At 47.5% G+C, this 104,510-nt stretch overlaps 1 protein-coding gene across 1 annotated transcript; it reads left to right on the top strand.

Annotated features, from left to right (window-relative positions):
- The first annotated feature begins 31,446 nt into the window (after positions 1-31,446).
- Positions 31,447-97,923, top strand: LOC135239518 (ephrin-A5b-like). The gene is made up of 5 exons (XM_064308216.1): positions 31,447-32,760; positions 88,544-88,836; positions 95,422-95,487; positions 95,794-95,871; positions 96,761-97,923. The coding sequence occupies exons 1-5, from the start codon at positions 32,636-32,638 to the stop codon at positions 96,883-96,885; spliced, it is 687 nt and encodes a 228-aa protein (XP_064164286.1). The 5' UTR covers positions 31,447-32,635; the 3' UTR covers positions 96,886-97,923.
- Positions 97,924-104,510: the final 6,587 nt, after the last annotated feature.

Genomic DNA, 104,510 nt, shown 5'->3' with positions numbered 1-104,510 from the left:
GCTAATCTGCTAAAGATGAGCTATCGGATATGTAGAGCAGGGAGAGGACATAAACCTTCCCTTTGAAGGGTATAATGTACGGCCATAATGAAGGCTTGTATCCGAGATATGAATACTCGTGCACACACATTTCTCATATTAAAACAGAGCGGAGCTCTTCGCAAATGATTTTGGATGTAATTTGTCTACATATTTGGAGCGCTAGCTTGTCAAAAGGGTTATTGCATGCATTGTTCTCTGGATGTTTGTTTTATCACCTGAAGACATGTTTTGCCCTTTAAATCTAACGAGGTGTTACAATCAAAACATCATGTTTTATGTTTAGGGTAATATTCATAATATATTTTCTGGAAGGGGAGTTGTTTATCGCGAATCAGAATGTCTCTTACTACAAATCATAAACCTGTGTACATTAGAGCAACAGCTCTAATTCAGAGCAGGAGGAAGAGGAACACCTAACTAAAGCTAAGCTGAAAGCGTATGAAAGAGGAGAGAGACACTGCAACTGAAAGCAGTGGGAAGAGAGAGCTCTACGAAACAGGAAGAGGACACTCTAACTGAAAGCAGGAGGAAGAGGAGCGCTCCTAACTGAACACAGGAGGAAGAGGAGCACTGCTAACTGAAAGCAGTGGGAAGAGGAGCACTACTGACTGAAATCCGGAGGAAGAGGAGCACTCTAAACTGAAAGCAGGAGGAAGAGGAGCACTCCTAACTGAAGGCAGGAGGAAGAGGAGCGCTCCTAACTGAAAGCAGGAGGAAGAGGAGCACTCCTAACTGAAAGCAGGAGGAAGAGGAGCGCTCCTAACTGAAAGCAGGAGGAAGAGGAGCGCTCCTAACTGAAAGCAGGAGGAAGAGGCGCTCTAACTGAAAGCAGGAGGAAGAGGACTCCTAACTGAAGCAGGAGGAAGAGGAGCTCCTAACTGAAAGCAGGAGGAAGAGTGAGCGCCTCCTAACTGAAAGCAGAGAGAGGCGCTCCTAACTGAAGAGGAGGAAGAGGAGCGCTCCTAACTGAAAGCAGGAGGAAGAGGAGCTCTCCTAACTGAAGGCAGGAGGAAGAGGAGCGCTCCTAACTGAAAGCAGGAGGAAGAGGAGCTCTCCTAACTGAAGGCAGGAGGAAGAGGAGCACTCCTAACTGAAAGCAGGAGGAAGAGGAGCGCTCCTAACTGAAAGCAGGAGGAAGAGGAGCGCTCCTAACTGAAAGCAGGAGGAAGAGGCGCGCTCCTAACTGAAAGCAGGAGGAAGAGGAGCACTCCTAACTGAAAGCAGGAGGAAGAGGAGCGCTCCTAACTGAAAGCAGGAGGAAGAGGCGCACTCCTAACTGAAAGCAGGAGGAAGAGGAGCGCTCCTAACTGAAAGCAGGAGGAAGAGGCGCACTCCTAACTGAAAGCAGGAGGAAGAGGCGCAGTGACATCAGCAGCGAGGCCTGCCGGTGCTTCCACCTCTCCGGTTGCAGGAGCAGACTCCATTAAGGTAATGAGTTTTACATTTATAGAAGAGACGCGGCGGCGGCGTGTCAGAGGGCACAAGCCCGGCGCGGCTCGGGCCGGACCCCATTAATCACCCTCGCCTTTCCCTGTCAGCGCCGGAGGGCAGCACACCTTCTCAGAGTCACCACCCTGAATCAGACTATTTAAATATCTGCCGGCCTGCAGAGGCCCTCACCTGAGGGGTACCGAGAGAGGTGTGCAAGGATATTGAGAGATGTGTGTGAGGGTATTGGGAGATGTGTGTGAGGGTATTGGGAGATGTGTGTGAGGATATTGAGAGTGTGTGTGAGGATATTGAGAGATGTGTGTGAGGGTATTGGGAGATGTGTGTGAGGATATTGAGAGTGTGTGTGCGGGTATTGAGAGATGTGTGAGAGTATATTGAGATGTGTGTTGGGATATTGAGAGATGTGTGTGAGGGTATTGGGAGATGTGTGTGAGGATATTGAGAGTGTGTGTGAGGATATTGAGAGATGTGTGTGAGGGTATTGGGAGATGTGTGTGAGGATATTGAGAGTGTGTGTGCGGGTATTGAGAGATGTGTGAGAGTATATTGAGATGTGTGTGAGGGTATTGGGAGTGTGTGTGAGGGTATTGAGAGATGTGTGTGAGGGTATTGAGAGATGTGTGTGAGGATATTGAGAGATGTGTGTGAGGATATTGAGAGATGTGTGTGAGGATATTGAGAGTGTGTGTGGGGATATTGAGAGATGTGTGTGAGGATATTGAGAGGTGTGTGTGAGGGTATTGAGAGATGTGTGTGGGGATATTGAGAGATGTGCGCAAGGATATAGAGAGTGTGTGTGAGGGTATTGAGAGGTGTGTGAGGGTATTGAGAGGTGTGTGTGAGGGTATTGAGAGTGTGTGTGGGGATATTGAGAGATGTGTGTGAGGATATTGAGAGTGTGTGTGGGGATATTGAGAGATGTGTGTGAGGATATTGAGAGATGTGTGTGAGGATATTGAGTGGTGTGTGTGAGGGTATTGAGTGTGTGTGTGGGGATATTGAGATGTGTGTGGGGATATTGAGTGTGTGTGGGTATTGAGAGGTGTGTGTGAGGGTATTGAGAGTGTGTGTGGGGATATTGAGATGTGTGTGGGGATATTGAGAGATGTGTGTGGGGATATTGAGAGTGTATGTGGGGATATTGAGAGATGTGTGTGAGGGTATTGGGAGATGTGTGAAAGTATATTGAGATGTGTGTTGGGATATTGAGAGATGTGTGTGAGGGTATTGAGAGATGTGTGAAAGTATATTGAGATGTGTGTTGGGATATTGAGAGATGTGTGTGAGGGTATTGGGAGATGTGTGTGAGGATATTGAGAGTGTGTGTGAGGATATTGAGAGATGTGTGTGAGGGTATTGGGAGATGTGTGTGAGGATATTGAGAGTGTGTGTGTGGGTATTGAGAGATGTGTGAGAGTATATTGAGATTGTGTGAGGGTATTGGGAGTGTGTGTGAGGGTATTGAGAGATGTGTGTGAGGGTATTGAGAGATGTGTGTGAGGATATTGAGAGTGTGTGTGAGGATATTGAGAGATGTGTGTGAGGTATTGGGAGATGTGTGTGAGGGTATTGAGAGATGTGTGTGAGGGTATTGGGAGATGTGTGTGAGGGTATTGGGAGATGTGTGTGAGGGTATTGGGAGATGTGTGTGAGGATATTGAGAAATGTGTGAGGATAACACAAGACATATGTGAGAATAACCGGAGGTGTGTGTGGGAAAGTGTAGAGATGGGTCTGTGGAAGCCTCTGTCTTCAGATTTGCAGGGTTTACCAGGAGCTTCACAGGAAGGCAAAATCAAAGGGGTGATGAGTCACCGTCCAGTCTGTGAGCACTCTGCGGCTCGCCTCGTTGTTCCGCCTCTGTCCGTCTTTATTAAGGGCTCTCAGGAGCAGCCAGAGAGGCACGCTTTTCCATCGACTTTAAATCAGCCATTTTGTGTCACAGAGGGATCAAAGCTGTCTCTCTGGCAACATCATTTCCCAAAAATGCAGGAAAGCCGTGTTTAAACGGTCAAACAGAAATTAAGTTACTGTCTGTGCTAAATCTCGATACAGACATATTATGCGTTTATGGCATGACATATCATCTGTTCCCAATTTCTCTGTGCAAAAACACGTTCTTCTCTTACATGGCTCTAGCAGCTGTGGGTGACTACGGGGGCCAGCACCAACAGCGTAGCCTCCAAATGGGTTTTTCCACTTCCTCCAGACAGGCCGAAGGGAGAGAAAGAGGGGTCTCGCTACAGGAAGTGCCCCAAATCTGGCACCAAATCACCTCAATCTCACGTCCGCTCACAAGTTTATCGTTCTGGTTCCGAATTTGGAACAACTCCCCCACCCACTCCCGCCCAACTGAATTCCTGGCTTTTGCACTGCATGGGACAGGCATACAAATTCAATTTATTACAGTAACAAAAAGAGGAAGGAGGGCTGCTGTGAATTAATGGTGGACAGACGGTCAGAGAGGACAGACAGACAAGCAGACATGCGAACACACACACACACACACGCACACACAGACAGAAACTCATTCTGCCTTCTCCAAAACCTGAGAGAACAACTTGAGCTGATTAATACTCACATTGCAGCTGGACTGAAATGCTTTCACGTCCATTGTGCTTGTTTAATTTCATTTATTTAATCACCAAACAGACGGTTTTGGCTGTTTATTTTCTCCTTTTTTCCCGTTGTTAAGCATTTTTATCTTCTGTAAAATATAATTACGTTACATTTTAAATGTATAACTTTGTTCATTAAAATTAATTATGTGATGCTGTAAGTCTCATGGAAAATAAAAATATTGTACAAAGGAGAAAAACAAACTAAATATTCAGTGTGATTAGCTGTTTTACTAAACATCACATTTCTTTGAAATTAGAATTGGTAATTTTACAAGTTATGTTTTATTCTGATTAGGCTCTATATTTTATTCATGTTGCTTCTCCTTGCTTTACAGACGTCTAAACTGCTCAGTAAATATTTACACCCCTGACTGCAATTACCAGTAAGGTTTACACGTGCCATAGGCAGTGAGTGGTTCTCTCTCTTTCTCTCTCTCTCTCTCTCTCTCCCTTTCACTCACTCACTCTGTCTCTCTCTGTGTATAAACAGAACTCATGCTTATTAGAGAGAGAGAGAGCGAGCTGCGGTGAAAAATCTTGCTCCGTGGATTCCAGGAATGCCTTATCACCTCCAAACCCCGCACCTGCGTTTCCCTTTCACATTTGGCGAGACGGGCCATTGGCCGGAACTCTCGAAGCCGATTGTGCCGTTCCCCCCCTGGCGCCCGTTTGCATTCCGGATCATTCCTCGCGTTCTCTGCAGCAGAATCGCGTCGTTAACATTCCAGGAAAAACGCGCCGGCCGCGGCCATTAGCGCGTTAGGGGGAGAATTCATCACGCCGATCGGTTACCTGTCCGGAAGCCCGTCTCCGGGCGCCGGGCGGCCCCGTAAGGTCACGGCACAGCCGGCCGCTCATATCAACGTCTCACCCCCGTCGGCCGAAATGTCAAACCGAGAAATCAATGGTTTCAGAACTGCATAGGAATGACATTTGGATGCCCTATCGGAAACTGTTAGCTAAACGTTTAGCTTTTACGCCTACATGCGATATTTACAATGTCTTTTTTTTTTTTTTAGAAGCGGATTGTTCTCCTGCGGAATGCTCGGTTTTTTAGGCTTTACAAAGACGATTGTGAATAAATGTAAATACATGCTATTCTTTAAAACCGTGGTGGTGTCACATGCGTAACGTGTAAATTAATGGTATTGACAGGCAATTGCTTAAGTGTGGTTTTTATTGTGCTGTATGTCGGACGTGTAAATGAAGATTGCATCGTGGGTATACAGTGTAAATGACTTCCTCAAATCACGGGCCTCTAGGGTTGCAAACTGCTGGTCTTCCACCTTGGCTTTACCTGAGAGTCAGGTGTGAAGACAGTCTGGCCAATCACCCGGGCTAATTGTTCAGTTATTTACCAGGGAGAAGAGAAAACCAACCAGGGCTGGATTTGGATTTGAGGGCAATATTTTAATATCCATAGTGTAAATGAGTGTTTGCTCAGGACTGCGTGTTAAACACGTTCGCACAGTGGCTCACGTGTGTTTGTCCAGGACAACTTTAACAGAAAATGGCCGCCCTCAGCAGACTCCCTGGACAGGCCTGTGATGGACATTGGTATAAACAGAGATTTCCTAGTCTTATGGTCCTGCTAGCTGTTTGTATGCCAAATGTAAAACTGCATCCCATAACCCCTTTGCTTGCTAATAGTGCTACATTCTATAGTTCTCTCTTGCACCTAGTGCAGCATCTAACTTTGAATTTTAAGATTATGGACTGGCTACTAATATCAGTTATGACCCTGATGGCTTAGATTAAGCTTTCATTACCTAAATTTGTGTATGCTACTCTGGATTAGAGTGTCTGGTAAATGCCTCAGTGTACATATGGAAGTACCCATGATAGGGTTGCCAGATTCCTGGTTTTATGACCGCAATGTCTGGTTTTCAAATAACTTGCGCGGCTCCGGTGTTTGCGAGTAATTAATTATAAAAATTTACTGCTGGTTTGTCATGAATTTGAGCGCCAACCACCTCCCCTGCCCCCGATCTGTGCATGCAGCTGTGCACGATGTTGTCCGTTAAAATTTTTTTATTTTTTATTTTTTTAAATCTGGCAACCCAGACCCATGCGCAGGTGCGGGACAGAGCCTGACACAGCCCCGTCTCGCGCCCGCGCTGAAATGGGTTTAATGGGGAGCGGTCAGGCCGAAAGGGCGGATTTTCGCCGGAGGCCCTGACCGGTCCGCTGCCCCTGAAAGCTGTCAGGACCGCGCGGGTTAAGCGACTCTGAGTGTTAAGGTTAGACAAATGCGGCGGAACAGCTGTTACAAAGGCCCCCTGAGGCCCCGCGGCTTTGAGTTCGGATTAACCCCTGTGAGTTAAAACAGATACTCCTCGCCCCTAATGGAGCGCTGGACCCCCCCCCCCCCCTCCCGGGGGGTCCGGACCTTTCCCGTGTGAGACCGGCAGGACGGGGCTTTTATGTGGAATTAGGGGACGTTCGGCATGAGGGACCAGGATTTAACAAGGACTTTGGAGAGCAGGCTGGAAGTTCAGCTCTGTGGATTTCGATGCGGTGGAATTCTGGACATCGTTGTGGCTCTGTGTTCTCAGAGAAAGGTACGATTTATAAAGTGTGATAAAGAAACCTTATACGGCACCAGAAACAGCTACAAACATGTATGTGAAAGAATGTGTATGTGTGCGTGTGTGTGTGTGTGTGTGTGTGTGTTTGTACGTGTGTGTGCATGCGTGTATGTGTACACGTGTGTGTGCGTGTGTGTATCTGTGTGACTGTGTTTACGTGTGTGTGTGTGTGTGTGTGTGTGTGTGCATGTATGTACATGTTAGTGTGTATGTGCATGTGTGTGTGTTCTTATGCATTGTTCAGAAACAAGTAAGAGACAAACCAGTGAAAATCTAAACCTTATAGCGGGAGAGCCACCAGGGGGCACTGGCTGCATGAGAGTAATTAGTGATGATGTAATCGCCAATGTTTCTGCCTCTGTCTCATGACCTCATGGATCAAGCATGTATCAGCTTACACACACCCCCCCTACCCCCACACTCACCCCCACCTCCACCCCTACCATTGTGAAAGGGTTGACAGCCCCCCCCAACATGTTCTGCTGTTTCTCATATTCCACACACAGGGCAGGAGTCATGCAGGAATGATCAGGACTGCAGTGCACTGTGGGTAAAGCACATTCACCGCACTAATGCCCCCTGAACGATACTCGTGACTGTTTGTGTTCCGTGTTCTACTACTGTGCTCTTTTGTTATTGCGATCAGTCATAATCTATGCGTGTGATAGTACTACTGCATTCTGATTCTTTCCTGTGATCTGTTCAGCAAATTTGATTAATGGCATTGTTTTCCTCATCACACAAATGGACAAATTATAATGCTGAAAGTATTATAATGTTGTGTTGGGTCCTTTATTATTTACTATATACATCAATAATTTAGGACAATTTTTTTTTCATTTTATGCTGACGATACTGTAGTTTACTGTTGTGCTCCCAATTTGGCTAAAGCATTGGAAAACCTACAACCATCTTTTACTATTACTAAAATAATAGAATCCCAATTTCAATGGCAGAAATTAGCTTTAAATTCAGATAAAACTAAAATGATGGTTTTTACTAAGGCCCAATCAACTCTGCATGATCTATTTCCTTTTTTTTAAAAAAACCTTGAAGTACACGAATTGATGCTGTGTCTACCTTTAAATGCCTAGGATTTGTAGTTGATGACAGTTCATCATTTCAACCACACTATAAAAATGTAGTCAAGAAACTGAAAACAAGGTTGTGTTTCTATTTTAGGAATGAGTCAAGATTTTCACTTGATGGGAAAAAGACTCTTGCTGCTGCTACTTTTTTATTTTTTACCAGCGTTGGATTGTGGTTATGCGCCTCTTCTCTACATATATTGAACTCTATATCACGAAGGGGATTAGATTTATTACCCTTAGCGCATTGTGGTATGAGAGTAAACTGGCCCTTTTTGAATGCGCAAAGCAATAGTTGGTCAGCTGCCTTTCTCTCTTGCTACAGACCTTTCTATCGAACCTAGATTACAGATTATATTCTGAGGACTTTTTCCTTTTTAAAAAAATTTTTTTTTTAATTACATACCCAAGTACCTAAAACACAAACTGGAAAGAGGCCTTTTATGTTTGCTGCCCCATCTGTCTGGAACAGACTTCAAAAAACTTTAATATTACAAACTTTCATACCTCTCAATGGTATACCTCTTATGAAAAATCGCATAGACATTTTGAATAGCAATATGAGCCAATGCCAGTGTTTTAATGCATAATATGTGCATTGTTACAACCGGTGGTTAATTTGGCTTTTTTATTCCCCCACACTAAATTTTCTCTTATTTCTCATTTTTTATTGCATCATTCCTCCTACTCTCTGATTTGCTTTCTTCTCCCTGAGTCTGCTTCTGTTTCTTAAGCTCTGTTTCCACTTTTATGCTTGTACATGTTTGTGCGTTGCTATTTTGTTTTATGTGCTGCCACTTTGGCTAGGTCTCAAAGGACTAACTTGGTAAAATAAAGATTGGGGAAAAAAAAAAGATTTTTAAAAAATAGAAAATCTGGCGTTCAAGTGCATACACAATTTCAACAGCAGAGCAGCAACAGAAAACTTGGTATTGCCGGAAAAAATTCACTTCTGAAAATAATCGACCGCATATATTTTTGATTTCACATCAGTTGCAAGGTAATATTCACAGCAATGCATTTAAACAGGTGGGCGGGTTGCAGCGGCTCAGCTAATATTGTGTGGTTTGACGTGGCATCAAGTTCACGCAAATTTGTTTTACAGTATCCGTGCATTACGGGGCGGGTTTAATGACTGTTCCCTGGTGTGAACATTAGAAGAGCTAACGTATGTCATCCAGCACATCCCGCGTGTGCGTTCTCTCCGCTTCCTTCTATAAATTGTGCATTTGTAATGTAGTTTCCTGCCAAAATTTTGCACGCATATTTGCAAAACGAGCGCTGAGCTGATAATAATAATGATAAAGACGACCCGCTAAATTTTTGTTGCATAAATTCCCCTCCCGGTGCGAGAACATCGCGGCTGTCACTGAGTTTCTCATCAGAAACACAGCGAGCGTGTGCGTGCGCCGCGCATCTCCGATGATTAATACGAAGACGATGGCTAAACATACGGTTGCCATGGTGTTGCCAGTGTCTGCCTATTGATGTGAAATGTCTCCCATTAGCAAAGCATTAATCTGAAAATTCTAACTCATTTGTCTTGCATTCCACAAATCGCACACAGATGATGGTGTCAAATACAATTTAAAAGGAATGTTTTAATAAAATTATTACTGGATGCACATTGTCAGGTCTCTGCTTTACTCTGTTAAATCTAGAAACACACCAACAGTCTTAGGACCCTGCATTGATAATATTCACTGGCATAGGCCTGGGTGAAGCCTGGGTCATTCTATCTTGTTTGTAAATGCCCAGAGGTCAGGGGTCAAGGACATCTGGAATCTGCCATGTTACTACTTGTGTTCTCCAATACTGAGCAAAACTTTAGGAATGATCATTATGTAATATTTATATTATTACATTTCTATGATTGGTCTACAAGGTTCTGGTGTTGTCTGTGTTGCTGTGCTGGGGAAGCTGCCTTTGGCTCCGCCTCTTATGCATTTTTTTAAAATAATGAGAACAAATCAGAAGCAGTTTTATTTTCCACAATGATGCAGACATCATTCCCAGTGTAAGCCCCACCGAGCTGAACGTCTGTTCAGTAAATGGGTTATCTGTGATAAGCCTTGTGATAAGAAGAGTAATTACTTTCGCTTGATATCAGCTCGGGCTGAAACAACGTCGTCGTCGTTGTCGTCATTGTCGTTTTCGTTGTCGTTGTGTTTCCAGCTTGAAGGACAAGACAGGTTTTACTGATAAAGTGCCTGTTTTGCAGCTGACCCCTGCTATACTGCTATACTACACTGTAACACCATAATAAACTAGCTGTACTCTACAGGATTACAGAGCGGAGGGGTTCCCCGTAGGCCCAGACTGATGCTTCTGGGTACCAGGATCAGGCCATCCTCTCCTGCTGAGTCTGACTCAAAGCGGATTGGATACGACTCGCTGTGGCACACATCCTGTCTGCCTTTCGTCCAATCATATCTTTCCCCTTTCGACTTTGTGTCCGGCTTGGGTCAAATTGATCATTTTTATGCTTCTAGTGAAAGAGGAATGATATTTTTTAAGGACGCATTTTAAGTGCAGTTCTTGTTTTGTGTTTGCTGCTGCTTGCGATCTGTATTTGCTTTGTCTTTTCACCAATATGGTTTCTTTAAAATATAATATGATAAAGATGAGAAATAGTTGAGAATATCAGTTAAAGACAGTAAATATAATTTCCTACATGCCTTCATTATGGTGGATTTAAAAGGACAAACTCGTATCACATGACACATTCATTGTTAAATGTGATCTAGTGGAGTTAAAAAGCAACCATTAACCATGTTGTTAATATCTTCAGAACCGAGATAAAGATGATATATATTCAGTATTTTGCATAAGTTGTATTTCTATATTGCTTTAAAATCCCATTAATATCCTGGGTATATTTAAACCAGACTAGTGGTTCCACAGGTGGTGAACAAAGGGATAGATCCTCCAAACTTGCCACAAAAAATGGTGCTGTTTCATTGGAATATTTCATTAATAGTAAAAACGTGTAATGAGAGAAATAATTAGCAAAATTCATCCACCGTACTGCTTGAGTATGCACATTTTAATTGGAGACAGATTGTACTGTCAGGAATTGTGTCATTTTATTTAGCTTCCGGCATTTCTATAAGATATATATCATCCAGCATTCACCTTGATGGGGTGTGAATAATTTGAGCTGAGCTGGTGCTTGGAAGCTCATTCTCTGAGTGTTTGTTTGAAACTGTCAAATCTGGGAGTTGAATTTAACAGTTTTCAAAAGCCTTCTGACAATGTGCGGATATCAAACCCAATGCCTTTCGCTTTGGATTTTCTTCAAACATTGCCTCACTGCTGCTTTTTCGTACATGATGTGTTTTTATTTAAAAAGCAGTGGTTGTAAAGAGATGTCAAGCGGCTTGAAATGTATTGAAGATTCAGATTAAAATAGTCTTTATACTTGACTGATGCTCGAGACACAGACACAGGTGAAAATGCTCAAAGGGACAGTTTGCTGTCTGGAGTTTTTGATATTATTTCACTTTTATTACATGTTTTTTATTGGGCCAGACATTTTTTTTGTGCGTGATAAAAAACATTTTAGATTCTTACAGAAGTCTTGGGTGACCTGCAGACTTTGCAATGGTGGCTATCCAGGCGTTTGATGATTCATAATCTGAAGCAAGACAAAAATATATAATAATAATAATAATAATGAGTGTAATGAATAATATGAGTATATGAGTGAATGGTGTGCGGCCTGTCCAGGGTGTATTCCTGCCTCACGCCCAATGCATGCTGGGATAGGCTCCAGCTCCCTCTGAGACCCTGCCCAGTAATGAGTGGGTATAGATGATGGATGGATGGATAATAATAATAATTATAACATAGCACTCTTCAAAACAGTCACAAAGCTAAGTCAAAATACAGTTCAAATAACTGGAAAGCAGCTTGTGCAGTGATGTTATTCCTGCGGTGGTCATAAATATGCATATTACCAGATAATTACACAAAAACATTATGCCTTATCTTGTTTTCAGTGGGAACTATTTCCCATGCCCATGCCAGCTGCACTAAAGGAAAACAGCGGTGTTGCTTCCACGTTAGCAAATGGGTCCTTGAGCATAAAGAGCTAGCAGTACTTGAGATCTGAGAAGGAAAGAAGTAACAGCATGATATTAAAATGGATTTTCACATTTATATATATATATAGCCCCTGAAAGCATAATATGAATAAGATAACATGTGCAAGCTGCTTTGGAGTAACTTCAGATGCATTTTCTTGCTTCAGACCACAAATCCCAGATTACCTGTATACCCACCAATGTAAGGCTGGCTACCTGTCAGAAACTTATGTACCAAAAATATACTTCAGCGCACATAAAAAATGTGTGCTGATCAATAATATACAAATGTACACTAAATAATACACTTAATATAACTGAAATGATATCAAAACCCTTCAAAAAATGAGTGATCAATTAAGTGTGTGAAGTGTGATAGGCTGTTCTCTGCTATTGCCCCCCCCCCCGTCTCTCTCTCTCTCTCTCTCTGTCTGTCTCTGTCTGTCTGAGGAGGTGTGATCCTGGAGGGAGGATCTGTACATGAATCAATGACTTTGCCACCCTGCCCCCCCCTTGGAGGATTGATTGAAACCAAGAAATCCTATAGTTCATCCCAATACCATCGACTGATTCCCCCCCAAACCCCCCCGCCCCACCCCCTCAGACACACACACACACACACACACACCGCATGCATACACACTCACACACTCGCAGGACGGACACATATGCAGTACGCTCATCCGCAGTGAATACTTTTCATTTTCCTTCAGCGAACGAACAGCGACGGTAGCCGTTTGTCCAGGACGGCCCAGGGGGCGGCAGCGCTCTCTGCCCAGATGGCTCCAGATGACTCCCGATGACGGGAAAGACGCCGCATTAAATAAACGAGCGGCGGGTCCCGTCGGCCGAGGGGCGCGGAGGCCTTGTGAGGGGGGCTGTCTGACACCGATAGCGGTTGTAAATGAGGAGCGAAAGCGCACGTGACGCGCCGTCGATGGGACGCGGGGAGTGATGCATGGCCTTTCCAGCACCTGGCCCTCCGCACATCAATCAGAGACGCGTCACATCAGATCCCTCTGGAGAGAGAGAGAGAGAGAGAGAGAGAGAGAGAGTGAGCTCACGCTCAGCGTTAACACGGAAAACCTGAAATCAAACCATAACAATTTGCGATGTCAAAAAAAACGCTCAGAACTTCCACTTTTCATACAAACACACAGACACACACACACACAGACACACACACACAGACACATGCTTGTTTTTATCTCATCTTGAGGGCACGTATACTGCAAGTGAGTTATGGGGACACACACGCATGCAGGCACATGCAAACACACGTATGCGCACACACACAAACACAATGTTTCATCTTGTATATTGTCATTGTTTATATAATTTTCATCCATTTTCTATGTTTTGTGTGTGTTCTCTTTTATAGCGATTGAGCATTGAGGATCGTCTTGGATAACGTGTACCATGTGATGACCTCATTGCCACGCCTTACGGTTTTCTGTCTCTTCCAAGCGCAGCTGTGCTTACATCATTGCCCGAGGATCGTAAAAACTCCCTTCAGCGAAAGCGAGGAAGACAGTCCCAGCCTTCACTGGCATCTAGTGACAACATGATGTCGCTCCTTAAAGCAAAATCTAATTAGGATTGTTCCTATTGGCTATGTGGTGGGCCTTGCCAGACCAGTTAATCCAATCGCAGGTCACACTGTTGCAATCCGCAGCCCTACAGCACACAGTGCAGGCCCAACCAGAGAAGAGTTCTTCCTGTTTACTCAATCTCTGTTCCTAAGGACAGCCTGAGTATACAGCGAGTAAACAATGAGTAACACTGAGTTCCCTAGTCTACTCAGTGTTGTTTTGGTGTTACTAAAGTAGTTTTGGCTCAGCAAACTGTACCTGACAGCAAACATTAAGCAAACAAGCCTGTATCACACTAAAACCTTTTACATGACTATATCCACAGTACACACTACAGTAGAGAACTTCAAGGGGGGCTACAAATGTCCTTTGAGTTTATCTTCAAACCTTTTTTCATTTACAGCATACAAATTGTTTTACATTTTGTCACTTTGTGCAATGCAATTACAAACAAAATGATAATGAATCTTTTACAATCTATTATAGTCTTTTTATTTTCTTGTGTTAGTCTTGTGTTTCGTTCTCATTTTCTAATAACACGTAGTGAAATGCGAAACGTGACGTTGTTTGGAATCTGCGGCAGAGCGACGCAGTCGGTCTGCCAGCGCGCCGATCGGCGTTCCCCAGAATGCAGCACGCCGTGATCGTAATTACCGGATGAGCGAGAGAGGGGGGTTTACTAGCGTTTGCTCGCCGTTAGTCGGAAGAGGCCGCGACAGCTTGGCCGTCGCCGCCGAGGAGGCGGACGCGGCGAGTCGCGTCTGAACGCCAATTATCCGGGAGGAAGTGAGGGCAGGGCGCCGTTTGTCGGGCGTCCTGTCGGAACGCGACGCTTCCGCGAGCTCGAGCCGGAGGGCTACCTGACGTGCTCGCACGCTCCGCGCACGCCGTCGTCTCGCGAGCTCGTTAGCGCTAACGAGGCCCTCTGACATGCCGCCTCCAATTAACGGGGCCTAATTATCAAAGTTAACTTCTAATTGTTGCCGCGTGCCATGTGTTTTGACAGGTAAACAAGGCGGGCTTGGCAGGGCCTGTCTTCTGTGCATCATCCTTTTGGGGGAGGGGGGGGAGGGGGGGATTGGGGGGGGGAGTTGCAGGCTAGCAAATCTCTATAATTATTTTTTAATTACGAGAGGTAAAAAATGCACATGATTTTCTTCCTGTCTTTCTTCCGCTATTTGACTCATTACCCTTGTTTTGATTTATTCCTTGATTTGATCAGACAAAACTAATCTAATGGATTTAGCTTCTTTCTCTTGAACTTGTGTTTCTCTTCAACTGAAGTATTCACTGGTAATTAACTTTTCAGTTAAATTACTTGTCAATCTTCTTAGAATTTAATTCAATGATCTTTATATACTATATACAATGATTATAAATCAATTATTATAAATGATTATAATGATGTTTAACATATTCTATTTTTTAAGTTGAAACTACTTAAAGACTACTTAAACTACAGTTAATTCAGTTAGATTGGCATTTAGGTTTTATAGTGTGCACAAACAGCACTATATACTGTACTGTACTTTAATGTGATACTGTGCTGCACAACTCTTGTGCTATAGTTTATTGTGATGCTCTCTTGTGCTACAGTCTATTGTGATACTCTCTTGTGTTACAATCTGTTGTGATACTTTCTTGTGCTACAGTCTATTGTGATACTTTCTTGTGCTACAGTCTATTGTGATAGTCTCTTGTGCTACAGTCTATTGTGATAGTCTCTTGTGCTACAGTCTATTGTGATAGTCTCTTGTGCTACAGTCTATTGTGATACTCTCTTGTGCTACAGTCTATTGTGATACTCTCTTGTGCGATAGTTTATTGTGATACTCTCTTGCGCTGTAGTCTATTGTGATACTCTCTTGTGCAATAGTCTATTGTGATACTCTCTTGTGCAATAGTCTATTGTGATACTCTCTTGTGCGATAGTCTATTGTGATGCTCTATTGTGCGATAGTCTATTGTGATACTCTTGTGCTATAGTCTATTGTGATACTCTCTTGTGCTACAGTCTATTGTGATATTCTCTTGTGCTATAGTCTATTGTGATACTCTCTTGTGCGATAGTCTATTGTGATACTCTCTTGCGGTGTAGTCTATTGTGATACTCTCTTGCGCTGTAGTCTATTGTGATACTCTCTTGCGCTGTAGTCTATTGTGATACTCTCTTGTGCGATAGTCTATTGTGATGCTCTATTGTGCGATAGTCTATTGTGATACTCTTGTGCTATAGTCTATTGTGATACTCTCTTGTGCGATAGTTTATTGTGATACTCTCTTGTGCTACAGTCTATTGTGATATTCTCTTGTGCTACAGTCTATTGTGATACTCTCTTGTGCGATAGTCTATTGTGATACTCTCTTGTGCTACAGTCTATTGTGATATTCTCTTGTGCTACAGTCTATTGTGATACTCTTGTGCTATAGTCTATTGTGATACTCTCTTGTGCGATAGTCTATTGTGATGCTCTATTGTGCGATAGTCTATTGTGATGCTCTATTGTGCGATAGTCTATTGTGATACTCTCTTGTGCTACAGTCTATTGTGATATTCTCTCGTGCTATAGTGTATTGTGATACTCTGTATAGTCCTGTGCTACTGTAATTTGCCCGTCTGTTGTTTTCCCTTCAGGAGATGAGTGCAGAGTGCAGGCCAGTGTTTGGGTGGATGCACGGGGTGGAAGATTACACCCATTATTGTGTTTTCAAACAGCTAATGGTGCCATTACAGCACCGCGGGTCTGGCAACCCCACACGTCATTATCAGCAGCATCTCTGACAGCTACGAAAACAAGCGCTAACGAGCTCCCCCCCCTCCTCCGCACAACACACGGGGCCCTTCAACTGCAATTAGCCGCCAGGCCAAGCGCGCGGCTCGGCTAAACACCCACGACGCGGACGTGGTCACCGAACGCGTGCGTGCCTGGCCCGTTCCGCTCCGCTACGGTCACCCCGAAACGCTAGGGCGCTCGGCAACCTCTTACCAGACTGGCACGCGCTCGGTCATAGATTTGCCCCGAACGTGCGGTTCCTTAGCCGCTCGTCCACTTCCCCTCTTTCTCTTTGTTCGTTTATCCGAGCGGGACGAACGGGGGGAGGCGGGGGCTGCGTTTTCGAAGGGCGGGGCGGAAACCCCTCCCTCCAAAGCCCCACGCCGAGCCCGCTCTGTTTTGCGCTAGCCCCACATAGCGCTGATCCTCACAGTTACCACGTGAAAAAGGGAACAGTGGTCCCCCCCCCCCCCCATACGGCCGTCCTGCCGGAACCGCCAATCCAGCGTAGGAGTAGGAGGAGGATTAGGAGGAAGAGGAGGAGGAGGAAGACTCCAGAGAAGATGAGGGGGGAAAAGTTTGGCGAGCGAAAATAAGTCGCATAAACTCGTTTTCCGAACCGTCCAGCTTTTATGACAGATGATGATATCTCCCGTGAAATATTATAGGAGTGGACAGGGCTGGCCACAGTGTGCTTGCTCCCTTAATCTGCGGAGGTGCCTGATCTGAGAGGAGATCAATGCGGCTGATTTTTCGCAGAGGAGCGCTATCGATCCGATAGAGTCTTTACACCGTGCCGAGTTTCACAGCGTGACACTTATAAGAAACAAACGGCCGCATCTGTCCATCTACCCGCGCCGAAAACCCGCACTCGCTAGGACCGAATAAAGAGCTCGGGAACCTTCACAAAAAGGCTCCCCGAGACTTCGCAGTCCTCTCTGTTTTCCTCTGAGTAGCTGCACTTTGCTTTATGTCTCTAAGAGTCCTCTCTTCCGTTAGCTCCTTCGTTTTTCTTTTCTTTTTTTGCATTTACAGCAAAAGGAACAGGGCCGAAAGTTCCAGAGATTATCATCGTCAAGAGTTGTCGTACTAATGTGTAAAGAACCTTCCGTCCATTTAATTTTCCATTACGATTGCATTTCATAAAATCCCCCCCTTGAAACGAAACAGAATGTTCCGGAGAGCGTATAGAAGCCACACACGCACACGGGGATCCATTTCTGAGCGCGCCCGGCTTATAGCTTCCAAGCTAATGCGGGACACGCGGGGTTCAATAGCACCGCCACTCTGAGACCGAGAGCACTCTCCTCCCAGGCAAGAAATCAATAGCGGCCCCGTGGCGGTGTAATTTAACAGCGCGGGGGGGGGGGGGTGGAAAATGCACCGCGCCGCGGAGGAAGACTGTCGTATATCACTCACGGCCAGCGGCAGCGCTCGCGCGCGCGGAAACAGAGACGTTTGACCTCACTGTCCGTTTAGGGTTAGGCCGCGTGTGTGTCCAGACACAGAGCGAGATGGGCAGATATACAGATAGATAGATAGATACAGACACACACACAGACAAACAGACAGACAGACAAATACATAGATAGATGGATACAGACAGACAGACAGACATACAGATAGATAGATAGACAGATGCATAGATAGATGGATACAGACAGACAGATAGACAGATATATATATAGATAGATAGACAGCAATAGACTGCCTTTTAAGATTATAATATAAAACCACAAACAAACAAAAATAACTGGAGTAGAGTTGTGGAAAGGCACATATAAAAGAATGATTTTAAAAGTTTCAGTTATACTATGAATGTTATGAACATGCTCTGAACACATTCAAGTAAATTGTTAGGATGTGGTTAGGTGTGTTCCACCACCCAGATTAGGGTTGGGTACCAAACCTTGGTATCACTACGGCATCGGTTCCCATACGACTGCTACCTACTGGACTGAATTGTGACAGATTTTGGTGCCTGATTTAGGTGTCACACGCCTTCAGTAGCTATGTATATGTATATATATATATATATAAATGCCTTGGGCAGCTGGTAACCACCACAAGCACAGTCCACCATGCTGGCAACTACCTGGACTCCCGGGTAGCTCACCCTGTTAAAGCTCTGTTCTTGTGCGTAGATGGACCCCACAGGCTGGCATCATATCTGGGTTGTGCCAGTGCTGAATGTGGCCGGCTGCCCCGCGGGACACCACTCAGTTGGCACTGCCGCTGTCCAGGAGTGGTAAGGTTTCGGTTGGACAGAATGACCAGCGACCTCCGCCGGTCGATTCGGTACCCACAAGTCCCCCTGATGAGCAGGTAAAGGTCTCCCACAAGTTCATGTGCAAACTGCAGTGTGGCACGTTTCAGCGGCTGAAATGAACAGGGACTTTGTGCATCGACGGATGCGGGCGCGGCTACGGTGCCCCGCAAACGAATCTGCGCTTTTCTGCGCGTGCGTGAGCTTGACTGCCGTAGCCCGCTGATCTACTGTGTCAAAGCAGTGTTCTGATCAGCCATCCTACAGTAACAGATGGGAGCACGTCAAATTCCTGAACGCGCCAAAGAGCGCAGGTTTATTTGCGGTCACCGTAGCCATACCCACAGCCATCTAAAGTCCCCGATGCGCTTTAGAAGAGAGCGTACCCGCTGCCCGGGCTCTCCCCAGTCGGCAGAGGAGGCGGTACTGCGCTCGGCAGGGACTGCGCTCCCAAATTAGGGAGGAGGAAGAAGAAGAAGGAGGAGAAGTAGGGGAAAAACAGGACAGGGATCAGACCTGCTCCCCGGCCCCGAGCTCACGCTCATTCCAGCCGAGCTGGAGACGGCCCAGAGCTCCCGCCAGCCGCGGTGACGGCGGAGAGTGCGCCGCACGCGCTGCTGTGCCGCGAGCGCCCGCGGCTCCTGAACGCAGAGTCGCGCCCGGGCCGGCGGAGACGCTCCTCTTCGGCGACACCCTGTGAGCGGCACGTGTGAGAAAGCGCTACCCCCTCTTTCTCGCCGAAGTGCCAAATTACTTCTTCGACGCCGCTGCCCTCCCCGCGGGTGAGGCGTTTTTTTACCGGCCGCTGCCGTTAATCAGACCGGCCGCAATAGCACCTGCGGACGCGGCGCCGCCGTTTCCTTTTCTGTCATGTAGCTAATGGGGCCATGAAGCAGGAACTGTGTGAAATAACATGCGAAAACACCCGGCGTGAGGGAGCCACAGACCCGCCAGGATCCCACAGCATGGAGGAGCCAGAGACCTGCCAGGATCCCACAGCGTGGAGGTGCCACAGACCCGCCAGGATCCCACAGCGTGGAGGAGAAAGAGACCCGCCAGGATCCCACAGCGTGGAGGAGCCAGAGACCTGCCAGGATCCCACAGCGTGGAGGTGCCAGAGACCTGCCAGGATCCCACAGCGTGGAGGTGCCACAGACCCGCCAGGATCCCACAGCGTGGAGGTGCCACAGACCTGCCAGGATCCCACAGCGTGGAGGAGCCACAGACCCGCCAGGATCCTACAGCGTGGAGGAGCCACAGACCCGCCAGGATCCCACAGCGTGGAGGTGCCACAGACCCGCCAGGATCCCACAGCGTGGAGGTGCCACAGACCCGCCAGGATCCCACAGCGTGGAGGAGCCACAGACCCGCCAGGATCCCACAGCGTGGAGGTGCCACAGACCCGCCAGGATCCCACAGCGTGGAGGTGCCAGAGACCTGCCAGGATCCCACAGCGTGGAGGAGCCACAGACCTGCCAGGATCCCACAGCGTGGAGGTGCCACAGACCGCCAGGATCCCACAGCGTGGAGGTGCCAGAGACCTGCCAGGATCCCACAGAGTGGAGGTGCCAGAGACCCGCCAGGATCCCACAGCGTGGAGGTGCCACAGACCGCCAGGATCCCACAGCGTGGAGGAGCCACAGACCCGCCAGGATCCCACAGCGTGGAGGAGCCACAGACCCGCCAGGATCCCACAGCGTGGAGGAGCCACAGACCTGCCAGGATCCCACAGCGTGGAGGTGCCACAGACCTGCCAGGATCCCACAGAGTGGAGGTGCCAGAGACCTGCCAGGATCCCACAGCGTGGAGGTGCCAGAGACCTGCCAGGATCCCACAGCGTGGAGGTGCCACAGACCGCCAGGATCCCACAGCGTGGAGGAGCCACAGACCCGCCAGGATCCCACAGCGTGGAGGTGCCACAGACCGCCAGGATCCCACAGCGTGGAGGAGCCACAGACCCGCCAGGATCCCACAGCGTGGAGGGCCAAGACCGCCAGGATCCCACAGCGTGGAGGTGCCAGTGACCTGCCAGGATCCCACAGCGTGGAGGTGCCACAGACCCGCCAGGATCCCACAGCGTGGAGGTGCCACAGACCTGCCAGGATCCCACAGCATGGAGGTGCCACAGACCTGCCAGGATCCCACAGCGTGGAGGTGCCAGTGACCTGCCAGGATCCCACAGCGTGGAGGTGCCACAGACCCGCCAGGATCCCACAGCGTGGAGGTGCCACAGACCTGCCAGGATCCCACAGCGTGGAGGAGCCAGAGACCTGCCAGGATCCCACAGCGTGGAGGTGCCAGAGCCCTGACCTGAATCCCACCGCCCGACGGTGTGCGGAAGCCTCTACCCTGATCAGCGCCTGGGGGTTAGCGTTTATGAGTCATTTAGAAAGACGGCGCTAAATAGTATTGTTCATTCTTGTTAATTAGCGGCTGCGGACGAGGCGGCGAGCGCCGTGATTAATGGTTACGGTTTAGTCGCGGGGTTCGGAGAGTGTGATTTTTGGCGGTACGTGTGTGTGTGTGTGTGTGTGTGTGTGAGAGAGAGAGAGAGAGAGAGAGGGGAAGAGAAAATGACAAGTGAGAATTAAAACAGCTCTCATTACTGTGTCATGCATCAGGAGTTCAGACATGACCCCTGACCCCTGACACACTGCTATGAATCATGGGGGAACCAGACAGGGGAGTTAGCACTCTGTTAATGGAGAAGGGAATAAGTAGTCTGTTAAAGGGGAAAACCTGAGTTTTTTCCTTGTTTGGATGATAGGAGCTACTTTTTTTAATGAAGACGTTACTTTTTGCATTTGAAATGAGTATTTACATGCACAGAAATGCTCACCTTCAAGTGCTACTGAATATACATTCAGCTCAATGGAAACATATGCACCGGCTTCGCTAGTGTTGGGCTGAGAGAGTTCTCCCCACATAACAACCAGGCAAAATGAGGTGTGTCCGTATAAGAGAGAGGATTTATGTTTTGTGGAAAGAGTGCAGCACCTACACGTAGCAAAGGGAGAAAAGTCTGAACCAGAGAAAGTCTGGGCAGACGGCCTTGAAAAGCTTGGTGCCTAGAGAGCCAGAGGCCCCCGAGGAAGGCCGGAGAACTGAAAGCAATACACACTTTAGTCAAAATAAAGATGTTCTCCACCCTCCGCTCGAAGATAAGAGGGAGCAAATTGATTTCTTATGAGAGGATGTTTTGTTTGCACCGAGGCCGGGTGGAGTATGATTAAAGGAAGTTCGCCTGCTTGCAATAAAATTTTGGATAAAAAAAAAATATCACAAACATCAACCTCGAGCTGTTCATTTTGACCCCTGTTTGAAGAGTACTACTTCCCCCGATATGGCCTTTTCTTAATCTCTGAAGTGCTTTTGTCGATCTGAAAGCGTTTTTTTGAAACGAAGAGCAGTGAGTTTGAATTCATCATGCCACCACTTTAATTAACACCAGATAGAAGAAATACACTCAAGTTAGTGCTATTTGATGTTTTCATGGGTTGATACTCAAAACTGAAATTTAGCTAAATTGCTCATGAATTGCTGTTCTGGCAATGCCTTAATTATGATGCCATTTTTAGCGAGGAACAAAGTTTTATAGGTTCTGTTACAACATCCACCCTTTCCTTACGACCCAGTTAATTGTCCAGGCCTTGTCCTATTCCGACTGGACTACAGGAAGTCTCTCCTTGCTAGTGCCCCTGCATTTGCTCCTCCGACTCATACTGACTGGTGCTCCTCATCTCTAATCAGCCAAGTTACATGCTATGCCTCTTCTCATCTCCCTACCGGTGGCGGCCCAAATAAAATACGAATCTCTAATCTCGGCCTGTGGAGCAGCAAGAGGACTGCTGCCTTCTTTCCTGCAGTCTATTGTCAAACCTTTACTCCCCTGCCAGTCCGCTCCATTTCCTGTCCGCTGATTGGTTGGCTGTCTCTTCCTTCAAAAGGCTTTGCTCCCAGTCAGAGCTGTGCTCTACTCTGGCCCCTCAGTGGTGGAATGAACTCCCCATTGCAATCAGGACGGCTGAGCCACTGGCCGTGTCAGAATCAGCTTACTCGCCTACTATTGAGTATGCAGGTCGGATTCAACTTGTATACTCAATAGTAAACAAGCAAGCTGATTTGGACAAGGCCACACTGTGTATCTTCTGCCGCAGGTAGAAAACACACCTGTTCAATTAGCTTCTTCCCTCATGTGATGCTAAGCTCTGAGATCTATTATTCACAAGGCATCTTGGTGTTTGAGTGCTGATCTTGGATCAGCTTGCCTGAATCCTGCTTGAAAAACTGATCCTAGATCAGCACTCCTACTTTCTGATGCTTTACGAATATGTGCCTGGATGTTTTTTTCCCTGGCTTTGCTAGCCCCACCCATGCTCCATCTAAAACTATATCCTCAAGCCCATTTGCTTCTAGGAGCAGCGCAATCTCCATCTGCCACCTATTATGGCACTTAACTTTATGCTGTAGATTTATGTATCTTCGACTTCTAAGTAAGTTATGCAATAATGGCTACTGCTGGTTGTGACCTTAATGACTTTGCATTAGCTTTTTATTGCCTAAACTTTTATGTGTGCACTTATGTATGTTCCTCAGGATAAGAGCGTCTGCTAAATGCCTAAATGCACGTGTAATGTACCGGGCATTGCACTCGCCATAATTTCTCTCTGTTTCCTCCTGGCTGTACTGGTACTCCGTGTGCAGTGTGTTTGTCTCTGTGCTTTGTGCCTCTGGCACCTCGGTGCTGTTCCTGCCACTCTCTCTCAATGTCTGTACAACTTCTGCAGGGTAAAGTCAGTATCACTGTTCCCTGAACTGTGTTGCAGTATCATTGTTATCTGCACTGTGTCACAGTATCTCTGCAGTGGAAATGCAGTACCACTGTTCTCTGCAGTGTAAAGGCAGTATCACTGTTCCCTGCACTGTGTTGCAGTACCTCTGCAGTGTAAAGGCAGTACCACTGTTCCCTGAACTGTGTTGCAGTATCATTATCTGCACTGTCACAGTATCTCTGCAGTGTAAATGCAGTACCACTGTTCTCTGCAGTATAAAGGCAGTTTCACTGTTCCTAGCACTGTGTTGCAGTTTCACTGTTCCCTGAACTGTGCAGCAGTATCACTGTTTCCTGCACTGTGTTGCAATATCTCTTCAGTGTAAAGGCAGTATCACTGTTCCCTGTACTGTGTTGCAATATCTCTGCAGTGTAAAGGCAGTATCACTGTTCCCTGCACTGTGCTGCAATATCTCTGCAGTGTAAAGGCAGTATCACTGTTCCCTGTACTGTGTTGCAATATCTCTGCAGTGTAAAGGCAGTATCACTGTTCCCTGCACTGTGCTGCAATATCTCTGCAGTGTAAAGGCAGTATCACTGTTCCCTGTACTGTGTTGCAATATCTCTGCAGTGTAAAGGCAGTATCACTGTTCACTGCACTGTGTTACAGTATCACTGTTCCCATTCATTTGATGATTGGGACCAATTGTGGGATGCCAGGTGAGTTGTCCTGAAAAAAAATAGTCCAGTATGTAAAAGAATTAACAAGACATGACCGAAAAGACAACCCCTAAAACAAACAACTTTATTCTGATTTCCCCTAGCAGCCTAAGCAGTGTGATTAAAGCTTGTTCATATATGTATTCACAAACCTGATTTTCAAAGTGTTAGGAGAGAGTTAAATACTCACCCAGAAAAAGAAATCACAAATGGGCTGAGTCATTTGAAATATAGAGGTGAATTTTGGCACGATTGCAATAGGTACTTATATTGGCAATATAGATGTGTTGGGGGATGGGAGAAAATGATGTGAAACACCGGCACAAATAAACACATGCACACATCTGCATTTCTACATAAAATAAGCAGACACACACATGCACACTCAACAGAAAACACAATACTCAGCATTTTAAATATGAAAGGAAAAACAAACAAATTCAGCTCCTTAAATCATCAATATTCCATTCTTACACAATCTGTTGATGGATGCTGATGAGAAAAAACATAGGATGCTGTTTGCAAAGTGTTGTTTTATGTTCCTTTCATGCCCGAATACACGACGTACAAAACTCTAGATCCATAATTTTGATTTTAAACATTCATGAAGTTGCTGCATGATGTAATGATAACTATTCAAAGGCCAGCAGTCGCTGAGTTTCCCAAACGTCTCACTGCATCTGTGGTGCCGTGGTGCTGAACACACAGTCCGCCCACATCTTAATTTTTCAAACTACAGCCAACATCTAACGGAGGACAGTGTCAGCTCCACAACCCCAATCTGCCAATCTGCAGACGCGTTAACCGAACATATTTTTTCTCTAATTTAATACGACTACCCAATTAATCTTCGGCTCAACGGTGAAGTTGTAAATCTTAATTAAAGCCGCGAGAAATTGCACAAGCACGCATTCATTCTTCATTAACGAGGTTTCAGAAACCGACAAATCAAGGCTCGCGGACGTGAACGCCCGCGCGGACCACAGTTGTTGACAACCATTAGCCCATAAATCAGGTCTAGCGAAGCCTGATTGGACCGCAAACTGTGCGCGAGCATTTAAAAAAAAAAAAAAAAAAAAAAAACCCCGTATGTTCGCAGTGACATAAGCAGTTATTTTGAAAGAGGCTTGTTTTGCCATTTCCTTAGCGCTCGGCGTTGTTTGGGTTGCCGTGTGCTACAGATCTGTATGAAGTGGGGCGGTGGTGAGGCGGGTTTTGCGATGAAAGCTGGCGATAGCAGCAGAACTGATGCAATCATTATTAAGATGCTGAAAGCTTGAAGGCTCCCCGAATGAACATGCATGCGCGCGGTATTGTCATAGTAACAGGGCAAGGGCCAGGAGGGACTCTGGGATAGCTTACTTAAATTTCTACAGGGGCTCTGTCTCTACTGGCGATGATTAACACTGTACAACAGAGATCATAATAATCATAATCATTCTCATGATTATCACGAGTACCTATCTTCTTCCTTGTTGCTATCATTACTAATATTGTTATTTAAATTATACACTCTTTAAATGAAATACTGCCTGCCTAATTTAATGTTTGAAAATAAAATACTGCCACTGAGGAATTCACAAACACACTCCGAGACACTGATCTCCACTCTGTCTGACATTTACACTGTCACAGTGGATAACACCAAGGCCACCATTTGAAAACAGCAAGGCCAGTGCATTAAATATTAATAAACAGTGTTATTGATTTAATAAATATGTTTAGGAGACCATCAGGGATATATGTTTGTGTAGACAGGTACAGTGCCCCCTGGAGTCCATCAGTGGACAGAACTAGCAGAGAGCGTAACAATGGAGACCTGGGTCTTTTGGCAAAGCAAAACTGCTACACACTGTTTCCCTGTCCTACTATCCATGGCTACCCAGGTCCATACTGCACTCCACAACTCCATACTGCTCCGTACTGCCCCCACACAACCTCACACTCCCCCATACTGCCACTATACTGCTGCAAACTGCCCCACACAACCTTACACACTGCCCCCACACCACTGCAAACTGCCCCACACTATCTCACACTGCCCCGTACTGCCCCCACACTGCTGCAAATTGCCCTCACACTATCTCACACTGCCCCCACACTGCTGCAAACTGCCCCATACAATCTCACACTGACCCCACTACTGCAAACTGCCCCACACAATCGCACACTACCCTGTGCTGCCCCCACATCACTGCAAACTGCCCCACACAAGCTCACACTGACCCCCCTATTGCAAACTGCCCCACACAGCCGCACTCTCTCCCCCATTGAACAGGATGGAAGTGATCTGAAGGAATACAGATTTATTGTAACTGCCCACATTTCCATCTGAAGGTCATTGAGTTTGTCCATGTGATGATGATTTGTGCAGAAATGTCCTGGCTCAACTTTTTTTTAAAAAATCGCTTTCTAAATACCTGAAATTCCGACGCAAACAGAATTCATCGCTCTGTTATTAAGGTTAAACGGGTCAGGGCTTTCAATGATTAAAACATGTCAAAAAGTCTTTCGCTGTACAAACGCAATACATCTATACAGTCTCTCGCAGAGAAATTGGTACTCTCAAAAAAAAAAACCTAATCGCACTGACACTTTCGTTCACAGGTGAGCTACCACTCGCAGAGAAATGAACACTGATCTCCAGGTCATCGCTGAGATATAAATCATCACTCCATGTGCTATAGTCCAGTCCACACGGACCCCGTGAGTATAGTAGGGCTGACAACCTGCTTTACTGAAGCAGGGATAAGAGTCTACATCACAGAGGGCTGTGCAGTATCGCTCTGTGTTACAGACTGACCGATATTGACACAGTCAGGATAAGTCCGATGCTAGTTAAGACTGTGTGTCAGTGGGTGGTGTGAGAGTGAGAGTGGGTGGTGTGGAAGAGGGTCATATGTGGTGGTGTGGAAGTGGGTGGTGTAAGAGTGGGAGTGGGTTGTGTGGGAGTGGGAGTAGCTGGAGTGGAGTGGGTGGTGTAGTGGTGTGGGAGTGGGTGATGTGAGATCATGTGTGGGTGGTGTGGAAGAGGGTTATATGCGGTGGTGTGTGAGTAAAAGTGTGGGAGTGGGTGGAGTGAAGTGGGTGGTGTGAGAGCATGTATGGGTGGTGTAAGAGTGGGAGTGGATGGAGTGGAGTGGGTGGTGTAAGAGTGGGAGTGGATGGAGTGGAGTGGGTGGTGTAAGAGTGGGAGTGGATGGAGTGGAGTGGGTGGTGTACGAGTGGGAGTGGGTGGTGTGGGAGTGGATGGAGTGGAGTGGGTGCTGTAAGAGTGAGAGTGGGTTGTGTCGGAGCGGGAGTGGATGGAGTGGAGTGGGTGGTGTACGAGTGGGAGTGGGTGGTGTGGGAGTGGATGGAGTGGAGTGGGTGCTGTAAGAGTGAGAGTGGGTTGTGTCGGAGCGGGAGTGGATGGAGTGGAGTGGGTGGTGTAAGTGTGGGAGTGGATGGAGTGGAGTGGGTGGTGTAAGAGTGGGAGTGGGTTGTGTCGGAGCGGGAGTGGATGGAGTGGAGTGGGTGGTGTAGTGTACTGTGGGCCAGTGTGCACTGTGGAGTTTGCCAGACACACCTCAAAATGACCTCATTCTCTCAGCACTAAAAATGTCTTAGAAGACAAATTGTATTTTTTATTTTTATTTAAAAAGGCTCTGTTCGTTATGTGGCAAGCTGGTCTTCTCTGTCAGGTATAATACACACAGTGCAAGTGCTAATAGCAGTGCTGGGCCAAAGTGTCACTGCGAATGTACAGGAGACTGTGAGCCTGTGGAGATATGTCCAATTAGCACTTTTCACTTCTCACAGGCTTTTTATAAAGCATTCCTTCCAGCCATCTCTGGATCTGCAAGACCACAATTCTTTTCTGTGTGTGAAGAGACTTTCAACTGTAAAGGTCTTAATCTTAATGCAAAAGGCCAGAATGTGAAACATTTGGCCCTTTGTGTGTGTGTGTGTGTGTGTGTGTCTGTACTCTGTGCGTGTGTGTGTGTTTGTGTGTGACAGAGAGAGAGAGAGATAAAGACAGAGAGAGAATGAGAGAGTGTGTGTATATGTGTGTGTGTGTGAGTGTTTGTGTGTGCGTGCATGTGTGTGTGTTTGACTGTATGTGTGTGTGTGCGGTCTGACTTCAGACAGGCCAATATTACTTTGACGGTAATGCTCTATTACACTGAATATTGAATTCCTTCTTAAATAATACTGCTCTGTGTTAAGTGTTACCCTGTCAATATACAGTTTTAATGACTTCTTCTCTTCTGCCCTCTATCTTTATTTGGCAAATATGTGCATTTATCCTGGCACTAATTCCATTTTTTTTACAGAGGGATTTATCTTTGAAAAGAGAAACAAAGTCAAAGGTTGACATACATCTGCTGTTAATCCTTGTAACTTAATGCCTCAATTTGGCAAGTCTGAGTGCAAAAAGAGTCAGAAGAAGAGTGCCAGTTAGACATTTTTTCAGCCTCGAAGGAAGAAATAGTACAACAGAATACTCTTCCTCACTGTAGATCATGAGATTCCTATCAATCACCTTGGCAGCTGGGCTGGTCTTTCTATATTATGTAGTATGTTTGTGTACCTCCAATCTATTTGGCAGGACATTATCCATATCTGTTGGTAACACAGACCATAGAATAAACATGGACAAAGTCACTGTGACATCACCCATTGACTCTCCATGGGCTTGGTGAAAAGTGTTCTGAAGCCTGGGAAGTGTAGTTTGTGGGTGCCGCGATGTTGTAGAAATTGTAACCATTTTCTTGTGAGAAAAACCGTTGGCTGAAATACCTATTCTGGAGCCAACCGCACTGGCGCTAGCGAGCAACGTCTTTCAGCAAGACCAGGAAATGAGCTTCAAAACCGCATCCAGGTTTTGGCCGCTTGATTGGTAAGCATTTGTCCTCAATGGTTCCATTACATGATGTGTTCCTCATTGGTCCTATTCTCTATTTATGTCCTACCCCTTGGTCATATTAGTTGTTAACACAATATCCTTTTTCATCTCTACTCGGATGATGCAGAACTTAAGTAAACTTACGTAAAACCTGGTAGCTATTCCTCCTGTATGTGTTCATTGAATCAATAGTTGGATGTTCCAGAACTTTCTACGACTCAGTTCTGATATAACTCAAGTCCTGGTTTTGATATACCCAGATATGCTACCGTTAATTCAGAAGGGAGGTAAAGTTTACCTCTTCTAGACTAGTCTACTGCAAAGATCTATATTCAGGTCTAAATCATCATGTTTTACCTGAACCCAAAGTTAGCCAACACTAAGCAGCTAGGCTTTTAACTACAACTAAAAATACATGCCATATTATTCCAGTCTTGGTCTCCCTCCACTGGCTTTCAGTAGTATTTCAATCATTTTTATTTAAAATTTTAATAATTGAAGTTTTAATAGTCACTTTTCAAGCTCTGCATGGACTAGCCCCTGACCGCACTGTCAAACGTGTAGTAGCCTACAAGCCAGAAAATCAGCTCGTATCAGCTGAGAAGAGACCCCTTAATCTGGTGATCTTTTTTAAATTTTTATCAATGAATGTTCTACCTTACTAAGCCAATTGAGCCTTCTTTCTGTTGCTTTTAATCTTTTGGAAAGCATTTTTGAAAGGTACTCCAAAAACGCGTTTTATGAAGCCCTCTTTATGAAAAGTCCAGTATCAATAGAATCATTGTTATATTCCTCGAATTTGTGCGTGAAATTGTTAAACAGCAGCTTTTTCAACGCTGTTTCACTGAAATCCAAGATATTAATGGACCTATAAACGCCTGTCTGGCTGAAGCCTATTCCCCTAAATTCGGTCCGTTATCATGCCAATAACATTAATTTGGTTTATAAATAAAAACCTGAAAGAGAAAAAAAAATCAATCGATGGGTTTGGATTAATATAGTAGAAAATTTCCGTCAGCGCAGTTAAGAGGCAACAGGTTCTACTGTAGGTATAATTATAATGAATACTACAGCCACTGCATGGAGACGAAATAGAGTGCAGGCTACACTCGAGTAAAATAACGACCCTAGATCACGGCAAAGGACGCTTTATTCCTTGCCAGGGTAACAGAGGCAGAGCGTGAATTTTCTACTTATTTAGACAGTTTTTTTTAATGCAGTTTTTAAACGTTGCTTTTCTTTTTAGGCTATAATTCTGTTTCCACTGTAAAGCGCTTGTGGCTGCAAATCTTCAGTTAACGATATGCGTCTAAATAAAGATGCCGGAACATTAATATGAAAATGACATTATTTCTACAAATATAGAAGAGCTAGGACAGAGTAAGCTAGCCGACCATTCATTTGGTTTAGCAGGCCTACCGGCGAGACCTGTTTGGGGTTTAACACTCAGAGCGGTCATTTATCAGGCAGTGCCGTTGCCTTGGTGACATGCAGTAAACAGCACAGATTTAAATGGTCTGTTCGAAGAGAACTCTCTCTGGAAGAGATGAGTAGCGATCCAATCTGCGCTTTCATTCAAATGTAGCCTGTGATGCCAAGAGGGCTGGAAACACACCCAGTCCCTTATGATTAAATATCTATAGACTATTAAAAGTGCATACACCTGCGGTGCAATAGTGTCTCGCTGTCTCTCTAATTGGCCTGTGGCCGCAAAGAGGCGGCCGGGTAGGTATAGCCCATCTCTGATCATGACCGCTGTAAATCGCCTAGGTTAGCTAATCTTGAACTCACAAAAAACCAGCAAGCACAACATGTAGGCAGGCATTGCTACGTAGCCTATTCAGGAGGTTCTAGAAAATTTGAAGTGAATAACAAAGCGGCATCAACGGTTTAACAACACTACTTATTTTTGTACCCACAAACTACTCACAAACTTACGCGTAGTCAATACTTAAAGCAGCTGACCTAAATAAATAAATAAATAAATAAACAAATAAATGTTTCGGGTGTGTCAACCTGTGTTTTGCTGGCACGATTTCCTCTACCAAGGGGTATATATTTTTTCACTAATTTGGAAAATATACGCAGCATTTAACGCTGCAAGTAGATAAGAAATAAACATCAACAAGTAGACTAGGCTTATAGTTATAGCCTAAGCATAGTAACGTTACATAGGCCTAAAGGAGTAGGTCACAAGTGTCCTTCAAACAAAATCATAAGGGTGTTTTAAAGGCAATATCCAGCGCTAAATAAATACTATTTATATAAAACAAACAAATAGCCTAAATATATTTTCTCTTACAAGATTTACGCTATTTCTTTTTTTTTTAAACTAGGCTATGAATTCTGTGAACGGATACCTCGACATATTTTTATTTCTGTGGTCCTGAACGAGGAAGTTTGCCTGCGCCACACAGCGACGAACAGGAGGCTTTGCAGTCGCGTAGCCTAATTAAACGGTGCTTATCAGGTAGATCTTCAGGGTAAGTGTATCAATACTGCTCCGGGAGTGATCTGACCATGGATTATCCACTCCCTCCCATCTTTCTCTCTCTCAGCCCCTGAATAAGTAGCGGCTAAGAGACAGCTGTGTGCTGTTTCTCGAAGGAGGGGTTTTGTTTGGCAAGCGAAACGCCCATTCACAATCCAAACCAATGACAGTGTCCTGCTCGTCGCTGAACTCGAACCCTCATCTACAGTCTGGGAGCAAAGCCTCACGAGGTGCGACCTTCCTCATTCCGGCTGTCCAACCAGCGCGTAAGAAGCAATCCTCTGCATTTGCTTTTTTGTCCCTCTTTCATTGGTTTTGTCACGCATGTAGCATCGGAATAGTCCACTCGCCCGCAGACTCGGGACTTGGAGCTGGTTGCTGTGTCACACGGCGGGAGAAAACGCCTCTGATTTGTGCGGGGACGCGACTCCCCCCAACCCCCCGGCCTCGCTCGTCTTACAGCACTGAGAGGACACACGACTCCGGATTTGCTCCAGAAAGGCGCCCGCAAGACTACAATGAGAAACCACTCGCCTTCTTGATTTCTTTTTTTTTGTTAAATTGCTTTGAAAAGTTACTAGAAATTTTAATTCAACGACGTGGACTTCTAGTGAGAACAACGGACATACGAGATTTATTTCTTGTTTATATGCTGATTATTTGAATTCACCCTGAATGGCTTTCTGTGTGCAGACCAGTAGACGAGTAAGTTTTCTTCACTTTTGGATGTAATAGTCCCATTTTTATTTGTTTATTTTTACCTGGAGCGCCGATGTTGGATCATTCACTGATTTCGCTCTCGTTTGGATTATTTGTTGCCATCACGTCAAGTGCAATGTGTAACAGTCAAAGCTGACGCGCTTGTTGCTCCAAGAGGGCTACATCATCCAACGGGATTTCGATCGGGTAGCAACACCTATAGCACCCCTGATACGGAATTACCCTCTGTCCGCATTCTCCCATCAGTTTTGTTATCGGCTGATTCACATTATTTTCGTGATCGCCCATGGTTACTGAGGAATGTGTGACTTTTTCAAGTGATCGTAAACCCGACAGTAGCGTCCGATAGAAGTCACTCTGCACCTGGAAGAGCGGTATCGGCAGCCGATTATCAAGATAAACAGTGCAAGGCAACACATGCGACTATTAGCGATAGATAAGGCTACAGATGTGAATGCCCTTTGATCAGTTCTAGCTGAAGTTGCGCTCCGGCGGAAGGCGGCATAGAGGAGGATCGCGGATCCGACTTCAGTAGCGATGCTGCAAATGGACATGATAATATTCGTGTCTCTGGTCCTGTGGATGTGTGTTTTCAGTCAGGAACCGGCTTCCAAGGTGGTTGCCGACCGCTACGCCGTCTACTGGAACCGCACAAACCCCAGGTGAGTTGCTCACTGTCGCGGACCGACTGGAGAAAGACAGGTCACCAGCGTCGCGCGTGTGTCGTGTTTAGTGAATTTAATTTGGTTCCAGCTTTACTGGAAAGACAGGCAATAGCCTACTTCGCAGTGAGTGCGCAGTGAATGAAATAAATGCACAAATATTGTTGTTGACCACGAGATTCTGACCGCTTGGAATTGTGAACATTAAAGACAAGCTATCTATAGCCTAATATAGACGCACCATCCTGTGTACTTAACCGTTATCCGTATGCGGTTGATGAACCATTATCACTGATACGTTATTCTTAATAAATAACCTTATTTTCAGTGTCCCGAATCTCAGGGATCTGTTGTGACTAAAATGCACGTGTATGTCGCATTCAATATTGACAGTTGGCGAATAACGCTGAAGGCCATTAGTGTCGCTCTGTTAGGCTATAGGGGAAAAAACTATTAGTTTAAAGGGTGGGTATGCTGTGTGTATTGAGCTAGCGGGCCAACTTAAATTAATAAAATAACGATTAAGTTATGAGGCGCCAATCACAGTCAGTGTAAAGACAGATACAGGCTACTTCCAACGTTTACGTTCAGACACAGCACAAGGCACGTATGTGAACAGTTGCATGTATGTATGTGAATATAATCGTAGACTACGCCAGTTTTTTTTTTTACTGCATGTGAAGCATAGCCTAATGTAGACCGTTTAAACGGCGTGATTTGCATAATGTATAATGGGTTGGATTTCTTCACTGTCTAGCTTTCACAGATTCTGGGCCATTAAAACTTTCCCTAAAACCGAGCCCTGTCTCTGGTGAAAATGCAGCAGGCAATGTCCGCATTCATTATTCGTGATACAAATACAAATCCCAGTCAGGGTTGTGTACTTTGATAGAGAAAATTTCACTCTGAGCACTGATACATAGGCTTGCTAATGTAAATTGTATTCTACAATGTAAAAAGTAGGTTACAGTCCCAGAACAGCCTTTTTGTGAATTATTTCATGAAAGTTTGCAAATGCTAAATAAATAAAAACAACTTCACTGTAATATAATATACTAGGCCTAAATTATTGTGCGACACTGTTCATACAAATCTGAGCACTCTACACAACTGTTAAATTGGGTCATTTCACTGTGGGAAGTGTTTTAGCCTGTTCGGAAATAAATGTTAGATGGTAAAATTGTTTCAAAATATCCATTGTCGCGAAAACAGCAGCATATTCCGATGCATAATCAATACTCTAAATGTCTCCAAGGGATAATGTTTTATCCAGTGAAAGTTTCAGAGTACCCTCTATTGAACGCCCTCCCACCCCACACAAACACAATTCGATTAATGTTTTTTTTTTTTTGTGTGTGTAGTATGTGGAAAAATGTAAATATGTATCCAGTTGTTTTCTGAAATGCGTGGGTTCAATACAGCATGCATGTTTATATGGCTTGAAATATGTGACAAACCTCGTTCATTAGAATGTCCAACGTAACATGAATTCTGGGTACTCGGAAATGTTCTTGATGGCTGCAAAGATAGTTCTCACATTGTTTAGGTCTGCCTCAGTGGCACAGTCGGTCGAGTGTTTGTGTTGCTTTGTTGAAACGCGCGAGCACAAAGCCGAGCTCTGTGCGATCCGTGACACTGATAGACACGCGCTCTCGTTCTTCACGCCACGCATTCTTCCCACTGACTGGCAGGAGCGCTTGAAATAACAGCTCCGCCGAAGAAATTATTCAAGTGATTAAAGCCAGATGTAGCAACACTTCCTTCAGCGAAAAGTAAAATATACTTTCAAAAATGTAAACTTAAACAGTGGCAAGATAAATAAATAAAATCGTGCGATCAAAAAGGGCAATGGCCGACCTCTGGTTTTCCCGTATACATATTACATTCATATAAAGCATATACCGCGTCGGTGGCCCTTACGTGATTGTAGCTTCGCCTTTCTCTAGGTCTAACGGTGTTTTACTTACCACGTGAAATGCATTTTTGTTAGTTACTTTGGATAAAAGCGAATGCAAAATGACTAAATTGTCCATTGCATACAGTGTACTCGTGTACGAGTGATCATTACCTGCAATGAGGTGTGATAGAGACAGATTACAGAGAGTTCCACAGAGAAGCTAATGAAAGCTGACTGGTTAAATGCATTTTCCATACACAAATCAAAATGACTGTCTTGTGAAACTCAGAAGGAAACTCATGCAGATGGAATGGGACTTCAGTGGCAGTTTAAAGTATTTTCCCACTGTTGCAATTGTGTGTGTGTGTGTGTGTGTGTGTGTGCGTGCGTGCGTGCGTTAGAGAGAGAGAGAGAGAGACCGAATCGCAGCTACGGTAGCATATTCTGTTCTATCCCCTTGGTGATGGCAGTCGCTTGGAGCGTCACAGTTGGAGCTATGCTGGTGACCAGGTTCAGTTTCAGCGGCAGTGTTGTGTGAATCAGATCAGGCAAACGGAGTCGTCGCCTGCATTCTAAAATACGCCTCGCGCCCGTTATATTCACGGACTCCGAGTCTTCCGACAGGTAGCCCCTGGAGTGGAATATGTAGGCTACCGCGTGCAGTGATGTACAGATCATTCCTGAAAGCGCGTTTGATTTGCGGCGATGGGTCACGCGATGGAGGCTCGGGCCGCATGGAGATGGGATTCCTTGCAGGAACTTTGAAATGGGAAGTAATTGATGATGTGCCGCGGAGACCCGCGCCCGGATATCAGATTTGTCCGGATACTCTTTAAATAAATGACATTACACAGAACAAGAGTATCCTTTTTCAGACAGAGAGCAAGGTTTCAAAGAGCATAACTGGCCCTGTATTCTTTAACTACAGCTAGGCTCCGTGTTGTGAGTTTGGGTAATGGGCCTTCAGCCACTTAAATTAAAGTTCAATTTCAGAGAGACACACATATATAAAAGCATGATTTAAAGAAATAATTTATATTTTATGAAGTTCAGTGCAGTGGTCAGTCAATTCAATACCTCTCTCTCTTGCTCTCTCCCTACCTACCTGCCTATCTCTCTCTGTCACTCTCTTGCTCTCTCTCTCTCTCTCATCTCCCATTGAACAGTTGAACAGAATTGTCTGACCGGCCCCAAGCCTCATCCAAGCCCAAGCATCGTATGCTCTCCCCTTTCAGCACTTCCTAATTGTCTCCCTCCATAATGAACTTCCTGTCAGTGAAATGGTTGTTGTTGTTATGTTTGTGGTATTTCTCCATCTCCTGAATTCAGACTTTTATTGTGCTTATGGGAGGCGTCTGCAATGTATTGAGGGAGAACATTGTTATGAATATTATGGTTTTTATTGTTGTGATGATAGTGCTGCTGCTGATAATAATAATGATGATAATAATAATAGTAATACAAAAATACTACTACTGCTACTATTAATAATAATCATAATAATGATAAAAAAGTAAATAATAATAATGCTGATGATGAAAATAATAATAATAATAATAATAATTCTAAAAAGTAAATAATAATAAGAGAAGCACAGCACTCATTGGTCATGTGACCTGGGCCGAAACGTACCCCAGTGCAGAATGAGCCAGGTCTCAGGACTGGATTTACTGAACTGCATTTCCTGAGTCTTGCAGAATCATGGCATCCATTGCACCAAGCAGTGTGTCTGCAGGAGAAATAAAATCATTAAAGGAAAAATGACTTGCATATAGCGACTCACTCATCTGGAAAAGCGACCTGATTTCTGATTTACTTCTTATTATTTGACTCGCATAAGTTGCGAAATGTAATTAATCTCATCTTTGTTCAAGTGTAGTTATATCCGGCTGTTATCACTGGAGCTTAGAGAGAGCGTTGATCTATGAAAAACACCAAACTGACTTTTTATTCTGTTAAACAACATTCGACCAATAATTTCCCCAAACGAATAACGACTTAACAGTGCGGGACGTTACACCGTAAGGGCCCGAGCCAGACCTGAGCTTTCGCGTGGAACGCGCTAACGCTCGGGTCTGGATGCGGCCCTAAGTGTGGCCTGCGTGCTAGCGTAGCGACCGCGCGATTAGCGTTCCCTCCGCTAACGGTGGCGTGAGTAGCGGCCGGTTTGTTATACATCGCTGTCTTTAAGGGAGGACGAGAAGGTGCGGAGCCGCTACGGGCCTCGGTGTCAATCTTTGGGCGCACTTCCTGAAGCAGCACCACGTCGCAAGGTCGCGAGTCGTATGTCCCCTCCGCGGGGGCACTTAAAAATCGCTTTCCGAGTTTTACAAAGCGCGTCCCGAAAGTTGCTCTTGGACGTGTTTGACTCGGAGTCGTGTGGGGAAAAAAAAAAATTTGTTCCCGGAGATTGGGACGGGCCGGATTCGGCGTTCGCGGGAACCCTTAAAGTCTCAGTGTCCCTGTCTTCGGATCCCGCCACCGCCGGGGCGTGTGATGTCACTAGGCCCCGCGCTGCGCCGCCGTTGGCGGAGGAGAGGGCTCTGGTAGGTGGCCCCGTGCTTCGCTTGGCGCCGCGCGTCTTATGAACACCTGTGTCGCTGCAGTCTCACGCGCCCCAAATTAAACATGCGCCCCAGAGACCCGCCGGGCTGCACCGACAGCGGGCTTCAGGAGGGGAAAGTGTGACAACTGAAGCGGCTGTGTGTGCGTGTGTGTGTGTGCGTGTGTGTGCGTGCGTGTGTGTGCGTGTGTGTGTGTGCGTGTGTGTGCGTGTGTGTGTGTTTGTGTGTGTTTGTTTGTGTGTGTCTCTCTCCGGCTGTTTGCTTGTTTGTTTGTTTGTGTGTCTGTGTGTATGTGTGTGTGTGACTGTGTGTGTCTGTGTGTGTATATGTGCTTGTGTGTGTGTGTGTGTATATGTGTGTGTGTGTATATGTTTGTGTGTGCATGTGTGTGTGTGTGTGTGTGTGTATATGTGTGTGTGTGTGTGTGTGTTCTGTGTTTTTTCAGTGCTATTGTGATGTTTGCTGTGTGTTATGTGTAAGTGTGGTATGTGCTGTGTTCTGTGTGTGTGTGTGTGTGTGTGTATGTGTGTTTGTGTGTGTCTGTGTGTGTGTGTCGGTGTATATGTGTGTCTGTGTGTGTGTGTGTGTGTATATGTTTGTGTGCGCATGTGTGTGTCTGTGTGTGTGTGTGTGTGTATATGTTTGTGTGCGCATGTGTGTGTCTGTGTGTGTGTGTCGGTGTATATGTGTGTATATGTGTGTGTGTGTGTGGGGATTCTTCAGTTCTTCTCCATGCTCCATTAACATCTCTCCTCTCCGCTCCGTTAGATTTGGGAAAAGCTGAAGCCCGGGCTCCATGATGCCATTTTCCACTCAGGGGCCTGAATGGTGGTTCAGTGGAAATAACGATTCCCAAACTGGGCTTATTTAGCTTCCACTGTCCCCATTTTCATAGAGAGCGCTTGATTAGTCCTGGATGGCTGCAGCAGGGGCCCGGGCTAACGGCCCCAGTTTGGTGTTTTTAGCGCTTAGCGACCGGGCGCGCTGAAATCCAATACCGCAACACATCATTGAGCCCAGAAGGACAAAATGTGGTCAAAGGCATTTTGCCGCTGGAAATCTGAGAATTATTTTCAGAAACGTTATACGGAATGTTTATTTGCTCGTCTTCTTAATGTGAAATTTGCTGTATGATAAATAGTCCCCTCTGCAAGGTCGGACGTGGTTTGTTTTCAGTCTCCGTTTCAGCTCTCGAAATCTCCAAAATTGGAGTTGAGGTGGTAGGGGTGGGTATATGTGGGCAGGGGGTTTGGGGGGTTTGTTGGAGTTAGTCTTGGGCTGGTTGGGTACAGATGCCCTGAAAAGGTGACTTTTCCGTGTCTGAGATTCATAGACGGCTGTAAAATTTCCCCCAGTTCCACTGAAGGCCCCAAATTTTCGTACACTCCCACCCACCCCCACTCCAAACAAAAATAAAAATATCACTCCCCCCCCCCCCGTCAGCGTTGTTTTATGTTGTTTTAACACAGGGGCTGCAATTAGCTGCAATTAGCCTAGCGTTTGTTTCCCTTGCTTGTGTGCTCAGTTGTCAGTCTGCCGTTCGGTTGGCTCGTGCTGTTTGCCCCGCCCACCCCTGGCTTTGTCGTCGGTTGAAAAGCTGCCCGTCTCCCTCCCGCCGCCCCGCTGCGCCGTTCCGCTCGGGTGCCGCGGTGACCGCGTCCGCGTCCCAAACCCAGCCCGGCGCTAACGCTGACCGGGTCTCAGGCGCTGTGGCCTTCTCCGGGCCCGGCCCGGGCAGGCTGAAAGGCCCTTTTGTTCCTCTGGCAGCTTCCTTCTATAGGCAGCGTGGAAAGTATGCATGTACTTAAAGGAGAAGAAAGAGGGAGGGAGGGACGGAGAGAGGGAAGGAGGGAGGGAGGGGAAGCGGGTTCGCGGCTGAAGTTGTAACGCTGGATTCGGAGGGCACAGGAAGAGCAGGAGGGGACAGGGCTGGGGTTTAAGCAGTGCTAGAGAGAAGGGGGCATGGTCTCAGTCTATACCCCCCCCCCACCCCAACCCCACCCCAGACTCAGTCTCTGAGCATAACATTACATCTGTCACCCATACAGATCCCACTCTGTGGACAGCCAGACAGAACCGGTCCCAGGAAAGTTCTGACCCAGCAAGGTTCTCACCAAGTGCAGCGTTAACCCAGCACAGTTTGAACATATCATGGTTCTCAACAAGTGCAGCTTTAACCCAGCACAGTTTGAACATATCATGGTTCTCACCAAGTGCAGCTTTAACCCAGCACAGTTTGAAGACAGCACGGTTCTCACCCAGAGCAGTTTTAACTCAATTCAAACACAGCAGAGTTCTGACCCAGTTCGTTACTGCCTGCCTGTCATACTGTACCTGAACTCAGCAGGGCTATGCTAAAAATATCCAGACTGAGCCGTCAGGAGTCAGCAATGAAGCAACGCTTAAAATAATTATAATTATAATTATAATAATAATAATAATAATAATAATAATACATTTTATTTTGTTGTTATTTTGTTATTCTTTCTGGAGTAGCAGTACATTTAGGGAATATCAGCAAATTTCACTGGCTTGTACAAAAGTAAGAAAAGTAAGGAACTGCAGACAACCCTGAGAACGGTGGAAAAGTGTATGAATGTTTAAGAGGACGTTGTTTCTGCGGAAGTAAGAAGGTAACTTGAAATAGCACAGTCCTAATGATAGACTTCATTAATTCCACCACAGTGGAGTGAGAGAAGAAAGGATGAGATTCAGCAAGAGAAGAATGAAGAACTGGCGGATTATCTCCAAGAATGGGAGTATATTATTCTCCAGCTTGTAGATGAAGAGAAGCACCATTTCAAACGCACTGAAGCTCTTTTTCCCATGTACACCTAATACTCAGTCCTCCCTGTAGGGGCATACACCCCAATACTCTCAACACAGAACTCTCATTTTACCTGCTAAATGCTTCTAAATGAAGAGAAAGTCCCTTTTTGGCAATGCTGCATTCTTTTTAACGGGAACTAATTCTTTTTTATTAATTCCTACCGCTGGTTCGTTTTTTTTTTATTTTTTTGAGAGACTTGAGCGTGAAATGCGCACCCTAATCCGGTGGTTCTTTGTGACCGCGGTCCTCACCGACGGCCTTAGCAGGCAGTCACCGAGGAGCTTAAAAAGCTGTTAGCCCCATTGTGCTCACCAAACAAAAAAAAAAAAAACCCTTCCCCCGGATTCCCTCTTTCTCTCTCTCTCTCTTTCACCTCCTCGGATTTCGCGGGTCCTGCCGTGCTTCTCCAGTGAAAGGAAGCCCGGGCCTTAATGAGGTAAATGAGGCTTAAGGAAATCCCCCTAAAGTGGGCTAAGCCCCTGAGAGGAGCACAGGTGACGAGGGACCCTGCAGGTTTCAGGAAGACGCCACGGAGTGCGGCGGCGGCGGCGGCGGCTAGCTTTTTTAACGCTCTCCTTTCCGGGTCCTTCCGCCTGGCGCGGCCGATGCTAACGGGGAGAGCGCTGTTGTGCGGGGAGGAGGTGGAGGAGCTTTTTTCGGGGGAGTTTGGAGCACCTCGGCCCATCTCTCCGTTGAGCAGGAGGAGGGTAGTGATTTTGGACCGGCCGCCCTGTGTTTGGTAGTCAGGGAAGGGTGATGTTTGGTGTGGGGGGGTTAGGGTGGAGGGCGCGGGTGGTGCAGTGCCCCCCCCCCGGAACCCCTGGCAGCCACATTCCGCTGGCAGCCTCCATTTTTACCGTTGAGTTTTTCCAAACGAAACCAAACCGGCTAAAACTCTGAGCCGACTGTTAATCTGACATGATTAAACTGTCGGTCTTAATATTCATCCTGAAATAATTTGTACATTAGTACTGAGTCATTTGTCCTCTGCCAAAGTACTCCTGTGGAGGTAAAAAAGAAAAGAAGAAAGAGAAGGAAAGAAGGAACGAAAGAGGATAGGCTGTAAGTTACCCGACAAGAAAGCGAATAAATAAAAATAAAATAAAATAAAATAGCATGCCATGACATGTGTATGTATTTGTAATCTTCGTCAGTATTATTCAACGTGAAAACCAGCTGAACTGATAGAAAAATTAGGTGCAGAATGTGTTTTTCACCTTTGTTAAAAAGCCGTATGGTTTGCCATCTTTATAGTCCCACAATTTGGTTGCCAGTTGTGGAGTTTGTCATGCAATTTCCAAGGGTGGAATGCGTTTCTTTTTAGTATAAAAGCAAGGATACTGCTTATGAATATCGGTAAATACATTCTAATAAATTATGACTCTAATGTAGAAATGCAGCTATTGGCTTACAGATTGTAAAAATTATTAATTAAAATGAATTTCATTTCTCTTAATATTTTTTTGTTCTCATGTCTCATTTTTTGTTGTATTTATTAGTTTACGTGATGAAAAATAGAAAAATAGGAGTCTGTTCGATAGAATCATTTTAGGTTTTGCTGAGCTGTGTGATGTTTTAAATGTTTGTAATGCAATGCCAGCACCATTACTCTTGACAGAAACAACCTGTAATAATAATAATAATAATAATAATAATAATAATTTGAAGATCTAGTTTTGCTTCATGCCATTAGCTAAGGAGCCTAGGTTAAGTTAGTTAAGTACGCGTTCTTTGTTACATAAAATTATAGTTAAACAGAAAATGTAGCTATCGAGTATAATGGAGTACCTGTGTAATTATCGTCTAAGTGGGCATGTGTACACAGCCATGGTCAATAGCGTGTTAGAGATAAATACGCAGTGGGGCCAGTGAGAGAGGCGATGCTAACGTGCGCTGTTTTCCCGTATTCGTTTTTCGTACAGGACGTACTCACAGGTCTGCCGTTCACCCAACCGCAGCGGGAGCCTTTTTTCTGTTTTTTTTTTTCGCTCGCTCCGTTCGGCTTGCGGAGCTCACGTCGAGACAGATTATTAGTCTGCGCGGGGAGACCTAAAGCCTTTCCTGGCGTTTGATTGGAGCGCGCTCCGTGCTGCGGGGCCCAATGAAATATTGAAGGCTGTTTGCGATCTCGCGGCTGAGTGAGGCTAGCAAGCCTTCGCACGCGACGGCGGGGGAAAAGGAGGTCAGGGCGGCCATGATGGGGTTGGCAAAGGTGACGCTCTCCGCCTCCATCTTGTGATACGGCCCCTCACGGCAGCACACTTCTCACGTTTCATTCCGGATTTTTCTTTGAAATCGCGGATTTCAGATTTGTTTTTAATTTAAGGCGAAAGGATTCATATTCATCATAAATGTAGTTTTTAAAATATTTTTTGGTCTCTTTTTTTTTTTTGAGCAGTCTCTCTTTCGAACGACGATGTTCCAGCCATTCTCCATTTTGAATAATAAGCAGTCTCTGAATCAGCAAGACAATTCTGCGTGCAAAAATTACACCATAACTCTATAGTTGTAAAACTGTATGTTATGCTATTAAAGCACTAGTTAACAAGCAAATGAAAAATAGAAATTTTAGAAGTAGAAGTAGAAAGAATTTGATGCACGTTCAGTCAACAGCTGTGCCTAACGACAAAAACTGCGACCCGACACTAGGAAGCATAAAACTATTAATAGCGAAAAGTGGAAAGTACAGCAAGCATTTGAAAAATCTGTTGGGGAGGAGTAAAATCGTTCTTTCTGGATTTTTAGTTTCGGTCGCTTGGCGTATTCTAGCCGGGTGAAGGAGCGCAAACGCGGTGACCCAGAATGCCCAGATGCCCAGCGACGAGACGTCTGCGCAGCGTGAAGCGCGCGGCGCTAGCGCCCGTTAGCATAACGCTAGCGCACGTTAGCGGAGTGCGCAGGTGCCTGAATTATTCACGCTCATAATCGGCCTTTATGTCCTGCTCTGGGCAGAGGCTCTGTTATTCTAGTGCATAATTGATAGGGCTCAGGAGCGGAGAAGTTAGAAAAGCAGAAGTAATGTGATGAGAGAGAGCAGCGGGGCTGTGGGGGTGGGGTGGCGGGGGTTTGGTGGGGGGGCGGGGGGATTGCGTGCGGAGTATGGCTGTGTCGCCTGGGACCCGTCAGCTCCCCAACCAATCAGCATTAATCAAATCGGCACTGATGGATTTTTTTCATAAATAAAGTTGGAGTCGTGTTCGGGGGCATGAAAGTGAAGAGGAATTGAGAGAGATGGATTTTCTTTGTTTTTAATGCTTGTGTTTTTGTTCCTTTGTGTGAAAAGAAACTGCAACCTCACAATTCAATTTTCAGCTTGCTTTCACCCTAGTGCCAAATTGGATTGAATGGATTGAAAATACTAAAAGATGAAATGTTGTATATATTGGTAGTATACAGGCATATATTAGTATGTTTTAGGAATTGGGACAGCGACACAATTTTTGTTGTTTTGGCTCAGGTACTCCAGCACATTGGAAGTGAAGCTAAATAATGAACATGAAGTTAAAGTGCAGGCTGTCAGATTTTTTTACACCCATATCATGTGATTCTTGTAGGAATTACAGCCCTTTTTTATACAGTCCCCCCATTTTAGGGGAGCGAATGTAGTTGGACAATTGGCTGCTCAGCTGTTTATTGGCCAGCTATGTGTCTTTGCATCATTAGTTAATGCACAAGACAGCTAAAAAACGTTTTAGAGATGACTCTAGGCATGGAAGTTGCTGTTGTATCTAAACATGAGAACCAAAAAAGTGTCAATGCCAGTAAAGCAGGCTATCGTGAGGCTGAAAAATCTGAATAAATCAATCAAAACTGTTGGTGTGTCAAAATCAACTGTCAATCAATTGCAATCAACCTGGTAGACCACAGAAGACTTCTGTCGTGGATGACCAAACAATACTTTCAATTGTGAAGAAAAACCTCTTATCAACTTCTGATCAAGAACACTGTCCAGAATGTAGGCATAGATGTATCAGACTACCATAAAGAGTCATCTACACCAAAATAACCTCAGATGGTTCACTGCAAGATGCAAACTACTGGTAGGCCTCAAGAACAGAATGACCAGGTTAAGAGTTTGCTAAAAAGTACAGAAAAACTGTCTCAAACAAAGTCTTATGGACAGACAAGAAGAGTATTAACCTGTTCCAAAGTGATGGAAAGAGGAAAATGTGGAGAAAGAACTGCTCATCATACAAAGCACCCCCTCTCTCATCAGTGAAACATGGTGGAGGTAGTGTTATGACTTGGGCATGTATGGCTGCGACTGGAACTCTTGTGTGTCTGTAATATAGACACACACAGAGACACACACACGGACACACACTCATGTGCACGTGTGTGGCATGGATAGATATATACACACCGAATTCTTTTACTGCTGTATTTTGAGGACCATAATTCTCTCTGATAGACATGGCTACAGAAATTTGGCTGAAAGTTTTGATTTACTTTTTGTATTCTGATTTTTTACATTTTCCATGTAAGCATGATACATTATTAAAAATAATATTTTACTAGTACTATGACTACTACTAATACTACAAAAATAAAATAATAACAGCAATAATAATAATAATAATAATAAGCAGTAAACTAGTTTTCTGATTTAAAAGGCCGTCTCTGATAAATTACTGCTAAGAAGCTGTAGTTTGTGGGTGCGGGTTGTTTGGGGACCCATTCCATTGTGAAACTATCGGCTCATAAAAATCCATTTTCCTCTGTGTAGGAGATGACTTTCCCTTTTTACGGCCAGTTGTGCCAATTTCAAAATGGCGAAATCCTGACTTTAAGTTTTAACATGGCCGAAAAATCACTTCACGCTCGGGTGGGTCGTAGCCAAACCGCGGCTAATAGCCGAACGGCCCTGTTTCGTTCTCAAAACAATGACCCCCTCGACACCCGATAGCCCTCCGCAACACCTTCAAAGGCTGCGGTGGAAGCGCGCGGCCCGTTCCCCCGAGCTCGGCGCGGTTAAGCAGGAGGCTGCCTCGCTTGACGGGATTATGGCGACCGGTCGCTATCGTTTCCTGGCTCTAGCGCGTCGCATTCTTCCACTGGGGATAATCCAGAGAGAATGCTGTCGGAATGGCGGCCCGGCGGCTCTCCGACGCACAGATGATCTCTGTTCACACCTGTGCTTTCAAATGCACGCGAGCGTCACAAAGAACAAAATTAATCTAGTGTATATTTTGTCGTATTTACAGTATACTGTCTACAGGATACTATCTATCCAGGAATATCTGCAACATTGCATGCTGTATAATATTAGCAGTGTTCAATATTTGCACATTCTTTAAAATGAATTTTCTATGAGGGGCATTATTTCTGCATATAGCTGCACATAGTATGAAAATAATTTTGGAATTCTCTCCGCTTTTATGAAATTGTATCTATACTAAAATTTTTCAATAGCTGAGTTTAAATCTAGAAATCACAGAAATCAGTGTTGTTGAATTAATACGAGCTGTAGGATGTGTGAGCATGCTTTCGTTGAGAGTTTATTTTTATATAATAAGAGTGACTGATGCTTTGTAATAAACTGATGTGTAAAGAAATGTAATAATGATTTCCATTTATTATCAGTTTTTAATTAAGACAGAGCAAACTTTAAGGTATGAGGGAAATGTTCAGAGTTCGATACAGTGATTCCTTCTAATTGGTTTTAACAGAAGATATTGAAATTATTGCATAAGTAATTTAGTTTTGAACATAATAATGAACATAGGAATATTGTTTTGACTTTTACAATGATAATTATGATTATGATGAATTATGAATTCATTTTTTTACAAATTGTATTATTATTATTATTATGCGCTCATGGTATTGTCCATGAAAATGGCAATGATGATAGTAAAACTGAGTGCAAAGAGAGGCCTTGTGCTCCTTGATGTTTTGTAATTCACAGTACTTTTGCTTGAGCTGTAGCTACTGCTATAACTATGTTCTTTTTACCCATAAGTCTGAATGTTCCTCTTTACTGCATTGATTCTATAATAATAATAATAATAATAATAATAAATATGAATATAAACATTTCAGTTATTTTAACTTTCTTTTCAGTTTTAAATTTATATTTTTGAATGAGTAGTTTTATCTTGGCTTATGTAATTGTTATCGCCATTGGCATAATTGTGACACAGAAACACTGCAGGCACAGGGAAACAGCTGGACTGTGAAATACTGCACCGCACGCGTATATTTAGCCAGATTTTGGGTACAACATTCTTCCACACTTCCTGTCTATAATTAGTGCTCAACCGCGGGCAGAGCCTCAGTCTGTGACCTTTCAGAAATGCAGAATGTGAACGCGTAGTGTCCCCTATACACACTCTGCAATTACAACCTCGAAAAATAAAAAATAATCATCACCATATTCAAAAAAACTCAAAATATCCATTTAAAACAGTATTTATATATTTTAAAAGGTTTACTGAAATGATTAAAACTTGATTGAAACTGAGTAATAGTAATCCTTTGAAAATGAAATGATTTTTTTTTCTGTGAACCAATTTTTCAAACATATTTTTAAATCGTTTTTATCAACAGTTTTATTTCAGAAATATCAGTGGAGAGGCTGATTTATCGTACAGGCATTTATGAGCTTTGATGATGAAGAGAAGGTCAAGAAAATAGGCGCGAGTAAATCTACCGTGTTCTTTACCTCTTTTTGTTTGAAGGGAGTCTTTTAACGACAAACTCCAGTAGTGTTTTATGACCTTGTAATAGTTTTATGGGCGGCTGCTTTATACCACTGTTGTGAATGTGCCACGTTGGGCGAATTTACGGTGTTACTTTTGTCCGGTGGTGAGTCTCTGTGAGGTTCCTCTCTGGCCAGAATAAACCGCTTCTGTGATTTCCGCCACCCCCCAGCTATAAATTAGTATGTCACATAGACCAAACTGCAGATGAGGAGATGCTTTCGTCTGTCACCCAGTTGTTTTTTTCAATAAACCATTATTTGCAAACATTTTTTTTCCGGGTGTGTAAATATAGTTGAAAACATAAATATTTAGTTTCTATTTATCTAAAATGCGCAGTTGTTTAAATATTAACTACCAGAAGCATTTAAATAAATAAATAAATAAATAAATAAATACTTCAGCTTTGTTCTCGTGGTTAATTATATAGGATAGTCGTAATTATGTGGGATAAATTGTCTGAATAACAAAAAGATTTTAGAAATGCAGTTGTAAGATCTTAAATTGCATCCTTGGAAATAATATCCTAGAAAATGTGAGAAAAACATGTGGCTGGTGTAGGGAAATCAATTAGTAAAAAAATCCAGTTGCGTTTTAAGGAGAGTTTATGTGAAGAGAGGGGGTTGGCGTTTCAGGGGTTAATGAAGCCTGGTCCAGACTCCAGCCTTTCGTGACAGAGGTGCTGTCTGTCAGTCCCGCTCCCACGCTCCACTGAATCGGCCAAATCGTTCTAGACGACCTAAAACCCCCCCCTCAGAACAGGCTCATAAGTGCCAGGGTCATGTGACCGTGCTTCGTGCGCTCTCATTGGTCCTGAGGAAGTTCCTCTGGTGGGCTTTTGACGCCATGACACAGAGCTGCATAGAGCTCACCTCCTCGAAATTTCGCTTTTATGAGGGGGAAACACCCTTCTCGCGTGCCGCAGACGATTCGGTGCAAGTGGGTAAAGTCGGGCCTTTTGTCAGCATCGTACAAAATGGAAATTCATTTTTCGCTATTTGAAAAACGTTAGCAGTATTCTTTTCGTTTCGTTGTACCTTTACTAGTCACTGTGCCTGATTTTGTACACCAGACTAGACTTTTTTTTTTACAGAAGCGATGTGTGTGTGTCTGCGTGTGTGTGTGCTTGTGTGTGTGTGCGTGCGCGTGTGCGTGCATTTGCGTGGGTGTGTGTGTGTGTGCGCGGGCATGTGTGTGTGTGTGCGTGTGCGCGAGCGTGTGTGTGTGTTTGTATGGGCAGATGTTTAGCAAATGTTTGCCAAAGCGCCCTGTTCTGGTTCTCAGCGGTTGCGTCGGTATCTTGCTGCGCTTACTTCAGTCTCAAAGCCGTCCCTCTGCAGCCTGAATGCGCCTCTCCTTCTGAAGCTAATAACGCTGATGGCAGAGGCAGGTGGATGCGAGGTGCTCTGAAGCAGAGGGAGAAGGACTTGCTGATCTGAGCATTAGCCAGAGAGGCTGCATCGTCAACCGGAGACCGGGCAGGCCAATGAACGATCGGCTGGAGACTGGAACGGCCAATAGAGGCTCTTTTGACAGGCCTCACTTCTCATATATATATATATATGAAGGCTACTGTGGGCCATTAAGGTGCAGCGAATGGATATTTCTTTTTTATTCTCTTGTTCCATTACCTGCCTCTTAAAGTGGCTGAAGTTCTTCTGCATATAAAACAATGCCGTTGCCAGGGCTACGGCGCTGTCTGAAGGTAATGATTAGATAGCGGGGAGACACAAAGCTCAGACTCGACAGATTTCGGCGGCTCTCTGAGGGCTCGTCTTCGTTTTAGTGCCATTACTCCCCTTTGAAGTCGGGGCCCCTTCACTGACGGGGCTAATGGCGGCCCTGATCAGGCCGTTCCACAGGTTAGCGCTCTCGTCCCATTTCGCCGCTCCCGCATTTCCTTTTTTTTTCTCTCTTTTTAAATTAAAAAAAAATTTTTTTTTTGCTGTCTACATCTAACCAAAAGTGAACAACGTGGAATTAGGATCCCCGCGACACGACCCCCGTTCTATGTTTGCGGTAAATTTAAGGAACGGTGGCTTGAATTTATCGTAGATGGTTATGCACCTGGTGGACGAATTCCGATGGTATCGTGCTGGCTGGATTTTCAGTCCATCCCGTCCGATTAAATGTGCCAAAGCGGCTTATTAAGCTGGGATGAAGCTATCGACAGCTTCAGCTGATAAACTATAGTCAAGTTTACAGTCTTGTATCGACCCCCCTCAGAAATTAAGTACATTGATATAATCTCTGAGCTACCAAAATGTTGCTAGAGGGGAGGGGCTGATGTACGCTCCCATTCAGATTAAAGTTTTTGTTTTTCCAAATTAAATGAATTTTTTTTTTTCTAAAATATTTACTCAATAGCTGCAGATGTATTTGTATGCTATTTTATATTCAACACAACCGGCATATTGAACATGGAATCTCATGGGAATGACAGGAACCTTATTCGTTTCCTTTCTTTATTTCTACTGTGAACTGTTTAGAGTAGGGTGTGGAAACACGTAGAGGCGCAGGAGAGGCTGCGGAAGGTTCCTGTGTCGGAGCAGAGGCCTTCCTCAGGCCTGTGCGGATCTCATTTTAAACAGCAGGTCTTAATGTGCCCCACATGACTGCTTCTGTGCTGCCTACCCCCCCCCCCCCCCCCCCCGTTCATCTGATCCGGCTCAGGACTTCATTTACCCTGAACCTCTGTCTGAGCACTGAGGTGTGTGTGTGTGTGTGGGGGTGTTTGTGTGTGTGGGTGTGCGCGTGTGTGCACATGTGTGTCTGTGCACGTGTATACAGTATATGGGTGTGCGTGTGTGTGTACGTGTATGTTTGCGTATGTGTGTGTTTGTGTGTGTGTCCATGCATGTGGCCGTGCATGCGTTCGTGTGTGTTTGTACATGCGTGTGCATGTGCGTGCATGCATGTACGTGTCTGTATACACGTGTGCATGTGTACGCGTGCAAGCGTGTCCGCGTGCATATACATGTGTGTGCTCGCATGCGCGTCCGTGTGTGTGGATGTGTGTATCTTTCTGTCATCGCAGAAACTTTCCAGCCTCCCTGGTTGAGACCTTAATGTGTCCGTGCTGAATCTGGGTGATTTAAGGGCTTTTATTTCTGGGTTTTCATCAGCGCTATCCCAGCCTCTCATAATGGCCGCCGTTATTTGGGAGGCATTATTTATTTGGAAGGTGTTATTTGGGACACCTTGTTATTTCCCTGCCTTAAGGGAAAATGCCCGCTTTTCCGAGCCGCGTGTTATTACCGGCTGAGAAAGACACCCAGGAGTTCCATCTTCCAACCCACACAGCTGCACAGACGTTTATGCCTCCGCTATATTTTAGCCACTGTAGACAGGAGGCGAAATGATTAACCTAGATGGGCTGAACAGCACTGCTCGCATAATGACGCATTTTTATGTACAATCTAAAATATCGTTATTATCCAGATTTGTTTGGCAAAAGTTGATATTGTTAAATGATGTTGCGTTTTATGTCTTTTTTGTCTTCATTTTTCCTGAAAGATAAGATCAGGACTTCATTTGCTATGGAATTTTGAGCGAGAGAGGAGAGCGTTCGCGTGTTGTGGTAAAAGTCTCGCGTAAGTGCGGTGGAGCGCGGGAGCTGGAGCCCGATCAGAGGAGAGGGGAGTCCTTTCATTTCCCTCAGACTGTCGCACCAGTAGCCGCTTTTTGAAATCTATTTATTTTTCATCAGATGCGAGCAAATACCTGAGTGGGTTAGCGCATATGGCTAACGCTAGTAATACTATGCGTTTATAAAGCGCGTGCCACTCAGCTCACGTTATGGGGCTAATAACTCCCGTCTCTTTCTTACCTTCATGCGAAAGCGGACAGCGGCTCTCTCATCCGGCAGGCTCACCCACAAATCAGATTTTCCTCTTGCTCTCCCTCTCCTTCTGGCTTTAATGTTTTTTTCCCCTTCTCTTTATTAAGTTTTCTCTCGGTTTGTGATTGCCAGCAGTCCCTTTTGGCTCTTTTCATATTTTTTCTCGCTTTTTTGTTTGTGATGAAAATGTGGCGGGGGACCCTCCCGTCGAACCCGGGACCGCTGCAGGGCGCGGCGTGGAAGGTCATTTGTGTCAAACCCCCTCCCTCCTGCTAGACATTTTAAGGCCTTTCGTTTTTTTAAATCAAACTATTTCAGTGGGAGAATATATGAAAGCTGACCCCTAGATTAAATTTAATGGTCGTGTCATGATAACACAATACCATCACTACACCAGGGACTGGGAATATAGTTTATGTTATTGTTTTTAAAGGCCGTGAAGATTTCGCTTTAGTCAGAATTTATTATTTCAATAAATATATACAATCATAAAGTTGCCATGGTCACGGTGCATGTACACTTGCATGCTCGGTAGTCCTGTGGTACCGTCATTTTAGCGCATTCTTTAGCGTGTTCCTTTGGCCTAACGGAGATAGTTGTGCTTGCCAAGATGACCAATTCAGAGAAGATCAGTCACCTCCTTCCTGGCCCCTCCCTCAGTAGGAATGTGGTGGAATTATCTTCGGAGAGACATCATTAGAGTGCACTTAGTTTTATTGTCACTTTGTGAAAGTGGAGAGACACACTCCGACTGCTGTTAAAGCACTTCCACGCACTGCGGCTATTTAGCCATGTATTAATAGCTGTATAGACACAAACAAACAAACACACAGACCCACACTCACAGACACAGACACAGACACACACACACAGAGGTCCGTGGAAGTCTCATAGGAATTATATGTTTCTGTTGGTGCTCAATATCTGACCTGCTTGTATTTACTGTACTGATACCGGGTATGGACCATGAACCTAAAACTGAAGTGGAACAGCACTCAATTTCAATTTCCCATCTTGAATTTCTCTTTGTTTTTTATTACTGCAAGAAGACCAGGCACGACATTGGCACCTTAGATGTGCGTGTGCGCGTGTGCGTGTATGTGTGTTCGTCTGTGTATGGGTGTGCGTCTGTGTGTGTCTATGCATGTGGGGCTGTTTGTGTGTGCGTGCGTGGGTGGGTGAACACCATGTGTGCTTGCGAACATGTAGTAATAAGCCCAGTTGCTGACCTACTGTTAGATGTCTCCCGGCAGCGGGAGACGGGCTCATTTAGACAGGTGGAAACCGCGGCAGACGGGTTCATTCCCCCAGCTCGGGCTTCACATAAAGCATGTCTGCGTGATACACGGCGCCGCGTAATGCCACATTTCCTTTAATGTCAGGAAGAAAAGGTCGGCGTGTCGTACATGCCCTTTCTGAAAAGGCTCTTCTGGAGCATGCCGTCGTACTGGCACACATGATGGAACAGTCGCATCAGTCATTTCACACGCGCCGGCAGTTGCTCGCTGTAAATGAGCTCACTGTCGTCGGATTATGAAGAAAAACATGCGGCGTGCGGCGCGCGTACGGTGTTGTACGGTATCGCGTGTTTTTTGCTTACCATAAATCAGGGCTATTAAACGGTGTTCAGCCTCGTGCAGCTGTCAGAGCCTGTGTAAATCTGATTTATCAGGTGATCTGCTGTGGGTGATGCGAAACTTCTCCGCAGGAATTCCGATGCAGGTGCAGCGACGCACAGATCATCTAGGCCACCGTCTCTCGTTCTCATTTTCTTCTGATATCACTTCCCGTTCACTAGATTTGGTAAATGGCCAGCTGTATAAACGGACTGCATGTAAAAAAAGAAGACTGTTTTCCGTATCGCAAGTATAGACTTTTTGAAACTGCTATGTAATAGCATTTGGACTTGTCTGCATTGTTTTGTAAAAAAGTTTCCGAATTTCGTGGTACTTTCGAAAATAATCTCGATCAAACATTTAGATATCTTTATATTTTTTGCACTGATATAGATGATGGAGTTGAGTGGTAATTTTAAAATAATATAATTACGCAAAAGCATGCACCTTCTGGTTTTTATTATCATTCAGTAGCCTACTATTAAAGGACACGTTTTTAGAAATTTACACTTCACCTGTTTTATTGTTTTCCCCAGCTATTGTAATTCCAGTAACTACAAAGTGAACCATCATATAGGCTACTTACTTACCCAGGCCTCAGTGAAAATGTAATTAGCTGTAAGCTTTCTTTTGCACTGTATAACATTTGTGGTGATATTCTAGAAAAGTTTTAATACACAAGGCGAACGGCCTCTTATCACCTTCAAATCCTGAGGGAAACTCTCAGTAAGTTACTTTCGGCGAGCGAAAATCGCCTTTCAGTCAATGTACGGTCGTTTGATAACTGTTCCGGTGAAGTTATTTTCAGTGCTGTGGATTTGTTCAGATGGAAGGGTTTGCATGAATGATCTGGTTTGATTTTCGTAATTGTAAATTATCCAGCCATAAAGAATTTAAATGCAGCTCAACGGGCGGGCCCTGGATATTCTTTCACAGCGTGTAATTACAGGTCACCTGGGCCACTCAGGTAAAAAAAAAAAAAAAAAAAAAACCTTTACTGAAGTTCCTGCTTCCTGTTATTTTAATGTTCAGTAAGCTATAACTAGGTTTCGATGTCATTGATTCTGCGCAGCAACAGGACGGGGAGTGTTTGTGTATTGCCGCATGCAAACTGATTTCAAGAAATGCCGGTTCTCTTCTATGAAATATGAACGAGATGCTGGCGGCCCCCCTGATGTCAGTGCCGTTTTATTATTTGGGGGGAGCGGTGGAGTTCCTGATTATGAATCTGCCCCGTGTAAACGACCCAGGAACTGCAGTCAGACTAATCTTGCAGCTCGTGTGGAAGAGGCCTGTGTGTGGTGCTGGACTTCACTTCCTTTAGTTCCAGGCCCTTTTCTTTTTATAGCCCCGGTTGACACTGGCGAAGCTCGACGTGAAATTGGGAAAATGTGCCTCTCTCTCATTGTTAGTCTCTTTTCCTCTGAGGACGAATACTTTTGCTCTTAGTGAGCATTCTAGAAAGACTGCAGGCTTAGAGCAGCTGTTTATAGGAAGACAGTCTCAGTCATCCTGTTGGCTTAGAGCAGCTGTTTATAGGAAGACAGTCTCAGTCATCCTGTTGGCTTAGAGCAGCTGTTTGTAGGAAGGCAGTCTCAGTCATCTTGGTTGAGCAGTGTTATAGAAGCAGCTCGTCATCGTGCTAGAGCGTGTTGAGGAAGGCAGTCTCAGTCACTCTATTGGGTTAGTGCAGCAGTTCATAGGGAAGCAGTCTCAGTCACTCTGTGGGGTTAGAGCTGTTCATTGTTGGAGTCTCGGTCAGGCCACAGAGTTGCTGGGAAGCTGGCAGTGGGTCATGTCCCTTGTGTAAACTGTCAGGTTGTTTTTCACGCTAATGGTGTAGCGCATTAATACCCGTTCAGCTTTGGGTACCAAGTGCATAATCACCAGCCTATTCCAGGAAAAAACTGAGTTTGCAAATGTTTCCACCACAGTTCTCCAAGAAAAGTTTAGTTTATTTATTTATTTATTTGTTTCTTTGTTTAGTCATCACTTGTGTGTGTGTGTATATGTGTGTTTGCACGTGTATGTGTGTGTGTGTGTGTGAGAGAGTGTGTGCATGTTTGTGCGTGTGTGTGTGTGAGAGAGAGAGAGAGAGTGTATGTATGAGCGTGTCTGTGTGTGTGTGTGAGTGTGTGCGTGCAGGGGTGGTACAGGGCAGGGTGGGGAAATATTCCTCTCTCTCTCTCAGGCAGACATGCCTACAGTAATCCCCCCACAGCGCCCTGTAGTAGTGAGTGACTAAGAGCATGTAACCTGAGTGTGACACACACACGCACACACGCACACACACACACACATACACACTCACACACAGGGCGGCAGTGTAATATAATGGGTGAGGAACTGGTCTTGTAACCTGAAGGTTACCTGTTCAATTACCGGTACTTAATATATAAAAAGCTGTATAAATAGATGCAATGTAAATGCTATGCAGAATGTTGTGTAGTCGCTCTGGATAAATGCCTGTAATGTAATGTAAATGCCTGTTATGTAATGTAATGTAGCACACGGGCCTTTCTGCTTCAGACTACACAGCGCTGTCTTTCCTCTTGGCATGAGGGTGCAGTGCTGCTGGCCTGGGCCTGTTTTCATGGGAGCCATTGTGAGTTGCTTTAGGGATCAGCCACCTAAACCCCCCCCCAACCCTGGCCCTGCCTTTGATGCAGTCGGGTGGGAGAGCGCGGGTAGTGTGGGTCTCATGGGGGAGGTGGGGGGCACGCTTTATTGGGACGGCGAGCGTTCCCCAGAGAACTGGAAAACCGCAAAATTCACTCTGAGAGCCGTGAACTCTGGCTGGCCAACTGCCCATTTGGAGGGCCAGAGGTCTCTGCCTCTCTCTGTCTCTCTGTGTCTCTCTCTCTCTCTCTCTCTCTCTCTCTCTCTCTCTCTCTCTTCTCTCTCTCTCTCTGTCTCTCTGCCTCTCTCCCTCTCTCTCTCTCTCTCTCTGCCTCTCTCTGCTCTCTTTCTCTCTGCCTCTCTCTGCTCCTCTGCTCTCTCTTTCTCTCTGTTCTCTCTCCTCCTCTCTCTCTCTCTCTTCTCTCTGTCTCTCGTCTACTGCTTCTCTGTTTCTCTGCCTCTCTGTCTCTGTCTTTTTTTTTTATGGGTTACCTTTCTGGAGAATTTTCAGTGCGCAAAAAGCAGAATGTAGATAAGAGTGAACGATTTGAAATATCTGTGGAGGCTGGCCTTTGTATGTTGGGAATTTGTGGGGACAAATGTTTTGTGTTCCATGTATATTGGCTGGATCCTATATGATCCTCTGTGTGTGTGTGTGTGTTTGTCTGTGTGTGTGTGTGTGTGTGTGTGAGAGAGAGAGAGAGAGAGAGAGAGAGACAGATAATTCACTAAGCTTTAAATAGCTAAGTGTGTCAACAAAATGTATTAAGGGAATTGATTTATTGAGCAAATTGAGAGAGAACACCACAAAAATAATGACATGCATTATTATCAAGAAAAGTTTCTGCAGTGGAACGCGTGAAACACAAACGGGGCTAGTTCCTGCTGCAGTCCATTTAGAGAGAAAGTCGCATGTGGTGAGAAATTGTTCACTTGGTGATTTTTTCTCTCGAAAACCAGACAGCCAGATCAGCAGGCACTTTCACCTTCCAGCCTGAGAACAGAGCTTACTGTATCAGTGGTATGCCTCCTCTCGCTGCTTAGCCAGATCCCCGTCTCTTCCCAGTTTGAATTTTTAAAAACTCATCCTTCCTTCTTTTGTGTCCTCGCAGCCAACTGGCAGCCGTGAAAGGGAATGTTTGAATTGTTTATTAATCGCAGGAAGGAAACATTATCCGTCTTCGATTGCCTCCTTCAGCAAAAAGATATGACGGCGTATCCACTGCGGGAGCTATTTGCGCAGTACGGGACTTCAAGTCCCACAATGCTTTGCTTCACACAAGAAATCAAAAGGATAATTTTCTGCCTTCACCTTTGACCTGCCTTCAGTTGATGTGATTGGTCAGAAAGCTGTGGTTATGTTTCAGTAATGGAGGTTTATCTGAATCACACTACTTTCACCAGGCTTACGGATTGAGGCTAGAAGCCCTGAATTGTCACCCGTGATTGCACAGTGTGTGAGCCAGTGTGCGTTTATTCGCGGCTAATAACTGCCATGTATTTTGTGGGATTAGCGACAGTGTTTGAATTTATTTGCACTTCCTTCAACAAACCCAGCTGCGCAGCCCCAAACAACCGAACCCGTGATTGAAATATCTGATGGCGCGTTGCCTTAATCCGCACATTTGCTCAGGTTAAAAGGATATTTGATGTCTGCTAAAACAACACGGGGGAGATAATCTCCTGGAATGTTTGCTCAAGGCTGCCTGTTTTTTTGCGAGTCTTTGTTTCCCGCAATCCCTTTTCCCAACACCGTGCGTCTGTTTCCTGGGTGGACGCCGGCCTGGTGGGACTCCTCTCCGGTGTTGCTCCTGCTGTTTCAGCGCTCCGCTTTTTTCCGGAGAGTTCCGAATGACGTTTATCGCCGCGGCGACCTCCTACGCACCGCCAGGCTAATGAGCGCACAGCACCGAGTGGGAAAGCGGTGGTGGGGGTGGGAGGTGGGGGAGGGGAGGTCGAACGCGGGGGTGCGCGGGTATCGTGCTCGAGAACGTCGCAGAGTAGGCCTCATGCACAGGCTCGCGTACCTCACGAGGGCCGTCTCCAAGGGCCGTCTCCACGGTCACACGTAGCTACTTTTCAACGTGAGTCATCACCGATGGATTCAGAAGGAGCGCAAGGCCGCTGCGATTCAAAGAGCCCCCAAAGCCCCCCCCCGCCAATCAATCTCAGACCGGAGAAGGCCACCCTCAGGTGGAACGTGACTGAGGGGGCACGTCGATGGAGGGAAGAAGAAGTGAGGAGCGACTGTCAGTCTGGAATGAAACCAGGCCAAGGACATGAACGAGTCATGAAATTTACCCACAAGACACTGCTGCCTTCGTCATGCCGATACACTTGGGAAGTTTACGGTAACGTTGACCACCCAGCTGTAAAAGTTTGAAATGTCTGCTTTTACAGACAATAAAGACAAAAAAAAAAACGTCCATTTAAGTAAACCTATAATCATAGCTTTTGCATGGGATAGGAATCTGGGGTCACAACAACATTTTAGCCTCCAGCTAACATCAGCTAATGTCAGTGCGAAAATCCGACCACGGACCCGCAGTGATGTCACACATGCCTGCTTCGGAGAGATCTTCCGTGTTCTGGTGCTGCGGTCTGACCCCCCGTTCGGTCATTCACTGCACGTCCTGTTTGTAGGGAGGTGATTGATTCGATGGGAGGGGATTTAATTTGCATTTAATGTGCGTTTAAACCGCACATTAAATCTACCCGACGACTGACGATGGACGTTGTCACTCTGAGGTAATTTCTGGAAAAGATAAAGCTTTGTTCTCCTCTAGTGTTTACCGATTGGCTTAGTGCTGCAGACTTAGCCCGAGGCTAATGAAGCTAATGGGTCTTTGTAGTGAAGGATCTTTTCAAACCCACATTAGCGACCTCCCACACATACTGTACAGTACTTTTCTCCTGTCCAGCCATACGTATGGAATTTAAGAGGGGGCCGTTGGTGAATGCCTAGAATTGTATCCCGTTGGAAGCACTGTTTTATCTCCACAGCCAGCTCTTCAGTTAATTTATTAAGAGGAGAACCAGGGAAAAAAAAAACGGAATGCGTAGACAAGTGGAATGCTGTAAATTAGAACCGTGCACTTCTAAGACTCCTGTAATTCTTGGACTTTGATTTCACACTAATCTCCGCTGCAGTATTCCCAGAGTTAATCCTTCCTTAATAAATCTCATTGAATTGTCAGATTCTTTTTTTGCCTGTCCCATTTTTCACAAACAAACATGCTCTTAATTTGCATTAATTATATCTGTGCTGAATGTTTTATGATAAGGAAAAAAAGGGCAGTACTGTGTGTGTGTGTGTGTGTGTGTGTGTGGTACTGTGTGTGTTTGTTTGTGTGTGTGTGTGTGTGCGCATGCAATATTTATCAGGCAGACAGGGCTAATTGTGCTCTTTTTCTCCTTCGATCTCCCTAACCCCTCTGCACAGTAGCTTTATGGTCTCAGTGGCTATAAAGTCACAGTGGCTTCAGGTCACTGTGACTGTAAGGTCACAGTGGTTCCAGGTCACAGAGACTCTTGCGTCACTGTGGCTATAAGGTCTCAGTGGCTCTGAAGTCACAGTGGCCCCAGGGCACAGTGGCTGTTGGGTCACAGTAGCTCCAGGTCACAGTGGCTGTTGGGTCACAGTAGCTCCAGGTCACAGTGGCTGTTGGGTCACAGTAGCTCCAGGTCACAGTGGCTGTTGGGTCACAGTCGTTATTAGGTCACAGTGGCTCCAGGGCTCAGCGGCTTGCTTTAACAAAGAGAGTGAAATGGAACATGGAGTACAGAGAACAACCCCCTTCAGGGTTGGAGTACAGAGAACATCCCCCATCAGGGTTTGCGGTGTTAAGCAAACAGGCAGAATTTCCTCTCCAAGCCTGGACAGATTACTATGCCATTCAGAAGGGGGTGGTGGGGTGGGGGGGTTTGGGGAGGCTGTTTGAGAAGGGGATGCCAGATCAGACCTGATAAACTGGGGGGGGGTTGTGGAGGAGCGCAGAGTCCACACACAGATACGAGTGTGTAATTGTGGGGCTTGGCTGTATGCGGGCTGATTGCAGAAACGATGCCGGCTTTGATCACTGACCACAGGAATCCCCACTGAAGGTACAGCTGAACAGGCCGGTTATTACTGCCCTGATAAACTCAAAGGCAGTTTTTTACGAGCTGCTTGAAAGTGATGGGAGGGTTCCTATAGCTAAAATGACCACAATAGGTATCCTAGTCATGTAGACCCGTATCTCTCTCTCACGCACACACACACACACACACACACAAACACAAAGGCATGCATGAACACGGACAGGGTTTGACGCTCCTCATTGCAGCTGCGGATGGAGGGATGATGGAGCGATAAAGGGCGTGAATGAAGAGCGAGTCAGTCCTGCGGGTCGTTTCAGAGCGCCAGCCTGTGCGGTCGACTGGCGCTTCCCCTAGGAGTGCCTGCTGGGAGTTGCAGTCCTTACTGACGATTATGCAGTGAAGCCTGCCCCTCTTCTTCCAGCTCTCTCTCTCTCTCTCTCTCTCTCTCTGTCTCACTCTCTCTCTCTTTCTGCTGTTCTTTTCTCTTAAGTTAAATTCACTGTGTCCGTTCTCTCCTTTTTAAATGGAGATGGAAGTATTTCCCATTAACAGTTAAAGAATGCCTTTTACAGCGCTGGCCGATGGCCAGGCAAATAAAACGCCTCTGTGACTGAGTGTTAAATCTGTCAGTGCTCACAGGCTCGCCTCGTCTCAGTCGCCCCTGAAGGGCTCGCTCTGGACCTGGCGCACAAGGAGGGGAACCGCCGGGGCTTACACGCTAACTCTTACCCGCTAACTCTTACCCGCTCACTCTCTCTCACTCTCTCTTTCTCTCTCTCTCTGCACTCTCTCTCACTTTCTCTCTCTCTTTCTCTTTGTCTCTCTCTCTGTCCCTCTCTCTCGCTCTCTCTCTCTTTTTCTGTTTCTCTCTCCCTCACTCTGCCTGTAGGGATAGTCTGGGTTGTTTTCTGTTTTTGGTTGTTTTTTTTTTGTTGTTTTGTTTTTTGAAGTTCTGTCATTTCTGTTTTTTGAACAATGCCCCTATGAAGGGAATTGGAATCTCAGTCACTCTCTCTCTCCTTGTCTGGTTCTCTGACGGACAAGCTACATTATTAAGTTATTGAAATTATTGAAATTATTTCATTATATAAAAGAGCTGAAATGATTCAAATAAAAACGTCAAAGATCAGCCATCAATGGAAAGAAATCTCAGACTGAGAGATGTTTTGCATGTTTTTAAAGGCATTCCTTGCTCACCAACGCTCCTTTACCTCCGCAATAGTTCACGATGCCATGAAACGTTTTTCACAAAAAATTAAATAATTATGCGATGCGTTATTAATTCAATCCTTTCATTTAGACTTTCGCTCCAGAAGGTGGCCGAGTTAGCTTAGGCTTCTCGGCAGAGAGGGAAGAGGAATTTGCGTCTGACGCGGCATTTTGTTGCGCACCAATCACAGAGCTCCGTGCCGTGCGTTATCGCGCGAACACGAGACCGGGTTTCCCGTCCGTCGCTCCGCCGAGTTCCGAGCAGCTCATTTTTCCCCTCTGCGTCGCTCAGGGTGGGGGGTGTAAGGGGGGGATCCACGCCTGTCAGAGAGAGCTCTCGAAACTCGCGCTCTCACACAGCTGTCGCTGTGAACGCCTGCCCGGTCTCCACGCAGGTAAGACCTTAATGAGCAGGTAGAGCAGAGGCTCATTGGCCGGTCCCCCCCCCCCGGCCCTTTAAACGCTTTGTTTGCTCTCCCTTTATTGAGAGAGTGTGAGAACTCTCCCTCTCTCTCTCCCGAGGTGGGTTGCCATGTTCCGGGGATTATCCGCATTCCTACCTGTTTACGTTCCCCCCCCACCCCCGGGCCCGGCTTGCTCACCGTATCGCCATTTCAAAGCACGGGAGGGGGGGGTGCTGGGGGGGTGGCGGGGGCTGGGGGTCGCGTTACGCCAGCCTGCATTGACGCTTCCTGTTTGGGGATGCAGCGGGGTGCTAAGCCCCCTTCTTAGGGGTCCGGTGTTTGTGTCGTCACTGGAGATGCTCTGCCTGTGTAATTCTAGGTCTGTGATGTGCCTGAAGAATCCCAACCCGATATCCAAGGCCGTCCAGCCATTCCCACTTTGTCTTCATTGTCACTGCAATAGCCCCTTTGGCCACTTTCCTTCCCATTATATGGCTGATCAGTTGCTATGAAAGCATTGGTCACAGATTGTGGAAATGCTAATAAGATACCCCGCTTCTGATTGACGTTGCAGCTGGCCAGCTAAAAGCTGTGTAACGTATGATTATATAAGGACAAGCGGGCCTGTATTGCAGTCTATCATATCCTTCTTCATACCAAAATCTCTGATATCCGATGATCTCTGTACTGAAAGTTCTGATATTGCTTTATATCACATCTTCTGATATCCCTCTGCATACTGTACTTTCTGATATCATTCTCTATAGTGCAATCTTTAATAACCCTCTATGATTCCCCTTGGTTCTGAAGCCCTCCAGCTGCCTGTGGGTAGGGTTTTTGGTTGTGTGTGACTCGGGTAATGACCTCCTCCTGCACCCTCCGTGTTTAACAGAGAGGAGGGTCGGGCCACGGGGAAGAGGGGGGGGGCGATCGGAGCGGGATCGATATCTCGGAGCGCCGCTCATTCGGGTAATGCACGTCTGACCTTCATTAAGTGGATTGGGGTCAGAGGTCACGCCATTATCTTATAACCAATTTTTTTTTTTTTTCCCCTTCGGTGTAAGTGGATCGTTACGCGAATCGCTGGCCCGCGCGGTCTGTTAACCGCCGCCCTGCGCCTGGGACACTTCATCAGGCTCTCGGCCTGTCTGTCAGCCTGTCAGTCAGACGGCGCTCGTATTACCCATCATCCTTTCCGGGTAAATGAAAGTGTTAGCCGCCGCTCTGAACCGACAGCTGCTATCAGAGCCGTGATGTCATTACGAGTGACAGCTATCGGGGCAGTCGGGCTGCTTTTTAAGGACGAGAAGTCGAACTGTGCTTGTGTGTGTGTGTGTGTGTGTAACTGCCTGTGTGTGTGTGTGTGGTGGACTGCCTGTGTTGTTGTATGCTGTGTTGGAGTAGAGAGAGAGTGAGAGAGTAAAATTAAATTTCAGTTTTGCCAAGACTGCAGCCGTGTGAAGGGTTCTGTGCATTAGCACAGTAAAGGACACTTACGAAACATGGATTTTCAATTTTGTCTGAGGAAGGTCCGCTGCCCCGGTCACGCGTGTGCTGACAAATGCACGCTTGCGCACGCTAAGCACACGCTAAGCACACGGCGAGCGGCGCGTACCGCCTCGCCCCTCTCCTCTTAATTATGAAGGATGGGGACAGGGGACAGGGACTCTCCATTAGTGCGGTTCATCCCGCAGTGTGCAGCCGTATTACTCCACATTAGGGGGTCCCGCTCTGTCAGGAGGGAATGCTAAATGATCACTGCCCCCCATCAGGGAAACTGACAGAAGAAAGCTCTTTCAGTCCGCTGCTCTGTGTGTGTGTGTGCCTGCGTGTGTATCCCTGTGTGTGTGTGTGTGTGTGTGTATGTGTGTGTGTGTGTGTGTGTCCGTGAGTGTGTTTTTGTGTGCCCTTGTGTGACTCCTTGCATGTATGTACAGATATTGGCCAAAACAAGTGAAAACTCTTGAGTAAATGAGGGACTAGACATATACTGCAAGCAGGTGTAGATCCTCAGTTAATTCAGCAGTTAGCATCCTAGCTTGCTCAGGGTTGTGTACAGCAATGCCAGCGACATAGCCAAACCCCGGGATCACAAAGTCTGTGCAGTAGTTCAGGGGCGCAAGCCGACTCGGAAGGGCGACGCCAAATCAATCCGCAGCGGGTTTCTGTCTGGGGCTCGAGCGGACACGTTCTTCTAGAACGGTCCGTGGAGGACTCCACTACCGAGCGGGATGCCAGAGTCGGATTGCAGCGCGCTAGCTACCCCGTCGCTCCTGACGATGCTTTTTTTTCCGCGAATACGGCGATGCTAACCGCGCGGGCGACGGAACTGCCCAGCGCTGGAGAAATGTGATACGGCCCGGCGAACCATCCTTCGCCGTGTTCCTGACAAACGGACAAGAGCGCGCGTCTCGCACACAGGAAGTCCACGGGCCTGAGGGCTTAGCGCTAGCGGTGAAGGGTTCTGGCAGTTCCGTGATGGCGTGGAGATCCTTTTTTCTGGCACGGTTTGGGTGAATGCCCCCCTTGGAGGGCGGGGCCAGTGCTAATCGCTAGTTAATGATTCTGAGTTATGAACACCTTCATCCCTTGGTGCTGTGTCTCTTTCCTGTCGAGAAAGTGACAGTCCCGTTATACACTGAGCGCGTGCGGTCACCCGATGGTTTGACGAGCACATCAGCGATGTTAGCCATATGCTGGGCGGCAGTGTGGTATAATGGGTAAGGAGTTGGCCTTGCAACCTAAAGGTTGTAGGTTCGATTCCCTCCTACACTGCCGTTGTACCCTTGATCGAGGTACTTAACCTGCGTTATATATCCAGCTGTATAATCGGATACAGTGTAAATGCTGTATAAGAAGTTGTGTAAGTCGTTCTGGATGAGAGCGTCCTGCTAAATGCCTGCGATGTAATTTAATATGCTGAGGGCTTTTCGGTCACCATATCTGAACCCGATTGAGCGCCCGTGGGAGATTCCGGAGCAGGGCATGACACAGCGTTTTCCGCCCCTGACAACGAGCCACGAGCCGACTGACTTTCCTGAGGACAAACGGCGCCTCCTTCCTGCTGTGGAATTTACTGAGGGATCTTTAACACGGATTTCCTGTCAGTTATGACTGATGAGTATGAAATGTGATCATAAGTTTGTACAGAAGAAACAACTAACCATGATTCTCTCTTTCTCCCTCTCTCTCTCTCGGGTGCTGTGGATTTGACTGACTGAACTCGGGAGCAGGTGAGTGTTTATGGTGCTTTGTGTGTGTGTGTGTGTGTGTGGGGGGGGGGTATATGGGTGTGTGTGTGTGTGTGCGTGCGTGTACGTTCTCGTTTCTCTATCCGGGTGGGGACACTGACCTGAATGTGTGTGCGTGTGCGTATGTATGTGCGTGCGTGTGCGTATGTATGTGCGTGCGTGTGTGTGTGCGTGTGTGTGTGTGTGTATGTATGTGCCTGCCTGTGTGCGGTGTTGTGTGTGTGTGTGTGTATGTACGTGCGTGCGTGCGTGCGTGCGTGGTGTGTGTGTGGTGTATGTGCGTGCGTGCGCGCGTGCGTGCGTGCGTGCGTGTGCGAGTGCGAGTGTGTGTGTGTGTGTGTGTGTGTGTGTATGTATGTCTGTGCGTGTGCGTGTGTGTATGTATGTGCGCGTGCGTGTGTGCGTGTGTGTGTGTGTGTGTGTGTATGTATGTCTGTGCGTGTGCGTGTGTGTATGTATGTGCTGTGCGTGTGTGTGCGTGTGTGTGGTGGTGTGTGTATGTATGTTCTGTGCGTGTGCGTGTGTGTATGTATGTGCGTGGTTGGTGCGTGGGCTGTGTTCTTGTGTGTGGTGTGCTGTGTGTTGTAGCTGTGCTGTGCGTCGTGTGATGATGGCGGCGGGCGTGTGTGCTATGCTTGTGCTGTATGTACTGTGCGGTGTGTGGTCGGTGTCGTGTGTGTGTGTGTGCGTGCGTGTGTGTCTGTGCGTGTGTGTATGTATGTGCGTGTGTGTGTGTGCGTGTGTGTATATGTGTGCGCGTGTGTGTGTGTGTGTGTGCATGTGTGTGTATGTTCTTCTGTGAGTGTGTTATTGGGAGGGAGCGGGTCAGGGTTGTATTGCCAGGGCTGTGTTTCTCTCCCCGCTGGGCCTCAGTGTGGCTGACGCCTGCTGTGTTTGAGCTGAATGAAGCTCGGTCCGTGTGAGAGGACGGGCGGGACGGACGGACGGGTGTTCTCACTGCAGTATTACTGTATTAAACACCTCTACGCCATCGCAGCCACGCGCCTCCAACACGCGGTCCCCGCCACCGGAGGGTAACGGATGCGCTCGCTGCTTTAAACACGTCCGCGGCTCCGTCGCGCTGTCGCCGCCGTCTGATCTCCGACGACCACTTCCTGTCCGATGCCGGGGCTTCCTGGTTTAAAACGCGCTCGCGTCTGATGAGATCCTCCTCCATCAGCACTCTGTTTAATTAGTCCCTCGCTCTTACACATATGTTTGAGATGGTTATTGCTTTGTTGATTTATGTATGTGCAGAGTGCTAAACGATGCTAATTTGGCAATGGGCATCATCTCTATACGCTCGCCAATAGCAAGTGGGGAACGTGAACCCATCCCGTGATGGTGTGATCACTATCAGTGAACCTAATCTGTACCGGTGTAAATCCATTCTGTAATCAGTGAATTAATGGTGTAATTCACCTGTTAGTGGAAACTGCAAACACATCTCCACGTGAATGTAATCTTCGATAGAATAATGGACGTGGGGATGGATTTGTTTTTGTTTGTAATGTAGTAGCTGAAAACACGCACACACAAACACACACACTCCCTCACACACACACACACTTTTACACATGCACCCACACACACACACGCACACACTCTCTCTCTCTCTCCGCGGCAGCACAGTATTAATTATAGTCTGCTTGTTTGTCCCTGCCCCCTGCTCAGAGTGGTGCAGGAGCTCTCTCTCTCTCTCTCTCTCTCTCTCTCTCTCTCTCTCTCTCTCTCTCTCTCTCTCTCTCTCTCTCTCTTCTCTCTCTCTCTGTCTTCTCTCTCTCTCTCTGTCTCTCTCTCTTTTTTTTTTTTCCTTTACAGCCAGAGCTCGGTGCCTCTGGACTTAAAAATGGCTTTCCTGGATGGGTTTTTATTCTTCCTGTTGGCCTGTGTGTGCGTGTGTGCCTGTGTGTGTGTGTGTGCGTATGCACACGTGTGTGCGTGTGTGTGTGGACGTACGAGAGAGAGGGAGAGCGAGAACAAGAGTATACCACCGTTAATAGAAGCCATAATTCTCAGACGCTTCGAAAAGTTACTGTGTGTGTGTGCTTGTGTGCGTGTGTGTGCGTGTATGCATGTGCACGCGTGTGTGTATGCGTGTGGACGTATGAGAGAGAGGGAGAGAGAGAACAAGAGAGGGAGAGACGGAGACAGAGAGGGCCTTTTTGCCCATGCCCGTGGTTATTGATGGACTTTTTACATGTGTCTGCAGGCTACATGGCCATTAGAACATCAGGGCTGAGGAGGAGAAAAAAGGAAAGAAGTGTTGAGAGAGAGAGAGAGAATAAAGAGAGAGAGAGAATAGACCGGCCTCAGAGGACTCATTTATCAAACGCTTCCTCTGGAGTTAAAGTTACTGGAACACGGTCTGTGTGGAAAAGCCCACATTCACTGGCCATGACACGCACGCACACACACACACACACAGTCTCTCTCTCTGTGTCTGTCTCACACGCACACACACACACACACACACACACACAGTCTCTCTCTCTGTGTCTGTCTCACACGCACACACACACACACACACACAGTCTCTCTCTCTGTGTCTGTCTCACACACACACACACACACACAGTCTCTCTCTGTGTCTGTCTCACACATACACACACACACACACACACACGTCTCTCTCTGCCTCTCTGTCTCACACACATGCACACGCACACACACAGTCTCTCTCTCTCTCACACACACACACACACACACACACTCTACAGTAGCTTATTTCTCTTCCTCTCTGCTGTTCTCTTTCTCTTGATGTGTTAATATTTTACTCTCCCTCCCCCGTTTGCCACAGTCTTCCTAATGGATGAAACTGCAGGGTGCTTTTAAAAACCTTTGTTTTCATCTGTACACATCTGAAAGGTATTCAGCTAAGTGCCGACTGTGCCTTTCGGCAAATGAACAAAACTTGCTTATTTATTTTAAATATTTTGACTCCGTAAATCTGTACTTAAAGGGATAATAAGTCTCTCCCTGACAGTTTGTCTGACTCCGGTGGCAGCAGCAAGCCAAATGTTTGTGAGGCGTTTCATTTCGCTCCGGTTGCGTGGATCAGTTTATCTCTTCTCTGAAGTACCGAGACTGAGGGGTTTGGGGGTGGGGGTGGGGGTGGGGATGGGGGGGGGGGCGTTAAACAGGCGCGCATTCCATTCAGGAAATGCCCCTCAAAACAGAACAACTGTCAGCGGCGACCCTTCTCCAGAGGCCGAGCGGTCTGGCGTGCCGGAGATAACGAGGGGTTAACGAAGGGAGGGGGCGGGGGGGGGGGCGGCCTGCAATGCGCGCTCCGGAGTAGGGCAAAAAAACGCGTTTCGAAACGTCCGACAAATATGGCTTCTATTAACGGTGGAATACGCGCATCCTCGTAGTCATCCTCTAATGACTTTGCGGACTGAGTGACTAATGCGTTTCCTGTCGTCTTCATGGCAACCCCCCTTGTTTTTGTTGATCTGTTTAGATTAAGATCTGCAAACAGTGGAGTTGCTCTGGATACGCGTCGGCCTTTTCCGTTCCGTCGTGCTGTGCGTCTGCATTCATCGCTTCTGTGTCAGTCCCGAGCTCCGATGAAGCTGAATAGCAGATATTGTAAGACGTGAATGTAAATTATGCATGTGGGTTGTGAACATAAGTTAGGGATGTAGATTACGAATGTAAGTTATGACCGTGGACTGGGAGCATAAGTTATGAATGTAGGTTACGAATGTGGATTATGAGCGTAAATCACGAACGTAGCTTACGAATGTGGATTGCAAATGTAAGTTATGAATGTAGGTTATGAATTTAGATGTGAAAAGCCTTCCTCTTTGGGTGTGCTCAGGGAACAGGTGCTGTCTGATCCAGTGCCCTCCCCCAGTCACAGGTCACATGATGCAGTCACAGGGAGGGATGCCTGTGGGCTGTTTGTATTTCTTTGTTCTGAAGCTTTGCCTTGCTTTTAACGGCCCATCTGATTGATCAGCCTGGCTGGTGCGGGGATGTTTGTCTCGAAGCCACATAGTGCTGAGTGAAGGGGTCATGACCGAGCCATCAAGAGTGTTCACCTGGGCTTCAGGTGGGGATGATGGGGCGGGGGGAGGCTGCATCGTGTAATGTAGGTGTATGAGACGATGACACGTTAGTTTCTCTATAAGTATGCATTTCACTCCAAATGATGTACAGACCTTTTGAAAAAGAATCACCGTCGTAGAACATCCTTGTCAGTGTACTCTAGACGAACTCTTCGTTTTCTTTGTTTTGTGTCACTCGACGCCACTGGGGGGCGCACAAAATTTTGCGCAGGTTATTCCAAGTTACAGGAACAGAGCAGGGGAGATACAGGAGCAGAGCAGGTGAGTTACAGGAACAGAGCAGGTGAGATACAGGAGCAGAGCAGGTGAGTTACAGGAACAGAGCAGGTGAGTTACAGGAGCAGAGCAGGTGAGATACAGGAGCAGAGCAGGTGAGTTACAGGAACATAGCAGGTGAGATACAGGAGCAGAGCAGGTGAGTTACAGGAACAGAGCAGGTGAGTTACAGGAACAGAGCAGGTGAGTTACAGGAACTGGCAGAGATCACCGGAACAGCCCGTGAGTGTACAGGAACATACAGTGTTACAGGGTTATGAGCAGGTGAGTACAGGACAGAGCAGGTGAGATACAGGAACAGAGCAGGTGAGTTACAGGAACAGAGAAGGTGAGTTACAGGTACATAGCAGGTGAGATACAGGAACAGAGCAGGTGAGATACAGGAGCAGAGCAGGTGAGTTACAGGAACAGAGAAGGTGAGTTACAGGAACAGAGCAGGTGAGTTACAGGAACATGGCAGGTGAGATACAGGAACATAGCAGGTGAGTTACAGGAACATAGCAGGTGAGATACAGGAGCAGAGCAGGTGAGTTACAGGAACAGAGCAGGTGAGATACAGGAACAGAGCAGGTGAGATACAGGAACAGAGCAGGTGAGATACAGGAGCAGAGCAGGTGAGTTACAGGAGCAGAGCAGGTGAGTTACAGGAGCAGAGCAGGTGAGATACAGGAACAGAGCAGGTGAGATACAGGAACAGAGCAGGTGAGATACAGGAGCAGAGCAGGTGAGTTACAGGAACATAGCAGGTGAGATACAGGAGCAGAGCAGGTGCGATACAGGAGCAGAGCAGGTGAGTTACAGGAGCAGAGCAGGTGAGATACAGGAGCAGAGCAGGTGAGATACAGGAGCAGAGCAGGTGAGATACAGGAGCAGAGCAGGTGAGATACAGGAGCAGAGCAGGTGAGATACAGGAGCAGAGCAGGTGAGATACAGGAGCAGAGCAGGTGAGTTACAGTAGCAGTGTAGAAGAGCACTGGTATTTGTCATTGTGTGCGCTCAGTCGTAGGGATGGTTTGCTGAGTGACAGTTCTAGCCCGTGATGGAAGCAAACAGAACAGACTGGCTTTAACCTTTAAACACCCAGCTATCTGTTAACGGGAAACGGGGGATGTTTACGACTATCGAAGCCCGAGGCCTAAATGCTTCCTGTACGACTTCCTCCGGCTTTCCTCGGGAAGTGTGTAGTGAGCGCTTGCCTCCACTTCCTGTCCGCCCAGTCCGAACGACCCCTGCGCGCGAACAGCCCGAAGTTTCGGGGCGGGTGATTACGTTGCCCGCATCTATCACCGACAGGACAACCCCCCCGAACCCCCCCCCCCCCCCCCCCCACCCCAACTCCTCGGTTCTGAAATTTCATCCCGGGGCCTACTGTTAAATTTCAGACCGGCCGGCTCGCTCGGCACCTCCACCCCTCTCACAGAAGCTGGTGGCCTGCAGGAGGCCGGGGGGGGGGTGAGGGGTGTTTATTAAATATTCACAGCCGGCTCATTTGCGCAGCTTCATTGTTCTGTAATGGCCTGGCTGAGAGATCACAGCCTGCGTTCGCACAGGGCGGGTGACCAGGGCGACGCTCTAATGCAGCTCACGCTGAGGAAAGGGCTGTTACTGTGTGCGTGCGTGTGAGTGTGTGAGTGTGTGTGTGTGTGTGTGCGTGTGTGTGTGCGTGTGCGTGTGTGTGTGTGCGTGCGTGCGTGCGTGCGTGTGCGTGTGCGTGTGTGTGTGTGTGTGTATGGTTTTCCTGTCCCTAATCCCAGTCACAGATTAAGGAGTGACATGATATGCCCGGAGATGGGGATATTTACTCTAAATATGCCTTAGACTGAGACTGGGTGCCTTTCATAAGCAGAGGTCTGAGAGTGAAACGCGCTGTCATCTCCATTTGATGAGATAAACGCAGGGCATTATGTCTGCGGAACCGGCAGACATGTTGAGAGGAGGTTTATTTCCTGTTTCTTTGTGTATGTGAAGTGAACTCCTCTTTCCTGTATGTGTGTGACTCATTTATCTCTCTGTGAGTCCTCTCTCCTTATGTGAGTCGTGTGCGTGCGTGCGTGCGTGCGTGCGCGCGCGCAAATCCTGTCTGTCTCTCTCTGCAAATCCCCTCTGTTTCAGTTTACCTGTGTTAGCGCTGTGGCGCTATTATGTGTCTGTGCTTGTTAGCGCTGTGGTGTTATTGTGTCTCTGTGTTGGTTAGCGCTGTGGTGTTATTGTGTCCATGTGCTGGTTAGCACTGTGGTGTTATTGTGTCTCTGTGCTGGTTAGCACTGTGGTGTTATTGTGTCTCTGTGTTGGTTAGCACTGTGGTGTTATTGTGTCTCTGTGTTGGTTAGCACTGTGGTGTTATTGTGTCTCTGTGTTGGTTAGCGCTGTGGCGTTATTGTGTCTCTGTCCTGGTTAGCACTGTGGTATTATTGCGTCTGTGTGCTGGTTATTCCCTGTTGTGCTTGTTCAGGACAGAGACAGCGCTCCTCGCGTTGAGCCATTGGTCCGGATGTTCAGGTCTGGCGGACTGTGGGAGAGTCGGCTCACTCTTCCCAAATCCAGACCCTGCACTCGCCTGGTGCCCCGCACTGCACTACAGAAGTGCTGAGAAGAGATGACTGTGGGAAACAGATACTCACGCGAATGGGGATTTGTTAATACCCCAACACATCAATCAAGGAAAAGTCAACAATCGTTGAAGGCATATACCCCACTGCATACTTTGTATACCTGCATATTGCATTAAGATATTTTGCAGACGCTCTTATTTAAAAACTCAATCCATTTGTAGTTGGGTATTTTAGTGAAGCCATTAAAGTTCTGTGCCTAGTCCTAGGATAGAACGGCAGCACCGGAATCAAACCCGGTCACTGCTTTTATAGTCTAAAATGAGCATCAGATCAACAGGTTGTGTTTCTTTGATGAGGAGGACTGATTGGGATGATAAGGTTTGCGTGTGGATTTGATTGACAGGCATGGGGGTCTATGTGGAGACAATGGCGCTACGTTTGGCAGGATGGAGGTCTATGTGTCTGTACACATTCGGAAATTTGGCCACAGGAGAACAAGGGTGGAAGGCGCCAGCTAATTTAATGCCCTAAGCTCGTTGGCCGGGCTCTTTGTTATTTTTGGGGGGGAGGGACTGTGGCGAACGCGTCCTCTCGAGGTCTTCGCTGGGCTGTGAAATGCACTCCGCCTGAGCGCCCTTTTCAATTTAATCCGTTGATAGCCAGAGAGCGCCGCTCGGCGCGTCGCGGCCGCGGTGATGACCAGAGGGAGCGCGCGGTAAACAAAGCCGGGGCGGAGGAGGGCGGGGCTGCGGGAGGCTTGTCGGAGCTCCGCTCCATTTCCTAATTCCGTCAGCGTCCCGTCTGGCAAATCCTCCTCGTGAAAGAGCCTTAATTTCCCTCCTCCGCGGTGGACTGCCCCGCCCTGCCCGGTTGGTGTCATGGTAACCGTGGGCACGAGCGGTGGGGGGGGGGGTGAGGGCAGAGCCGTTCTTCTCAAACGGCCGTCCCTCCCCGACCCCGACCCCTTCCCCTGACCCACCTGACAGTCCAAATTTAGGTTTTTTCGGACTCTTGGCTGCAGAAATGTGTACTTGGTCCAAAAGCACGTCATGCTCTAATAACCCCCCATTCACCCCAGGGGCGAACAGGTTGACCGTCTCACCTGTTTGGGCCAGCTGTGGGAGGGATTATATTTAGACGGCAGCACCTGTTTGAAAACAGGCTGTGGATCTGGCTCCTGCTGTTAGGACCTGCTGAAAGTTTGCCATTTTAATGCAGGTCCCCTAGGCCGGACTGCTGGAATTCTCTGTTTTTATAGTTCTCGTTAATGGCTCAGAAAGAGTACCAGCGTACCAGCTTCCCTGCGTATGGGTTTTGGCTGGAGTCGAGTGTGAGAACTTCTGCGGCGTCGCGTGGCTCCTGGGTCCCTCGTGGACCCGCTGACCTGCCTGTAAACCACAGGTGCCTCCAGCCAGGAGAGAAAGGGGTTTCGCTTTGTGCCCAAATCGTGTATAAAGACATGGTGTGGCACAGCCTTTTGCTCTGCGTGCCCTGCTGTTTTAACAACAGTTTGAAAGGCCACCATTTCAGACTTGCTTTCCCCTGCCCTTAGTGCTTTTCAAATCCCTTTCCTGTGTTGCATTCTCTCATATTCTAACCTACAGTGAATCTGTAGGGGTGCATTGCTTGCAATTGTTGTATAAAAAAATGAAATTGTAATCGTAATTCTCACCATCCCCTCCACCATTATCATACTGCTACTGGTAACTGGCTACTACGACTAACGACGATGACGACGATGATGATGATGATGAATTGATGAAAGAGCAATTTTACAGCAGGTCCTCAGAAGGGAAGAAGCCACTTTCACTCTGTATGGTTAAAATATTATAATGAAAACCTCAGCCGCTAAAAACAAAACAGAGTATCTGGATGCCATGCAATGTAGCAACAGGACTGAAAAGACAAAAAGGAGAGCAATTCCTTTTTTTAGATTTTAGATCTTTATTAACTCTGGAGACTACAAAGATGAATGTTTTTGACATTTTCACGCTCACTGCCGTGGACCAACGAAATTATACATGTGGCATAAACACACGCACGCACACACACACACCCCTCTCTCAGTGCGAAATGAAAGAAAGCAGCAGGAGGGGAGGTATAAAGCCGGATTTTCGGAGCTTCAGAACGCTCGGTGCGGTTCCCAGCAGATGGATGATTAATGGCGGACGGTCTTAACGAGCGGACCGGAGCCCGTCTCTTCCTGCCCCTAAATGTGATGTTTACAAAACTCCGCCACGCACCTCGCGGCCAGGCCAATTAGAGCGGCCCGAGTCACCTTCCCGGTTACCGCGCCGACGATCAAACGGACCCCCCCCCCCCCCGAACGTAGACGCGGAAGGGGGCGAAACGGCGGGATTGAGCCTGGAGGCGGTTAGCGTGCTATTTACCCCGCCGGAGCGTACGAGGGGTGTGCCCGAAAACGGCGGCCGGGGGCCCAGCGCCGGTACCCACCTCGCACGCATCAGGAAGCGACGGCGTTCGTTACCCATCCACCCGACGCCGCGGCCTTCCCTTTCTTTGTGGTCTCTTACCGCCATTTACATCGAATAGCTCCATCTCTCTTTCTTTCTTTCTCTCATTCTCATGCTCTCTCTTTCTTCCTCTCTGTCTTTCTCTCTCTGAATATTAATTAATGTGCCGTGTGGGGGTTTTTTTGTACAGTTAAGTCGCGGTGGCGTGTTTCCGAGCTCCGTGCTCGCTTCCATACCCCAAGGGCTGTACCAGACATTTGTTTGGATTTCTTTCGAAATCCGCCAAGTCTCAGCAACACACCCCCCAGCACCTCCCCCACACAGCGCCCAACCAAACCCCTGGCCCACCAGCCCGAAGAACCAATATTTTAATTGCGGCGGGTCGGCCCGGAGGAGGTGGGACCTCTCCTGCAGGAGCCCGACGGGACAAAAGGGGTCATGAATATTCTTTGCGTGTGAAGCGAGGGCATGTCCCGCATCCCAGAGAGCATTCAGCAAACGAGCTGAGAAGCAACTAGAGGAATCTCCTCTTTATTCTTTCGTTTTAATGGTTCGGTTTTTTTTTTTTTTTTCTCTCTCCTCCGGTCGACAGCATTCCTCTCTGCGAGGGAGAACGTGTGAAAAGCCAGACTCGACCTCTCGTCGAATGTGACCCCCCCCTTGAAACGGGTTTGATGAAGTGGGTTTTTTTTTTTCTTCTCAGCGCTCGTGCTGTAATGTCTGTTTAGCGCGCGTGTTCCGTGTGAATTCTGTGTGCGCGGCGTGTTCTTGCAGAACGCTGGCACCGATGCGCTCTCGAACGCGCCGTTAGGCAGAGCGATTAGGTGCTCGTACCGACCGCGCAGCTTCCTTCTGTAAACGCTTTTGTAAAACCGGCCGAAATTGTTTGCTTTTTCAACAAAAAAACAAAAAAAATCGTCAAGCCGGTGTTTACGTTAAATGAGTCACCTATCTTCTCCTGTCAGGGCGAACAAAAAAAGAGACGGAAGAGAGTCAGAAAGAAAGTGTGTGTGTGTGTGTGTGTGTGAGAGAGATAGACAGTATGTGTCTGTGAATGAGTGTGTGTGTGTGTGAGAGAGATAGACAGTATGTGTCTGTGAATGAGTGTGTGTGTGTGTGTGAGAGAGATAGACAGTATGTGTCTGTGAATGAGTGTGTGTGTGTGTGAGAGAGAGAGAGACAGTATGTGTCTGTGAGTGTGTGTGTGTGTTTGTGAGAGAGAGAGAAGGAGGAAGAGAGAGGCTGTATGTGTCTGTGCCTGAATTTGTGTGTGTTTTAAGAGAGACACACACTGCACATTTTGATTGTGTGTACACTCACATTCTGTTTGTTGGTCTCTGGTCTGGGGAGGGTGGATTATCAGTGTTTATCAGTGGGGTGGGGGGGGTGAGTGCTGAGAGCTTCTTGGTGGGTGTTCTAAAAAACCTGACACACATCTGCCCACTGTTTGAAAAGGCTCTGTTATTCCAGCAATTAATACTGAAAAACAGCCCCTATGCACAGGCCATTCTGCCCTCCCTCCCTCTGTGTCATTCAGCTGAGGCCATTTTGTGAGTGCTCTGGGTGTGCAGGTGGTGCTCTGAGGACGTTGTGTGCGTGTTTGAGGAGAATGTGCAGGGAAGGCTTCGGGCGTGATCGAGGTGGGCTGTAGGGGGGAAGGCCAGGTCAGGTCACGCCCCTCGTGGGCGCTGTCACATGCTCAGCAGTACGCCCCCTGTGGTCAAAATGAGCGGCACCGCGTGGGATGATGGGTGATGTCACACTGGTCCCCGTGGTGGGGCTTTGATACAGACGCCTCGCTGCGTCCGGCTGAGAGCACTGTCAGGCCTGTCTTTGTGTGTGTGTGTGTGTGTGTGTGTGTGCAGTGAGGTGTGTGTGTGCAGTGAGGCTGCAGTGGGTTCACAGTGAGGTCTGAGCAGGCTACATAGGCTGACTTCTCCCTGCTCGTGTAGAGGCCAGGAGTTTGTCACCTGACACGGTCCCCGTGCCAACAAGGCTGTAAGAGGCTCTTGAATGTCTCTCAGGCCCCTGAGTGGTCACATGACCCCTTTAGAGAGCGAAGCGTCTGACTGGCGTGAAGGAATGCAGGGGCTGAAGTGACCACGCCCACAACCCCCCCCCCCTCCCCCAACTCCCCCAAACTCCCCCCACTGCTGCAAGGGTGTGAGAGTTCTACGCCTCATGCCATTCTCAGTCTTGTCCGCGTGGTGGGAGCGTGATTGGAGTCCGGGGGGGTTGGCGGTGGAGGTGAGCTCCGCTGACTCCCGGATCGCGGTGATGTAAAACACACAAACTCTGTCTGCGCTGGCAGGCTTAGCCCCGTGCTGAATAATGGAAGGATAAGGGGATTAGTGTTTGTAATCCACGCTGAGAGCGACATCGCACCGCTACATGGCGGAATGACCTTCCCGCCACCTTCGGAAGGGGGGGGGGGGGGCCCTGAATTTTTGCCCAGTCACCCGGGGGGGTTTCAGTGTCCCCCCACAGACTGAAAACCCGCCATTACAGACCAAGCCTTACCTCCTCCGCCCTCCATCTCCTCCCTAACGTCTCCCCAACACAGGTCACTAAGTTCCGGAACTTACCCCTCTTTCATTTTCTTACACTGATAGTTATTTTGTGGAGCTCTCTCATTTATTGGTATATTTTTTCTGGGACAATGCGCACCAATCAACAGTCAAACTGTAAATAAGCCAGAGTTAGCCTGAAAGGCTAGTTTTCATCTGCTGTCCCTGGCCAGATGTTTAAAAGGCAGCCTAAAATCGTACTGTAGTTCTCCATTTCGGTTATTTTTTTTTAAAGGAGGGTTTTACAAGCGATGGCTGTGACGCATAGTTTCGTCCTCCTTAGCTTGGATGCCCGTGTTGTGAGGTAAAAGTGAATTGCGACTGTAATGCAGTCACGTGATCTCTGTGGGCGGAGCCGAGCGGTGTGGGGCAGCTCTTCGGTCACGCGGCTCGGCGCTGACTCACACACTCGAACTCGCCCGCCTGACGCCTCCGCGCGGGCCAGGGGCGGGGTCAAGTCCATTTCAGCTCAGGCAATTAATACGCACTCATTTCACGAATCGGGGGAAAAAATGGCCGTAAAGTTCTGTGAGAATTTAATTCTGATAACAAATTGGTTCAATTTCACTCCGTTTGCTGAACTGACAGAACTGAAACTGGATTAGCTCCAAATTTGGTGTGAGACAACAGCGTGTGTACAGTTTCTGACTGCATTTACAACTCCTTCTTCTCTCTCTCTTCTCTTCCCTCCTTTCTGCTTCCTTATCTTGGCGGGTAAGGAGGTATCCTCCTTCAGCGCAGAGTCAATACTGCTGTACCAATGAAAGTGGTAAAATGTGTGTGTTTTTTATAAAGCCCATCTAGGGACAAGCATCGGAAATTAGCATACGCTATAAATGCTACGATACATGGCATTGGATATTGTTTGACAATAATCTATGTTTAAATGTATCTGTCCCTATCAAATAAACATTAAATAAATAAATAAAGACCAACCCGACTGGTTGCCACAGCGAGGGTTGGGTGTCCATGTGACCCTGACTCCACACCATCATTGTGAGGACCGGAGTCTCAGTGTCTGCACCTCCTCTGTGACTCCCCCGGGTGCTTTGTGTGAAAACACGACAGCATGTTTCTGGGAAAACCTCCCACGCTCTCAAACGTCAAAAATGGAAGCAAACACAGGTGCTGCGTACGGAGGAGGTGTGCGGATAAGCAAGGCGCTTTCTCTCCGGCTGTGAGCATTACGCAGAGCTTGGCTTCAGAACAGGATGAGCGTGTGAGGGTGGAGTAGTCACTGCCACATGACGCCAATGAATTACCCTCCCTGTGAAACCCCTCCACTGTCAAACTGGTCTCAGAACAGTTTATTACCCTCCCTGTAAAACCCCTCCACTGTCAAACTGGTCTCAGACCAGTTTATTACTCTCCCTGTAAAACCCCTCCAATCTGAAACTGGTCTCAGAACAGTTTATTACTCTCCCTGTAAAACCCCTCCACTGTCAAACTGGTCTCAGAACAGTTTATTACCCTCCCTGTAAAAACCCCTCCAATCTGAAACTGGTCTCAGAACAGTTTATTAGACTACTGAAAACCCCCTCCACTGTCAGGCTGGTCTCAGAACAGTTCATTACCCTCCCTGTAAAAACCCATCCAATCTGAAACTGGTCTCAGAACAGTTTTATTACCCTCTCTGTAAAACCGCTCAGATCTGAAACTGGTCTCAGAACAGCCACACGCGGCAGTCCCCCGGGCAGGGATGAGGTGAGGATACTGTGGGGAAATATGATCCATGGCAACGGGCTCTCTCTGACAGTATGAGGCCATGCTGCGGGGGATGCTGCTCGCGTTTATCAGGGTCAAGGACGGCCAGCCATTTTGGTGACAACCCTTGACCTTTGACCTCCTCTAGTCGAAGCCATTAAGTACCATTAACTGAACTCTATATCTGGAAAATGGGTGTACAAGTGCACGCGATTGCTCTCTGCTGTGTGTGCTTGTGTGTGTGTGTGTGTGTGTGTGTGTGTGCGTGTACGTGCGTGTGTGTGTTCCAGATCTGAGTGGCAGTAACATGGCATTCGGCCTCTGCAGAACCACCCAGTACCAGTCTGAGCCGTGAGCTGTATAAGCAGTGCTGTCAGCGCTACAAGGGGAGGAGGGATCAGCAGCTGGGATCAGCAGCTGTCCGTCACTGGCTCTGGCTCGCCGTGCGCAGAGGAGCTTGTGATCGAACTCCAGGGGGAAAAAAAAAAAAAATCCCCCCGAAAATCGTACCGTCCCGTGGGAACGACGAGCCAACACCTGCCACGCGAAAGCTGAGCCAGACCCAGAGGGAACATTAGCATCGTCTGCTGCGGAGTCATCTTAGCGCGATTCACGCATCTGATCTGCATCGCATAAATGTAATTAGTTTACTCACCGGGCTCGTCATTAATATGAAAATTGCAAAAAAAGAAGAAAAAAAAAGCGTCGACCTTTTCGCGTAACGTGCTGGTGAGAACGAACCCGAGCAACCGAGCGAAAGTGCAGATGTTTATGTACGGTCGCACAGTAATAAGATAATTTTCTGAAATGAGGCGCTCCCCGTTTGCTCGATTGTTTAGAAACTGTAATCAGAGGCTGTAATTAAGCTTGCCATAATCAAGGTTAAGAGCGCTAATTATAGACGGAGCTGAACATTTTCTCTGCGAGCTACGACTATTATTTATTTATTTATTTATTTATTTATTTATTTCCGTTGTTTTTAAAATGTAGTCTCTGCAGCCGAAAAGGACCTCAGGGATTGTTGGCCAATGTCCTCTTTGCACCCCAGCTGGCCCGCGGTGTTGGGGGTGGGGGTGGGGGGCGGCAATGTTTGGCCGGTTAGCCCCTCAGGTCTTCAGCCTTGTTCTTTCAGATATAGAAGGCGGAGCAGTGGTAACCAATCCTGTTCCTGCAGATCTGTCATCCTCCAGGTTTTCATTTCAACCCTAATTTGACACTCCTGATTGTACTAATTAGCAGTTCCCTAACAAAGCGCACCCCATTCAACTGCTAGAGATCTCGCCGAGCTGCTAATTAGTAGAATCAGGAGTGTCTAATTAGGGTTGTAATGAAAACCTGGAGGATGATAGATCTCCAGGAACAGGGTTGGTTACCACTGAGGCAGAGCTTTGAGTTTTTGCCCTCTTTGAGTTCACTTTATGCCCCTCCCTCAAGGGGGAGGGGCTAGTGAGGCCTGTTATCTGTGTTGTGGAAAAATCCATGACATCACGTCTCTGACCTGATTGGTCAGCACCTTGGACATTTATCAGTCATCTACGGCTCATTCACTGCCTGTATAAAAAACAAAATGGCATCCGTGAAGGTATGACATTTTATCAGTACTAAGCGACAACACGAATCCACGCTACAGTAACGGAATGCTAATTTCTGTATCCGTCTGACCATTATTAAAGCGCTGGGGTGGGACGGCGGGCTGGGTTTTTCTTTTTTTTAGTTCGGTCGCCGTAGAGACCGCGGCTCATGCGCCCGAGACGGCGGCGGCGGCGGCCGCGGGACACGCCGGCTGCAGACGCCTCTCAGAATGGCGCACGGTGAGGCTTCCTGTGGGGACGCGCGAGCGGAGTGTTTGGGGCGTATGAATACCATTTCACTGAGGCCTGCTGTGAATGGGGCCAGCGCATTACAGTGTGACAGAGGCCCGTGGGCAGAATGGAGAGAGGGAGAGGGGGAGAGAGAGAGTAAAGGAAAGAGAGAGGGGGAGAATGAGAGGGAGAGAGTGAGAGAAAGGGGGAGAGAGCGAAAGAAAAAGGGAGAGAGAAAAAAGGGAGGGAGAGAAAGAGAGAGGTTGAGAGAAAAAAGTGGGGAGAGAGACAGAGAGGGAGAGTGCCGCAGAAAGAAAAAAAAGCTGTTGGGGTCATGTCAGCTGTATGGTGGCCAGCGCCGATGAAGAGAGAGAGAGGGCGTGTGGAGAGGAGGGTGTGTAAAATCTCTCGGTGAATGAGGTTCTGTTCGGCAGACAAACCGGCGCTTCTCGCCCCTGGACCCCAGCTGTCCCGTGCAGCAGACCGGACCGGAGCGGGCCCGTCTCGCGCCCGTCTCCCGCCCCGCGATTTCCGCACGCGCTCCGTGCACGGGAGCGGGGCTGCCCTGTGCAGGCGCATAACGCGATGTGCGCACAGGCGCCGCTGTGGAAGCGTGGCTGCTTTACCGCACGTGCGCTAGGTTAGCGTTAGCATTGGCGTTAGCCCTCACAGGGACCGCTGCGCTCTGGCGGCGGCGGTCGCACGCCTGCGTCGCCATGGTCACCACGCGAGTGGGAACGCTATGTGTTGGCTGGGCGGACCGAGCCAGAGCGCAGCGAGGGTGCTCATCCTACCAGCTCCGCCATTCCAGAAGACCCTTTGTGTCCATATGGGAGATACACGAACAGGAAGTCCCCCAGATCCTATCACAGGATGCCTTGGGGTGGGGGTGTTTTTGGGGGGTGGGGATCGTGGCAGCGTCGGCTGTTGTGCACAAGCTGGCGTGTTGATCGTCGTTTATTTCTTTAGCCATAAATGTAATGTTTATTTCTTTCCCCATAGAAATTTAAATCAGAATTTTTTTTTCCTTTCATTATTTTCACACTAACTTTTTTATTTCTTCTTATTTGCCATTTATGTGTTATAGTTTATTCACAGTGCTTTGCCTTATGGGCGTAGATTATCTTGTAATAAGCTCATCGATCTCGGTTAATTGATTAATGTGAGTGTGAATTTGTGGGCCTTGCAAAAGGAACATAATTAATTGTAGAATTAATTATTTTTGTGGGGTTCTTTTTTGAAGGCAGCAGGTTTGCCTCATTCTGTAGATGTATACAAAGATATTAATACACTGATGCATGTGCATCACAGACACTACAACTGTCAGTCTGTCACTCACGAACGTTGGAACTGTCAATCAATCACAAATACTGCAGCTGTCAATCAGTAACAAAATCTGCAGCTGTGAATTAGCCACAGATGTTTCAGTGGACAATCTGAAACCCTGCGGTTAGTCTTACACAAGATTATTATGGTAATTAGTGTATGCGTTGTTACCCCATGGACACCAATATGGCCATAACACCACAGTAATTTATTCTGATTATTCAGACATGTTTTGTGGATATCAGGCAACTGTCAGAACAGTCTTGAATGTGTGAAAGAGAGCAGGAATTTCACTCTTATTTTCACTTTTATTCCTACTAATTATATGGTACGTGACTAATGTAGTCACCTGCTATCATCACTTACTTTTCCATATTTGTTTTATATATTTATTTATTTTTGCAAATATTTATTATGTATTGCTTTGGCAACAAGGGTTGCTTTCCATTCATGCTAATAAATCCATTTGAGAGAGAGAGAGAATGTACTGTATGTGTGTGTGTGTGTGTGTGCAGTTGTCTATGTGTTTGTGTTCGTGTGAGTCAGAGAGAGAACTGTATGTGTGTTCGTGTGTGTGCAGTTGTCTATGTGTTTGTGTTTGTGTGTATCTGAGAGAGAGAGAGCGTGTGAATGTGTGATAAAGCTTTGGAGTGACTGTAATATTTATTCATGGAGATGCTTTTCTCCTGGCAGAAGGGGTAAACTCCAGCCTTTCCAGTAATAATGACACATTAACATCACTGCAGCGGCATTACGCGCTTACTGTGTATGTTCAGAGATCTGCGTGGAGATTATGCTTACCTCTCTCTTTATTTCTCTTTGTTCTCTCTGGCCATAAAGCCCAGGTGCTCTTAAAGGGGAATTCCACTGCGAAACAGCATTAACCTCATTTAACATATCAAGGTGTAACTGATTCATTCCCTCTCTGTGGCTGCTCAAAGGTGCGGATTTGGTAGAGGTAGCCTTCCTTGTTTTTGAAGAACTACAACGGGCAGGTAATTTTAATTTGGTAATATTACCCGCCTGACCCCCCATACTGGGTGAAAGGGGTGCTGTTCCAAACTGTGAGCAGTCTTAGCTTGCGCGTTAGCTAGTGTAGTGCATTTGCTCTGTGCACTGTGTGATGTCAGAAATGACATCTCCGTTCGTACTTAACCTACGGTACATCATGCCTACGATAAACGTAGGGCTGTATATAGGCTTTGGCTGCTCAAGCATCAGACGCATGCGTTTTCAAAAGAACACAGAGACTTGACAGACTGTTTACTGAAAACATCCTTGCTTGCGGTAGAAGGACAGAGCGAATTGAGGTAATTCACTCAAACTTTGTTGACAGTGTAACTACACACGAAGTGACCAAAATCCCTACATTGAAAATGTTTAGTTTTTTAACTGGCCGCAGAACTGTTAATACTGCAAATTGATTTTTCAGAGGCACATGCTTCTGTCTTTATTTCACTAAAGTGACAAGTCAGGTGAGCCGCGTGCGTTTCGCTGTCGATGTGTCGTTTAGAAAAGCAATTAATGAACAGGAGACTAATGTGATATTCTTGTCAGATCAGCCAGGGCTCCTTGGCTGGTGTTAATAAACCTCAGCCTGAGGGAATGCACCGAGTTTAAATTCAGATTGACTTCCATCGGATAACGGCGGAGTGGGCTGGCTTTGCCATGGCTGATTTCTCCAGTGTTCCAGTGTGAGGTCTGCACACACACGCCCGAAAGGATGAGCGGGGCCTGCTGTGCCTGTAACCGGAATACTGCCCTCGTCTCCACAAAACTGACCCCTCAGCCGTGACACTGGGGGGTTCCGAAAACTTACCGGGGAGAGGCAGGAAGAGGGTTTTGTATTCAACCCTTTACATGCTAACCCAAACTGTCCAAACTCTTTCATAAAAACTTCTCCCTAAATTCTCCAAACCCATTCTCAGACTCTTTATAAACTCTCCCCAACCCAAACTTGACCCTAAACTCACCCAACCCTTTCCCAAACTTGACCCTAAACTCACCCAACCCTTTCCCAAACTTGACCCTAAACTCACCCAACCCTTTCCCAAACCTCTCCCTAATCTCTCCCCAGCCCATTCCCCATTCCCCATCCCCCCTCTCTGTCCTCTGTGTAGGCACAGTACAGGATGCTGTGCTTGTTTGCAGGGCAACAGTGCAAGACTTTATTTTTCTCTCCAGTTGCCGGTTTAATTGATTCAGTGCTTAGCAGAGCAGTGTTCTCTCAGGCGGTGAGAGCGTGTGTAAACACTGGTCTAAAGTGTCCTTGGGGAAAGAACACAGACTTACTGTACCAGTGCGGTTTAGCCTAGCGCGCTGTTTTAGCCCGCCCTGTTTATTTATAATCTGAGGGTCGTTTATTCATTAGGGAAATATATTTCCTCGCTTTGCGCTTTCGTCCGCCCCCTTCACGACGGCTACGGCGACCGAGCAGCCCGAGCTCACCTCTTATTCGGCCACTCGAAAAGGAAGCAACCCAAACCCGTCCTCTTTGTTTCTCAGAGAACCTCTGTCCGTACACTTTCACGGCTATTTCACATTCCGAATGAAGGCCGGGTTCGGTTGGGTGGATTTACGATTGTGCGTGCGTGCGCGTGTTTGCGAAATAAAGCACACAAACATACACACATGAATATTGTTTATTGTCAGGCTTTCCTTTCTTTTCCTGCTGTCAGACTCATATTTTTTATACCATACTTGCAATATAGTGTTTTGATGTCTGAAGAATGTTTTCTCTACCCAGTGATGTGATTTCAATGGAAGCCCGCTTTTCCTTTTTTCGGGCTCAGACAATAGCTCTTGTTCTCGGGGAAAATCTAAGACAAAAAGATAATTGTGTCTCTTTTTTCCCTGTCTGTTTCCAGAGCTTGCTCTTGTACCTGCCAGGCTGTGACAGCTCGGAGTCTGCCATGTTTAAATATCTCCCTCTGCCTGCAGAGATTAATAATGCCAGGGAATTTGGCAGCTGTGCTTTTGAGTACCGAGACTGGCATGGTGGGGCTGTGTGTCAGTACTGCTCAGTGCAGTTTCTGTGTGCCAGTACTGCTCAGGGCCGTTTCTATGTGTCAGTACTGTTCAGGGATGTTTCTGTGTGTCAGTACTGCTCAGGACAGTTTCTGTGTGTCAGTGCTGCTCAGGGCAGTTTCCGCATGTCAGTACTGCTCTGTGCAGTTTCTGTGTGTCAGTACTGCTCAGGGATGTTTCTGTGTGTCAGTGCTGCTCAGGACAGTTTCTGTGTGTCAGTACTGCTCAGTGCAGTTTCCGCATGTCAGTACTGCTCGGTGCAGTTTCCGCGTGTCAGTACTCCTCAGGGCAGTTTCTGTGTGTCAGTACTGCTTAGGACAGTTTCTGCGTGTCAGTACCGCTCAGGACAGTTTTTGTGTGTCAGTACTGCTCAGGACAGATTCTGTGTGTCAGTACTGCTCAGGACAGATTCTGTGTGTCAGTACTGCTCAGGACAGATTCTGTGTGTCAGTACTGCTTAGCTGAAGGCAGAGGTGAAGTGAGGCTGTGTCTGTACTGTGCCGTGACTTTCCCTCCACGAGACACACAGTTCATTACTGGCTGTGTGCTGCGTCCTTAGAGACAGAAGAATCCTAGAGTAAACGAAAATTCTGGTGAAATTCTGGTGAAATTATGTTTAATGGCATTAGTCCTGTATATTTTCATCTCCCACTCAACAGGGCTTAGAGCAAACGTCTTCTTCTTCTGTTACTTCCGTGTGCCTTGAGCCCACATGGTGCCCTTTGAGTTTCTTTCATTCGCAGCTAATTTGTACTTTCTTCTATATTTGTAAAGCCATTTCCAGGAGGGCCCGTGCTGACGCAAGTCGCTCTCTGAAGATGTGGAGGGGTTTATTTAAAGCCACCTGTTTCCCCCCTCAGGAAGTGAGCCCCAGGTACTGCAGAGCCGCACAGGGACCACCAGCGGCCGTCTCTCTTTGCTCCACCATAGAGTTCATTCGCTTTTTTTTTTTTAGCTTGCGCTAATCAGCCGGAATGCCGTTGACCGCAGAAGCCTGGCCTTCCCCTGACCCCTGTGCGGTGTCAGGTTAAGACTCAGCTGCAGTGGCGTTTTGCAGGTCTGCAGTGATGCATTGTGGGAATGCAGCGACGGAGCGCAGTGCCTGGCCGCCCTGTCGGGGGTGAAGTGCGGACGTTTAGCCCCCGCTTTACGCTCCGCAGGATGAGAAATAGTGACAGGTGGACGCGTACATCATCCTTAAAGGACGGCGACTTTTGTTTTGGCTTGCTAGTTCAGCGTTTGTTTACTGTGGGTGGTCCTGAGAAACATTCTCTGTTAATCCTGTTCAATCTCAGCAGTGTTTAGAGAGGTGATGTCTGGCATTTAAGTTTACTTCTTGGTCCCTGACCTTTCCCCCCACACCCTCCCCCCCCACTAAAGAGGATGAAGAATCACTCCTCCTCCTCTTCTGTTACCCTTATGGATCTGGGGCAGGGAGAAAGCCCCACCCACAGCATCATGTCAATCATGTGGAGGGCCCTCCCCTTCTCCACACTGTCTCCACCTCCCTGTGTAATCATCAGTCACGATATGGTAGAGCTGCCTTTTAGCACACGCACTGGGATACTGTTAATACTGCTGTGTGTATATACGTGTGTGTGTTTGTGTGTGTGTGTGTGTTTGTGTATATTTGTGGGGACGACAAGGTGGACCACAGTAAAACATCACCTCTGATCCGTCAGCACCGCACACCTGAGGCGTTTTTCCGGTTAGCGGGCGCCTGGTCGTGTGGCGGACGCGGCGGTAGACTCCTCCTCCTCCTCCTCCTCCTCCGTGCGGGACAGCGGGCCGGCGGTCCGCGGTGGCGCTCGGGCGGGGGACGCGCTGTAATTAAAAGGCCGCTCTCCCCGAGGAGGCCGAGCGGCGGGGACGCGGACAGCTCTGATTAATACGTCTCCGAAACCACCGGCTCCCGCGTAGCGGCCGCGCTGACCTTTCGCTTGTAAGCGGCGAGTGAGAGAGCGAGCGAGCCCCTCCCTCTCCCGCTCCCGTGTGAAATCAGCCTGATTTATGGGGACCGGTCCCTGCATGCATATTCGGGCTCCGTAATGACCCGGGTGATGGAGTGCGTCGCTGTGTGGAACTTCGGTGTGTGGGTGTTGGGGGTGTGGGGTTGGTTGGGAGGGGGGGGGGGGTGCCTTAGATGTCGCTATCATTCAGGTTTGATTGAGTACAACTGACACCTCCTAGCACCATGGTAACCAATCCTGTTCCTGGAGATCTACCGTCCTGTAGGTTTTCATTACAGTAATGATTTGGCACGCCTGATTCTAATTAGCAGCTCAAGGAGAACTCTGGCTGTTGAATGAGGTGTGCTTTGTTGGGGTTGGAGTGAAAACCAAACAGGACGGTAGATCTCCAGGAACAGGGATGGTTGCCACCGTGCTGGCAGGTTCTGTAAGGGCCAGAGAGAGAGAAGGCCAGGTGACACAGACCAGCTTCTTGCGATCCGAATCTGGCCTCGTTCCACAAGGCGAGGCGAGGGGAGTGCAGAGCAAGATCAGCGTGGGACCTCGGCCCGGGCGGGGCAAGAGTGGCGTGGGTTCAGGAGAACGCCCTGCAGGCTGGCTGGCTTTCACGCGGCCCGAGCCAATGAACTGTGCCGCTCCAACTTACTGGGGCCAATCAGGAGCAACCCACCCGGGCAAGCCGTCTGCCAGAGTCATTCCTTCAGCTGGACACTGTGCAAGTGTGTGTGGGTGTGTGGGTGTGTGTGTGTGTGAGAGAGAGAGAGAGAGAGAGAGAGAGAGCGAGAGAGAGACCTATAGCACTGTCAGCATTATAACAGACTTGTAATAATAAAAATTTGACGATGAGCCTAAATTCAATTTCCTAGGTTTAATTAGCCCTAGGTTAATTAAAAAAGAAACAAAGACAAATGCTTAGTGCTTCAAATTTTCGGCTTCTGTGAGGAATCAGTGGTATTTAACACCAAACTCTACGGGTCTAACCATACGCTAAACTTTTACTGTCCCTACTCCATTCTACTGCCCCTGCTCACTGCTGTAAACCTACCCCATTCTACTGCCCCTGCTTACTGCCCTAAGCCTACTCCATTCTACTGCCCCTGCTCACTGCTGTAAACCTACCCCATTCTACTGCCCCTGCTCATTGTTCTAACCCTTCTCCATTTTACTGCTCACTCTCCTAAGCCCATTCCACTGCCCCTGATCTAAACCTCTTCCATTCTTCTGCCCCTCCTCACTGCTGTTGAGATAATGACAGGCTCCTATCTAATCAAACATCACAACAGAGAAGCCTGAATCGCACCCGATACGCAGCGTCACACACCTGGAGCAATATTCTGACCACCGTCTCCGCCTCTCTCGTTCCATCAGCCATCGTGGCACCCACACATTCCGTGGTTCAGGCAGCCATTTTGGCTCTTTCGCCCCGTTTGGATAGGCAGACGTTCACAGAGCCGTGAAGGTGCAGTGAAGCGCTCAGCGTTGGAGAAGTCACTGCACTCGCTCTGTAAATATTTGTATGGAGATAGAATGGCTGGTGAGCACCTGGTGACAGCCATGTTCTAAACTGAGATAATGTATGCATGAGAGCAGAGGGTAATAGAGCTGTTCAGTGTGAGCGCGGTAAGACTTTCTCATTACAATGTGAGACATGTTTTGATTAAGGACTGTTTTGAAAACGGGGGAATCTGATTTAAAAAAAGCAAGGGTCTGGACTGTCTGGGGTACGTCTGTCCCTGTTAAGGACACACACATACACACACACACACACACACACAAAGCACGTGTCCGTAGATCATGGGTAGGTTGCCCTAGTCCTGGAGGACCAGTGACGTATCTGGGTTGTGTTCTGTCTGAACTTGGCCGCAGTTTGATGGATTATTACGGGTCTAATACTGAATATTCATGGTCTGAATGCTCTGAAGCATTGAGTTCCTCCAGCACATGGTCACCTGTGTTCTTCGAGCCTAATTATTCATCCAGTTATAGGTTTGTACGGAGCTAAAACCTGGGACATCTCTGACACTCCAGGACCAGGGCTGCCTACCCCTGCTGTAGATGTACCAAGGCTTAAAGGGACATTTGGATATGGGGTCAGGGATAGGAGTTATGGTTAAAATGAGGGTTTAGGGGTTCGAGTAATCAAACCTGCGTTTGAGAATACAGGGTTAGGTCTAGGGGTTAGGGATTTGGCCGAGGTCATGGTTTAGATCGCTCTGGAGATGAGGAGTTATACAGAAAGAAAGTCTGAGTGAACCTCCGTGGCCTCTTGAGGTTTGGCGCTCTTCACTAACCCTAATGAGAGTGGCTGGGATGATGCTGGTTTGCGGGTAAACACAACTGCAGCACCACGAACACGTGTAGTATTCCCTTTCTGTTTAGATACGGCAATTAGACGCAGGCAGCAAACACATGCGCTGCGGCTGGAGCAAACAGCGCTGTGCGCTCTACAGGCGAGCAGAGCGATGACTCCTGTGAACACCTCATACCTTAACCTCAGTTTGATTCCACTGAAATCTCCGGTGGTGGGCTCCTTTTATAATGAACAAATCAGTATGTGTTGTGTGGAGGATGTTTGGCATCGGGGGATAAACACACATGCTCTTTGTTATTTTAACATTTGTCACGTGTCAGGCATCGATGCAGCAGCACTAGCATGTGTAGCAGACGGTGTGGACTAATGATGTCATCACTTTTAAGTCCCTGAATTGAATTTTCAGCAATTGTCATTTGAGAATATTATTATGTCAAAATGTACAAAATGTGTTGTGTGTTTTCCGACTTTTTCCCCCCGAGTAACTGCAATGATTCACGAGTTTCAAATGAGTACAAAAGATTCTGTCTCATTTGTCATTTACTTTAATTACTTGTTTTTAATGACTGATGTGATTGGGAAGTTCATAAGCAGTGTATTAAATAAGGTTCAAATTCTCTGTCTCCCTCTCTCTCTCTTTCTTTCTCTCTTTCTCTCTCTCTCTCCCTCTCTCCCCCCCCCCCCCTCAGGTTCTACCGTGGCGATTACCTCATCGACGTGTGCATAAACGACTACCTGGACGTGTACTGCCCGCACTACGAGGACTCTGTTCCCCTGGAGCAGGCCGAGCACTACGTCCTGTACATGGTGAACTACGACGGCTACACCGTGTGCGACCACAACTCCAAGGGCTTCAAGCGCTGGGAGTGCAACCGGCCGCACTCCCCCAACGGCCCGCTCAAGTTCTCCGAGAAGTTCCAGCTCTTCACCCCGTTCTCGCTGGGCTTCGAGTTCCGGCCGGGCCGGGAGTACTACTACATCTGTGAGTGAGCGCGCGCGGTCCGCTAGCACGGCCGCCCTCTGCCTGTCTGTCCGCCTGCGTTCGCGCTGTCGCCGCGGCGTTTAAAATGGCCGCCGGTTTCATTTCTTCAGGCCCTCGATGGAATGTGCTTTGAATGACATTTATACAATTGCTTCATGAAAAACTTCAATTTAATTAACTTTAATTGGAACTGTAAATGATGACAATTATTATTGTATACTCTTCTTTTTCTGCTTCTTCTTCTTCTTCTGCCTGTACTACTACTACTAATACTACTTCTACTTCTACTTCTTCTTCGTCTTCTAGGTTTTTTTATAGCAATTAATAGTAATAATAATAATTTGAATTGTAAAACATGCCTTTATAGGTTTCAGTACAACAGGTGTGTTTTTATTCTCTTATTGAAATGAGACGCTCACGGAGTACAGTTCATTCGCTCACACAACGGCGAGCAGCGAGCGCACGATCTCAGCCCCGAGTTTCGGAGTAAACTCGGCGCGGAATTATCCTGTTTTTGTCATTCTTGGCAAAGCGACTCGAGCGGTAATAATAAACCTCAGGAAAAACATCTTGACAGTCGTCAGCTCTTTCTAAAGAGCCCTTTGTTCCAAAACGCTCGGTCTCAGCTATTTTCACCGGGGGGGGGGCGGCTTTTTATAAACAACCGTCTGTATGTCCGCGGCCCTCCCCGCTCCGAGCCAGACTCCCAGACCGGGAGGCTTGGAGTCTAAATAAGATATGAGACGGGCCGCGGGACGCTTCGAACCCGGTCCGTCCGGAGGAAGAACGATGCGCGGTCCAGCCGAATGGTGACGGATAGGCTGCGCAAATTGTAGCTCGTCTGAAGGCTTGACTGATCTCCATGAGAGCCCAGGTGTAAATGACTTTATTCACAGGGCAGCTTGGAAAAATACACCATCTTTATTTCACTGATATTCGTCGAAATATATTTGACTAATTAAGATGAAAACCACGCTGGGCGTGCTTCTGGGTGACCGTAGGCCTGTTTGCGTGTGCGGAGGGGACGGGGCTCGTCCGTGGCGTTAGGCCCTTGAGATGCTAACAGGTTTCTCTTGCTAATAGGTTTCTGGAGCAGCTGGAGCGCAGTTTGAGCAGGCTGCGCAGGCGCGCGGAGCTGTCCTCGGCTCGCCGGCCCGGTTCAATCGGCTGTTTCCTGTCACGGCGAGGCGGTTTTACACCGCGGCGAAAGTAAAGAGCGCGGACGTTAATCAGACCCCCGCTAAAGCCTCTTCCTGTTCCGCTGTCCCGTTGCGTCTCCGACTGAATAATTATCTCTCACGTCCCTCGAGAAGTTTCCCGGAACTAAAAAAAAATTAAATTTTGATTAAAATGGCAATTTGCGTTACTGTGCTCATTTTAAAATTCTCTGAAAAACAGAGAGTGGAGTTATTTGCCAAAGGAAAGGGGGGGGGGGTGGGGGTGGATTTACAGTACTCTCCCCACTCCCAGTTTTCACAGCACGGTTTCCAGAATTTTCCGTAACCAAAGCCGCGGCCCACAGCAAACAGAAGGCATTAAACGCGTGACTGCGGCTGAATCAGGGCTCGGCTGGATGCGGAGGTGTGAAATTATTCTCCGTAATGGACGTCCCGTTGAAAGTATTTTCCCGGTTGTTTTGTTTGTTATTTTTTTTTGGAGGAAACAAACTGAAGACCCGAAGTCTCGCCTGTCGTCTTTCCCAGAGCAGAGCTGTGTCGTGTGTTTGATGAGGGATTCTTTAGTTCTCTTGCTGCTTCTGTTCAGGATTTTTTTCCTGCTCCATGTCTGGGGTTTCCTCAGAGTGCACTTTGACCCCAGGGCTGGTGTTTATTTATTATTTTTTTTGCGGAAACTTTATCGACCTGCTCCTGCCGTTGACAGTTCGAGGCGCGGCAGAGGTGCGGACGGCGCGCGCCAGAACGAGGTCTTCGGTCTGTCAGCTGAGAATGAGCGCGTGTAGCGGGAGAAGCAGAGCATGCTGGGACATCTCTTATTCGCCTTCGACGGGGTCCTGTCTATCTGTGTATGAGCAGATGGATTTTTAGCCTGGGGTAGAAATAGAGGGACGCGCTGGGCCTGCGTGTAGCCGATATCCCCGCTAAAGGAAGGTCTGAGGAGGTCAGGGCCCCACGCCGCGGGGTCAGAGGTCAACCCATCTCCCGTCGCTCGGGGGAACCTAGGGCCCTGAAATTCCTCGGACGGCGCGTTTTTCCAGCGAAGGGATTTTGAGGTCAGACCCTCATTAGCGCCGATAGGAATCTGATATCGGGACGGCTCCTCAGGTATCAGGGCTGTTATGGAACGTTTCTGTTTGCACGGTTTACCACGCGCACGGATGAGAACACAGGAATGCAGATAACGGGCCTGAAGAAACTGGTTCTCCACGGCTGTGGACTGCTTAGCCTGTCACTGATAAGCACAGCGCGAGGACTGACTGGGCGTGGCACGGTTTTGATCGGTGGTGTGGCAGCGGGTGGTGACCCTGGTTTGATCATGCAGGTTTGGGATAATATTTAGAAGAAGCCAACCCCCATCCCGAAGCTTACACGGTCTTACAGTGTGGTCTGACCATGGGGAACCTCGTGGGGAACCTGGGGGGGGTGACTGTGGCCTATCATTGGTGGAGCTGTGGTGCTCTGTACCTACAGCCCCCCCTCCAAAGCTGACACGGTCTAACGGTGTGGTCTGCCCAGGGGGAACCTGGGGTAGTGACCGTGGCCTGTCATTGGTGGAGCTGTGGTGCTCTGTACTTACACCCCCCCCCCCCCATCCCATCCCATCCCATCCCGTCCTGCTGTGGACGTAAACAGCGGCCCGCTGTGCGGCTCGGAATGCAATCACGAGCACGGCGTTCCCATTCTGTGATCTCATAATAAGGACGCGCGGTGCCTGATGAGTGCTCTGCGCTGGTTATCATATAAAAGGCCGGCCCGCTCTCTGTCTGCACTCCTGCCATCTTTCATCCCTCCTGCCGAGGACCCTGGGGACGCGGCGTCGCTGCTGTTGTGTCTGTGCGCGTGTGTGTGTGTGTGTGTGTGTGAGTGTGTGTGTGTGAGTGTGTGTGCGTTTGTGTGTGTGCGTGAGTGTGTGTACATGCGAGTGCGTGTGTGTGTGAGTGGGTGTGTGTGTGTGTGCATGTGGTGTGTATGTGTGTGTGTGTGTGAGTGTGTGGTGTGTGGTTGATGGTGGTGTGTGTGTGTGTGTGTGTGTGTGTGTGTGTGTGTGTGTGTGTGTGTGGCGTTGATGTGTGTGTGTTGTGTGTGTCGTGTGGTGTGTGTGTGTGTATGGTGTGTGTGTGTGTGTGTGTGTGGCGTATGGTTGTGTGTGTGTGCATGTCTGTGAGTGTGTGATGAGTGTGTGTGTGTGTGTGTTGCGCTATGAGTGTGTGTGTGGTGTGTGTGTGTGTCTGTGAGTGTGTGTGTGTGTGTGTGTGTGTGTGTGTGTGTGTGTGTGGACGTGTGGATCTCATGGTGGGTGCTGGCTGAACTCCCTGTTTCCCGTAATCTCAGGAGAGTGGAGTCAGTCTGGTGCTGTGGGCCGCCGTCGCCCGCGGCGCCCGTACGGGCGCGTATCTCGCCATCGCAGAGCGTGAAAACAACGCCGCGGGAGCGCCGGGGCGACGCTCCGTCCCCCTCGCCGCTCGCCCTGCGCCTCTGTGTCTGCACGTCCTGCTCTGCGCCGCGTTCCAGCCGCTGGGTCCAATCATTGCAGGTTTTTTTTTTTTTTTTTTTTTCAAATCCGAACTGCCCAGATGACTCCCTCTGAATCATCGATCCGAAATCAGCGTGAATCTGTTTGTGGGATTGATTTTAGGGGTGTTTCAGACCACAGAGCGAACTCCTTCCCTCACACATTTTAGGGGTTCTAAGGGGACTGCTGAGCATCCCAGTGCATTTTGGGAAGGTTCTTGGTGAAAATCCACCTCTCCCCTACCCCACTACCCAGAATCCTATGGGCGCAGCTGAATGGGTAGTTGAGAAACAGTGGGGACTGGGTTCTGTGTGTGCGATTCCTGAAGGTGCTCCAGAAGAGAGTAGGAGTAGGTCTTCAGTGATTTCTGCGTGTCAGTTGCAAGAAGGGGAGTCAAATTGCGATGGCTTTTTGGCCCCTGGCACGAATGAACACATTCAGCCCCATCTTCCCTGTACTGAACGCCCCGCTCGTCTGTGCTAAGGGGGCGGGGGGGTTCTGAGTACAAGGCCTCACCTGTTCTCCACGGCATCCTGACCTGAGGGCTTGCTTCAGTTGGGGAGGCCACGCCTCCCTGGCCCTCAGCCAATAGAAGCGGGAGGAGCAGGTGTTGTTTGTCCAATCCGCTCCAATTATCGACCGGCAGAAATAAGCAGTTAGGCTGAAGTTTAGTCCTCCGGGAGCCCTTTGGGCTGCAATACGACCCGCCTGCGTCCTCTTCCCCGAGACCCGCGCAGTCAGCAGGGCCTAGCGCTGGTCTCGTCTGAGAGCCAATCACCGCCTCCCCCTCGTAATGCTAGCGTAACTGGCTCGCCGCGTCCGTTCGCGTGTTTTACTGCCGCAGGTGTTTGTCTGCCTTGGTGTGGCGGGGACGGCCCTGTCCGACTGCTTGGGGCTGCTTCTTTTTAGCGCGTAGCGGAGTCCCGCCGGCACCGATCGGGCGCTCGACCGGAATGCCAAGGGCTTCCCGGCGCATTCCCCGTGTTCCCGAGGTTGGTTGGGTTGGGGGGGGCGGGGGGCGGAGATCGCGTTACGAACAGCGCGGAGTGCAGCCGGGGGGAGGGCGGGCGGGCGCGCGGGGAAGATGCTATCGCGGCTTCGTTTCGAGCGCTAATAGGCGGCCCTTTGTGTGGAGGACAAATTGAGAAGCGTCGCCCGGGGCTGACGTGACGGGAGAGCCGCATTCTTTAGCAGCCGAGCGGTTAGCGTGTTCTCTCGGGGAAACGAGACGTTCGGGCGCTGCCGCGGGGGTGGGGAGGGGGGGAGGGGGGCAGGGGGGAGGCCGCTGCGTCCGAAAACCTTTCCCTAACGTCGCCGAACCATCTGGAGAACGCTACGGGCCCCCCGAGCGCAGCCGAGAGAGTTCTGCAGTCCGGGGGGCGGGGGGGGAGAAAGAGGTTAGCGTCAGGCCTGAGCTGAACCGCTCCCGTCCGCTGCTCCAGGAGCGTAGCCTCCAGGGCTAATACGCGGCCGGGGTCGGACCAGAGCCGCTCTTAACCGTCCCGAAAGCGACGGCAGAGCCGACGTTTGCGACGCCGCGGTGTAAGTGCGTTAGCGGGCGAAGGCCTCGGCGAAAGCGGAGAGTCGCTCGCGTTTGACTGACGGGGTCCGGGCCTGAGCAGCGAGCTTATCAGACGAGCCGGGGGCGGATCTGAGAGGGGGGAGGTGAACTCCGCGCTCTCGTAACCTGGCGGGTTTAATGAGACCAGCAGAGCCGCGAAGCGCTAATCAGGACAGACGGCGATGAGCGGCGGCGGAGCGGGCCTCTGCTGGCCCCCACCCACCACCGCCCCCCCCCCCCCCCAGCCAGAAATAAAAATAGAGATGCACAGACAGATATGGAAATGGGCAAACAGATGAAGAGAGAGACAGCGAGAGAAATGGACAGAGAGATGCCCCAACACTCTCTGCGATTGGGAATTTTAACTACCTCATGCTACCTTATGCTCCTACTTTTGCTAACAAATCAACTCTATGATGTAAAGAATTTATTTCGTTTTTTCAGTCCAACTTCGAGGTTCTGTTCTCTTGATTGATGTGCTGAGGTCATTCTGAGTGGGGAGGAATCCGATGTGAAGTAGCTGCCAGTCATTCGGAGCTGAATTACAGGCCGCTATGGGTTAGCGAAACCGCAGCTGCTCAGTGCTAGCCTCTGCTGCGGTGGTAGCCCTTTCGCTAATGTCTGTGACAGCCGCACCATCGCCTTGCTGGAGGCTTGGCGGGCGGATGGCCGCTGGGGTGCCCAAGTGCGTGTGCTTCGCTTTTAGCCTGTGACAGATCATTGGCCTGTTGGGTTCATACGATGGAGTGATTTACTGCCTCAAAACCACAAATCCCAACCACCCTCAGTTCCACTGGCCACGACCTCCAGTCCAGCTTCTCTGATGCGTCGCTCACCATTAGTTCTGCTTTACAGAGAAACTACATCTCTCTGACAGGAAGTCAGTGAGCCTGAGCAGGCTGTATTTTCTGAAGCCCCCTGACCGGACCCGTTTCCCTTCTCTGAGCTTCAGTCTAACCTCAGAAACCTTCTAGGAGCTTCAGTCTAACCCCAGAATCCTTCTCCTGAGATTCAGTCTAACCCCAGAAACCTTTTCCTGAGATTCAGTCTAAACTCAGAAACCTTCTAGGAGCTTCAGTCTAACCCCAGAAACCTTCTCCTGAGATTCAGTCTAACCTCAGAAACCTTCTCCTGAGATTCAGTCTAACCTCAGAAACCTTCTCCTGAGATTCAGTCTAACCTCAGAAACCTTCTCCTGAGATTCAGTCTAACCTCAGAAACCTTCTCCTGAGATTCAGTCTAACCTCAGAAACCTTCTCCTGAGATTCAGTCTAACCTCAGAAACCTTCTCCTGAGATTCAGTCTAACCTCAGAAACCTTCTCCTCTTCCACAGCCTCCACCATCGCAGAGAATGGCCGGAGAACCTGCTTGAAGCTGAAGGTTTTCGTCCGACCGTCGAGTAAGCGGCCGAATCCAGACCATGACATCAGTCAGAATGCCCTGCTGTAGTCTGTTTGCTGTAATCGCTGTTCCTGCTTTAGCTACCGATGGTATTCAATTAGCATAAAACCTGAAACAAAGATGCTGTACTGCACGAGTGGATTTAAAGATGTGCATTTCTTCCAGCTCACTACTCCGTGAAGAGCTTCTGTTATTTAGTCCTGCAGCAGTTGTGTCTTCATAAAAAAAATTAAAAAAAACATCTGGTCACAATTATTTTATACTTTATATTGAACTGAATTTTCATCCCTGTCTCTTATTATAGATGGCTGTGTGAAAACCGTAGGCGTTCACGATCACGTTTTTGATGTCGACAAAGTGGACAATTCCTTAGAGCCACGTGGTGAGTATGAGCGGGTCTCTCTCTCTCTCTCTCTCTCTGTCTCTCTCTCACTCTCTCTCTCTCTCAATTCAGCGTGATTCAAATTGAGCTTCATTGGCATTGACAAACTAGTTGTGTTGCCAAAGCATAGTAAGCAAATATGCAGTGAAAGACAAGCGTTTATTTTTCTGTCTCTCTGCTCCCTGTCTGCCTTGCACCATGGGTTGTCCCTTTATGCTTTGAGAGACATATATTTTTTTCTTGAATATGTATTTTATTCCCCTGTATTAATTATATGTCTTGTGTGTCATTGTTAAGTATTTAATTGTGAATTGCTTTGGCAATATTGTTTATATGCAGGCATACGAATAAGCCATTGTTGATTAGATTTAATTGAGACCGAGAGAGAGAGAGAAACATAAAGTGAGAGAGACAGAGTGAGAGTGAGAGAGAGAAACAGACAGACAGACAGAGAGAGAGAGAGACAAAGTGAGAGAGAGAGAGCGCTATAGTAACGAGCGCTGTTTTCCCTCTGTAGCATGCTGTCGTTCCTGTCTTTGTTCTTTGATTGCGTTTCCTGTGAGCGCGGCGGGCGGCGATAAGGCCACCTCCACCGAATTCACATTCACTCTCAGCTTCCCCCAGAGCGGAAATAACCGCTGACGCCCGCGGAAATTAGCGGCCAAAGCTCTCCCAAGGCCGTGAGCCAGTTCGGTTTGTTTTTGAAGTACCCAGATTGTTCCTGCCCATATGGAAATGAACGGGCGAACGGCTGTGTCTCTTCCTAGGGGCTGGCTGTTGATCCTGTATTCCCTTCTTTAGGCCATAACTCAAGTGGCCCTGACAGTTTTCTGTATCTATCTTTCTCTCTCTCTCTTTCTTGTTCTCCCTCTCTTTTTCCTCCTCGTAGACGACACCAGTCACGAGTCGGCCGAGCCATCCCGGAGCGATGTGAACGCGACCGGGTGCCCCCGGACAGGCTGGCCCCTGCTGGGCCCCGTTCTGCTGCTTTTGGCTGTGCTCTCCGGGTTATAGCACCCCCAGCTGGTCGGAGGAGTGCAGCGCATGGCCTGCTGGGCGCTCGTGTGCACATCGCCCCCCCTCCCCACCAGCCACCTGACGGTGGGGGGCGGGGGGGGGGGGGAGTGGGGGGAAGCTACTCAAGGAACACTCTTTTTAGCGGATGTTTAATTTGTCTTTCTGAAGCACTGACAATTTGAGATAAAAGCGGAACAGCCAGTCTCTCCCCACGAAGTTCAGTCACCAAAACCACGAGGACGAAACAATGCCAAAACTGAACTGGAAAGCCCGTGCCTGCACTGGTCATATTTTTCTGTGGAATTTTTTATTTTGTCATTATTATTTTTTTTGCTGAGTCCCCCTCCCATCCTCACACACAAACACACACACACACACACACACACACGCACGCAGGTGAACGTGCGCACCGGTGGGTTTCTCCGCTGCGGCGAAGGACGTTTTCGAGCGTCGGGTCGTTGTCGTTCGGAAGAGACGATAAAGAAATGGGAACTGACGACGGCTCTGGAAAACAAACCACCTACCGGGAGGAAACAACAACTGGAACTGACCCCTGACCCCTGACCCCTGACCCCTTCTCCCGAGGGGAACGCTTCGAGCCGCCGGGGCGCGTTAGCGAGCGACCGCCCCGAGTCGGGGGAGAGCGGCGGGCAGCGCTCCTGCCTAATCCTGCGTGGGGCGGGTGCTCGGGCAGCTCTGCGATTCTCCATGTTAACTCTGAAGCCTCGGGCTGTTCCGGCACATGCGTCTAAACCAGAAATAAGGCCGAAGCTTTCCAGCCTTGCTATCTTGTCAGACACGCGGTGAACTCCTATCCGCTCTTCACTCCCCGGGAGATGAGAGGCCGTGGAGACAACTGCTTTCGGAGAGAGAGAGAGAGAGAAGGAGAGGCAGAGAGAGCATCTCCAAATGAACCCCGAGACTCTTTTTTTTTAAGAGCGACGTCCCGATTTTCGACGGCTCTGATTATATCAAATCAAGGTGACGCTGTGGCTCTGACTCATACGCGCGTAAATAAACATCTTGAGCCGGAGATTTGTGGGAATGTTTGAACGGTTTCCGAAACTAGAGGTCAGGCAGGAGACGGATGTGTTTGCGCTGAAATGAATCGCAACCCTTTTAGAGTAACATTTTGTAACAAGAATCTTATCTTTCTTATAGCCGATCTATTAACCGGATATTACAGAAATGACAGGCTGCGTCCCTGGATGTCGTATTGATTCTCGGTCTGGTCCGTAAACTGGGGTGGGGAGGGGGGTGGGGGAGCTCATCTCATTTAACATCCCGTTTGACGCGCTACTGCACCTACCTGCCCCACCCCCCCCCCCCCACACCACGAACACTTGTACCTGTGCGTACCCGCACACTATCAGGGATATACCAGTGCTTTGCAATGAAATCGTATTATATAAATAAAAATACCTTTTGTTTTTTTTTTTTGGTGAGGCAACCAGGCTCACGCGTGGATTTCAAATAGGTCCTTTATCTTTTTCCTCAATTCATGTATTTATATGAATAATTAGTAATTATTATCATAATTCTGTTTAGTAATAATTATATTCCGTGTTTTATAACTCACAGCTAAAGTGCTAAAAGGAAATGGTTTTTGGTCTCTTTTTATAAATTGTATCTGCAACACGCCTGTAGAGAGATGGCAGTGGGCATGCTGGTGTAGAGAGAGATGGCATTGGGCATGCTGTTGTAGAGAGAGATGGCATTGGGCATAGCGGGTGTAGAGAGATGGCGGTGGGCATGCTGGTGTAGAGAGATGGCATTGGGCATAGCGGGCGTAGAGAGATGGCAGTGGGCATGCGGGTGTAGAGAGATGGCAGTGGGCATGCGGGTGTAGAGAGATGGCATTGGGCATCGCGGGCGTAGAGCCATGGCATTGTGCATCTTGGGCATAGAGAGATGGCAGTGGGCATCATGTGTAGAGAGATGCCATTGGGCATTGCGGGCGTAGAGAGATGGCAGTGGGCATCACGGTGCATTCATGGTGTGCCCCATGCAATTATTTTTCAAGGATGCCGAAATATACTGCTTTTCTTCTCACAGGGGGCGCTGTGCACGCAGTTCTGGTTGCTAGGTAACACATGGCCATCACAGTAGATAACAATGCAGTCACAGGAGGTGGCTGTGTGTGGTTCTAGTGACTTTTTACTTTAAAATAAGTGGCCAGCCATGCATCTGTGTCTATTTCTGCCAATAGTTATTATGGGATGTTGATCCCTTAAAGTCAAAACAGAGGTTGCCAGATTGTACAGAGAGAATTCACTGTGCTGTGTGCTAACAGCTCTTTGACCCTTTAAAATGGGGGAAAACATTTCCCTGCCTGCTGTTAGCTCTCATTCCTGGGTTTTCACACTCATTTCAATGTTTTTTTTTTCTTCTTTTTTTTTGTCACTTCCTATTGCCGTTTTCAGTGGCTGCTCTGTGAGTGGACCCCACAAGTCATGTGATCATGTGTGAGGTCCAGGAACACGGAACGATGGAATCTTCAGTCTCTTCGTCGGTCGCTTGACCAACGCGCAATTCTGTTTTTATTTTCCAGTTGATAACCGTCTTTATGACACATTTGAAAGGGGGAAATTAGGATCGCATCGTAAATGGATACTGTGTATCCCGTGCTGGTTAACGATATAATGTAGTTTTACGATTAATGCAGTGTTTTTCTACCTTTCTGAAGGACAAAGACTCTTCATTGTTAAAACTTTATTATGAGCGAAACTTCTTGCTGTACATAATGTTTCATATCAAAGTATCAATTTGATTCGTATGTATTTTATATAAAATCATGAACAAATGTTAGAATCCCAGATTTTGTGGACTTTGCGAATTCTCATGATGAATCTTCGATCCTGCAGCCATTCTGTGAAGTGAAGTGCACTACCATCGCCACTGGGGGGCGCACTCTCGCAAAGTACTTTTTTTTTTTTTACCTCCCTCCATTTCCTGTTTCCATGGACATTGGTGATGAACAAGACTTTTTTGGGACCGATGTTTTCATCCTAAACGCTTGTGGGATTGTCGCCGATACCTACCGCGGGGGAGGGGGCGTGTCTCTCACACGGACAGGACTTTTGGGGGGAGGAGCCTCGGGGGCGGGGGGTGGGGTCTCAATTTTAGGGGCTGTGTTAAGTGAGGATCTCCCTGTCTCTCATCACTGTAACCTGTTTCGGGGAATCCAGAGTTCAGGATCGATAATGCCTCTGCTGACACATGTACATATGCCACCTCTTTTTTCTGTGGGGGGGCAACAAAGCTGACCCAGGATCAGTGATGTGCACGCTAAGGCCTTTCCATAAACTTCATGTACATATGCCGTCTCTGTTGTCGTGGGGGTGTTAAGGGGCTGATCCTAGATCAGTGAAAATCATGCTTTTCATAACCACATGTACATAAACACCCTGTGTTTCTGTGTTGGGGGTCGAGGAGGAGTTAGGCCCGAGCTCTTGCTTTGTCAGAAACGGAGAAGATCATGTTTCTCCCGTATTTCGTTTTGGGGTAGGGGGGGGGGGCGGACGGATTACGTGGCTGATCTAGGGTCAGCGTTTCTCTGTTTCTGTTTGGGGCACGGGGGTGGGTGTCAGGACCTGTGTGACTGGTCCAGGATCAGTGTTATTTGTGTTTGCTCTGCCGTAGATCCCATCCATCCACACGTTCATCTGTTCTCGTATTTGTTTTATTGTCTGTTCATGGTCCTGTGCAACAGAAAGGGGAGGGGAGAGGGGGGGAGCAGGGCGGGGTAGGGCGGGGTAGGTGTGGGGGGGCGAGTTGTTCTCTCCACACCCCTCTGTCATTAAACATGGCTCCACGGGGCCTACTCATTCTCGCCCTTGGGTCGTAACCAGCTTGGCATGGGGCCACCCGGAATCCTCACTATTTCCTTTGACATCCGATGCATCACCACCCCCCCCCCCCCCCTTTGCCAAAATGTCTGCTTGTGTGTACAACCCAGATCAGCATGCAACCTTCCCGCTATGGCAGTGTTGAAAGTCTCGCGTCGGTCTGCTTCTTCTTCAAACAAGGACTGAATCTCTAAAAAAAAATAAAAAAAAGGTCTGTATTTGTACATACACGTGTCTGAGCAGCTATAAACAATGGCGAACAAAAAAAAAAAAGAAATAAATAAATAAAGGTCTTGGTCTTTGTTGTAATTTGTCTTGGCGTCACGCTTATTTCTCGTAGCGCGTTTGAGGAGGGGAGACGCTTACTAATGGCCACGGTGTGGATCGCGGAGGGGATCGCAGACAACAGGTGCGAGAACATCAGCGCGATCGCGGCACTTCATCAGTCGACAGTAATGCCTGGCAGAAATATGGAGCTACTTACAGGCATGAATAATCGCTCATTTTCCAACCTGTTTTTTTTTTTTTTTTTTTTAAATGGAGCTGGCTTCAGCACTAGGGGGGGATTATTTTATCTCGTCAATAACTGGTCAGAGCACAGACAACCGCCTCTTTCTGTTGTCCTGTAGGGTGCTCGATTAAAGGAGGAACACCAGTTTGTTTTTCAATCACAAACATGTCCGCTACCAGTGGAAACCCAGGCTCTGACAGACCGAGCTCCTGCTCCAACAGGACAGTCTTGGATGAGGAGCGGAACGTTCTGGAGTGCAAATTAACTGGCGGGTCAAAGAGAGTTCACTCTATATTTCTCTCGGTCTGACCACTGTGGATCATGAACCAAGTAGGCGCACAGTAATGGGTAGCCACAGATTAAGTTGCAATTAAGTTTGTCGGAAGTTCAGATACCCCACAACCCAACATATGCTGTGTCTTGTACATAACTGGGGAGTTGATTTAGAATTACTTATTTTGCTTTGCATGGTCATCTGAACAAAGGGAGATGTGATTAGTCTTCAACCTTCATCACACCTGAGTTTATCAAAGTAGATTTGTTTAGTTTTTGATGTATTTTTTGCTATACTAGTGGATGGAGTAGACGGCGTGCAGTCTATTGAGGTCCCCCGTGGAGGGACGTGGGGTTTCATTTAGTCGCATTTCTCAGCCGTGGACCCAAATTCCATTTATTCCGCAGCCCCTGCCGTGTCACAATGAAGCATTATGACATCATAATGAGGAAAGTGATGGAGCGAATCAGGCGTGAAAGGCCCCCTCAGGGAACTCCTCAAATTCTGCAGCTGTCACATGTTTTCCCCCCTGCCTCGGTTTAGGGTCTGTTCCCATGGAAACAGTCTGTTGACTGACAGACTTTGAGTGATGTTCTCACTCCTCTGTCTCGGTCATAAATCAAGTAATTATGCACTTTCGCAAATAGGAATTTTGAGAAACATTTCAAATGCCTCAGAGATGACTCATTCATCAGCGAGAAAAGAAGATGATTGCCGCTTGACTATCCACGTATATGCCCGGAAAAAAAAAGTGATTATTATTCAATGACTCATTATATTTTCAGTAATGTTGGTGATAAATGCTTCTCAGCTGAATGCAAGGTCAGAATTCAGCTTCGAGTGGGAGAGCTGGACCTCTTCATAAGCCAATCTGAATGCAAAATAATGTTTTGACTGACAGCATCATTTCCCTGCAATCGCCCAGGACAAACACAGCGGAACCGCTCGGTTTCTCTTCGCCAAAGTCTAGCAGAACTCAAGAGGGGAAATACGGCGGCGAGCTGAACAGGTCTGAGTGTTTGATTGACAGCGGCATCTCATTTTTAGCGTCCGAGCGCCTTTGCGAAGCGCGCGCCTAGCTCTGAATTATTAACCCCTGAATTACCAGCGGCTGCAAACTCAGTCTGGTTACAGTGAATGGACGCAATTATGGACAGTATGATAGATGAGCATGATTTTTTTTACAGTGACCAATAGCAGCATGAATTGGAGCTTCTGTCTGATGGAGCGTGTCAGTGTGGAAGAGCTCCAGATAGTGCGGGGTAATTTTTGAGAAGCAATGCAACTAGTTCGCAGATTCAGTTCAAGAGAAAACGTTTCATTTTAAAACAGACTTCCTTACATTATTAAATAATCCTGAGGGTAGTCTTGAGTGTTGTTGCTCTCACTTTTTCAAGAGCGGGACACAATTTTAGTGTGGCATCCGTTTTGATCGTTCACTATTAGACTCCCTTCGTTAAGCACGAGGGGGAGATTTGCAGAGCAACAATGGACCGGGCACACATCGGTTGCTTGTAGCGTGACCTCAGGCACACCCTCGTGTCCTGCCGCCCGCTTCCTGGCTTTGGCAGTGGTTCAGTGGGGCCGGAGGTTCGTGTTCAGCCTGTCCAAGTGCAGTTGGCCTCGTGCGAACGCCCCGCTGTTCGGACACTGAGACACGGCGACGGCAAGTTACGGGGCCAGGTTTCGCACCACCGTTGAACTTTGAACTTTGAACTTTTGACCCTGGGCTAATTTACATTCTAAGTTACCATCTATGGTCACAGTTGTTATACAGTGGGTCGCCAATAGGCTGTAGCGGCTGCAACATTTGACTTAGTTAACATCCATGGTAAACAGCAGAGAAATACTGTTCACAGGGTTGCGGTTAGCCTGTCTGTTCCAAATCTTTAAAGTATTTAAAATTCGTTCATCTATAAGCATGAAATCGTTTAAGTGAAATATATCATTTCGAGATGAATTTGTGGTATACTAAGGGGGTTGTTTTCTAAACTATAAGTAACCGAGAAGGGAATGTGGTTTCAAAGGGAAAATTTCATTGTAACCTGATTTGTGTTGCTCTTATTACTTTGAAAAACAAATAGAGTGAATCTTGTTATTGCGAATGCTGCACTATTTAACATTGAGACGGAGTTAAAAGACCAGGTTTTTTTTCTTCCCTTGGAAATTTGAAAGCGTTTGTGTAGTTTATGAGCTTTGATAAGAGAAACAGGGCAGATGGCCACTCAGAAGGAGACCGTGCGAAGCAGCCATTACCCCAGCGGTAACGACAGCCACCACTGTGAGAACTGGCACGATACGCCACTTGGCTCTGTGGCTATTTTTTGCAATTTTTTTAGCCCCGACCGATATGAGTTTGAGCGCTCTTTCAATGCAGACCACTCCCACAAAACACAGGCCCCTCCTCTGACGTACTGACTCCTCCTCCAACCGCAGACCCCCCCTCCATCCTCACACGCAGATGCTTCTGCCGAAATACAGACACCTTCCACATGAGCCGTAAATTTGACAGGAGAAAATAATACAGTAGCAATATGACAGGTTTCCTCTGAGGACGGAAGCAATAGGCTGTCTGGGTGTTCGGGACCCACTTTGTGACATCATCAGTAGCGCTGCACATAAACGTGCACATAAACAAACATGCACCGTACATACAAGGTAGATTTTTACCATCACTTAATCAGCCCCACTTAAAGTCTGCCTACAGAAAAAAACGAACTTAACTGTTACTTTTAAAAAGACAAAAAGAGTGCAAGCTCAAAGGAAGGGTGTGGCGCCAGAGCCATTCAGTTCGGTTCTCGCACAAATGGGCAAACTGACCGAGCAGCGCGGAAATCACGCTTCAGGTCTAATGTCTGGTGCCAGGAGCGGAAGATTCCATAAAGATCTCTGAGCAAAGGCCGTGAATAACTCCGTAACGACCTTGTCAATCTGCTAAAACAATAACTTCCCGAAATATTTCTCATCTGACCCCAGGATTTATGCTTTT

This window comes from Anguilla rostrata, chromosome 14, assembly GCF_018555375.3.
Source record: "Anguilla rostrata isolate EN2019 chromosome 14, ASM1855537v3, whole genome shotgun sequence".
Classification (NCBI taxonomy): domain Eukaryota; kingdom Metazoa; phylum Chordata; class Actinopteri; order Anguilliformes; family Anguillidae; genus Anguilla; species Anguilla rostrata.
The sequence above is the reverse complement of the archived record's forward strand: the minus strand, read 5'-3'. Positions and strand labels throughout refer to the sequence as shown.

Excerpts from the sequence above, each read along its gene's own strand:
- LOC135239518 (XM_064308216.1), top strand. The coding sequence starts at position 32,636 with ATGCTGCAAATGGACATGATAATATTCGTGTCTCTGGTCCTGTGGATG. Across the intron at positions 88,837-95,421 it reads CCGGGAGTACTACTACATCT|CCTCCACCATCGCAGAGAAT; the intron begins GTGAGTGAGCGC and ends CCTCTTCCACAG. Across the intron at positions 95,488-95,793 it reads GGTTTTCGTCCGACCGTCGA|ATGGCTGTGTGAAAACCGTA; the intron begins GTAAGCGGCCGA and ends CTCTTATTATAG.